Here is a 144179-nt window from a genome sequence, read left to right on the forward strand (position 1 = left end):
GCAGATATGATAAAGATGCTGGGCATGTTAGAGAAGAAATTATTCCTGAGTGTACTCATCGCAGTGTAGAGAGAAAGGCATATCCACATGACTGAAGAATAAGCGTGCTAGTGTCAGTATAGAAGAAAAAAGGGGAGAGACACAACCATGGGCAATGCAGAGGTATCAAACTTCTGTCACACTATGTGAAAGTACTACAGAGAATGACTGAAAAAATGAATACGGAGAGTAATAAAAAGTAAGCAGTTTGGATCCAGATCAGGATGAAGCAGCCTCCACCCAATGCTTACTGTGAGAGAGAAAGTACAGAAGAAGCAGGGGATAAGGAAGATTCCCACTGGCCATTCCTAGACTTGGAAGAAGCATATGACAGTATCCCAAGGAAGCTGAATTGGACAGGCCTGTGATGGTTCAATGTCTTGGAAACATTAGCAGAATTAATGCAGGCTAAATGCAGACTATGTATAATGACCCAAATGACAGAACCACAAACAGAATTTGGACTCACAGCAGAGTTCCCAAGGGAAGTGGGTGTGCATTAGGGTTCATTCCTAAGCCCACTCTTGTTCATTCTGGTATCAGACTATATCAGTAAACAAATCAGAGGAGACAAAGCAATAAATGTGTTTTATGCACACAATGCGGCACAACAAGCAGACTCTGAACAGGAATTTCAGCAAATAATAAATATATTATAAAAATAATTTTCTTGGGTGGCAAAAGCCAGGGTACCTTTTTGGCTGGGCTTGTATAGTCCCCAGGGCCAATAGCCTAGTACCTACCTATGAACCTAAATGATAGAAGACTGAACTGCAAAATGTAGCCAGTGGTTATGGCAATAAATGAAATAAATTAGGAGAAGCTGAACACTGAGATAGAAGGGAAATGATGAAACTGCTTAACAGCTTCATGCATTTGGGAGTTGTGTTTGACAAGTCTGAATGAGGAGGTCAAAGCTAAAATTACAGATGATGCAACAAATTGAGACAAAGAACCTAATGACAGGACAATGTCAATGAAACTGAAATGTAATTGGTTCGTAGGTTAGTTCTAGACTAACTGCCCTTGCAGGCTATTTTTAGCATACCCAATTATCCTATTTGGTGCTTAAAATTAACCTATCCCACTGGAGTTTAGATTCAGTAATAATTTTCAACATCAATATTTATATGTTACTTTAGTGATAAATGCTAGCTCAAAACATCAATATTTGGTGGGGACTCATGCTTTAGGATAAAGCATTTAGGAGATGCATCTGTTCATTAGTAGTACAGGGGGAGTCCTGGGATAAATTTTCTGTTTACCATCCATTGGTCCAAGTTATGCTTGAGTGTGGCCAGGGATGTGCTTTGTTTCATGTAAATGGGAAGTCTGTTCCAGAGCAGTAATATCATCTGCAAGATATACATGTCCCTCCAAACCATATTCTGTTAATGTTGCAGAAGAGATTTAGGGTCCTCGATTGAGTGTTTCTGGTACCATCTGACTTGCAGATGTGAAGTAAGTCCATCAGTAATAGGTTGGAGGATGCCTTGAATGCTAGATAAAAGTCACCTCTTGACAGTCTGTAAGAGATGAAATATAGTGATAGGGCTTTAAGGTGCTCCATGTTGGACATATTGTTTATACCTTTTATCCGTTTTGTACGGTATCTCTGTGGGAGTTCCAGTTGTTGCAGGTGCTTTGACAGATACATACTCACTGATTGGCTTAATGAGGGCTGAGTAAAAAGGGACAACAATATTCCTGGATTTAGAAGCAATGCTCTTTTTTATAAACTGCTAGTATAGAAGGACTTCTTTAGCAGAGTGGACACATACTGGTCAAATGTGAGGTCATTGTCCACATAAGATCCCAAACCCTAAACATCTTGGCCAGCTCTTAGGGAATTGAATTTAAAAAGGAGATAATAATGCATTTGGCATTTAGCTTTAGTCCATGAGTCTGTCACCAGTTATTTGATTGGGACAAGCCTTCGTGCAGAATAGCTGAGTCTTTTAGAGATTTGATCACTCATCCTAGCTTGCAGTCTGCAAACTTAGTTAGCCAAAATCCTTTGGTACTGGCTTTTAGTTCTGAGAAGTAGAAGTCAAACAGAAGTAGTCTCAGCACCGAACCTTGGAATACCACTGTTACCATTCTTTTTGTGGAGGTACATTCACCTATTTTGATCTCCTGCATCCTATCTGTGAGTAAGTTGGCAATCCAGAGGGTGACAAAAGGGTTTATTCCTACTTTATCAAGGAATATAAAACACTGCTGTAATGAGTATTTCTGAACAGTGAAAGCAGAACAGCTAACGAAGGCGGAGGTTATGGGGATGAATTACCTGAGATGGGTAGTAGGATGCACACTACGGAACAGATGAAGAAACAGACATCAGAGCTGTCTGTAGCCAAAGTAGCTTCAACTGAAGAGAAGGTGAGGGAGAACAGATTACTGTGATTCAGTTACATGTGCATGAAAACAGCATATGATTTGGTAAAGCAGCTTTGGGAGATGCAGGAAAAGGGAAGAGGAGATGAGGATGTTCAGTGGGGGATGGATTGCATGAGAGCTGACCTGCAATAGTTGAGCGTGGCTGTTGAAGAGGACAGGAGAGTGGCTCCGAATAGAAAGAGTGGTGATGAAAGGATACTCCAAACCCATGTAAAATTAGGAGAAAAGGGGCTGATGATGATGGAGATGAAGACAATAGCTTGAGTAATTGCAGCAAACCATTGCTTAATATCTTACCTTAATTTTCAAAGGACAGTAGTTATGAAACAGAAGTTAGCTTTATTGCCTTTTGTACTGGCATGCTTCAATCCCAACATTATTTGAAAAGACATGATGCAGCTAGATTATTGTTTTAGTAACAAAATCCTTGAAATACAGTGCTACCAGTTTCCAGAAAATATTACTTTGTATTTTTAACTACAATAAAGTTAGATCAATGTTATGTCTTTTCTCATAACTTTAACTTCCTAAAATTCATTTTAATACCATTTGCAAACTTCATCAAAGTACAAAGATACTTACTCATAGCTCTGGCATTAAAGGTGCCTTTTTTCCATTGTTCAGGATAACATCTCCGTGGCCCTAGTAGGACTGGAAATATGACTTGATTAGTGCCTTCTAAAGTATCTTCAACTCTGGCATGCTACATCAGCACTCTGGTTCCCCATCAGCTGTAGTAGGTCTCAGCCATCCATCATTTATTAGTAAGTGATTTGGTTAGTTATCTCTTTTGGAGTGTGGACACACTGATCATTTTCCCTGGAAATGATCATCAGTTCTAACATAGAATGCTATTATCCTCTTTCGAGCATGACTTTGGTCGGTTACCTTTACATGAAAGTGCATACAATATATATATATATATATATATATATATATATATATATATATATGTCTGTGTGTGTGTGTGTGTGTGTGTGTGTGTGTGTGTGTGTGTGTGTGTGTGTGTGTGTGTGTGTGTTTCTACAAGCTGAACACATCACTGTGGGGATACATATATATATATATATATATATATATATATATATATATATATATATATATATAGATAGATAGATAGATATAGATATGTGTGTGCGTTTCTATAGGCTGAACACATCACTGTGGGAATATGTAGTAAGTAAAGACATACCAAAACACAACTTTGACTTTGTGTGTTGTGCATTATGATAAATAACTGCACCTGAAGCACATTTGCAGCATTCATCACATTGTTGTAGTGTACAGTCATAACTACAGAAGTATTATGAGTCTTCTTTCTGCTTTGTGTAGTACTTCCTGTTCAGCACCATATGACAAAAATAGCATTTATTTCACAGTCAAATTAATGTCATGTCTATTTATACAGGAAAGTAGACATTTAAGTACAGAAATGTGTTCTGCACACACAGATGATCATGGGCACTCACTCACATATGTCTTGCTGTGCTTCACTCTCTGTTTTTCTTCATGCTAATATCAGTGGTCATCTACAGTTTCCCCTGCGTCATTCACCAGGCACTCAGGAAATTTAACTTTTCTGTTAGGTTGAGGCCATCTCCAAGGCTTCCCTTAGATTTCTTGCAATACAGATAGTCAACATTAGTATTACAGAAACATGGGGAAAGAGATAATAACGTGCAGGAGTTTACAGAGGGTCAGATTGACAAAGCAGCTAATGAAGTTGCAGCTGCAGGCCTGCATGTGTGGAATAGGTTGGGCTGCTGCTATTCCAAGTTTAGCCTGATACCATGTGCTAATGTCACACCAAATAGGTCCTTATAATTTTGTGCTCCAGGCTTATTTTGCTCTGTAGACATTTCAAGGTTGCAATATTCATAGGTTCGTATATAGTTATTAGGCATGAAGTCCATGAGACCATTAAGGAAGCTATTCCCAATCGACCCACAGAACTGCCTGGTTAAGTGACTCACTGAAGGTCACACTGCAGGCAATGAAGGCTGGGGAATCAAACCATGTACCAAAGGAAGGCCTTAACCCTGTGCACAAACAAAGAGCATGATTATTCTACTCCTGTGTAATCTTGGATGACACAAAACTGGTGTGAGGAGTGAGGTTATTGAAGATTCAGTTCGTCTACATTGAAAGAAAGCAGTCTTTGTATATTTGCTCTCACTCTGGCTCTGCCAGAATTACTAAACCCTGTATCACCTGTGTTATCAGTGTTGCCAACAGACACATCCCCGCTATACTGCTAGAATATTTGTAACTTTGAACTAGATAAAAGCACAGTATTATCACATATGCACTGTGACAGCATACCGTTTTAGTAAAGCAGTGTGCTTGCATGCAATGTCTGTAGAGAGCACAACACAAAAAACAGAAATAAAGCTCTTGTGCTAAGGCATTACTACATAGGTTTCATAAAGTAAACATCAATTTTTAACTGACTTTCAGTAGTTCTTTCTATATGTCTGTATAATGAATGCAGTACAATCTTTTCTTAGAATTTGTGAAACAAAGTATAAAGGAGGCAATTACCCTGGAAGCTAATCTGTAGATGCCGTAGGTCTGATAAAAGTGCTGCTTTACATATGATATCAAGATAGATGCATAGCTATATTAGAATTCTCAGACAGGCACATCACTTCAGAACCACTTAAGAAAAGAGAGTAGATAGTGGCTGCTCAGTCAGAGCTCTTTCACATTAACTCACTGTCTTGACTAGGCATAAGCAAACTGATGACTGCCTTTTTTTAATATCTGGGTCTCTTGTGTAGTTTTAGGTATCACTGCTAAGAAAACCGATTTTTGTAGGTTCACACTGAGAATACTTATTCCCTATGTCAATACGATTTCTCTTATATTCTTCCTAAAGGGGAAAACCATACTACTGACAGACCTACACTTGTCAGGTAAGGTGCCACTCTCACTTTGTTCTGTCTAAAAAAGTATGCTGTTTATTTTAGGTTCTTAGGCTATGATTTTGATGATTTTCATTAAGAATTGCATTTGTCATTCTTCTTTGACTTGACTTGACTTTTTTCTAGTGAGTAAGGCTTAGACTTGTTTGTGCCAAAATGATGGTTTAGCCAGTAAAATTCCCAGAACATATGGTTTGCTCATAACATCATCACTTTTACATTCAACAAAAAAATACATTATGCACACAAGGCACACATAAGTATCAAAACAACACTTACTTTTATTCTCCTGCTTTAGCAACAACATAAACATTTTTGAAGGATACCAAAAGAATTATATTTCAGTAAAGTATTAAAATAGCTGCACATTTTCATATGTACTCATGGCTTTGCAGCCAGTTTTATTTTGTGCCTAAGAAAAATACACGCACGCACACACACACACACACACACACACACACACACACACACACACACACACAGGTTAAAAGTTATGACTAACAGTTAAAGTTTGCAGACCTTGTAAATAGAAAAGTCATGTAGTTTTTATGATTCATCATACTCGTAATTAGTGGTGGCTTAGTCAAGCTATTCAGATATTGAATAGAACTCTGATGTGGGATCTTTGCTCCATGGTTGAAACTTTGTTTTAAATATTGGGGACAAGAACTCTCCAGTCAAACTCAGGTAAAGATGTCCACTGCAAAGATTTTCACTCTCAAAAACTCACTATGGACAAAAGCCAGTGCTTCATAATGGACTGATGTGATTTCTGTTTGTGTGCCAGTGATTATGCAGTTTATTTGGGCGTTGCTCTTTTCTCTGCAGTTGTGTAACAGTGGAGTTGTACATAACTAAGGGGGTGCAGGAGAAATGCTCCCAACATGGAGGTTCAGGAGGAATTCTCCCTTGCAAAAATACTTTCAAGTGCTTATGTTTCATTGAACTAAACTTTTGCTGGTACATTTTATCCAGTTGAAGCTTTAGGCAATTTTCCCCAGTGAAATGATGGCAGCCCATCTATGAATATTGAGCTCCTTATCTTTTATGTACCTTGCCTTTATCTGTGATAGATGCTCACATACTTCTCCCCTATATAGCTTGTTATATAGTAATCATAATCAGTGCATTCCAAAGTATTTGCATGATCTGTATCATTAGCTGCATACCTTTCTGCGCACAATACTAAGTCAGTCCCCTGTGCAGATGATGGATACTAAGTACATGTTAAATAGTACAGTGTTTACTTCTTATGTTTTTCCTATGTGGCATTTACATGACCTAACTTGTGTGTCCTGAGTATGGTCTGTCTACCCATTTGTTTAATAAACCTTTCAATAGAAACTGTAAGAATTATTAAGAAATGAAGTGTAAAAGAGGTACTAATATTTTAAGAAACTAGAAAACCATTGCAGATATGCAAGAAGTTCACTAAAGGATATTAGTCAGGAAAAAGGTTGAAGAATTTAGTAACCAGGTAGTGGAAAGTAATGCTGTCGACTCATTAAGCAGCAAAGAAGAATGGAAGATACAGACTCATGTTATGCTTTATGATACAGTTAAGACAATGCAGAAAATAATGTATGACAGTAATGCCACAAAAAATTTTGAGTCCTACAGATATTTTATAATTTTCTTGCCTTTAGCTAATTCGGCCTAAAATACCGATTTTCTTATAGAGCTTCTGTGATTTAAAAAGATTGTTTTAACTACATATTGCACTTATTTTACTGCCTGCACTTTAACAAAGTCATTTTTGTGCTAAAATTACCTGTTTAACTGTTGTAGGCTACACACTCAACTGTGATAGGCATTTATGTGCCTTTAAAGTGTTTTTATATTGTATCTGCTTTATTTTCTGAAAAAGAAACAAACAAAAAAAATGCTTGTTTTCCCGCCTTTCTAAGCTAGTATAGTCCAGTTTTCAGGTTAGTGCTGAATTCAGGGCTGTGTTACAAGTTTCTGTGTTTGCCCATACCTTACTTGGATAGAAGGAAGTTTCTCTGTTCACCTGTAAGAGACAGGAGCTTGAAGTAGCCTTTCTGTCCCTGGAGGAGTGGTTTCAGCCCAGAAATTAGTAGTTTATTGGCTATTTTGGGCTAATTTCTCTCTCTTTCATTTCCCTGCTATAAAACCCACATTTGCAAGGTTTTTGTGCTTGTATACAGCTCAGCAAGCTCTTGCCTGGTGCCATGCAGAATTCTTTAGCAGAGAGAGACAAAGGAGAGACTTTTGAGTGATTAAGTACCATTTTTCTGCATTTTCTTACTGCTTTTAGCTAATTCCGCCTAAAACGCCAATTGTTAAGAGTTTCTGTGATTTAAAAAGCTTTTTTCAGCTACATATTGTACTTATTTTACTGCCTGCACTTTAACAAAGTCATTTTTGTGTTTAAATTACCTGTTTAACTGTTGTAGGCTACACACTCAAGTGTGATAGCCATTTATGTACATTTAAAGTGTTTTTCTGATCGTATCTGCTTTATTTTCTGAAAAGAACAAAACAAAAAATATATATATACTTGTTTTCCCACCTTTCCAAGCTAGTATAGTCCAGTTTTCAGGTTAGTGCTGAATTCAGGGCTGTCTTACATGTTTCTGTGTTTGCCCATACCTTACTTGGATAAAAGGGAGTTTCTCTGTTCACCTGTGAGAGAGGGGAGCTTTGAGCAGCTTTTCTGTCCCTGTAGGAGTGGTTTCAGTCCAGAAATTAGTAGTTTATTGGCCATTTTGTGTTAATTTTTATCTCTTTTATTTCCCTGCTATAAAACCCGCATTTGCAAGGTTTTTGTGCTTGTATACAGCTCAGCAAGCTCCTGCCTGGTGCCCCGCTGAGTTCTACAGCAGCAGAGAAACTTTGGAGTGATTAAGTATCATTTTTCTGCATTTTCGTACTGCCTTTAGCTAATTCCGCCTAAAACACATATTTTTTAGAGTTCCTGTGATTTAAAAAGCTTGTTTCAGCTACATATAGTACTTATTTTACTGCCTGCACTTTAACAAAGTCATTTTTTGTGTTTATATTACCTGTTTTACTTTTGTAGGCTACACACTCAAATGTGATAGCCATTTCTGTGCATTTAAAGTGTTTTTTTTATTGTATCTGCTTTATTTTTTGAGACAAAAAAATACTTGTTTTCCTGCCTTTCTAAGCTAGTATAGTCCAGTTTTCAGGTTAGTGCTGAATTCGGGGCTGTGTTGCAAGTTTCTCTGTTTGCCCATACCTTACTTGGATAGAAAGCAGTTTCTCTGTTCACCTGTGAGAGAGGGGAGCTTTGAGTAGCATTTCTGTCCCTGGAGGAGTGGTTTCAGCCCAGAAATTAGTAGTTTATTGGCCATTTTGAGCAAATTTTTATCCCTTTTATTTCCCTATTATAAAATCCACATTTGCAAGTTTTTTGTGCTTGTATACAACTCAGCAAGCTCCTGCCTGGTGCCCCGCAGAGTTCTACAGCAGCAGAGAAACTTTGGAGTGATTAAGTATCATTTTTCTGCATTTTCGTACTGCCTTTAGCTAATTCCGCCTAAAACATATATTTTTTTAGAGTTCCTCTGATTTAAAAAGCTTGTTTCAGCTACATATAGTACTTATTTTACTGCCTGCACTTAACAAAGTCGTTTTTGTGTTTATATTACCTGTTTTACTTTTGTAGGCTACACACTCAAGTGTGATAGCCATTTCTGTGCATTTAAAGTGTTTTTTTTATTGTATCTGCTTTATTTTCTGAAACAAAAAAAATACTTGTTTTCCCTCCTTTCTAAGCTAGTATAGTCCAGTTTTCAGGTTAGTGCTGAATTCAGGGCTGTGTTGCATGTTTCTGTGTTTGCCCATACCTTATTTGGATAGAAAGCAGTTTCTCTGTTCACCTGTGAGAGAGGGGAACTTTGAGCAGTATATCTGTCCCTGGGGGAGTGGTTTCAGCACAGAAATTAGTAGTTAATTGACCATTTTAGGCTAATTTCTATCTCTTTCATTTCCCTGCTATAAAACCCGCATTTGCAAAGTTTTTGTGCTTGTATACAGCTCAGCAAGCTCCTGCCTATTGCCCTGCAGAATTCTTTAGCAGCAGAGAGACAAAAGAGAGACTTTGGTGTGATTAAGTATCATTTTTCTGCATTTTTGTGCTGCATTTAGCTAATTCTGCCTAAAACACCAATTTTTTACAATTTCTGTGATTTAAAAAGCTTGTTTCAGCTACATATTGTAATTATTTTACTGCCTGCACTTTAATGAAGTCATTTTTGTGTTTAAATGACCTGTTTAACTGTTGTAGGCTACACATTCAGGTGTGATAGCCATTTCTGCGCATTTAAAGTGTTTTTTGATTGTATCTGCTTTATTTTCTGAAAAGAAAAATACTTGTTTTCCCGCCTAAGCTAGTATAGTTCAGTTTTCAGGTTAGTGCTGAATTCAGGGCTGTGTTACAAGTTTCCGTGCTTGTCCATACCTTACTTGGATAGAAGGAAGTTTCTCTGTTCACCTGTGAGGGAGGGGAGCTTTGCAGCCTTTCTGTCCCTGGAGGAGTGGTTTCAGCCAGAAATTAGTAGTTTATTGGCCATTTTGGCTTAATTTCTATCTCTTTAATTTTCCTGCTATAAAACCCACATTAGAAAAGTTTTGAGCACCGGGCAGCGCCGGTTAGCTACGGTATAACTATTCCTGGCTCCACAAAGTCTACTCTTCAATTTTTCCCTTGGAACTAGACAAACTTTCAACTTAAGCACTCAACCCATTCACTTCTCAGCCTGGCACTTGCTCAAAACTCTTAGCAAGCACTAATAAACCTTAGCACTAAACCCCCCCTATACTGTAGAGAAAGATAAGGCTCTCTATTGACCTTACCAGCCAATCAGTAAAACAGCTCACTGTACCTATCCAGGCATTTCCAAAGGGCAGTTTCGGGTGTACTCTCTGGTACAACTGGTGAATCTGGGCATTTTGAGACAATGCTACATCTTCACAAAACCAGTGTGCCACACAATCACAGCCCTTAAGGCAAAATAACATACCCAACACACTAGTAATAGGTGACTCTATAGTCAGGCACACTGACATCCCACTCACTAGGCTGAACAAGGAGAAGGTTACTGTTAGCCACCTGTCAGGGGCCAGGATCTGCCACATAACACAAGCACTCAGGTCACTCCAGAACAAGTACAAATATGACTGTCATTGTCCATGTTTGTGTGAATAACCTGAGCCATACCTCCCTGGACTACATGAAAAGAGACATGGAAGAGCTCTCTGATCTTGTAGCCCAGGCCGGTATGACCCTGACCCTGAGTAGCATCCTGCCCTCACCAAGAATGATACCACAGTATAAAGAAAAATTATCAGTTTCGACAATTGGCTAAGCTTCTGGTGTCATTCAAAGGGGATCCAGTGTCTGTCAGCCTGGGATGACATGCTCGACAAGCCACGCTGTTTCACTAGAGATGGCTTGCACCTGTCACCCTTAGGCTTTTGAATACTGGCCAAGGCTTTTGCCACCCCCATAGTGCCTTTTTAGGCAAGGCTTAAAAGACAAACCCACCACCATAAATAGCACAAGTAACAAAAAATTGAGGGTAAAGCTACTCAATGTCAGAAGTCTAAACCTCAAAATGCACACACTCGAGGCACACCTCAGTATGGAGAAAATTTTTATATGTGCAGTAACAGAAACCTGGTATAAGGCTCCAGAGAGCACCCAAGCACTACCAGGCTACAACTCATACCATACATTTTGGCCACAAAACCCGGACCGAAATACAAAAGGCAGGGGTGTATCCATATTCATCAAGGATACCCACACCTCCAGGTTAGTGGCACAGCACGATGCTTCAGAGATCATCCACGTGCAACTAACAACAGGCAAAATTGCAACTCAAATTGTAGCTTGCTACAGATCACCCACCATGTCCCAGGACCCCCATTCCACATTTCTGGAAACACTGGGAAATATAAAGGTACTACAAAACACCCTAATATTGGGTGATTTCAATTACCCAAACATTAATTGGGAGAACTACTCAAGTACTAACTCCCTTGCCCAACATTTCCTAGAATTTATAAACTCAAATGCCCTGGATCAACTGGTCAACACTCCCACCAGAGGTGACAACATATTGGACCTGGTCATCACCAACATGGGCGACCGGTGCTCCACACTGGAGGTCAACCCCTCACTGGTTAGATCTGACCATAAATAAATCACTTTGGATATCCACATTCTGCCCCCACCCCTGGACAAGGAAACCACCATGAAAAACTTTTCAAAAGCAAACTTCACGTTACTTAAGACCGAGCTGGAAAGTTTCAAAGTCCCCTTGCTGAAGGATAACATTGTCCAAGCTGCAAAATCCTTTACTAATGCATTCTACGGGCACCTAAAAGAATGCATGGATCATGCTATCCCAAGCAAAACCAAGACTCACTCCTCCAAGAAAAGCAAACTAGTCTGGTGGACTCCTGCCATAAACAAGCTATACAATAGAAGGAGGAAACTAGTACATTAAAGAGTAAAATCCCAAGAAGGGAAGGATCCCTGATCAGTATCAGCAAGAAACTACGATCCCTCATAAAATCATCCAAGGCGAGTTTCGAAAGAAAAATTGCCAAGGACTCCAAAGATAACCACAAGGCATTCTTAAGCTATGTAAAGAATCTAAGTGGCAATGCTCAGATCTGCTCAGAGTTAGTGCAGAATGGTACAAAATACACTGAACTGACCGATATTGCCAACATCCTGGCAGACAGGTTCAGTGCACATTTCACCCCCCACTCACCCCCAAAAGGGCCCATAACCATACCAGAAGAATGTAGAGCTCCTGAAATCACAGACACTCAGGTTAAAACAGCCCTCTCCAAAGCCAAAAACACAGCATCAACGGGACTGGATGGTGTCCCAGGCTGCGTCCTACATGAGCTCAAAGACGAACTAACCCCTCACATAAACACACTGTTCAAACTCAGCCTCTCCACAGGTTATGTACCCATAGTGTGGGCGCACAGCAATGGTTATTCCACTCCACAAAGATGTAGCCACAACAGACCCCAGGAACTTTCACCCTATAAGCCTGACTAGCTTGGTCTGCAAGGCTATGGAGCGCAACATCATGGAACTCATTAACAGAGACATTGGGAACCTCCAAACACTGGACCCTACCCAGTTCAGCTTTGTTAAGGGCAGATCATGCCTCCTAAACCTGGTGGACTTCTTCAGACAGTTACCAAGGCTATAGTCGCGGGAAAGGTGGTACACACAGCCTACCTAGACCTCGCAAAGGCCATTGACACCATTCCCCATTCTGGTATTATAGACAAGCTCACCAGCCTGAACATAAACCCCTACATCACAAGATGGGTTGCCTACTGGCTCACAGACAGAACCCACATGGTAAGAGTTGCGGGAGCTAGGTTTGACTCTAAACCGGTTACAAGTGGTGTTCCCCAGGGCTCAGTCCTAGGAACCCTCCTGTTCGGCATATACTTCTTAGAGGTACAGGCAAGCACAGGAGGACTATGGCTGACCAAGTTCGCAGATGACTGCAAACTAGGGGCTATAATTGACTCTCTAGCTGGCAGAGATATCCTCCAAAAGGGTCTCATTGAGAAGGACACCTGGTGTCAAAATCATGGCCTCAAGCTAAATGCCAAAAAGTGCATAGTCATCCCCTTTGGAAAAAACAAAGTACCCACAAACTACCACACAGGTGGTAGTCCCCTAAATACGGAAGACGTAATAAGGGATTTGGGTACCCAAGTAGGTAGTAAACTCTCCTTTGATAATCACATTGCCAAAGTGGTTAGAAAATCCTTCTACAGGGCACACCTTATCACAAAAGGGTTCAGATCCAGATCAAAAGAGGTTATTGGGCCCCTCTACTCATCGCTCATCAGACCTATCATAGAGTACAATGCCCCATTTGGGACGTATCTTACAAGACATCTGCAACAGCTGGAAAGACCAAAGAAGTACCTCAGCAAGAGGATCAATGGCCTCAAACAGATGCCCTATGCAGCTCAACTGAAGAAACTCCAGCTGTACTCAGTTGCATACCGCCTACTCAGAGGTGATCTCTGCCTGACATACAAGGCCATGTCCAACCCAGAAGTGATGGACATGCTCCACCTAAAGAAAAGCAGATCCCCTCAAGCCACATGTTCTAGGGATCTAAACCTCACCACAACAATAAATAGGACATGCTGGAGGGATAGACTCCTGTCCCAGAAACTTCCCGTGCTTTGGAACAAGATTCCAATCTACATTAGGCAGAGCTCCTCGCTAACACTCTTCAAGAGAAACCTTGATGAGTGGATGGGAAGCAGAAAGTTTACCCTGGGGATCGCTTCAGTGGCTCTGCTGGACAGAGGCACAGGGAACTAATCTAAGGGGGTGGCGAAAGCCAACACATTCTGGCTGGGTTTATAAATGCCTTCGGGCAGATAGCCTAGTACCTACCTATGAACCTATACAAATGAGGTTTAAGGGAAGGTGGGAAATGAATGAGCAGTGTAATGTTTGACTGGCAATGACTGTATAGACTATAAGTGATGTGTAATATTTGCAATACAAACTGTGATTACTGTTTCCGTGAAACAAAAAATACATTCATGAAATATATATATTTTTTATCCTAGGAGGGTAAAAACGGATACTTTAGCTAGGCAATGTGTATGGAGATTCTGAAGAAAGCTTTTTGTATTGTTATTTTTTGCTATTTTAATTCTGACTTTTCCGAATATTTGAATGGCACAAGTTGGATGCTGTGACTATTGTTTATGTGAAGACCCAAGCAGGGTCAAACCAGATACCACCTATTTTTTTTTTTTTTTTTTTGTAATTCTGGCTTTATAGGATTAGCATACATTTGGGCGAAGCAAGGTGGAATAAAAACTGTGATAATAGTCTCTTCAAAACAAAAATAAATTAATATAATACTTATTTTTTAATCCTGACAGAGTCAAACCTGATATTTTAGGTAGGCAATAGATACCGGGGACTGTTTGTATGGGAAATGCCTGACCTTAACCGTAAGAAGATATTTTTGTGTTCTGCTGAGGAAAGCTTTTTGTAGGCTTTCCTATACATGATCAAAATGAAATTGTTCAAACGTCAATAGCAAAAGATGAATAGCATAATGCTGAATGCCGTTTCCCATATGAAATCATGGCCGGTGCAGTTTCTAACTGTGCACTGGTAGTTATTCATTTATTTTGGGAGATTGCTTCCTTCTTTGAGTTGGTATGACTTTAGAGTTGGTATAAATAAATATGGGGGTGTGGGGGTTGCAGTGGGCCTTGCTCAACCACAAAAAAATAACTAAAAGTTTTTTTCACCCTTTTGAATTTTGGGCATTTTTTTTACTACTTCGACATGTTGACATTCAGGAAGTTAGTGTTTCAAAATAGAATCCTTTCTGTGTTGTTATTTTTAGCACAAATTAAATATAATCTATTGATTTATCCAGAAATCTGTGCCACTAGATTATAGTTGCACTGCATGACATTAAAGTAGATTTTAGGTGACATTCCTCTGATATGCTACAAAGGTTACATTTGCTTTTATTGCATATAAATGAACTGAGTATTTGCTTTTGGGATTTTTTCACAGCATGTAGTTCCTTAAGTTGCTGTATTGTTTTAATTCACTTAACTTTACTGTTTTTCCAGAAATCATGATTTACTGATAAAAATCATTTACATTTGTTATAGCACTTGCTTTGCCAATGTCATATTCACTGTGACTCTTTGCTTGGTTACTATAATGTATATGCAAACTATGCTACAATGGAAGGGGACTGTGACTTGTTATGGGTAACCAAACATCTCACACAGGAATGCCTAAAAGCAACTGGTACTGTCCGTAAAAATTTGCTGCGTATTGGACAGGAGTTACTTACTCTCACTAACATAGCCACACCACAGTGAAATGCAACTAAATGCATATTGCTGTCTTTTCATAAATTCTGTCAGAGCATCCTAAGGTGGTCCACAGATCCCCCACCCCCAGTGATCCACTCCATACAGCTAGTCTACTTTCCAGACTGCCTCCGCCCTTCTGCAAATTCCCAGATACACCACTGCTGCTAGGCATGGAAATTCCTCTAATTGATGATGTTTTGTAGTCTGGCTTTCCACTTCTTTGCATACAATGTACTTGTCTGACACAAACAACTGTTTCCCAAATGTGGCTCTGAATGAAATAACGAGAACTGACATACCAATAAAAATGTTCATGTACTCTTTTTGTACCTTAATACTTGTTAGATGTCTTTTTTTTGTCCCCAGGCTCCAGACAACATGAAATCAATGTTTATTGTGCTATTGTCCTGCATATTCCTGATTAGTTCATCAGCCCTTCAAGATGGCTTTAACATCAACAATCAAGCAAAACAGAATTTTTTTGAAGATACCTACCAAGAGGTCCAAGATGTGTTCAAAAGAAGATCAAGCGAAACCCTTGTTTTATAGAGTTTAAAAATACACACTTAATTAATCGAAATGGGAATGGGGATGACAATTTCTGGACTGATGAAATGACAAACAGGGGTCTGAACCATAAAACTGTCAACACTTTTATTCATGCTAGAAGTGGTGAAGTAAGGCAGATTTGTGAAGGCCAACGTATAGCAGGATATGCTAATAACACACATTTCGAATCACTAAGGTCCATAGGGTTTTATCCAATCCCATAAAATTTCATGCGACACATAGCAATGCATTTGTGATTGTTGCTTGCATAACAACATGCAGCCAGTACATCTGCAGTATACAGAGAATGTATGAGAATGCATCTGCAGTCATTCTGAGTAAATCTCTTGGCCACTTTTCCTTGAGCTCTACAAATATGGTTACACAGAATCAGATGTCATGCTTAGATAAAGGACTGTTTTACTTTTCCTAGCTTGTGGCTGTTATCATTGCTATGTGAGATTTGGCATCAGTTCTTATTAAGTGAAGGCAAGCACACCATACTATAATATTAGCTATAATTAACCTGACCACAGTTTAACAGGCCACGGCTACTCTCTGATGTATAAACACAAATTCTGGCATTTTCCTTGTGTTGGGGGGGTGGGTTGTGCCTTTATTTCCCTTACCTTTATATAAGTAAGTGAGGCTATTGTACCTTAGGGATAATCACTTTCCTGAATTCCAGCACCTGCACCTTTTTCAGCAGATGAGCAGTATGCTTTTTCCAGCTGTATACAGCCTAACTGCAGCACAGAGTAAGACAGCAGAGCAACTGGTATGAAACCATGTTTGCTACAGGGTTACACTGAGGATTTTTTTAACGTTTAGTTCAATAATTTCAGTTATGCTGGAGTGTCTTCAACGTGCCACTGGGATTGTCATTGCGTTGCTGCTTTAGCCACAGAATGGAACTTGTATGCTGTGATATGCACATTGTTACCCTAACTATGTAGTCTGTTTAACATACTACTGCAATTGGTGTGGTATATTAATCTTTACAGAGCTCCAGCTGTAATACAGTGACACCTGATGTTCATCACAGCACTGCTTTATTACAGATACCATCACAGTTAGTTGGCATAAAGTAAATGCTGATGCTTAGTGTCACACTATATAGGTTCATAGGTTCATACTAGGCTATCTGCCCTGGGGCAATTATAAGCCTAGCCTGATTCTGTATGGCTTACGCCACCCCTTGATTTGAGTATACTGTGCCCTTTTTAAGGTTTAGTTTACTGTGCCTCTGTCTAATAGTGACACGGGAATAATCCCTGGGACAAACCTACGATCCCCCATCCACCTATCGAGATTCTTCTTGAAGAGATTCAGTGAGGTGCTCTGCCTCACATTAACTGGAATTCTATTCCAAAGCGAAGGGAGCCTCTGGGTTATGAACCTGTCCCTCCAGCAAGTTCTATTTATTTCTGTGCTGAGGTTCAAGTCCCTCGAGCGTGTGGCTCTAAGGGATTTAGATTTACTGAGGTGGAGCATGTCCATTAATTCTGGATTTGACATAGCTTTGTATATCAGGCATAGATCGCCTCGAAGTAGGCGGTATGCAACTGAGTAGAGCTGGAGTTTTTTTAACCGAGCAGCATATGGCATCTGTTTGAGACCCTTGATCCTCTTGGTGAGATACTTTTGGGGTCTTTCTAGTTGCTGCAGGTGTCGGGTAAGGTACATCCCAAAAGGGATATGTGCTACATTAATCATTATACATACTGTATAGTTTGCATACCTACTGTGTGTGTGTGTGTGTGTGTGTGTGTGTGTGTGTGTGTGTGTGTGTGTGTGTGTGTGTGTGTGTGCGCGCGTGTGTGTCTGAGAGTGTGTTTCCCACTGAGTTACTAGTTCCATACTACATTCAAAAGACAAGTTGGCAAAAAGGCAGGGAATACTAATTTATGTATTTATTTGTCTGTTGACCTGAAAAGTCCGACTGGGCAAAGTCCATTTTCAGCAGAGGCCCGGGCAGAATAGCTCCATCACAGCATAATTATATTAATAAGTGAATTTAGACAGTTCTCAGGAAAACAACTATTACATTTTGCAGAAAGAAACAAACATACAACTATTACATTTTGCGGAAAGAAACAGACATAGTTTGTTTCTAGACATAGACTGCAGACTCTACAGTCGCCCCATTCTTAAATTAATAACCTAGCTCAAATTAACTTTATTTTCCACCTACACTTCTATTGTCTGAACTTACTCTTTTCTTAGTACATTTCAAATGTACCTACTCTTACTATTCAACAGCATGCTTCTTTCTCAACTGTAGTAACCATTGCAAATATTTTACCTCCTGTTGTAACTACATTATACTGTTATTTGTATCGTATTGATTTTTTTTTTGTACACTGGAGCTTTTCTCCCCAGGCCTCCAATGAAAATGTTTTCTTTTTGAGCCCAGCGAACCTTCCTGGTAAACAAATGTCAATAAATAAATAAATAGTTACAAGACAGGTATATACAGTAAAGTATTTACATTAGTATGTATAAGCATATACAGTTCATATTAGCTCTAAATTCTTGCAGGAAGTAAATGGATTTATACTTTAGATATGAAAACTTTGTTGTAGCATAGAGTGCATCTAGGTAAACATAGCAAGGAGGTACAGGCATTTTGAAAGTAGAGCTAGAGTTTAGTGTGGTAGAGGGGATAAGAAGTTAGAAAAGATTTAGGTGAAGTAAGAAAAGGGAGAGGGAAAGAGGTGTGCATGACTGGAAATGGAGTTGGTTCAGATGGGAAGGAGAATGGAGGAAGTGCTGGGATACTGTGAGAGTTCATAGGTTCATAGGTTCATTTGGCCTTTTAGTCAGCATGAACATAACCAGGATTTATTCAGATGTAGTTTGAGAAGACTTTTAAGTGTGGTAGTTTGTCAGTGAGCTTGATATGTTCTGGGCTGGTGCTCTATATTTTTCAGATGTAGCAGGAGTAAAGTGAGTCTCCAGTTGAGGTATTAGGCTTAGTTCATTTTAATAAGAGCTTGTCGGCAGACTGGAGGTAGTAAGGCAGTAAGATTTCTTTTTAGTGTGGGACATTTATCTGGCTAGTAAACAAGTTTATATGCTGATACAAATTGTGAATGTTTTAGGACGTTGCTTAGTTCAAGCTAATTAAGTTGTCTCAGAGCTTGACAGTGGTGGGTTCTATGTGTTAAGTTAGTGGCAACTTTATCAGTTTTATTATTGCAAGAGGCTAGTTTGGATTCAGGAGTATGGAGTTTATTTATAAAGATGTTAAAGGGTAATTGCCCTGAGTACATACGCAAGTGGGGGAGGGAGAGTATGTTGGCCCTGCAATATATCATCTGGTTCTTTTCTGAGCTTAGATTGGAAATCCAGAAGTGACTGAAACTCATTTGATCGCTTCTGCCAGCATTAAGTTTGTGCAAGATTGCATAGTGTGGGGATCGTGGAATTTGCCCTTTATCCACTGTAGAGACAGATTTCAGAGTTGGTATACATAATTAGTAGAAAGTGTGGGTTTTTCCCACCTGCAAAAAAACGTAACATTTTTTTTTGGGGGGAGGGGGTCAATGTTTTGTGTTTCAATCTTTTTGGATTAATGTTTTTCTGTCAATGTTTATATAATTCGATATTTCAAAGTACATACATAGAGAAATACAGAGTGAAAGAGAGAGACATACACATGACTTGAAAACTTAATTTTCTCTACTAGGGAATGTGCATTATAAAATGATTAATATATTTGCATTTTGTGGATGTTTAAGTGGTATCAGGGAAGTTGGACACACTGGTTACAGATTTTAGATGCCAAGAGGCCTTGTAAGCTTTACTAGACTTAATGTTGTCCATAATTTAAAAACATGCAGCTTTTCACAGCTTATATACACTGCTGTTAATGCTGCTGCTGCTTTCATTCTGCATTTATATCAGAATGGCCAGCTCACCATTCTGTGTTACCACACATAAAAATGTTTTCTTACTTTTCTTAACCAGCTTTCATTGCACCTTGTTTGGTCCTACAACCCAAGCATATCTAGATAGTGTGGTACAGTAAAGCATGTGATTTTTCTGAATGACTGCATCATTTTATAATATTTTTAATATCTGAAAGGTTTACAGTTAGTCAAAAAGTGAACACAACTAGCTACTGATAACACATACAAATTACCACACACCATTCAGTGATATCGGATATGGGGTAAAACCTAACCAAGAGCATCAAAGAAACTTAAAAAGACATAACACATAGGCTTTTACACTGAAATCATACAGACATCGTACATAGAAGAGAGACAATCTCTTTAAGGAGACCTATTTGATAATACCATTTTATAATATAATGAAACTATCAGCAGGCCAAGAAGCCTATTTAAACATTTATCCTTCCTTTATGGCTGTAAGCATTCTTTCAAAGGTAAACTTCTAAAACTTTACAAACATATCCTTTTCTTCTTCTTTGTCATCATGAAGAAAGGTTCAGAGTATACCAGGCCCTTGTGTACTGATAACTTTCATGTTTTCTTTCTTTTTACTCAGATCGATACTCTCAGTCTTCATCTTGGCCCTTTTGTATTCATCTTTCTGATATTAGGTTGTGTAGGATCCATGCACTTTCCTAAAAAGACCATGTCTTTCTTTGCACACCAAGTAAAGGTGGCTAACAGATAACCATCAATACCCAAAATAAAAAACTTTTGTCATTTCTCCCAAAATCTCTCTCTCATCTTAAATCTCCCTTCACTATCACATCCCTTGACAACTGTGTAATAAATGTAGAAACACACACCAAGCTCCTTGACGCTCAACTAAAATTCAATCTACATGTTCAAAATTGTATAAAAAAATTCACCAAAAACTTGGCTTGCTCTATAGAAACAAAATATTCCTCACCAAGGACTCCAGACTCTCCCTTGCCTCTGCATATCGTCTTCCCACTCTACTCTATGCTTTCCTATCTTAACCAATGTACAGTCCTCTCTAAAGTCTAAACTTGAACTCTCATATAATAAAACGCTAGGTTTACCGCAAATCAGCCCTCTAATTCACACCACTTCCTTTCCCTTAAATAGGTAATCAGGCTAGAGCTCTCTCACCAGCTCCTCCTAGCTCAATTTCTCCCTAATCTCTCCATTAACAAACCTACCTCCTGTCTTGTCATCTCATCCCTCATCACATTCTACACTCCCAATCACTCTCTCCAGAGTTCTGACCAGCTTCTGCTGGAATTCTAGAAGCCCAAAAGAACAATAGGCCAAAACCTGTGCTGTTACTCTGTAGCCTTGGTCTGGAAAAAACTTCCTCTAACCAACAGAACTATATCCAATACCCTCAACCTGGCTTTAAAAGAGACACTACTGAACTCAAGGCTCTGCTCCTGCCAAAACCCTATCTAAAGCTCTCATCCCTTCCTCCTCACCCCTCACTTCTCAATGTTTTCCTGATACCTCGCCTTATTTCCCCCTCTTACATCCCCATCTGTAACTTCCTAATACCCTACCTTACTCTGTCTCCACTCCTTCTTCACTTCACTTGCCTATCACTTATACCGCTTCCCCTAATACAAGCAGCATCCTAGTGTGACACTATAAAAGTCCCCAGACTCTTCTGATCTACATGCCCATAGGCAAATCTTCAATCTATTATTTATTGTCCTTTTTATTCCTCCTATGTACCATCTTCTCCAACACTTTGTTTGGTAATATTTTACTCTGTATCTCTTTATTTTTTGTTTTTTAGAGTTTTGTCTGTATTTTGAGTTTTTTCTGTATATAAAAGTTATACTATATAGAGCTTTTCTCCCCAGGTCTCCTCTGAAAAAGGGCACCTGCTCAGTTGGATATACCTGGTTAACAAATCTCAAAATAAATAAATAAAAAGTACATTACGATAACAGCTTTTTGATTCATGCAAACTAACTGATTATAGTGTCAACCACACTAAAGTGCAACACATTTTGAGAAGCCACCAAATTCAAAATCCATCTATACTTCATGAATGTGGTATGTAGGCACAGGACGGGTTACACTGAGCCCCTGAATAATATAATTAAGTCACCTACAAAGTGCCCAGGCCTCCTGGAGTCAGGGGTGAGAATCACAGCCGTGAGGCTTCAGCCTGGAATGGCAACAACATTGAAGTACAATGCTTGAGACAGAAGGCATGATGCCACACAGGTTAGCCAAGTTTAACATAAGGTTAAGGGTACATGTGAGGTTTAAGGCCTCAATCTGAATACATCTTGGTCACTACTTGTGCATTATACCAATCTAGTCCGCATCCCTCATTTGATTTATTGTGCAGAAATACAAGATTTTGAACCCCAAATTAGACGTTTTGATAGAATTCTTTATTGTAACGCACAACAAACAACCAATTGGTTGCTTGAAATCTTTAATCCAATTTATAAGTGCTACATACTCTGATTGCACAAACTTTGGAATAGTGAATGAGGATGGGAAGGCAACTACAAAATTTCTAGCTTAAATATTCAAACAGTAAGCAGAAAAGATGTTGCACTACTTTTTATTCCATCTACATTTATTAAGATAGAGAATTTTGATGCACATCCACCAAATGGTGCACTTAGGAAAAAACTGAGATAGTTATTAGTGGGTCACAAGACAGTAGGAAACATCTGCTTCATCATTGTCAGACGGTCTGGTATATACCAGGTTCAGAATACAGTCAGATTAGCACAACTCTATTCTGGTAGCAACAATGTAAAAAGAAAGTTAACTCAACGGAGTTAATATCTTTTTAAACCAACTAATAGACCATGGGCATTAAACTGGGTAGTGTCTTTAATTGCACGAGGAAAGAAAACAAGATAGATGTCAGTACCTCAGCTACACTTCACTACACCATGTCATGTCTATTCCTACTTGTGAGAACTTGAAATCTAGACCACTGTAAGCATTAATGTCTCAGTATTATGGAAAAATGCTCTGGAATATCCCCAAGGGGATTTAACTCAAAAGGCTGTCAGATATCACTACCCTCATCCTCAACATACTTGTTTGAAGTACTTGGCTGGACTCCAGTGCTATTGCTTCTGGATGCAGACATTGCACTTGCCTGCTTTAAAAAAATATTACTTGGGCTGCAAAACAAGGTCACACCCATTACTGCAAAGTTTATGTCAGATAAAGGCGCACGCCCCTCTTCTGAATAATTACCACAAAGAACACTTAAAAACAAGCAAAAATGTATACTTGAGATGACAAAATATTGTTTCATAAATGTGTACATGGCTATTCCAACAGATACAGATACCTGGATTAGCCAACATAAGCCTGGCATTCTCAGTGTTACTGAAACATGGCTTAAACCCAACATAAATGATTCTGAAGTTATACCTTCTGGCTATAATGTGACCCATAATGACAGTATAAAGAGGAAGGGGGGGGTATTGCTTTAATATTTCCCAACACCTGCCACATTTCCAATTATAGCAACCCAACACCAACATTTAGTTCAGCAGAACTTCTTATTGCTTTCCTCAAAATAAACAATTATAAACAAATATGTATTACTGTACTTTATATCCCTCCTGGCAACAATACAGCTATACTGGAAGATATCCTTCATTGAAATCCATAACATTTCCATAAGAAAAAATATTACTAGCTGATGTGAATGTCAGTTGGATGGACATAAACTCTAACTCCCCTACACCTAGCATGAACTTATATGCTTTCACACAACTAATTAATAGCCCCACACATTATAACAAGACATCAAATTCCCTATTAGACTGGATCCTAGTTATCAGTCCCTAGGAAATACTCCCCCAACAGGTAAAATGTCAGACTCTCTCAGTGATCATCTCCCAGTCTATACAACCAGACATCTCACACATCCAGTTAAACAGCATATTTATAAAACAAAAGGCAACCTTTCCAAGTTTAGCCCAGAATTGTTCATTACTACACTATTATTAACTGGAACTTCCTAAAAATCCTCCCTTCAGATGATGATGTAAATGAATTCAGTACAACTGTTATAAATATCCTAAATAGCCTTGTACCTCATAGAAGGAAGAGACTAAAAACAAATAATGCAATATGGCTATCCAGAAAGATTATAATGCTAATGCAGAATAGAGAAAAATCATGGAAAGAATGGCAAAAATATAAAACACTTTTAATATCTTGAAAACTTCCGAAAGCTTCACAATTGTGCTAAAAAGCAAGTAAGTGAAGATAAAAATATGCTATAATAACTTTCAGAATAATATTAAACACAACCCTAAAAAATGTTGGACATAATTCCGGTCAAAAATTCAACCCAAACCCCTCTCCCAGTAATTCACCATTCGAAACTGCAATACAGTTCAATTCTTATAGATAGTATAGCATACCTAACCAAGGATTCCTAAACATCTACTCGCAACCCTGCCCAACAGCCACATATCACCACCTCCACTTTCACCTTCAAACCTGTGCCCACATCCTGTATAAAACTACTCTTAAACAAACTTAAACTATGCTCTTCTTCAGCTGATGACCGTCTAAGTGAGTACCTAAAATAGCAGCCAGTAGCACTGCCTATCCTGTCTCAAGTCTTATAAATAGGTTAATCAAGGATCCCCCCCCCTCTGTCTGTCTGTCTCTCTCTCTCTCTCTGAAAAATTAAACACATTATCCATCTGCACAAAGGAGGAAATTCAACAGATATTAATAACTTTAGACCTATAGCAATCTTATCTCCCCTTTGTCAAAATACTTGAAAAATGTATTAAAAAACAATTGCTAGACTATCTCCTGTAGGAAGAACTCCTATCCCCATACGCAATATGGCTTCTGTCCTTCCCACAGCACTAGCACTGTCCTTCTAACCTAGACAGATGTTGTCAATAGAGATAATAGTAAATTAGTCTCTTACTTATTTCTAGACTTGTCTAAATCTTTCACCAAAGTTTGTCACCACAACCTTCTATTTCAAATGTCCTCACTAGGTCTCTCTAACCCACCCTTCTACGGTTCAAAAGCTACCTGTTCAAAAAGTATCAGTTAGTAAAATGGCACTCCATGCTCTCTCTTTGCCTCCCACTCACAACCAGTATACCACAAGGCTCTATCCTTGGCCCCCTCCTCTTTAACATTTTCACCAACACCCTCCATACATCCATGCAACAGGTCACCCTAATACAATATGTAGATGATCCCACTCTCATTTGCACATCTGACTACATGGTACACCACCAAAAAATTACTCAGAAAGCTTTAACAGCCACTGAAACATAGCTCTGTAACTCAAAATTCATGCTCAACCCAAATAAAAAGAAACAAATTCCTCTCTCTTGAAAAAACTAAATTTAAAGTCCTCTCTCTTCATAATAGAACCATTGAAGTCACTTTTCATAGGAAATTTGTATGGGTAATAGTAGATGATAATCATATTTCACCTGCATATACAAAATTGCATAAGAAATACACAACAAAAACTAGGAAACTCTACAGAGCCAAAAACTTTCTCACTGACACAACTAAAACAACACTTACCACTGCTTATCTCTCTCCAATATCTTCTTTATGGCACTCCCATCCTTACGAAACCCCAGGCTTCGCAAAAATTAAAACTTGAACAATGGTATAAAAAAGTTGCTAAATTTACAGCAAATAACCCTTTCAGAACCCACCACTGTATAGCACTAAAAAGCCTAAACTGGTTAGAACTGCCTCATCAACTAACATATACACAACTTCTTACCACCTATAAAATTATCCAGCATCCATCTGCCTGTCCAGCACAAAAAACATTCTACACAACTATGCTCCTAGTTGGTCATTGCAATCCAGTGACCAAAAACTCCTGTTTGTCTACAAACCTATCAAATCAGCTGGGCATTGCTTGTACTCTTACAAGGTTGCTAAGGCCTGGAACTCCTTAACTGTATCCATCAGGTGAGTACCCACCCTCCCATCTTTCAAAACCACTTTGAAGGATTTCCTAGAAAAAACTAGTCCTGTTCTTGCTCAAAACCAGGAAAAACTGCATCCCTAAATGTGAACAACTACCTTTTCATTCTTTATACCTCCGTAATCTCCCTTCTTCACTTAGGTTCATAGGTTCATAGGATGATACTAGGCTATTGGCCCAGAGGCCCTTATAAGCCTAGCCAAGAATTTCACCCATGTTCCCTCAAAGTCAGCACCCGTTTCTCCTGTCCAGCAGGGACACAGGTGTGATCCCAGGGGTATATTTTGTTTTCCATCCAGTCATCCAGATTCCTCTTAAAGAGTGCTAAAGAGGTACTCTGCTTGACATGGAGAGGTAGTCTATTCCACAGATGGGGAGTCTTTGGGACACAAATCTATCCTGCCAGCAAGTTCTATTAATGTCACTGACCAGGTTAAGGCCTTGCGAGTGAGTTGCATGAAAGGAGTTTGTCTTATGGATATACAGCAACTCCATCAAGGCTGAGACTGAGATGGTCTTGTATGCTAGACACAGGTCATCTCTGAGCAATCTGCGTGAGACTGAGTAGAGGGACAGGGCTTTTAACCTATCTGTATAGGATAGGTGTTTGAGACCCTGGATTTTCCTGGTCAGGAACCTCTGTGGTCTCTCCAACTGCTGCACGTGTTTGACAAGGGGGCATTGTACTCAATAATGGGTCTGATAACAGAGGAGTACATAGATGTTATGACCTCCTTGTTACTGGATGAAATACCCTTATTTATGAGGTGGGCCATGTAGAAAGCCTTCCGTACAATGGAGGCAATGTGGTGGTCAAAAGTCAGGTTGCTATCAACCTGGGTGCCCAAGTCCCCCACGACTGATTGCATGCTTAGTGCATTGTTATTAATGTGATAATTAGCAAGGATAATATTTTCCCCAAAGGGAATAATGATGCATTTCTTGGCATTCAGTTTGAGGCTATGCTTCTGCCACCAGTCATTTGTTTGTGTAAGGCCCTCTTGGAGGATGTTCACATCGCTAGGGGAATTTAAGACGGTGCCCTGCTTGCAGTCATCTGCAGACTTGGTCAGCTGCAGACCACTGGTTTTGGCTTGCACCTCAGAAAAGTATATCCCAAACAGTAGAGGCCCCAAGACCGATCCTTGAGGTACACCGCTCATTACGGGTCTATTACTACAGATAGCTTCCCCTACTTTGACTGAGTGGGTTCTATCAGTGATCCAGTTAGCTACCCATCTAGTAACATACAGGTTGATGCCTAGCTGGGACAGTTTATCTATTATGCCTGAGTGGGAAATAGTGTCACAGGCTTTGGCTAGGTCAAGGTAGGTGGTGTGTACCATCCTCCCCTCATCCATTGCTTTGGTGACTGTTTCAAAAAAGTCAACCAAGTTTAACAGGCATGATCTCCCTTTGAGAAAACCAAACTGTGTGGGGTCAAGTGTTTGGAGGTTGCCAATGTCCTTGTTTATAAGGTCCATGATAATGTGTTCCATGGCCTTGTAGATCAGGCTAGTTAGGATGATGGGCCTATAACTGCCTGAGTCAGTGGACTCTACACCTTTGTGTAGAGGGATGACAGTGGCTGTCCTCCATTCAGCTGGGATGAAGCCGCTGCTCAGGCTATGGTTGAATAGGATGTCTAATGGAGCTAAGAGCTCATGCCTGAGTTCATGTAGGATACAGCCAGGGATGTTATCAGTTCCCATGGAGACTGTATTTTTTGCCTTTGAGATGACATTAAGGACCTGGTCCCTGGTGATGAGGTGAGGGGTGCAGGTGCTGGGGATGTCCTGGTTTACTGATGGGGGGACAGGGGGGTAAAATTTTCAATGAACCGGTCTGAAAGCAGGTTGGCTATATCTATGGTGTTTGTGTATGTGGTGTTATTGACCACCAGTTCAGAGCAGATTTGGGTATTGCCTTTGAGATTGCGGACATATGTGAAAAAGGCCTTGTGATTGTCCTTGGTGGATGTGGTCAATTTGGACTTGAAGTAAGCCTTAGAGGATTTCACCAGTGACCTTATTTGCTTTTTCAGACAAAGGAGAGATTGCTTCCAACTTGGCACCTGCTCCTTCATGGATCTGGACAGCAATTTTTTCCTTCTATTATAGAATTTGTTTATTGCTCCTGTCCACCAGACAGGTTTACTCTTCCTTGAGGAAGATGATTTGTTCCTGTTAGGTACTACTGAGTACGTAGAGCCATGTAGGTGCTCACATAGTTTTTTGGTGTAGGCTTGAACATTACTACTAGCTCCAATTGAAGGAACGGTGGCTGTGAAGCTGCTTATACCTGCTCTGAGATTGTAGTCAGCTTTGGAAAAGTTTTTTTGTTTGACCCTGACAAGGTGGGGGTCAGGGGAGATGGGGACTTAAAAAGTAACTGCTTTATAGTTGGATCTTACTAAGGAGGATGACACTGTGGGAGTCCTACAGTGGCTACTCATGTTGGTTAAGACCAGGTCCAGGATATTTTCACCTCTTTTAGGGGTGTCGACCAGCTGATCCAATGCATTGGCATTGACAAAGTGGAGGAATCTCTGAACATTCATGTTTGGGCTAGAATAGGTCTTCCACTCTATGGTTGGGTAGTTAAAGTCACCCAGGATCAGGGTAGAGGGTTGAATCTTGATGGATTCTAAATAAGTCCAAATAGGTGGAGTGGGCGTCCTGAGTCATACACTTCCTTACTTCTATTAAATTCTCTTCCCTGACCTTCTTTCTAAAATGCACCATAAGCCTATCTTTTCCCTCACAACATACTGCAATTTCAGTTTGTATTAGACTAACGTACCTTTAATTTCTCTACAAACTGTCTAAAATTTGTCTAAATATTAAATGATTGTCATATGCATTGTATCAATTCTTAACCAATGTTTTTATATTATGTCTAATTTGTTATAATTAATAAACTGCAGATGTTTTTGTTTTATTTTTGAAGATTGTTAAAATTATTGTTCTAAAAATGTTTTGTAATAATTTGGAGGTTTTCTCTCTGCGCTTTGGTTGAAAATGGGCTTCTACCCAATCAGACTTTCCTGGTAATCAAATGCCAATAAATGAATACATAAACAAATAAATAATACAAATATCCTTTTAAAGGATGAAATAATTGTATCCTAAATAATAATATTCAACAACATCTGCCCTACATGCCATACCCTTTATAGGTGAAAGTACAACAAAGCACTCAGGAATTCAACAGTTCCTACATCAGTATCTCTGTGATAATGGATGTGCTCAGATCCAGGACTTCCCTAAACAGCCACTGCATTTCGCAAGCTTTCTAACTTATCTTTCCATGGATATATGCTTCCTTTCAAGCTATATATTTTTTGTTTTTGAGAAAGGAGAGATAACCACACTTTTCTTCAAAGACAAAAAGAAAGAAAAAAAGTCTTCATTTTTCTCTGTGGATGGACTACCTCCCATATCATCTACCTTAACAGTTGCCACAGAATCCCTTTCTTGCTAGTAGCTTGACCTGTCAGCACATACCTCACTGAGCAAATTGCCTTTCTCAGGAAAGAAAGGTTCAGTAGTACTTGTAAACAAAACAATCTTTGAGCAAGATCATTGAAACTATAGACTCATATCCCACATTCTATTTCCACCAGCAAACATTACTTAAAGTGTCATCCTCAGAGAGTTAACCTCCTAGAAAAATAGGGACAAGAAACAAATTCTTAGACTGTCTTTAGACCAGGCTATGGAAGCACCATTGCTTTTATAAATTACACCCTAAAGAGAATGGCTACAGAAAAAGCCCCAGAAACCCTTTTCTAAACCTTTCAACAGCCTTCACAATTGTTGTTCACCTCAATTTACTAGCTGGACTATATACGTTAGCCTAAGTCAGGAATCTTTAAAATAGTTCAGCAGCTTTGTCCATGGAAGACAGCAATGATTCAAATGCATCACCTCTGCATCATTCCTTTTTCTAGAGTGACAGAGAATCCACCAATGACAGAGTTTGGCTGTTTTTTTTATTCTACATAAATATTTTATATATATATATATATATATATATATATATATATATATATGACAGAATATGACAGAATTTCAGATACATTGACTTCATACAATATACCAAATAACGTCACACTCCTAATCTATTAAACTGAGCTTAAAGCTATTCAAATAACTCTTCTAAACAGACTGACTGAGCTACAGGCTCAAAGTCAGCCACTGTTTCTTCAACACAAAAAAATCAAAAGTCATTATCTTCATTATTATTAAGCAATTTCACTCCTCAAAGCAGAGGTTTTTACACACTACTGAATTCAGACATTCCAAATAACTTGGGTTCCACCTAAGTCATTTCTTGTGGTACACTCCATCACCAAAAGCAGCACCTGTCACAGATCCTACACAAAGTGCAAAACACTTGGTTTCCAGACTTATATTGATTCCTCCCCTTCTGTGAGGCACAGTTGTGGTCACCACTAATCTCTAGTCAAAACTTTTCAAAATCAGATCCAAGTCATGTCTCCAAAATGACAAATGTGAGACTGGCAAATGCACCAAACAAATACTCAAAATGGTATTTGGAAGTAAATCATCTCCTAACATTCTCCATACAAGAGCAGCACCCATAGACCCCTTAAATAAGTAATCTGCTACATGGTTTCTATTTTCTTGGAGAAAGGGAAACATCTGCTCTTGCAGTGGTCACCAATCATCAGCTGCAGTATTGTTGAAACATCCAAACCCAGCTTTCACAAACTAGTACTAATCTATGTTCATTGCTTACTCCAAAGTTATATCATCATGTGACAAAGCTGGCATCAGGAAGGGCCTACATCACGTCTTTTCCTTGGGATTAATTCAATCAACTGCTTCACTTTAGAGCATATCTCCTAAGTCTCCACCTAGGGCTAGCCACAGATATTTAAAAACAAGCCAGCAGTCCTCACAGGATCATCATCACATTATTATGCCACCATAGAACTAAAAAAACTTCATATTGCAGAAATCCCTATTATCTATATCCGGTATAGGGTAAAATCTTTACTGTCCACATTCCCCATCTATGGAACTATAGACTTCTGGAATGTAAGCTGATATAGCAAGAGGGAATATTAATACATAGCTGAAAAAATGTTCCTTAAAAAGAACACATGCCATTTACTGGTATCCGATAAGTCCAGATCTGTCACATTCTCTGTATTTACTATATTCTGCACTATACCTTCCAATGAAACAACAACTATAGTCTCAATGTGATCTTATTGCTATAATAATAGACTTCCCTATCCCCTATAACCACTTATCCTAAACCTGCCTCATCTAGTGTCTTTTAAGATAATCTCGTCTCATAAAGTCTGAAACACATTCAGTGCAAGGCCATGCTTTATGTTGCTTTTATTACTTCATTCTCATCCCTGCTTCTTCTCTCCTATTCTTACCCTCCGTTTCAAACATGCATTTTACAATTCCACTAACTTCCTCCTGCAGTCTTCTTCATTCTGTCTAGTTAGAATCATGCGCTTAAGTGCTATTGTATTTCCATGTTTTTGTTTTCACTTATTAAGCACCAAATGTGCTTCTAAAGCTGTTTTTATAAGGGAATCTTTGGGCCTCACATATATAAATTGTTGCAATGTTTGTGTTTATTTTAGATTAGAATATATATGTAAACCACTGATTTTTCTATTAACAATACTATTATACAACATCTAAAATAATTGTTTTGGCTCATGTCATCATGGCTGAAAAGGGACTTTGGACCAGACAAATTACCCAATGAATAAACAAAGAAACAAAAATAAATAAAGTGCATTTTGCTTCCATTACCAATGCCTGTGGTTGCTGAGCAGATTACACACTAACATTATTCTTTGAGTCTCCACTGAAAAAGAGCATTGGGCTCACTGGGCTCTACTGACAAAATCTGGTATATAAGAAAAAAATGCACTTTGAATAATATATATTTTAAATATGAATGATGGTGCATTGTCAGCTGTTTTGATATTCTGTCTTTAAAACCCTTACATTCACTGAGAACTTCATATTTCTGTGTATTAACACAGTTGAGTTATGATATAGTATGACACGATTTATTTATTTTTGTTGCAAGCCTTTCTGATAGATTTTTAACAGTTCACAAAAAATCAAACATGCTGATTTACAAAGCAGAAATTGTTCATGATTATTATTTTCAAAGTAACTGTTAGTGTTAAATTACAGTTATTGCACAAGTATGAGTTAACCTCATTTGCTGCTAACATGTTGCAGTGGTATGTACTGCTGCTTTTCAGCTCTGTGGTTTCAGATTCAGTTATGGCTATTTGGTTGCTGTGCTGGTAGAGTCTTTATGTTCTCTTTATTTTTTTCTTGGGTCTCATCTCCAAATCATTCTGTTTAAGTTAATAGTCTAGCCTCACAAAATGCTCCCAAGTTTGTACTGCCAAGCATACCTACTGGGTCTCTCTTTTAAGTGAGTCTCTGTCTCAGATGTACCTAGTTTACAAAATATAAACAGTAAATATAAATAGTGATTTTTACGGCAATGAGTTTGACAGGATGTGTGCTGTAATTTAATAACAACTTTAGTGGTCACAGAGTCAAACACAAGCAGAAACATTTAGCATGGCCAATGAGTGATGTCATTGCACAATAACACTGAACTACAGAGCATATTACAGCTATATACCCTGGTATAATTCTGATAGTAATACTGCTAATCAATTGTACAAAATGATGTTAATGTGTAACACCACTGTGCCAGTAATTCATAAGTCACTCAGCACTCAGATCTGCATAACTGTTGCATGATATATTTATGGCATCTTTAAAATATATAGAGGCTAAATGTATTTAGATTAACCCTTGCTAGCAATTGCTACTTCATCCTGTTTGCTTTGTTTTCTGCACATAGTGCATCATCCCATTAAAATTTAACTTTGCATGCAAAATGTGTTGTCTCCTTTATGAAAAATTGTGTTTTTTAATTTTATTTGATCTCAGCAGGTATACTGCTATTCATTTCCAAACTTCAGTCTGCTAAAGTACTGAATTAAGAAGCATAACCTCTTAGAAACACTTCTAACACTGGTATATTACAAAATGGAATGTGTGTCTGACTTATACTACATGTGAACCACACTGTGTCAACAAAGTCATAAAAGACTGGAGGGGATACCATGTTTGTTACTGTTGCTTAGGATGTACAGAAAGATGAACAAAAGGAAGATGTACTTCCACACGTGCACTAAGCCTGTGCATATGCAGTACAGCTAGCATTACCTACACTTCCTACCATCTTAATTAGGCTCTGAAAAATCAGAACACTTACTAGGTGAGCAGCACACTTAGCAAACTGTAACAATAGCAGCTCTGTTTAACTAATGCACCTGCATGCAGCGGCAAGGGGGACTGCAAGAAAAAACTAAATGGGTGTGGCTAACTGGAATGGAGTGGGACACAATTACAGTAGGTCAGTGACCTTTAGCCTGTAATCAAACAACAGATGCGGTCATTCATTTTAATCCACAGACTTCCCCAGTATGCACCTACTCATCATAGACACTTTACAGACTATAAACACCAAACATGTCTGACTGCAATCAACAAGGCCAGCCTTTGGTGAAATGGAGCCTTGGACAAAAGACTCCAAAGGCCCCCTGTTGCACACTAGTCCTACATACTTCCCAAATGCTCTTCTCCTGTTATCCCCTTTTCCTAGATCCACATCATCCATACAGATTACTTTTTCTTGCGTTTTCATACTTTGCCTTACTTTTTAGCTTCCCACCATGCTTTAAATGCACCCTACCTAGTCAAAATTCTACTGGAATAAATCTGTATGATGTAAGTAAATTAAAATGGGGAACTAGAGCAGCTAGGCTCTCAGAATTCATAGGGTTCTAAATGCTCTCATGTATATCGTACTACTTTTTATTTAATAATGGTCTGAACAAAAAAAATCGCAAGTAAGGAAAGAAATTCAGTGTTATTTTTTTCTTTCAAAGAAAAATAAGTCGCATGCAAAGCTTATTATTCTAAGTTAACAAAAAGTACTCCCCCCCAAAAAAGAAAAGACAAATAAAAATCCTACCTAGAAATAGTACTTGTCTTCTTGCCCCTCCAAAGAGATGATAACTTTCTGTGTACCCTCCCCCCGGTGGTAGATTTGTAAAAAGTACAAATGAGGTCTTCCAAGATGGGTACACACTGATCAACAGCATAACTTCAGCTCTCCCAGTGTGAAAACAGAAACTGAGGAAAAGGAGTGGCACTGAACATTTTTTTTGGTAAAATTCAGATACTGGATAGTGAATACACTGCCTAGATGCCAGTAAAGAAGACATTTGTTAAACCTGAAAGAAAATCAGCCAGAAAAGGTGAAGAGAAAACACTGTCTTGAAAGAATTCTACATCTGTTCAGCAAAAAAAAAAAAAAAAAAAAAACTGTTCAATCTTCAGCTTTGCTTCAAGATATGGTTTCCAGTAATTTGTAGGAAAAAATCAATTAAATGTACTTAGATGATTAAAATAAATGAAACATTGAAGGAATATATCAATTCAAACAATAAAAGCTTTAAAATCTTAGATTTTCTGCTGTACCAGAGAAACTGGAAGAAACAGACTGTATTCATTTTATGAAAGCACAAATAAGCAACCGGACTGGTGTTCCACAGCAGAATTTGTTAATTGAAAGGGTACATCAAGTGTATGCATCAAACGTGGCCATGAGAATGCAAGACCTATATTAGTAAAGATGCAATCATGCCAGCAGAAAGAGTTGATCCTGACAAAATTGTGGCAGAAGGGCAAGGTATTACATTGGAGATGACAGAGTGCTTGCAGAAAATTATTATTCACTGTACACCAGGCAGAGGAGAAGCAAATCTACCCTAGCAATCAAGGATTGTTGAGAGGTAGGAGTGAGACTGAAGCTGCTGTGTCCAGCTGTCTTCAAAATGTTTATTCCTGGAGGATTGAAGTCATTTTTTGATGCAGAACAGGCTAAGGAGAAAAATAGGTTTATCCAACAAAAATGAGCCAGCAAACAGAAAGGGACTTTACTTCTCATTCTTCTTGTGGTAAGGTTTATAGAGAGACTTTGCAAATTAAACCTTTTTCAATGTTCCAAAGGAACATGCTTGACAGAAAAAGGTACTGAAGCCGAATAGATGAATCAGCAGTATCTTGGAACTGAAACAGATTCTGGTGTTGGGAGATGGAGATGAACAGGAAGAAGACCAGCAACTCTGAAATTAGTGAATAAATTGAAGACTAAAAAGCATATTATCAATTTTTTGAAATATGGTGTGGCAAGAAAAAGTGGCTGAAAAATACTGGACATTTGCTGACTTTGTTATTTAGGGGTGGGCTACAAACTATATACCTCAATTTTTATCACTGATGTTTAGGACTCTAAAAGGGGGAAATTAACTGCTAAGTAAAACAATTTTTGTTAGTATTTGTATACAACATTTCTTGATATAAACTGCATGTTATACATAGTATAACAGTTTTGTGTACTGAGTAGTCAGGGATATTTTAAAAGTGGGGGGAGTCTTTTCAGTGACTGCTGTATGTGTTAAATATATTAAAGTAAACACATACTTTTTTAGTTTTAAGAAATATAGGTTTTACAGTATAACAAGAAAAAAGGCTGGACAAAAGCAAGCTTAATCATATCCTGTGATCTTGAGCTGCTTGGGTGGGGGTTGGGTGTAAAAGTACACTGATTACATTATATGTAGAATTAGAATATTTAGTATTTTTCTTTTACAGGGGTAAATGCCTAGATTACTACCTTTGTCTTAAGCTGTAAACATGTGCTTTTGTAAGTCAGTAGGCTTTAAAAATAAGAGAAAATGATGAAAGCCATGAAATGCTAAGCTTCTTATAACTACAAAGATATTAACTTGTTTTCCACTGGTGAATGCTGGAGTCAAGATGTCTGCAGCTAAGGACCAGCTGTGCATTCTTTTCTAAGTGAAATTTACAAAGAGTAATTGCTGAGTACATTTCCACAGAGACAAACTGTCTACAGGTGCAAGCAGTTAATCTTGAGAATTCTGAGTATTCTTTGCTGAGGGAAATGCAAAATGTAAATATATAATGTCAAGGAGTTCAGTGAAAAACATTAAGTTTGAAATTACAGGAAGTGAATAAGACATAACAACCTCCCTGGCAGCCTTAACATTTTAATGCAGTTAATAGCACAGTGTAAAATTTAATTTTATCTAAAGATAGCCAGTGCACTTTTTCTTAGGGCTAAAATTTAATGGTTTCTGAAAGCATACAACTGCTTGTTTTACTTGGGAGGGCAAGATAGATAAGAAAAAAACGGACAGCAAACAGTGTAAGTGGGAGCACAGGCTGTAGCATGTTCTTTAGCATGGGCAACCTTAATTTTAGGTTAGATAATGCCTGTAGGTGCAAAAGTCAGTTTGGGGCAGTTGTTCCCAACTGGAGGGTTAAACTTCATATTTTGAAGTTGTGAATAGTTTTAGGTGTTTGTTCCAAGATAATAGGGGATGGGTGTGTTTTGTATTTAGTTTTTGTTTGAGGGTTTTCATTATAACATAAACTCTTGAAAAATGTGACACAGGATCAAATGGAGATGTGAAGAAACACTGTACAGAAGACCAACCTTCTAAATATTACTATATGCATGTAACACAAAATCTGGAAATGCACATTAAAAAGGCTGTTATGTATAATAGGTGGGAACAATAGCTTTTTATCATGATGGCCATGGTGTCCATATTATCCTGAAATGTGAATAGCTTTACATGTATAAATAAAAAAGGAAAGAATATTGAATTATATTATGAAATGCAGAATGCAAAGAGTAATGCTGCAGGAGACTCATTTGGAATGAAAGCATATGATTTTGGCAAAGAGGGTATTTCAGAATGGATATTCAACAGAATATCAGGAACACAGGAAAAGGGGAATAATTATACTAATTACTAGAGGGGCTCCAATAGGGTAAAAAGTCAAAAATGGTAGATTTGTGGTAGTAAGGGACCATTGGCAAGGATTTATATTCTACGTAAAACTCCTATTATGGAGCTTTAGAAAATCTGGGGAAAAATAATCAGATTTCAGCAGGGCATATTATTTATAGTTGGGGACTAGAATTTGATTTGCAATCATGAAGATGTATCAGGGGGACCTAAAAGGGACATTATAAAAAAAGAGGGTAGATTTCTGAAGAAATGTATGAAAATGTTTGGTATGGAAGACGTGAATTCAGTAGATGAATTTGGACAGAATTTACATATTATTCTCCAAGGTAAAATAATTGGGCTAGACTAGATAGAAATTATATTTATCAGGAACATGTGTATTTAATTGAAAGCTCCACCACATATCCAATTACTATTTCTCATCATGCACCAGGGTGATGAAGTAAAAATAAGACACTGGTGATTTCCCACCTACTTGTTAAAAAGAAAGGAATTTAAGGAGTGGGTAGTGGAACTTATTCAAGTGTTATTAGAGAAGATATAAATATCTTCAGAAGTTATAGCTAATGAGTGGGATAAAATGAGAATGGAGTTTAAAAATAGGCTTGAAGTAAAGAGAAACAGATATTGTTAAGAAATAATAGAAATTACTTAGAAGGGCTGACAACAATTAAAGTATTGCGGAATAAGGGGAATCTCACAGAGCAAGATGAGGAGCAAATGCAGACGGCTAAAGAGAAAATAAGGGAGTATCCGGATAATATGCAAGAGTTTATAAAGATTGTAGTTAAGCAACTATTTTTGATAACAACTCCAGAGCACAAAAATGTTTAGCACAATGACCTAGGCAACAGAACACTGAAATGGTTGTCGGGAACCTCTAACAAGAAAAATAATCAGAGATACTATTGAGGTTTTAGAGATATCCTGGAAGTTTTATGAAAATTTGTATCCAGCAGAGAAATGTAGAAATCAAGAAAGAGTACAAATGGAAATATTTATGGAGACTTAATTATGCCAAAGCTAGAGGAAGACAAGGCTCAACAACTAACAGTTAAGATACGACGTGATGAGATAAAAACAGTAATGTATAGTCAATCTTCAGGAAAGTCTCTAGGAACAGATGGTATTCCTGTGGGATTTTGGAAATTAGGAGGGAAGAAGGTGATAAAGATCTGGAAGATTTTAACAGCATTTTAAAAGAAGGGGAAGCACCAACACCTTGAAAGAAAGCTGTGGTGGCTGTTACCTAAAGATGGCAAAGACTGTTCAGACCCAGCCTCATATATTTAACTAGAAGTATTTAGTGGTATCTTTATTTAGCTGTAGTGCTTGTTTGAGTTGCTGTTCTCTACCTGACTATTGCTGACCTCTGTCTGCATTTGATGGATTTTGGGTTGCCCACTCTTACTATAAATCTGATTTCAGACACATCCCAGTCTCAACTCGTCAGCTCATTCTACATAACACTGAGAAATCATCTGGGAAGGCCCTCCCCCTTAGTCTCTTAAACTTGAAGTATCTTTTGTGTCCTACTTTTCCACTTACTAAAAAAGAAACTGTACTTTATTCAACAGCATATACTGTTATTTGTGTTTCTTCCTACTTTATTTAGCTATTTGGTGCACTTTCTTAAAGTGCTCAGTTGCATTTAGTCTGCTGCATTTACTACTGCTTGTTGGTAGCCTGATTATATTGTAACTGTTATTCTAAGCCTCTTAGTTTTAATTTAAGAACTTTCGGCTTCAAACTAGTTATCTTACATAAGGAAGGTTTGTAGTCTACACTCTTGTGACAGGAGAGGTAGCTTACACTAGTCTAACCTGGCAATTGCTGGTTGAAGGTTTCTTGTGTCTGTTATTCTAAAAGTGCCTAAGTTCTGGTTTAACTACTTGAGCACCAGGCCAGTTATTTTACAATAAGAGGGTTTGTGGTCTACACTCTTGTGGGAAGACAGTGTATCCTCCAGCCTTCTAAGCTGGGAATTGCTGGTGAAGGCTTATTGTGCCTGTTAGTCTAAGTGTCTTTGTTCTGATTTAAGCACTTGGGCTCCAAACCAGTTATCTTAACATTAGGAAGGTTTGTGGTCTACACTCTTGCAGTATTACTGTCTAGACAGATTTTTTAAATTACTACATCATCTAGTTTGTGCATAGCTGAGAATTGCTCATCAAGTTCCATGTCTTATTGACCTATTCACTATTTAAATTTCCCTCACTCCTACCTACTATATCCGTAGTCATGGATATGCAGTTGCCAACTCACTCTGTGGGCAATCTGGTTGAGATGGGTATTCTGAGACATTGTACAATTGCCTCATGTACACTGAAAACCCATTTATTCCTAACAAAATAGATAAAGTATGCAAGAGGTTCAAATACACTTTAACGTTGTAGGCAAAACTCTCTCTCATACAACCAAAACTAATCCTACAAAAGTTGTCAGGGAGAACTGTACCACACCTACTGCACATGGTTAAAGACTCTGCACATAAAACTACTTATGTTGAAACACTTATAGGGAACCTTACTAAAACAATATGACCTCCTGCACAGTACAATAAAAGAAAGGGTCCTTAGCCATCACATAAACACTTCCTTAAAACACCACCACAGCTACACATAGCAAATCTGTATCCAACGAATCTACTACTAAGTCCTTAAGGCAAACAGAGCACAGTCAAATTTCCTGATCACTGGTGATTCTACAGTAAAGCACACCAACTTCCCCCTCACCAGACTGAGTAAGGAGAGAGTCACAGTCAGCTGCCTTTCTGGGGCTAGGATCCATCAAGTCACACAGGCACTCAGGTCATTGAACCACATGAACCAGTATGACTCTGTCACAGTCCAGGTGGGTTTTAATGACCTGAGATGTACCTCCCTTGACTGTATGAAGCAATAAATTATTAAACTCACTGATTATTTGTCACAGGCAGGTATGAGCCTAGCACTGAGGAGCATACTACCTTCTCCAAGGATGATGCTACATTACCAACAGAATTGCCTTTACTTCTAGTGTCATTCCAATGGGGTACAATATTTGATAGCCTGGGAGGACATAGTTGACAGACCATGCTGCTTTGCCAGGGGTGGTCTGCACTTAGACCCTCTAGCCTTTTGAATATTGGAAAATATCTTTTCCACCCCAAAACTGCCTTTTTAGGCAGTGCCAAATTGATAAGGCTACTGACTTAACTCAACCTATGAAGAAACATCTGAAGGTGGTACTGCTCAATGCTAGAAGTCTTAACATGAAATTCCACTCTCTGCAAGCTTTCCTCTCCCTGGATAGTGCAGACATCTGTGTAGTAACAGAGACATAGTTTAAAGTCATGTGGAGTACACCAATGCTGCAAGGTTATATTGCCTTTCACACCTTTAGACCAGCTACTGCACAGGAGGGAACTAATGGTGGAGGAGTCTATATTAAACCCAACCTCATATTCAGAGCAAAGTGTATGACCCACTGGATCTCACAGATGTGCAAATCACCATAAACAGGGACTCATACAATATCCTTGCTATCTGCAGCTCCCCCTTCATCCCAAGAAGCCCATACTACTTATCACAATGTACTACAGTCTCTCACCGCTCAACCCAATACAATATTTATGGGACATCTCAACAACTCCTCTAAAGACTGGGAATCCTACACCACCTCTAATGCATAAGCCTAGCAATTCCTAAACTTTGTTAATGCCAATATCCTGGAAAAGTTGGTCCATTCTCCTACCAGGGATACATACATCCTTGACCCTTTACTCACAGACATGGGGGGGGGGCAATTTTTCTCACCCAATGTAATGTCTTCCCTCATCAGATCTGACCATAAGGCAGTATTACTTGAAATAAAAATTGAATCTGTGGATCCAGAGAAACAAAAAGCATTTTGGAACTATTCCAAGGTTAACCTCTCTCTACTTAGTGGCACCTTGGTTAAATTTCAAGCACCCCCAAACCCAGTAAACACCATAGCGTATGCTGAGCTATTACAAAATCTTTGAACCGTCATATTAATAGCTGTACAAAATGAACTATGCCCATTCATATTAAGAATAAGACGAACCCTAAAGACAAGTCAACCTGGTGGAATCAAATATCAATCGGTTATACAACAAAAGAAAAAAAAATCTTGGCCAAGAGTAACAGGAACAACGCCATACATATTAAAAGCCCACACTGACCAATCTAAACACATAGATAAGAGGTTTAAATAATATTTCAAAAGCTAAATTTGAAGAAAAATATTTTCTCAGGCATAGGACAACCACAAAGCTTTCTACAACAATGTGCATAACTTATTGTAAATGGCATCATCCATACTGTACCAAAAGCCATTGCCAACCTTTTGGTTGACAGGTTTATCTCAAATGTCTCTCCCACCTACTCCACCCTTGATAGCCCAAAGGAAATACTGCATACCATAATCCTCCCAACTATTACTAGGAAACAGTTCACCAATGCACTTTCCAAGGCAAAAAACACTGCATCATTGAGCCCCATACTATTATGGTATGCTTGGTAAATATTATGAAACATGACTTGTCAAGCCCACTTGAGTCACTTTTCAACTGGAGCCTTCAGTCAGGTGTTGTGCCCAAGGAATGGAAGATGGCTACAGTCACTCTCTTGCACAAAGGAGGTCCAACCACTGATCTGGGTAACTACAGGCTTATGAGTCTTGCCAGCCTCATATGTAAGTCCATGGAAAGAATCATCATGGACATGATAAATGAGGACATAGGTAACCAACAAATGCTGGATTCATCGCAGTTTAGCTTTGTTAAAGGAAGGTCATGCCTACTAAATTTGATGGACATTTTTGAGAGGGTCACCAAAGCACGGGATGAAGTGCATGGAACTTATCTCAACCTGGCCAAGGCATTTGGTAAAATGCCATACTCAGGCATTATAGACAAGCTCATTAATTTAGGTATAAACCCTTTTATCAGCCACTAGATAGCTAATTGGTCCACTGATAGGACTCAGGAGGTCAAAATTGGTAAGACCACCTCCACCAGGAGTCCAGTCACTAGCAGAGTCCCCAGGACTTGGTACTGGCCCTGCTCCTTTTTGGCATCTGTTTCCCTGAAATGGAAGCAAATGCTGAAGATTTATGGTTGACTAAGTTTACAGATGATTGCAAGCTGAGGGTTATCATTAACCCCTTACAAACACTAGCATTCTTCAAGAAGGTCTATATCTGACTAACAAATGGTGCAAAGCCATGGTTTTAAAATTAGTGCTAATAAATGCATAATTGTACCCTTTGGGAAGTCAACTATCCCAGCTAATTACCATGTTGATAATATGCCCCTAAGAGTCGACTCAGTGGTCAGGGATGTGGGTGCACATATAGACAGTAGCCTTACCTTTGACCACCATGGGGCCACAGTGTATCAGAAATCCTTTTATTTTGCCCAGCTTACAAGTAAGAATGTGGCATCTAGGTCCAAAGAGGTCATTACTTCACTGTACTCCTCCCTTATCAGACCAATCATACTCCCTTTGGTATGTACCTGACCAACCATATGCAGCAAATAGAGTGACCTCAGAGATACCTTACAAAAAGAATACAAGACATAACAAATCTGCCATATGCAGAACATTTTAAAGTCCTTTCCATCTATCCAGTCTCCTATAGATTGCTGAGGGCTGATCTATGCCTGGCTAAAAAGGCATCTGCAAACCCCACATTTACATATGAATCTCCTGCATATTTGTAAGTCAGACAGTACCAGAAATACAAGGTCTAAGGATCTGAATGTTGTCTGTGACTTAAATAAGCTGTAGAAACAAATGTGTGTGCTAGACACTACCACTCTTATGGAGCAGGCTTCCCATCCATGTGAAGCTGAGTTCATCTACTATCCGGTTTAAGCACAACCTATACCAGTGGAAGAGGAACAGGAAATGTACACAGGATCTGGCACCTGTCTCCTTTATGGACAGAGGTAGCTTATAAATGCCTGGCCCTCAATGTCCTATTTGGCTACAGGACATCATTGTTCTTTTGGGAAAAACAAGCTAGGCTTAGAAAGATTCCATGGGTCATTAGCCTAGTAAAAATCTATGACTGCATGATGAAGACAGAAGCTTAAATCATGTCTCCAAGAAAAGATGTAGCTCAGCAGGCACTATATCTATAGAAAGAGCAAACGTCTAGAGGCAGCAGCCTTATTAAATATGGGTCTATATTACAACATCAAAGTTTCAAAACTTCAAATGTTCTAATATCGAACCCTATTCAGCGAAAGCTGAAAACATCGAACATACACAAGCACACCAAACAAACAGCAATCCACACACATACACCTAAAATCTTACACCTAACCCTACACTAAACTATACACACACCACTAACTATCCACTTACCTTAACCCAAACCCTAACCCTAAGGTTCGTCACTATCGCACACTCACCTCACCCACGCCCTAACTCACCTACCCCACCCTAACACTCACGTCCACACAATCACACACTTACCTGACCTGCGCCCTAACCCTAACTCACCTAACCCACCCTAACCCTCACGTCCACACACTCGCACACATACATAACCCGCGCACTAACCCTAACTCACCTAACCCTCATGTCCACACAATCGCACACATACCTAACCCGCATCCTAACTCTAACTAACCTAACCCACACTCAATCGCACACTTACCTGAACCCAACCCGTAACTTTCCACCACAGTGCTGAAAATACCAAAGCAACAGAAACAGACAACCAAATTCTTTCCCTAGGAAAAAATTTGTTTTTCTGTTGCTTCGATATTTTCAGCTTTCGCTGAATAGGGTTCGATATTAGAACATTCAAAGTTTTGAAACTTCGATGTTCTAATATAGACCCATTAAATACTCTGGATTTGGAAGACCAGTAACATAACAAACAGATATATAGTCATTTTGAGAGTTAATTATTATACTAAAGATGGAAAAGCTGAATTTACTAAAAGGATTATGATTGTGAAAAAGAATCTCATTTTGATGTAAAAAAAGAGATGCTGGCTGTAGCATTAAAGATAATTTAAACGTGATCAATTTAAATAATGTTGCTACTTCATAGAGTACTTCTATATGTTACAATTAGAAAATGGGGTATGTAACACATAGGATATATAATTTAAATATACTAATGCTTAGCTACAGGACATTGCATGTAATGTGGCACACTTTACTCCAGAAGCAGTTAGGGTAAAGATCTCATGGATGCTATTAACACATTTTAACACTTTTTTTTGTTTATTTTGCTCAATGCAGCTGACCATTGTCTGACTTTGGTGCCTCTTCTCATTCAATGGGCCTCCCCATCTCTACTTTATGCCCATGGACTTTTCTGTTATGGGTTAAGGCCAGGGAGACTATTGAAGCTTCCCAGCACAGTGTAATTTTGATGTTATTGGATTTTTCCACTTTAACTCCATTTCTTGTGAATGCCCAACAATGCTCCTGCATGGAACTTGCAATGGGTGATCCATGCTGAAACAATCCTCACCGCTGCAAAGAGCGGACATCAGCAAGCCACCTCACCCATCCACAGGAGCACTCTGCAGTAATTCCCCCAGTTTCCACTGGGGAAATCATACCTCCCCCGCTAACATTGTAGATGCCTGAGCCACTAAATGAACCCAGGTCACCTGGGCCATAGTTAGGGCTTTAGCCCTCTGTACTATAGCACTGGCTGGAGGCTGGTTACATTATCTTTGTTATTTTGGAGCATCCCACAGAGCAGCATACAATGTTTTATCTTATTTAGCCATATGTTTTATCTTACATTTCTAGCAAAGTTCCCTTTCCTTTTTTTTGTTCTGTGACTACTGAGTTTAAGAACTTATTCATTACGTCAGCGATGTTCTTGTCATATATATATATATATATATATATGACAACTCTTTTCCGTGCTTGACTTACATGTTTATTTTTGGATCCCTTTGGTCTGTCTGTTTCTGAAATGTACCTAATAAACTATTTCACTCCTCACATTACCACTCCTCCAGGCTAGTTTCTTCTTCAGTCTGGACTTGCTTTCCTTACCTGAGTACTCGCTTCTTTTTTTGTCCTGCTGTAGGTCTGTCTTATTTTTTCTCCCTTACTACTTCTTTACAAGATATGAATGCTTTTTTCTTCTTCTTTATCATGTCTATCACTTTAACATCCCTGAGTTAGCCTTCCTTCTGATGAGAAATCAGTCATCTATACGTTTCAGAATGCTGTCTCAGGGCCATATTTACAGGACTTTTGACAAAACAGGTCTCTCCAGTGTCCAAGTTCCTTTCATGCCTTCGCTCTCAGCTGTCTGTAGTCCACCTTTCTCATCCCACATTGATCAATGTCATTATCTTGAGTCTGCACTGCTTTTGCCCATAGTTACCACATTGTGGCATGATCACTACTGAAGAGTAAAGACCACAACTCCACATCATAAACTTTGTCCAACATGCAAAGACTAAACCTAAAATGTTTTGTCTGGTGTCTTCTAGCACCAATTAAACAAAGTCTTCCTAATCCAAATCTTATACTTAAATCCTTTCTGTTTCGACTCTGAATGTTGAAAATGAGAAGGCTGCAGCTGGAAGAATGACAACACCCATCATTACCATTGCCATTTTCTGTCCCCCAGCTTCAGAACATGTCCACCAACAGACTGTCTTTCACCACAGTGTCTGAAGGATGAAAGATCACCTCTTTCTTATGCAGAGCTTATCTTCAACATAAAAATTCCTTCTTAACCCATGAATTCTTCAATTTGCCCTCATATATACATCCACACTTCCCTGTGAGATGCTACAACCATGTGTTGTAAACCTCGAGTCTTATTTACCTTGTTTTGCTGGCTGCAGGCACAGCTAAGACATGTAAGAAACTTACTATGCAATCAGGAAACTGACATCCTTGGATCCTCCACTGCTCATGTGCCAGGCCTTTTGTTCCAGTGTGGACCATCAAATGAGGCCTGTTTGACTTCACTGCATTTCATCAAGTCCCTGCAACAAAAGGACTTCACAGCTCGTTTTCTATAGGAGTCATTAATGCTATGGTTTGGTTTCTGTGTGAGATGGCAGTGATTCCTTTTACAGGGAGATGATTTCTCTCTTCTCTGTTTTTGTGCAACCATGGAGCTGCTATATACAAGTCTGAGGGTGTGAGGGGGGGGGGTTTGTCCCCCACAGAGGTGGTGCAGGAGGGGTTTGAATTTTATTATTTATTAACTTACTTTTAATTTAATTTGACTGATTGAATCCTGACCAGCTTACCTTTGATTCCAGAGTCCTCGCTGATTTAATTATTAGTGACTCATGGGGGAAATAGCCTGCTCCTTTCCTTCTTTCTTATTTTTTCTAACTCCTCCACTCTCCTGTCCCAGGGTCAGTCCTCACACACTCTCTTCACTGTGGCCACACATACCCATTTCCCACCTATAAAGTTCTGATCCCCATGGTGACATAATCACCAATTATCAGTATCTTGCTTATACCCCCTGATGTTAACTCTCTCATCTCACCTACTTCCCTAAATGTGGATCTCATCCCCTCATCCCTTTCTGCATTACTTATTATCTCTCACTGACTAGCTATTGATGCACCCCATTACCTTCTTCTCCTCCCGATTCATCCCATCATCTTGCACCCTTCATCTTCTACCTTTTTAGGCCTACTTTCTCCATGGGGACGTATGAGTTCTTGACTCAGCTTGTTCCCGGATCAGAACCTCATTTCTTGGAATATCCCACATATTTTCTGTACTTCATTCCTCTTTCCTACCCCTTTGTATCATCTTGTATCCTCTATCTCTTTCGGCCCAGTCTTTTTCTGCAGTTGAGCATCCTTCTAATTAATCATTTCCCCATACTTTTCCATCATATTACTACTTTCCATCTCTAGCCCTTTCCCCTCCCCACCTGCCCTTTCCCTTATTAATCATACTGCTGACTATAAAAGGTTCCACTTGGCAATTCCTAATAAAATGGAAAAGCCAAAATAAAATAAAATACAAAGCTTGAAAAACAAAAGGATTAATTTTTGTATGCCATTAAATTTCATCACATTTATTTACTTATTTTATGTTATTTTACATTTGTTTACTGGGAAATTGTCCACTTTTCAGAGGAGACCCAGGGAGAAAAGCTCCATTTTTTAAGAGTACAAGTTTATAAAAAAAAAAAAGGGACTGCGGTGGTGGTGCTGCGGTAGCATTCTCGCCTCACAGTTTGATGTTGTCCTGTTCGATTCTCAGCTAGCGTGTCTTCTGTGTGGAGACATGCGTGAATGAGCGTACCTTCGTTGAAGGTTGAGCATCAGAGCTGGCAACTCGGCACATAAAAATCTACTGCCAATTATTTGCGGACCGGAGTTCCGCTGTGGCAACCCCTAACTGGGAAAAGCCAAAAGACACAACAAGATTATAAAAAAAAAAAAAAAAAAAACACAGGAAGAATAGAATTACTGTGCAAAAACAAAAGTATACATACTACACTGCGGTGTTTATATACATAATACGTTGTTGTAATAAACAAAAGAATTGTTTACAATAGTGGAAGTTTAAAGAGTGTGACATACCACAGCCAGTCAAAATGTTCTTTACTTAACAGATGACTTGTATAATTTATATTCAGTTTGGATTTTAAGGAGAAACATTAATTAATTCAGTCTAGGCTGCTTATGTGAAGCTAACCTGTGCTGCCGCCATCTCTGCTTAAGTAATAATAAATTATCAAAATCCCTAACTAGCACTCCAGGATTTACTCCATTCGATTCCAAAAACTTATAGATATGTTTGTGTAGGGTCCTTGCAATCCCAAATGATATAGAAATATTTAAGTCCAAAAAAAAAGACTACCACACTTAAATTGACTCCTGGGAAGACATCAATGACTTCATTGTGGACTTCATTACCGCATATGGACTCATATCCATCTCCAGTGTAAGGCTAGGGGCAGCATTTATATAATATTTCAATACAGTATATAACATTGTACCACTTGCACATTCTTTACTTATGCAGGATGTATTCTAGGTGCATTGGTGTGGCATGCTTAAACAACTGAGTTGTGTGTCTAGAGTCGGCTGCAATTTGTTACAGATAGTGAGTGTGTGTGTGTGTGTGTGTGTGTGTGTGTGTGTGTGTGTGTGTGTGTGTGTGTGTGTGTGTGTGTGTGTGTGTGTGTGTGTGTTTCATTTGCTTTGCATTAGTAATGGGAAGTTATACTAGGGTTTCGTCCATGCTTAAGTTGAAAACTGAAAGCTCTAACTGCATCACTTCTAGCTCTCTCTCATTACTACCTACACAATTTTTTTCGTCATATTCCATACTAGTTAGCTCATGTTACACTCAGTTCCCATAATCCCTTATTACTTTTCTTGAATTTATTTAATAACTTCCAAAGTTCACACAACTTTATCTGTATATTTACTTACTTCATGCCTAGTACTTTGGTTTAGCAATGTATTGACCTTAGTCTTACCATATTTCTGCTTAGTTTCTTGCCATACTACGTGAAAATTGCCATATATGTATTGTATTGTATTTCTATCCATTCTATATATTCCTTTATTGCATGTTATGTAATTACTTCAGAAGTATGTATACTTACAATGTGATCTGTGTTTATATTTGTTCTTACTACTTGTTTACTTAAACTTTTTTTGGGAGCTTTTCTCCTCGGGTCTCTGCTGAAAAAGGGCTTCTAAGAACCTAGGCAGACTAACCCGGTAAAGAAATGTAAAAATAAATAAGTTAAGACAGGAAGAGCTCTTAGTATTGGGTAAATATTCAACTGTCCTGGGTCTAACTGTTGTAGGGGCAGTCTGTTGGCTTAATCACAATTGCCACTCCATCATTACAAATATCCAGGTGCTATTCAGAGTTCTATCCCCATGTTGTCAGGTGGACGTTACAATGTGGTGTTTGATTATGTGTTACATTGCTTATCAGCTGAACATTATGGTAGATCAGAGTTCAGCAGAGCATGTCCAGGGATTTGGGAGTGGCAAGTACATGAAGGCATGTTTACTCTGATGATCTGAACTTCTCATATTATCTGCTTTGGCTGCAAATGACATTCATTTACATACGTTGTCTGGTTCACTCAGTAACAATACTGAAAGGCATGGCAGACTTAGAGGTGGTTTCCTGTCATTTCACCAACCACATGGCTGTTATTTTGACACTGCATATAATTTCACCACCTGGCAAGAAAATAGTGACCACAGTAGGTAGAACCATTCATTTACAGTGATAAGGAGGCAGGTAACCTTTTGAAAGGGAGAAATAACCTGGACAGAAGTATGCTCCCACAGTTGTGGTGGCGATCCCTAAAATTGGAACTAAAATTAAAAATAAAAAAAATGCATGACCAGGAGTGCTAAGGAACAGATGCTGAAGACATTTTCTAAATAACATGCAATATGAGTGTTTTCATACAAGAAATAAAGTTCATCCAATTGGTAGCATTTATCAGTTAATTTTAATACTACAACCACAAATATTTTAAAATAATTGAAGAAAAAATTGTATTACTCTGGAGACAGAGGAGGGCATGTCTAAATGGCACTGCTTCAATGGCTTGTCATATGCAAAATGGCACTTCAATAGAATCACATGCAAACAACTTCCATTCATACAGGAGTCAGCAAAATGTAGCCAACAACAGTGCAGACAGTTGAACTGAAGGCCAAAAGAAGGGTAGCCAATCAGATGATAGCTGTAGCACTGGAACTAATTGTATCAATCTTATCCAAGTCCAGTTATGTTTTATCATACATGCAGAGGAAGAGAAGCACAATAAGGGGGTCAGCACCAACATGCTCTATTCAATAAAGGGCATATTTGCATATCTAAAAACCTGAAAACAGAAAGGCACCTACACTGACACTTGAATAAAATAGGGGTTGATAAGCATAGCAAAACACTAGTTACAAATATCATTATAGTACACATTACAGACTACTTAACCTTACTGGGGCTGGGGTATGACAAAAGGGTCATAAAGTGCTTCACATATGTCTGTGAGAGTCCAAAAGGAAGTGTAAACAAGACAGTCTAAAAAGAATTAAATAATTAAATGAAGAGTGGAGGACAACATCTGGGAGGATTACTGAGTTACTGAAAAAATAGTTCAAGGAGTTGTGCATGCTGAACATTGGGAAGTATAACAAGGAAGACACATACTGATTATAGTTTAGCTAGGAGCAGGAAAGGTAGTTGTTATTTATTATTTACTAAATGTTGGTAACTATTTCAGTGGACTGGTCGACAGACCCGTGTCAGCCATGACCCAAGCTAACTGGGAGGAAATTACAGTGTTAAAAACAATCTGAATATCACATCAACTATTTTTATGGAAGTAAGTATATTTATTACAGTGATTATCACAAGGAAGTTTGAACAAAGGAAATGACATGATTATATAAAAGTTTGAAACAATATTTACAATGAGTAATTTAAAAGCAAACCTTTAACTTTAAAAGGAAACTTTACAATGAAAACATTGAGGCAGTTAGTATTGGTTGAACAAGCAACAATCCAAATACAAGAATTAATTTAACAAATACACAATCAAACAATACATTTATCAGTGTGGAAGAAGAGAGCATAGATGATGAATAAAAGGTCAGAGTGAAATCAAGCTGTACTTATCTCTTTTCTTTATAGCAGAGCAAGCTGATTTTTTTCCACGAGTACATTTTAATTTGTTTTTAAATGCTTCTCTGGTATGTTTTTGTCAGTTATTTCTGATGGGAACTGATTCTAAACTGTTGGTGCTAGTTTTCAGAATGCCTTTTTACCACTTATTGCTGTTTTAATTTGGGCCCTGAGATAGGGACCAAGCAAATAAGAGAGGTCAAATCCTTGCCAGACCTAGAGGAGATATATAATACATTAATGAAATGGATTTAACCTTCAATATAACTTCAATAGGGCATGCTAATATTCTTCAAAGATATCCAAAGTTTAGGCATGCTTTTCTATACTCATGATCACCTGTAATGTAATGATTGTCCTGCCTTAGATGGAGAAAGACACTTTGCTGATAGGGAATTATTTGTCAATTTCCTTAATAAGCACCTATCTTAAAATCTATGTCTGAGTTTTAGCAAACTGGCTACAGCCCTTTCTGGAATATATTACTGCACTGCATTAGGCACAATTAGGCTTCAATCATATCTTGTTATTATGTGTTCTGGACATTGATGTCAAGAGTCAACACTGAAGCTTTGCTCCCAAGATGAATTTCTTGGCATCCACGTCTCAAATACATAATAAACTGATAATGATGCTGACCCATTCAAAATTGTCGATATTATATATATATTTGTGTGTGTGGGGTATGTATGGATCCCTATCATTTGATCGAGTTTTCAGAAATTCAAAATTCATATCGGCGAAATGATATGATCGAATTTCCGAAAACTCAAAGTGTTTGAATGGAGACTGCGGTACAGTGAGGATTGGGAAATTTACCATTTTCCTCAATGTGGTGCGATCTCAGAGTTGGTGTATATAATTTGCCTCCCACATGGTTTTGCAAGAGGGCTTGCCCCCCTGCAAAAATGTTAAAAAAAGTTAAATGTTTGTGGGTTTTTTTGTTTGTTTTTAATGTTCCATTTTTTGGAAATTTGATCATATAGGTGAGATTATAGATCAACTGATGTAGAGCCTGTGTATGTATGTATATATATATTTGTGTGTGTGGGGTATGTATGGATCCCTATCATTTGATCGAGTTTTCAGAAATTCAAAGTTCATATCGGCGAAATGATATGATCGAATTTCCGAAAACTCAAAGTGTTTGAATGGAGACAGTGAGGATTGGGAAATTTACCATTTTCCTCAATGTGGTGCGATCTCAGAGTTGGTGTATATAATTTGCCTCCCACATGGTTTTGCACACACACACACACACACACACACACACACACACACACACACACACACACACACACACATACTAAAAACACTGAAAACAATCCTGCCAAAGCAAGGCTCCTGGCGCAATGAATACTGTTATCGGTTTCATTCTTTAATTACAACTCCAACAACTTCTTCAGATGATAGTTTGCAGACTCAAAAAAATGATTTAAAACTTGTACCAATTAAATCATGTGATAAAATTTAACCTATAGTGGAAAAAGGGCGTAGTCACTACATGAAATGAATGCATTTAAATGTCCACAATAAACCAACTTGAAATATAGAATGTAAAAATAATTCTGTTGACAATTTTACAAAAAAAAAAAAAATTATTTAAAACTTTGTGCCTGCAAAAAAACATTTAATATCGACAGTCTCATTGAGAACAGGAGCATGATCTGCCCTCAATCTTATCTGTCAGGTAGAGTCACGGCACTCCCGAAGCGTTTTATAATCACCATTGAAAGTCTCTTCACTGAACGAATCGATCACAAAGAAAGTGAACTTTTTAAAGTTGTTACAAAGTATTGCATGCTTAACTAAAGCATTGTTCAGATCTTTCTTTTTAAGGGCTAATGAATGATCATATACTCTTTTGTTTAAACACCTAATAGTCTTTCTTATATAGAAAGAACTACAAGAGTCACAGTCAAATCTTTCTTTAGCCTATAAACTGTACCAAAGAAGAATTATTCATAAATCTGCACTGCTTGCACCTACCACAACAGAAGGTGCCTAGTGTTCTGTACTTCTTAGAATTGCTACCAAATAGGGTTACTAAATTTGAGCATACGCTTTAAATTAAAAGGCTTTTTAAAAGTAAATAAAGGTTTATCTCCTAAAACATTGGTAAGTTCAAAATTCCCAAGGATAATTCTCCAAAATAATATTTTTTATCAACCACATTTTGTTAGAAATAGGAAAGGCCTGCTTAAAAATGACTTGATTGGATGTACTAGGGCTATCTCCCTCACTAGTGACCAATCCAGAAGTTGCACTACCTTTAGACAGGGTTGGGTGAGCCTTGTTGTTTGTGAGCAATAAAACTTCATTCTTAATGGTGGTTAACCAATCAAGTTTGTACCCTTGGTGGACAGAAAATTATTTTAAGTTGGCTAGTTAGTGTGAAAAGATAACATTTTCAGTAGTCAATCTACTCAATCTAATGGGCTGCCCCCTTATGACCCCTTTCTTCATGTGGTTAGGAAGTAAGCTATCTTTGTGCAAGTACAGATTAACAAGTCTCTTTTCTGAAAATCTTGCTGACAAAGACGTTCGTACTGCATTCATAAGATGGGGGATGTCTAGAGAATTCAAGCTCTCCCCAACACCACTAACTGTAAACTTCAAAAAGTTCATACTGGTATTAAGATAGTTGACAAAAAGTTTAAGTCTTCCAAGTTTCCATTCCACAGAAAGAACAAAATCTCTATATATCTATGATAAAATAGAATTTTTTGGGCAAATTGTGCCCTTTCAAGTATCTTTGCTCCCACATAGCTATTACTAAGTTTGCGAAGACCAGGGCAACTTTAGCTCCCATGGCTACACCAGAAATCTGTTTATAATATCTGCTAAAAAGCTGAAAAATTATTGACCAAAACCAGGCATAAAAGTGAACAAATTCCACCGATTTTGTAGTTGTCAAATGATGTGTATTCACTGAGATAATTTCTGACATACTCAATACCAATACCTTGTTGAATACAAGTGTATAACTAGACAACATCAAGAGAAGCAAACAAAAAAGTGTGGTGTTATCACAATCAAAATCATTAAGTAACTCCAAAAGGTGCCAGGACTCCTGTAAATAATGTTGCGACATCTGTACTACATGATTCAAAATGTGGTACAACATAATGGAAACAGGCTTAGTCATGTAAGAACTAGCAGCAACGCATGGCCTAAAAGGTGGTCTATTATGGTCTTTGTGCACCTTAGGGATTCCAAAGAATCTAGCCATCTTTGCAAATTCCACATTTAAAAATTTGTCAGTGTCGTGATCTAAATTACCTTGGTAGAACATGTCAAACAATACATTATCAATAGCTGAAAAACTTCTAGCAATGGTCTCTGTAGTGATTTCCATATAGCATGATTTGTCTGCTAAACGATCTAAAATCACTTTGCTGTAGTCATTTCTACTCATAAGTACAATCATAGGTTCATAGGTAGGTACTAGGCTATCGGCCCAAAGGCCTAAGTAAGCCTAGCCAGCAAGGTTCCATAGCTTACGCCACCCAAGAAGTTATTTTCCTGTGCCACTGTCCAGCAGAGACACAGAAGTGATCCCTGGGGTGTATTTCCTATTTCCCATCCACTCATCAAGATTTTTCTTGAAGAGTGCTAATGAAGAACTTTGCTTGACATAGATGGGTAGCTTGTTCCAGAGTATAGGAAGTCTCTGGGACAGGAATCTATCCCTTCAGCGTGTCCTGTTTATTGTGGTGACAAGGTTTAGGTCCCTAGAGCGTGTAGCTCAGAGGGATTGGGATTTCTTTAGGTGTAGCATGTCCAACAGCTCTGGGTCTGACATAGCTTTATATATTAGGCAGAAATCACCTCGGAGTAGGCAATATGCTACGGAGTAAAGCTGGAGTTTTTTGAGGCAGTCAGTGTAGGGCATTTGTTTGAGGCCAGTAATCCTCTTTTTGAGGTACTTCTGTGGTCTTTCCAGCTGTTGCAGATGTCTTGTGAGGTACATTCCAAAAGGGGCGTTGTACTCTATAATGGGTCTAATGAGTGACAAGTAGAGGGGAACAATGACCTCTTTTTTCTTGGATGAGAACTCTTTTATGATGAGGTGTGCCACGTAGAAGGACTTCCTAACTACTGTGGCGATATGACTATCAAAGGAGAGACTACTGTCCACCTGGGTCCCAAGGTCTCTTTTCACGCATTCAGTGTTAAGTAGATTGCTGCCTATGTGGTAGTTCATGGGTACAGAGTTTTTACCAAAGGGGATGACACTGCACTTTTTGGCATTGAGCTTGAGGCCATGGCTCTGACACCAGGCATCTGTCTCAGTGAGGCCTTTCTGTAGGATGTCCACATCATTTGGGGACTTGACTATGGCTCCTAGTTTGCAGTCATCTGTGAACTTCTGTGTTAGCCTGTACTTCAGAGAAGTAGATACCAAACAGGAAGAGGTCCCAGGATGGAACCCTGTGGTACTCCACTGCATGCCCTCATAACCCTTACATCAGTGTTCATAGATAATTCCTTAAAGGCTTAACGACCTTTCCAACACAGTTAAATTGTACTGTTTCAGTTTATATTTTAGCTTGTTTCTGAAGTCCTCTTCACACAGGTTGTTGAAAACCTGTAGTGTGTTGTTCAGAGTAGGATTAAATGCACTTCTTGTGACTGAACTATGTCACTCATAATAAACTAAGCTTAACTTACGTAAATATAGCTTAAAATCTATAAGTAAATTTGTCACATTAACCAATTTGTTGGAATAAATGAAAGAGCCTTGGAGAACACCAATAAATGTTCAGGAGACATAGAAAAATTCCTCAGGTTTAAAACTTCAGTTTTGAAAGTTACATCTTCTTTCTGTTCTTGCCCCCTCCCCTTTCCTTTTGGCTGCTTGTTGGCTGTCCTCTTGGGTGTTTGTACCGTTCTGGGTGGATGAACTAAAAAAAGAACCTGGGAAAAGAACCAGAACTGGAGGAAAATTAGCATCTATGTTACTACTTGTGCTTGGCTGTGGTTCTGTAACTGGATTGGTGAATTCCATTGTAAGGGTACTATTCTGTTGTGTTGGAACTGCTGAAGTCATACTAGTAGAAACTTGAACCATTTTTTTAGAAAAGTTCAGAGTTTTAATGGGATACACTAAGCCAGCTGAATATGCCTGTATGTCCAGTCTCAGTTTGCCTTATTTCCTACTTACTATGGCGGCCCTTAGTCTGGCGGTCTTAGCTGTGATCCCAGAGTAAAGTGTAATGAAGGATTGAAAACAACTGAAACCCTTCACTCTGTAGTCCAATTCTAATGCAAGTTCTTTTACAACAGAAATGTCCTTTTATAATTATTAACCAATTCCCTTATGAAAGATATACCAGTGTTGATGAATGAACTAACCAACTCACTGTATAGCTGGCTGCCTGGTTTCACCCCATTTGGAAATTTGAACACACAAAGGCCTTGCAGAACACATTCCAGTCTTTTACTTTCTTCCAAATATAGAATCTCATACTGTAATAAGATGTATTTTGCAGTTAGATGTTCCAATTTGAAAATGTCATTTTTACATAGAACAACTAGCAGTCCTTGGGGTGAAAGCTCCGTAGTACAAGTAAAAAACAATAATCAAAATGAAATAAAAGTCTGACTACGGAGCTACCACAGTACACGTGTGTCCAAATAAAACTTCAATGACATATAACAGTCTCCAATAACAAAGTAAAGGTTCAGTAACAGTCTCCAATAACGAAGTAAAGGTTCAGTAAAATACTCAGGTTTATTAATTAGAGGTAAGCGCTTTCACTTAGGAGCTTCTTCAGACCTAGTAATAACATTAAAACTTGCAGCTCATATATATATATATATATATATATATATATATATATATATATATATATATATGCAGGTAACAACACAACCAATGCCAATTAACCAATTATCTGTATTAAAGAAATATGACCAACGCACATCTATAGTATACACTTCTATCTACATTTTAAGTCAGTAATACAAACAATACCAATACAAAAATAGAAATAAAAATTGAAATTAGTACATATCACATTCTTAAATACTCATTAGAATACATCCTCTTCTAAAACCTAATAAAGCATCAACTAAGAAAACTATGTGTGCAGCCTCCTTCTTTTCAAAACGGGCTTGATGGATGCCCTCTCATTTAAGCCCCTATCCCTATCAGCTTTCAGGTGATAATCCAACAGGTTTCCCTGTATTCGGTATAGGTCCTCACATCACCTTCTCTTATACACAGGCCTATTGCCTCAATAATCCTGAATCTAAAGGTATGGTGTGTCCCTTGCTCACTGAAATGTTTGGAGAGTGCATTGTTAGGGAGATTTTTCTTTATATTATATAATTGTTCCCTCATTCTGTCCCATAATACTCTGTTAGTTTTCCCTACATAAAATGCCCTACAGTATTCACATTTTGCTAAGTAAACCACATGTGGGGTCATACAGTTGTGGATGCCTCTGAACCAAAAGTTCTTACCTAAATCTGGATGGGAGAACTCCTCTGTAGTATTGATATAACAGCATAAATTACAAGAGCCACATGGTTCAGTATGGCCAAAATCTACTCTCTCCATACCCTTTTGATTGGTACATAAAAGTCTCTTCAAGTTCTTATGGTTCTTAAACCTAAACCTAGGGACATTGCCAACTATATTCCCAATGTCATCAATAATGCACTAATAGTTTTTTAAGTTGATGTTTTATTAGGTTTTAGAATAGGATGTATTCTAATGAGTATTTAAGTATGTGATATGTACTAATTTCAATTTTTATTTCTATTTTTGTATTGGTATTGTTTGTGTTACTGACTTAAAATGTAAATAGAAGTGTATACTATAGATGTGCGTTGGTCATATTTCTTTAATACAGATGATTGGTTAATTGGCATTGGTTGTGTTGTTACCTGCATATATATATATATATATATATATATATATATATATATATATATATGAGTTGCAAGTTTTAATGTTATTACTAGGTCTGAAGAAGCTCCTAAGTGAAAGCGCTTACCTCTAATTAATAAACATGAGTTTTTTACTGAACCTTTACTTCGTTATTGGAGACTGTTATATGTCATTGAAGTTTTATTTGGACACACGTCTACTGTGGTAGCTCCGTAGTCGGACTTTTATTTCATTGTCATTTTTACATAGTTTAACATTGCTCTGAAAATTGAATACTTAGTTACTTACTAACCTTTTAACTAACAAATTGCCCCCCCCCACCCCACCCCACCCCTGCATGTTGCTATTCATGGCATTATTTTACTTACTGCAATGTGCTATCTGTTACTAAATACCCCATATGCAAAAATTGTGAGTAATTATATTAGGATACTAACACCGTTTATCTGTAGAGTACATGATACATGCATAGGGACAAGAGAAAATATTTTGTATGACTGTACAGGTTGCAGGCTATTGTCAAACTTGTCCATGTGTTTGTGGAAATGTTTTGCATGTTTTACAATATAAAATGAGTGTATATTTTTTTCAAGGGCATCAGCATGCATATGTGCATTTAATTCCACAGATGATGTGAGTGTTACAGCGTTTTTTTTTCCAAATACACTACAGCAGAACAATGTTGTTATGTTCAGCTCTGCAGTTTTACATGTACTGACATGATCTAGCACATGTTTCACTCAGGATATCTAACTGCTCACTACTGTGTTACTTCCTACTATTGTGTCTTTTCCAATAAACGACCATCAGTTTTAAAGAGCTTCGATACTTACAATAGGCAGTATAAGGAACTTCAACATGTCAATAAGAAAATGACAGTAAGATCAATCATTAATCTGGAATGTTCTGCAGTGTACATAATAATCAGTCATTTTAACTTGTACTTCATATTTTCATATTTACATTCTTACTTTCATAACTGAGAGAGCTACATGTTATTCAAGGACATGGTAAGAAATGCCGTGGTGACAGACATTAACATATATTGGCGCTGTCAATGTGTAATGTACTACCTGGTAGATATTGCTAGTTACTTGCTAACAATTCTGAAGATATAACATGAACAGTTTGGAAGATATAAAATGAACAGTAAAAATGGCAACAACCACCATGAAGTAACGTCCAAGGTTTAATCACTAAACAGTATAAAACAACATAAAATCAGAGCAGCAACAATGATGTGTAAGCGCTTTCAGGCTAATGGCCTTCTTCAGACAATTAACTATAAAATCTAGCACTTTAAATAGTAAATAACAGCCAATTAAAATCAGTAATTTATCTGCCTTTTCTTTACGGCTGGCTTAAGGGGAATGACATAAACTGGGAATCTATGTCCTGTTATCTCTATAATCCACCTTGCTTCCTGATACTCTGTTTCATTCACCAGGTCCCCCCCCCCAAAAAAAAAAACCTCTTGTGTATGCTCTGTATTACTGAAAACCTAAAATCATGTCCTGGAAACCGATGAATGAGTTGATATAAGGCATCATGCTCATCATGTAGCCTTATTGCAGAAAAATGGTTTAATATTCTACTTTTTAACATACACTTTGTCTTCCCTACATACAATCCTGCACATAATCTACAGGTAGCTAAATATACTACGTTCATAGACTTGCAACTAGCATATGTATGGAAATGATACACTCTGTTAGTAATGGGGTATGTGAATGTGGTATCTGTGTTTATGTGAGGATATGCCTTACAGGTACCACAGGGTCTGGTCCCTTTAAACCTAGATTCAACCTGAATCTTTTTATTCCCTTCATGACATAATAAATCTTTTAGGTTCTTATTCCTTCTAAAACCAAACATTGGTTCTTCCCCTATAACTTTCTTTATCTTTTCATCTGTAAGAAGAATTTTCCAGTTTTTCCTCACTATATCACCTACCCCATGTATATTGTTGCTGTAAGTAAACATCAATCTTATTTTATTCTCCTGTCATGTAGAATTGTTGTTCATAACATTTTCTTCTCGGTCACGTGTTAACCATGGCCGCATCTTGTCCTTCCTTTGACCTACTCTTTTCTGGGCTATTCCCTCTACCTTGTGTTGTTTATATTCTCTCTCAGTACAATTGTGTTTTAGATTATCCAATTCGATCTCAAACATGTCCTCATCTGTACATAATCTTGACACCCTGCCCAACTGTCCTACCACTACATTGTCAAAGGTGCATCTTGGGTGCATGCTGTCATATGTTAATAAATTGTTTTTCCAGCAATCTTTTCTATGTAGTGTAGTTTTAAAACCATCTTCATTTTGTATAACTCTTACAGCTAAAAAAATCCAACTGAATCCTGGATGATTTCATGGAAAATCTTAAAAAAGATGTGGTGGATTCTGAGTATTCTATAAAGGCTACAAGTTCTCGCTGTTCACTATACCACAACAGGAAGATGTCATCCACAAAGCGTTTATAAAAACAAATGTTATTGAACCAACCATGATATTTTCCTAAGACATGATGTTGCTCCCAAAATGCCATGACTAAATTGCCATATGTGTTGGCACAAGAGGTGCCCATGGCAACCCCTTGTACCTGGCGATAATGCTTGTTTTGACAAACAAAAACATTACACTCCAAAATAAGTCTAAGCATCTCTAAAATAAGTCTATTCTTGTTAGTATCAAATGTACACAAATCAGAAATTAATCTAGACAAAGCTGTTAAACCATACTCATTGCTGATCGCAGTAAAGAGATTATTTACATCTAATGTTACCATTATATAAGTTTTCCTTACTTCTGTTCACCTGATAAACTCACTTAGACTCATTAAAAAGTTATCTGTATCTTTTAAAATATGTGTAACTTGTGTTAATCCTGATCTCAAAGTACATTCTACCCATTTTGAGATGTTTTCTGTCATCCACCCTCTGCCTGATATTATTGGTCTTAATGTGGGGGGGGGTTTCATCTCTTTGTGTATTTTGGGTAAGGCCTTAAAAATAGGAATAACGGGATTTTCTATATTCAAGAACTTATATAAGTCCAGGTCCATCAGTCCTTCATCTTTCAAGACTTCTAAACATTTTCTAATTCTAGAAATAAAATTATTAACATCAATTGGTGATATTTGCATGAAAGTTGTTGTGTCCATTGACATTTCACTTAATTTAGTGTAGTAAAAATCTCTGTTCATTATAACTACTGCTCCTTTATCAGCAGATTTAATAATGATTTCTGTATTCTGTTGTAAGGAAGTGAATGCTTCCCTCTGTGTTAGTGTTAGTGTTAGGTTAAAGAACTTATTATAATTACCCTGTAGATAACCTCCAATTTCCTGTTCACATACCTTGATAAAAGTATTCATGGTAGAATTAAATAAAGTGACAAATGTACTAGGTTGCCTTAACGTTACTTGTTGGTTAGTATTTTCATTCCCAAACATGTGCTTTAGCATAACATTCCTGCCAAACATCATTAAGTCCAATATGACATCACTAAAATTGCTGTTGTTACTAGGAACAAAAGTAAGCCCTTTGTTCAACACATACCTTTCAGTTTCAGATAGGACAGTCAGATAAATTATATACAATATTAACATCATCATCAGTCACTGAGAAGTCCTTCTGTTTTTCGCTTCTCTCATGTCTTGCTGCCATCTCCTCCATTCGTTTTTCTTCTTGGTGGGAGCTGGTAAAACAAAAAAAAAAAAAGAACGCTGACTGTTCTCTGTTATGTGAACAGTTTTGAGTCTCGCACCTAGTTGTATGGAGCCCTCTCCCATCTCTAAAGTGTCCGTAGATTCTGTATTGATATTCCTTGTAGTTAATGCATTAACATTAACTAAACCAATGTCTCTCCTTGAGTTCTGATGCCCACCATTCTAGCTAAAACAACAGCCGTGGTGGCTGCTGTTCGGTTTCCTCCATCTTCCCGGTTGAGACTGAGTTAATCTGGTTGGTTGTTCACCTCAGTGTGCTGCCTCACTTCACTGGGAGGTTCCCTATTGGTTCTAAAGCTGCTACTTCTCGGTTTCCGATAGGATGAATACCTTTCTTCTTTCTGAGTCAAGTCAAGTGCTCAATTTTCTGTATTGTTGTAGTTTTCACTTGGTCAGATAAATATCCGACCTGTTGAGAAGTCATTAAAGTCTCTAGTTAACTTTTTTTGTTTTGGTTTGCTGAAGTTTACTGTCCAAAACATTTAGTGAGCAAAAAGCTTAATCCATTCTATTGGTGTAAACTTCACTATATTCTTTGTCAAACTGTTTTTGTAATTCATTAATTTCTTCTATCAAAGTTTTCTTTTGTGGTGCAAAGAAATCTATTAGCAACCGCATATATGCATAGCCTGTCTCTATATTTATTTATTGTCATTTTGTCATCAGTTCTGGGTAAGCTTCCCATTGTGTGGGCATGCACAATACCCTCATACCTCTTGTAACCAGACCAAACTTTAAACAAGCTTCAAAATGGTAACGCTGCCACTGCAGCTGTTTTAATTTGCTCACTTTGTTCATTAAAGTATTCAATAACTCTCCAAAAATCAATGAATTCTTTGTACTTACTGCTGGCTCAGACTGTTGTATCATTGTAGATTGAAAATGCAATTCTAATAAAGGATTACCATCAGAAAAAAGTTCCTTTTTACTTTTTCTACCCACGTAACACTGACACTCTGTTTTTCAACTCCAGGTGCACCAACAGACTCCTCCATCATGTGTAAGGTTATTAACAGCAGCAAAAATCGAAACCAGAGACAGAGAATAACCTTACCAAAGGTAATGCTGCCCACAAAAAGCAAATTGAACAGTAAAAATGGCAAAAACCACCATGAAGTAAAGTCCAATGTTTAATCACTAAACTGCATAAAACAACATAAAATCAGAGCAGCAACAATGATGTGTAAGTGCTTTCAGGCTAATTCCCTTCTTCAGACAATTAACTAAAAAAATCTACCACTTTAAATAGTAAATAACAACCAATTAAAAATCAGTAATTTATCTGCCTTTTCTTTAGGGCTGGCTTAAGGGGAATGACATCATTCAGTCCTGGGAATCTATGTGCTGTTAACTCTATAATCCACCTTGCTTCCTGATACTCTTGTTTCATTCACCAGGTCCCCCACTAAAATTCTTGTGTATGCTCTGTATTACTGAAAACCTAAAAGCATGTCCTGGAAACTGATTAATGTGTTGATATAAGGCATCATGCTCATTATGTGGCCTTATTACAGACAAATGGTTTAATATTCTACTTTTTAACATACAATTTGTCTTCCCTACATAAAATCCTGCACATAATCTACAGGTAGCTAAATATAGCACATTCATAGTCTTGCAACTAGCATATGTATGGAAATGATACACTCTATTAGTAATGGGGTATGTGAATGTGGTATCTGTATTTATATGAGGACATGCCTTACAGGTACCACAGGGTCTGGTCCCTTTAAACCTAGATTCAACCTGAATTTTTTTTATTTATTCCCTTCATGACATAATAAATCGTTTAGGTTCTTATTCCTTCTAAAACCAAACATCGGTTCTTCCCCTATAACTTTCTTTATCTTTTCATCTGTAAGAAGAATTTTATATATATACACACACACATATATTTCTGACAGCTATGTGTGCACCCCTTTCCAGTATTGTGTTTGATGACTGATAAAACCAGAGATCATTTTTCCACACATTTTTCACATATGCACACACATAATTACATTGCCTTTGACAAGCCAAGTGTATCACATACACACACACAAATACATACACACAGCATGCTTGCATACAGATGAACTGGAGAAATGACAGTTTACCTAAAGCATGTCTTTGGATTGTGGAGGAAACCACTTCACCTGGATAAAAAACAGAGGTAGGGAGGACATGCAGAGTACACACAGAAGGAACCACAGCCTACAACTCAACCAGAGAGGCAAGCACTGTGAGATGGCAATGTCACTTATGGACCCACTTTGCCAACAGTCAGTTGCTTTCACTCACAAACTACACAGACCATCAAAGATAGCAATTTCTTGTTTACAGTACTGAAGGCTGACTGTGATGAAAAGTGGAAGATAATACCAATAACTTGTAACATTTAGATGCAATGCACTCCCCCTCAGTACACGTGCATATGCCACAGCAATTATCACTTTACAATTAATTTTATCAAATATATCCTGTGACACTGCTTCTGTCAACTCAGTGATTATTTAACTGTGATAAAACCCAATAGGGTCAAAGTCACTTTTATGCATAGATAGTACCATACCAATCTATTGCGGACACTTTACTGACCTTGTACACCCACCTCAGATATATGATTTTGATTTAAATATTGACAACAGCAAAACTTTCCAACTTTCTTCACACAAATATAAACTAGTCTCACAAAGCTAGACTTCTGTTTACCTTAATCATAACAGTGGGAGTCAGTTTCATCCCTAGATAAGACACCATATTATAATTAAACTCTATTTTCAACTCTGTTTCACACACGTAGTAGTCAGCCACAATACATGCAAAACTGATTCACAGAAATTAGCCATACAAAGTCGGCTACCCATAATATCATGCAGGCTATTAATTCCAAGTGTAGTATTGTTTTCAAAGCCATTATCTCATATTCTTTAAAGGCTTTGTGCTTGGTTCTACACACTGCCATCCAGACAATAAAGCACATGGTCTATGCAACACAAAGCCTAGAAAGGTGTGTATTACTCAAATATTTTTTTTATTTTCTAAATATTATACTATTTGTGGAAAGGTGTGTATTGATTTAATTAAATGGCATCACAACCACAGCTGCCTTCAATAGGGGCACTATAGCATATTTTTTTTCACTTAGGGAGAACAAAAATTAAAAAGTTAGCAAAGCGCTCCTCACTAAAAGGCACCCTAAGGCCAGCAATGCATGGTTTCTGTGCTTACCTGTTTGCCTACCAGGATAGAAAATTATTATTTGGTACAAATCAGTCTGTTGTGCATAAGTTGCTTCTAGCCATAGCATTCTCCTGCAAACTCTCATGCAGGCTATAAACTCTTACTACAGTACTGTCTTCACATTATACCCCATTCTTCAAAGTACGCTGTGTTCCACCCACTGCTACACAAACAATGAAGCCCACAGCCTTTGAGACAAAAAGCCTGGAAAAGTGTGTAATATTTTCATTACATGGCACCACAACCACAGCATATTTCAACAAGGGTCTTATGGCATATCTTTTTTTTTCACTTATTGAGAACAAAAAAAAAAAAGTTGGAAAAGTACTTCTGGCTAAATGTCACCCTACGGACAGCACCTACTTTGCAGATGTCTAACGCCTGCCTGCATTTATGTATGTGTGTGTATATGTATATGTATATATATATATATATATATATATATATATATATATATATATATAAATATATATGTATATGTATATATATATATATATATATATATATATATATATATATAAGTGTAGCATTATTATGCATCCCATTTATAATACTGTGATGAGTGATGACTCTGCTACATGTGATTTCTATAGCAGTATTGTAAGGAATGTATATTGTTTTTACTATGTACTATATGAAACTATGTTCTCAAGTTTCTCGTCTTTACTGCTATTTGGTATCTTACGACACTTACTATGTTATAACTTGATATCCATAGTCTTATGTTTGTTGATTTCTTCCTGTTTGATCTATGTATTTATCTGGAGCTTTTCTCCCTGGACCTCTGCTGAAAATGGAACTGTGTCCAGTCAGACTTTCCCAGTAAACAAATGTAAAATAAATAAAATGGGGAAATAGATTTAGATATATTTAATTCCCCTGAATTTTGTCGAACATATATTATGTTGACAAATGCTAGTTCTGTTGATGGTATGTTTCATTGAGACAGGGGAGTATGGTTTGAGGGGAGTGTGTGTGTGTTTGCACGTATGTTTGAGTGTTACAGTTAGAGTCGAGGATTAGTGAGGGGGACAGGATTTGTATATTTGAGTGCAAGTGTGTGTATTTTACGGTTAGGGATGGGTTAGGTAAGGGGATAGTTGCAGTGTTAGTTTGCGTTTTTGTGTCTGACTATCTTCTATAGTGGCAGTGTTACAGGAAGGTTTTTAAGGTAAGGTGTAGGGTTAGGTTTGGGGGAAGGCAGGGTTACAGTTAGCACTCATTACTAAGGTGGTGCAGTGGGGCACACACAATCATACTCACACACATGGATGTTATATGTTTAAATGCTCCACACATTTATTCAGTGTTGAAACTTAAAGAAAATTTGTTAGAGGTATTGTTGTGGAATTATATTATGGCTGGACATCAGGAGAATGACTGTAACATAATTCAGGAGTTTTCTGTTTTGTCTTAGTTCTATGACTTTGGAGTTAGTTTATTCAAGTTTCAGAGGTGTAGGGGCAGAGACCCCAAGATGGGGGATGGCCCCAATATAAAACCAGTTTCTTTATTATTTTCTGGTGATTGCAAATGTAACCCATTGGTTTACATTTGCGATTACTTCACACTATTTTAACTTGCAATAAATGTTACTGATGATGAGGTTGTTCAGTATTTTGACTTTCGATCAATCTCACTGGATTCATTATGTACTTATAATATTCATTATACTGAGTTTGCAGATGATTGCAAGCAGGGGTTATCATCGACTACCCTGCAGACACTAGCATTCTTCAAGAAGGTCTATCTCTGACCAACAAATGCTGCCACAGCCATGGTCTTAAACTCAACTAAGAAATGCATAATTGTACTCTTTGGGAAGTCAACCATCCTGGCTAATTACCATACTGATAATACGCCTGTAAGGGCTGACCCAGTGGTCAGGGATCTGGGTTTGCACACAGACCGAAGCGTTACCTTCGACCACCACATGGCCACAGTGGTGAGGAAATTCTTTTATGTTGTGCAACTTATAAATAAGGGCATGGCATCTAGGTCTAATGAGGTCATTATCCCACTGTACTCCACCCTTATCAAACCAATCATAGAGTACAATGCTCCCTTTGGTATGTACCTGACCAGGTATATGCAACAATTAAAGTGACCTCAGAGATTCCTTACAAAAGGAATACAACGTGTAACAAACCTGCCTCATGCAGAGCCCATTAAGCCCTTTCCCTATACTCAGTCTCCTGTAGATTGCTGAGAGGTGATCTATGCCTGACTTATAAGGCATCCACAAACCTCATACTTATGAATCTCCTACATATTTGTAAGTCAAACAGTACCATAAATACAAGGTCTAGGGGCCTGAATTTTGTCTGTAACTTAAACAGAATATGCTGGAGATACAGATATGTGTCCCAGAGACTGCCTCTACTATGGAAAATGCTCCCCATCCATATGAAGCTGAATTTGTCTTTATCCCTTTTAAGAGTAAGCTAGACCAGTGGATGGGGAATAAGAAATTTACACCGGGCCTGGCACCCACGTCCTTATGCACAGGGGTAACTTATACATGCCTGGCTTTCGATATCCTGTTTGAATACAGGACATTATTATTCTTTTGGGAAAACTTGGTTAGGCTTAAAAAGGTCTTCCAGGTCATTAGCCATGCCACAGTCTATGAATCTATGAATATGGTCGCATATATTTAGAATATGGTTGCAGTTCTATATGTTTTAATTATAATCATCAAAAAGGGAATTGTCTGCTCCTCTGACTGATTCGTTTTTCACCTATCACTGAAGGAATTCTTGGGCTTCTTTGTATGGAAGATCACAAAAAGTGGGGTAAGGAAATTTCGCCTTTTCCCCACTGCTGTGCGATTTCAGAGTTGGTATATTTAAAGAAGGAGAAATATGAGGGACATAGTACGTCATGTGGACTATGCATGGGAGGCAAGCCCCACCAGCAAAAAAATTGATTTGCTTATTTTGTTTTTCAATGGTATGGATATTCACTGCTTTGGGCCAGCAAAAGATGGCTGTGTGAATCTTGCTAAAGACAAAGGGGAAATTGTACACATACAAATATATATATATATATATATATATATATATATATATATATATATGTTTATGGATAAAGATGTCAAGCCCCAGTTTAGCAAACCACAGTATATCGACATAAAACTATTGAATCCCAATCCAGTGAAAGTGGGGAATGGGCATTAATATGGGGTCTGCAGGGGGAAAGTTCTTTCCTTTCTTGCTTTCCTCCATAATGGGTTTTAATGTATGTCCAAAAAGGGGACAGGTCCTCAACTTTCTCTATCCCAGCCATTCATTAGGTCAGGATTCAATAGTTTATTTTGATGAATTGCGGTTGGCTAAATTATGGCTCATCTGAATTAAATGTTCTTGCAAATACTTGAGCATATGACACCTTGTTGTATACTAATATAAATGTGCATCAAAAGATCAAGCTCAATTGAAATAATCAATCAATAAATAAGTAAATGAATAATTAAACAGTAGGGGGACACCCACCTGCACTCTGTATGTGGGCAGCTGCGCTTCCCACAAACCCTGCTAATTATATATATCATCTCCAAGAGCAAACTAAAATGGGGAAAGGGAAAATTCCCAGATAACAACTGTTTACAATCTTGCACATAAAAAAACTGTCAATGTGTGATCAGATGAATTTCAGTCACTTATACTGGCGTTTTTATTCTGTGCAATGAATGCATGATTTGACTACCTAAACAGAACTCATATATATATATATATATATATATATATATATATATATATATATATATATATATATATATATATATATACACATAAATATATATATTGTACTGGGAGTAATTATAATAAATGAAACTCTGAAATATTAACACTTGTTTTGTCAAAAAACTTTAGTTAATAGAACAGATGGTCAACAGGCTTACGAGATTGACAGCCTCTTTTTTTGGGGAATATACCCTTTCCTGGATATTGTGCATTTCAGAGGTAATATATATAATTAAGCTTGAAGGCACAACACCTATGTGTGGGATGCAGGGGAGAGCGTCTCCCTACACAACAAGCTATAAAATTCTTTTGCATGGTCAGAGGTTGTGTCTTAGAGCATGCATGTTAAGGTGGAGTCAATCTATTTTTTTTTTTACCTTCTGTGGTTGACATTTTAGGGTTTAAATTAACTTCAGTATATTATATATGTACGTACAAACACACACACACAGACACACACACACACAGACACATGCACGTGTGTATGTATGCAGACGTATATTCATACACACACACCGACTTATATAATCAAATGGGTTTATATAAATTGGTAACTACACATTTGTGCAACATGCAATTCATCTAAACATTTTGATGAAGACCAATGTCTTCATCAAAATCAAATTTGTGTGACATACAATTCATCTAAACATTTTGATGAAGACCAAAAAGTACCCGTGCAATACTAAAGTCTCGTGCAAGTGTTCACTGCAAAAAGTGTTAAAATGTGTTTCTAATTATGTGCAGTATTAGTCTGTCTTCCTGCATGTCTGTGATGTAACAGCTAGGTGTATATGTGTAAATGTGAAAATAGTCTATATGTTGTCTGCACACTGAGTCTGGAGACACGGAATTTTGTTCAGTTTTTGCACTTGTGTGATTTCTGAATGACAAAGTTTACTTTGACTTTTGAATTTGAACGAAAACACAATTAACAGCACATTTATGTAAAATATTTGGTATAATCACATTTAATCTACCGATAGTACGTACTAAAAGAAATATGCTGTATGGAATGTACTGTTCACCAATGGAATACTTTAAGCAGTGTAACATATAGTCAATCCTACGCAGCACATAATGTAGGTCACTGTTTTCCATTGTAAATCACTGCTTGTGAAATGTGTAAATCTGCAGTGGTTTCCTGCCTTTCAGGGATTTCACCTTTTAAGAGTTGATATGACCATAATTTGATATATATAATTTTGGGAGGTGTGTTGGGGCATGCACCACCAAAAAACACATGACGTTAATTTTTCACAAACATTCAAATTCAGTAACTCTCCTTGTTGATGACTGTATTGTCTGTGTTCGTTTTCACACAAATTGTGTTAAAACCAAATATTTTCACACAAATGTTTTGTAAACAATTGTGTTTAAGATCAAACTGTTTAGATGAATTGTGTGTTACACCAATGTGTATTCTACAAATTTATATAAACCCATCCACACATACACACACAAATATGTCTATATTCATATCTTTATATATATATATATATATATATATATATATATATATATATATATATATATTATAGCTATTTATGCATTATTTATTTTTACTTTGTGGACCAGGTTAGTGGCCTCTTTTCAGAGGAGACCCGAGGTGTATATAAACACACACACACACACACACACACACACACACACACACACACACACACACACACACACACACACACACATTTAGTATCTATTCAGGCATTGTGACTTATCAACAAGCATTATCTACTTATAAGTCAATTCATAGTTATTTATTCTCAGTTTGGCTCTAATTATTACTACAGATGGTTTGGAAGAATGGAAATTTAACTAATTGTGCTTAAGATCTTTAACACAACAACAGATTTCTGTGCTTGTTCATTTTTTTACTTTTGTTAATTAAAGTACACTATTTAAGTGTGTGCCAGCCTTCATGAAGCAGCAATTGTTATGAGTAGGGGTCTCCAGCATGTCACTGACTACTTCTGACTCTTGTCAGTCACATATGTGGTTGTATACTTTCATTCTCAGACACCATCCTAAACAAAATAACCATCTACCTAGGTCTTAGTTGGCCACCAGAGACAATTTGGCTGGAGTTAGATTATTTACATCACACAAAATATTAGTATGCATTATCTTGTGAATTATTCTTACCAGTAATTAATCCTTTAATGTGATTTTCTGTTTAAGAAAATGGCTCAGGAGTGAAACGTTTACTTGTTTTCTGCCATTAAGCAGAAATGCAAGTTATTTGCAGCAATGATCAGCTGTACTACTTTAAAAAAATAAAAAACAAAGAAACTGGTCATCTTAAAACTCCGTTGATGAGCTCAGTCACAATAATTTCCAAAATCACAAAGTTTTAAGACCACTAGTTTCTTTGTTTTTTTATTTTTTTTTTCATCAACACTCATGGTAGTGAGGTTGGAACTATGCAGATTCCTGTGCTTGTTCATTTTTTACTTTTGTTAATTAAAGTACACTCTTTAAGTGTGTGCCAGCCTTCATGGAGTAGCAATTAATGTTATGAGTAGGAGTCTCCAGCATGTCTACCTTCTAATTCTTGTCAGTCACATATGTGGTTGTATACTTTGGCTGCCAAAGTAAAAGCTTAGACATGAAAATCCAGCTGAAGCTACTCTGAGCCCTTTTCCTGTACATCCAGAACTTTCCAAACCAGTGAGTTAAGCTCAGTGTTATGGCTACTGATTCTGATGAGTTCTAGACTGGATTTCTTACTTAAACCCTTTATTTTTTTAAATCCCAAATATCAGTGCCCATCATAAAGTTTGAACTTGTATTCCAAGTTATATCATACCTATCCTGTATATAGTTAACTTATAACCCTCCAGAATTAACTCTTTTTAGTAAACCCTTGATGTACTAAAATTAGCGCAAACAAAATGCTAAAAAAGTGTGGTATCATCACTTTTGTCAGACAGACCCTCCTCTCGTCATATTGTATAGACAGCACCACTACAAAATGAAAATGGTCAGAGACCTAGGTACGGGGGTTGACAGCCCCCTTTCTTTTCTCCGTCATGTTACAATGACTGCCAGGAAATCCTTTTATTCAGCCCTGCCAATTGCCAAAAGAATATCATCTAGGTCTAAAGAGGTAATCACTCCCTTATATTTAGCATTAATCAGGCCATTTAGTGAATTGGGATGTCTCGCACTAAACATATCACACTGAGAAAGAGAACCAAAAAGATCACAGATCACAGTTCTAATATCATGGATCTATTAAGACAGAATGTAAGTTCTATCCCTTTATTAGACTTTTGATGAGAGATTCCTGTCTGCTACGTTAGAGATTGCAGTGTCCTGGACTTTCCTTCTTTCTTTCTGCAAGTTCAATATCCTCATTAATACTAGAAATTAGGACCTAAAATCATCAAAAAGAGATTAAAAAAACTGGTAGAGGGACAGGTTATACTCCAGCTCCTCCCAAACATCTGGAATAAACAGTCTTCAAAAGTTAAGCAGTGCCAACCCACTATCTTCCTTTAAAACATATACTAGATGATTTATCTACAAACTTACTCTGGGATTGATTAGCATGGGCATCTGGAGAAAGGAGGTGCATCCAAAGAAAAGGTAGTGGTAAGGAGTGAATGGTCATGAGACTTAGTGGGATGGGAATATTTGTGAAATCTCGTATATAACCAATATATATATAAAAGAAACATTCATGCAGACTCCAATTTTATAGTAAAACATCAAACATAATGTTACTGTGTTGGGCAAAACGTCTTTCTTGAAAAAATGTGTTTGTATACCATGATATTACACGGAGTTTTTCTGTCTACACCCAATGAAAAATGTAGCTTTAATTTTCTAGTTTTTATTTTAATTCTAGACATCCGTACTGTTAACCAATTTGTAAATGCATAGATGATTTTCATCGGATTGCTGTCCCTTAGATTTGTAATGCTGTTTTTTTTCACTGTACGTGTAACACACAATATTTATCTTGTAACCAAGGCTGTGGTTTAAAATGTTCCAGGTTGGGGCCATCCACCCACCTGTTTAACAAATAAATATAAACTTAATAAAGCAGGCGGACAGTTAGTCACGCAAATGTCTACTTCTCTGGCTCAATATATACGTCTTTTACAGATAGTAACATAATCCTCCTAGGAGTCTAGGTGGTGTTCAAAGCACAAAAATAAAATCGTATTTTGCTCCAGAAAAGCAAGTACAAATCAGTACACTGAATTCTTAAAACTACATTTACCAATGGTCGTCTGTTCAAGTTATACAGTATTTTTGATCTTTTAAAATCGGTGAGCAATTTGCCTTCTGTAATAGAAATCAGCAACCCACGTTGTCTGAAGAATGAAGACAGGTCTCTGATTTGGAGTGAGGGTGGCTGTTTCCGTGTTGTGATAATTGATTTGGGTAGACCAAGTCGGATGTAAGCAGTTCTAGTATTAGTTTATCTTGTGATGGCAGAGAAACAGGTAACTGCAAATTCTGTCAAAAAAGACACAAGTACACCACACCTGATGCTGGATCCTCTTCAGAGAATGCGCTCTAAAAGTGACTCATTTGCTTACAGAGGAGCTTGTTTTTTGAAAAGGCTGAACCTTCACAAAGGTAGGGGAATCGTGTCAAATTACTTCTAATGCAACGCCGTTTATACTTTCAGTTATGTAATGGTAAAAAGTGTGTCTTCAATTACGTTTGAAGTAGAGCAAACTCGAATGTGTTCAGCGTGATTCACTCACTAGTTGTTTGTATGTAGGCCAACTTCTTGTTACTCTGGTGTAGTGTTGTTAATGCTAATTTGAGTTAATTGTTTTAGTCAGTATTATCAAATGCGCTGAGCTAGTCATCAACTTTTGTTAAAGTAATTTCAGACGTGCAGACATTTTAGACTTATTTAGAGGTGTTTGAGTTTTTAAGTCTTAATTATAGAATGCAAGACTACAATAGTTTAGTACGCCTGTCTAGTATAGTACTTTAATAATAATCCGTTCATATTCTCTCAGGCCTTTGACATCTTCACTATAAGTCTGGAGAAGTTTCTGAAATTGTTCAACAAAAAGTCCCATGCTCAGTCACTGACAACATCGTAGTTTAACGTATGAATACCTTTTTGTAATGAGGTATTTTGTAATGTTTTTACTACTTTGAGTAATGGATTGTGGTGCTGCAAAGTCAGGGCCGGTGTTAGCATTTTGGGGGCCCTCAGTAAATGTCAAGTTGGGGGCCCCCTAGGCACTTCCAGTAAAAGTATCATCCTGTCAATGCCACACCTCCTAAGAAACCTTTTTGAAGACCAGGCCTACCGTTTCAACAACACCCCCCCCCCCCCCCCCCATCCTCCAGTTCCCTCCTCTAATCCTCCCTCTCCCCTTTGGGCTCTCCATACCATGCACATTACTTTTTTCTTCCCTTTCTTGCATTTTGCCTTGCTCTCAGCTTTTTCAAGAAGCCATGACTTTCTATATGCTCTGAAGTACATTTTAAAGTTTTTTTTTTCTTTTTACACAAAGTTTTCATCCAATAATGGCTTGAACACAAATTATTATTAAGGAAAGAAATTCACTGTTGTTCAGCTTTAGTTTTCTTTGCATCCTTTCAGCACAATTTTCCTGACCAAGACAGCACAGTAATAACCATTTAGGAAATAACTCAATTGAACTGGTGCCCCCAAAGCCATAGGGGGTTATACATGTGCCCTGGGATGCATTTTAGAGGATTTTCTCAGCATTTTACTGCAATCTTGGCCTAAACAAAAATCATGAAAAAGAAAAGAATTTCAGTCTTATTTTTTTTTTTCAAGGAAGTCATATGTTGTGCCCAAGACTTTATATCCAAAGTTGGCAAAATAGTAACTCAATAAACTAACAAGCCAGTTGTGGGAATATATAGGTATTATCTGGGAATACTGCCTCTCTAACCCCCCACAAAAGACAGTCACTGCCTATACATCCCTCTGGTGTTAGACTATGATAAAAGCATAGGTTTAAATTGCCTTAGCCATATATTTCAAGTGGCTGCTGGGTAAATGTATACATAGCATGCTTCCTCACTCCAAGCCCTCAAAGTCATCTCCATGTATATGTGCCTGATGTGTGATTGTAAGAATGATTTCTGTAATATATTCTAATTTGTTGCTCTTAGACAGTACACCACCCCTACACAAGCTATAGTAACCTTTTTACACCTCTGAGGTCTGTGAGAAAAGTTAAACAATTACCACACTGTCTTCACCTCAGTCACAAGCTATAATGACTTTATGTGCACATCTCTTAAGATTTGACTATGATGAAAATTAAAGTTGTAATAAATACACAATCCCCAGACCCCCCATAACTTACAGCAGCTTTCTGTACACACACATTTGTGCAGAGCTGGTTTTAGAATGGGTGTGGTTGAAACCAAAGGCTATTATCAGCTTTATCCTAAAAGGGTCATATCTCAGCATTATTCAGGTTAAACAGCTCAATCACAAAATTGAAACATTTTTGTGATCATTTTTCTTTAACCAGCAATAGCTTTTGTGGGGGGTCCTCAGAGAGTCAAGGATGATTAAGGGAGCCCCCAGTATCCATTTATACAGTCTGTTGAGTGGGGGCCACCAGACTCCAAGAAGATTTTAAGTGTCTGAATGTTCTGTGATATATCTTATGTCTTGCTTTTGGAATATAATTACTTGTTAAGTACATTTTTTACTGATACCCGGAAGAATAATGTCTGTGTCTTGGCATTACTGGGTGCATGCACAGACACAAATCTGTGGTATTTTTTTACACACAAACAAGTATAAGCCATATCAGTCCTAATTTTGTAGTTATTTCAGGAAATAGCAGTATATTGTGTAACACTGGTACTGCCACACCAGATTAGTGACTGCTATTTAGCAGTCGTCAAACAGCAGCAGGGGGAAGTCACTTATTTACCTCATTGAGGAGTAATGCATACCTGTCACTGTCCCTGATGTCACAGACCTTCCCTAATTTTGTTTATACTTTTGCTTTCTCCTTCGCAAAAAGTTTGATTTGCTGGTAAATCATTCAGGATTACAAACAGTGAATCAATCCAGACATGAGTTTTATACTTATTGTCCAAAAATATGTGTTGATGCAAAAGGTATTATTCTACGAACTTTTTAAGTGCATTAGAGTAATATTTAAAATGTCCTGATTTTGAGCCTTTATACTATTATTTTTGGGATTGCACTTAATTCTTAAGCAAAGAAATTGAGAGTTATTGTCTCTGGTGTTCTGCTTGTATTTATAAAACTCCCTGAAAGAGAAAAACATCCCTGGTGATCAGAAGTATCAGCTCTTCTTAAAATCCAAAATTTGCACCGAGATAAGTCACTGTGGCTTCTGCTCTCTCTAGCGCTTACCTTGCTCATGTTCATTATCAGCTTCATCCTAACAGGGTCCTATCGCAGCCCTGTTCAGGTTAAAGAGCATAATTAGTAAATTAATAATTTTTTTCTTCCTCATTTTTCCCCAACCAGCAGCAGCTTTTGTGGGGCCCCCCCCCACACAGTCATGGATGATTAAGGGGGCCCACTGCAGCCACGGGTATAGCAGGGACCTACATCTGGCTATGTAGTTAGTTTTAGTGGAGAAAATGTCCAACAGCAGGGTTTAACTAAGCCATGGGCACTATGTCAGTAATAAAATATTTATTGAATTCTGATGCCTGTTACTTGACAAAACACTGTTACTACAACCAAAAATATCTTTGAATTTTAAAGGAGGTGTAAGTAAGAGTTATCCATGTGGTTTATTAATTATACAAGAATGCTGTACTAGCTTTTGTTGGTTTGACAGGCATGTAACAAAATATCAGGATTAGATAACTTGATGTGGTTGGGAGCCCCCAGGGAACAGGGCCCCCCAGCGACCGCAGGGTGTGCTGGTGCCTAAAGCCAGCTATGTGCAAAGTCCAGTTCCTTAAGGAAAGTAGTTCTCGTGTTTTTTCCAGGGGAGAATAGCAATACATATTGTCACAGAGAAAGATATTTATAGTTTGCCTACTTGGATGAGCATTAGTTAGTTGTTAACTTTCTGTAATCGCCTTTTGTCCTCTTAGGTTCATAGAATGTTACTAGACCAATAGCTCTAGAGTCCTTAGAAGCCTAGCCATATTTATCGCGAGTTGCCCCAATTGTTGGTGGTTAGGTGAGTGAAGTTCGCAGAGGTAAGGGTCTGTGGTAGTTAATAATGACTTCTGTCTAGAAGAGATGTGGGCACCACCCCAGGAGTGAATTTGCGGTCATGCATCCATTGATCTACGATGCATTTGAAGAGGGTCAGAGGGATGCTCTGTTTTCACATGATTTGGAAGCTTGTTCTAGGGAAGTGGCGGTCTTTGGGAGATATATCTATCTCTCCATCGTGACCTGTTCATATTAGAGGCTAGGTTAAGATCCCTGGAGCGAGTGGCTGTCGTGCATTTTGATTTATGAATGTGTAGCATTTCCATCAAGACCGCGTCAAAGACTTTCCTTTAAGCCAGGCACAGGAGACAGAATACAGTGATAGGGCTTTCAGTCTTTCGTGTAAGACTTGTTTTGTGTGCCCTGTAATTTCTTGGTGAGAAACCTGTGTGTTCTCTCCAGTTGTTGCAGGTGTCTGGTGAGGTACATGCAAAAGGGAGCATTGTATTCAATTACTGGTTTTATGAGGGCTGAGTATAATGGAATTAAAACATCCTTGGATCTAGATGTGCCACATAGAAGGATTTCCTTACTACTGTGGATATGTGGTGGTCAACGTTCAGGTTGCTATCAACCTGAGTACCCAGATCATGTACCACTGGGTCTGCACTTAGGGTGGTGCTGTTAACAGGGATGACAGCCTTCCCAAAGGGAATAATAATGCATTTTTTTTCACTTAGCTGTAAGTTATGGCACCAGTCATTTTTCTCCATTAACCCTGTCTGCAGTATATTAACATTGTTGTGGGACTCCATGATTGCTCCAAATTTGCAATAGTCAGTGAACTTGGTCAGGCACAGGCTGTCCAGGTTTGCCTGGCTTTTGAGAAATAAATTCTTAACAATAATGGTTCAGCACAGAACCCTGTGGTGTACACCTCTGGTGACTGGCCTTTTACTAGAGGTGAAGTCACCAACTTTGACAGTGTGTGTCCTGTCAGTGAGCAGTTTGCTACCCATCTGGTAATGTAGGGGTTAATTCCTGATTGCAAAAGTTTCTCTATAATACCTGAGTGGGGGATTGTGTCATATGCCTTGGCTAGGTCAAGATAGGTGGTATGCACTTTCTTTTCCTCATCTAGGGCCTTGGTGACTTTCTCGAAGAAGTTAACCATGTTTAACAGGCATGATCTATTTTTAATGAATCTGAACTGGGTTGGGACCAGTACCTATGTCCTCGTTAGTAAGGTCTGCGAACCCCCTGCACTGGCCTAGTAATCAAGGAGCCTCAATCCTCACCACTGGTAACAGTGAGGGACGTATACAATGGGAGGATAAGTACACACACAGTAAAGTGCAATTTACCTTAAGTGCACAGAGATCACAGTCAGTCTGGGGCTGGTTTCTCCCTCTTTTTCTAGATCCCCAATAAGACTCCCCACTGGCACAGCTATAGGGTTGAGATCTCAGCCGAGTGGCCAATCCAAAACCTCCTGTACCCTATCTGTCGAACCAGTGCTTTGTGTCCCTAACCAGGTAGCTGACACACACACACACACACACACACACACACACACACACACACTTTGAGATTTAATTGATATACAAACACACACACACCAAGGCTGGCACAGGTTTACTAGCTATGCCTTCTTTTTTGCCCAGACTATAAGGTAGTACCAGCTGCCACCAGCCACCCTTACTTATCAGCTACTGTAAGGCCCTTACAAAGGGTGTCCAATCTTACTCTTCATCCAAATGGTACTCTGACCAAGACTTGCACAGCTATTTAGGAGTTCATAGGTGTGTACTAGGCCAATGGCCCTGAAGCTTTACAAACCTAGCCCAAAAAAATTGCCCAGGCACTGTGCCACCTGATGTTAGTTCACAGTGCCCTTATCCAGTAGTGCAACTGGAATGACCCCTGGAGTGAAGTTTCTGTTACCCATCCACTCATCAAGATCTCTCTTGAAGAGGGGCCAGTGAGGTGCTCTGCTTGACATGAATGGGAAGCCTATTCCAGAGTATGGGCAGTCTTTGGGAGATGACCTGTACAGTGTCATCAAATACATATACAAGTACTCTTAGAGCTTAAATATGTCTCACAAATATCAGCCACAAAGATAGGTTTAAATATATTTAATAGTAAATAAAAGAACAAGACAATATTCAGAAAACAAACATGGTTACTTCAGAATCACAGGAAATATTTTAAAAATACATTGCAGGACAGTCTCAAATCAATACAGAAAATATCTAAACTAATCTTTGCTATATTCCTATCTCTACCTAAGAGTGATAGTATGCCCCAAGTCTTACTTGCAGACAACACAGAGGCAGAAGTGCCGAGTGGATGTTTCTAGGTCCAAGACAAGATACAAAAATGCCAAGTCTCTCTCTCAAGAGAGTTCTTAAATTAATAATAAACATTACTGCTGGGTTAGCTTGAATGACATCACTCTGTCACCTGACTTCAGTTCCCAGGCTAAACAGATACCAACAGAATTTTAACATCTTTGTGTGAGAAGTACATAACTCTCAGAAGTTTGTAGAACTTGGAAGTCGTAAAACCATAAATCACTTTTACATTTGAAACCTAGTGTCAAGTCATCTGCATATTGGACTAAAGTAGTTAGAGAAGTGGCTGTGTTGAGATTATTGGTAAAGATGTTAAAAAGTAGGGGATCTAGAATGGAGCCTTGAGGCACCCCAAGTGTGACTGGTAGTAATGAGATGTCTTGTGACCATTTTACTGCTTGGTGACAGCAGTTAGGTAGCTTTGGGACCAAGACAGGGCAGATAGACTAAGATTTAGACTGGATAGGACTGTTGGTATCCAAGGCTTTGGACGTGTCAAGAAGGACTGATGAGACCATTTTACTTTCACTCCTATGTAGGTTAACTGTATTAGTGAAGCTCAAGAGGGCTGTAATTGTACTATGATTAGATCTAAAACCATGTTGGGAGGTAGCTGTAGGTTATTGTCTGAGGTGTTCCATTGTGTGTTTCCCAGTTCAGATAGACCAGGTAAACGCACGCTACACTTATTTTTGTCTTTTCAGTAGTGGATTGCTCCAGGTGAAAGCACATTCTCAGGAATCGGTGGCAAAGTTGCCAAACTATGAACAGCTTTGATTATCTATGCCAAAGCCCATGCAAACGTGAGGCTTAACTATGAACAAAAAGAAATTAATTTTAAGCTGATGAGCAAAGAGAAGTGAGTTTTACTCTAGCTGTCAATTAGGAAAGCAAACAATAAGCCTTCCACCAGCAATCCCCAACTCAGACAAGTTAGATTAGCACACCTCTGCCACAAGGGTGCAGAAGAAAACCTTTTTAATGTAGAAAAGCTGGTTTGGAGCCTAGTGTAACAGGTCCACATAAACCACATAAACTACATAAAACTAACAGGTACAATGTAATACTGCGCAATGATCTACTTAAAGCAGCAGCAGGCAGCACTTTTTTTTTAAACTGCTGAAGTACAGTCACCGTATACAGGAGATGTGCAAAACATACTTAGAGTCCTTTTGTGTGTTTCACATCTCAGATAGACCAGGTAAACACCCACTGCACTAGATGAATAATCCCAGTCCTCTTAATGTAAAAGCACAGTAAAGGAGTGTCCATAGTGAAGTGCTACCACAACTAAACTTAAAGATAAGGATACAACAGTGTACTTTAAAGAGCTTATAAAAGTGTGATTATTCAATAAAAGTGCTTAACTTTGTATAAATGAGCCAAGAGCTATCAACTCTACAGAATTTATAAAGGCACTAAAAACAAGATAAGCTGATTAATAAGCCTTCCAGCCAATAAAACTACATGCAGCAATCCCCTGTTTTCCCAACCTCAGCAGACCAGACTGCCTCCCAGTGTACTAGATGGAAACTCCATTGACCTCTTCATGTAAGAACAAGTGCTTACTAGAATGAAAAAATACACTACTTTATCCAAATGTGAGTTATCTACAATACCTGTCATAGTCCAGTGTTGTGCAGTGGCATTCCTTTAACAACAAATTCCACATTTTTAAATCTCTGTCATTGTGTAAAACAAATTTAAATCCTTACCCGTTTTCTCCACTGATGTGACAGTGGGTTTACATCGCAGATGGAGTGCAGTGTGCTTTGTGCTAGGTAAAGCCTTGGCTTTGCATTACAGGCTTTTAGTGTGTGCTTGTCCACTTAGTCTCTGTAGGATGTGTGAAAGGGTGGCTGTTAACTCCAAATTTTACATAATTAAATGTTTTCTGTGCATCCAGTAGTCAGATCTGCATTCAGCATCTCCTCACATTCCATATGCTGCAGGATTAAAAATTCCTAATGCTTCTGGTAGTTATCTCCACTGTGTGATAAATATTTTCTCTGGCAGTATTAACACTTTTGAAGTGCCCATTTATATGTACTATCCTTGCTTGATTGCACCTTTCTTTGAAGAATGGACCATAGTGAAGATGAGACCGGCCTTTCCCAGACTCTTTGTAAACATGCATGGATGGGGTTTAGTATAATAAAAATGCAACAAACTGTCAAGAAGTTAGTCTTACGCTTGCTTGTACAGATGAATTTTTTCACTGAAGGCTGAAGTTGTAGAGGGAATGGAAAGAAAAAATGGCATAGTAGATAATTCATTTGTTTTTTTAAACACCTTTATTAAATTATTGCATAAGACATAGGCAAACATACATTAACAGAAAAGCAAACAAATTATAGTAAAATTTTTCCATTTGCATACATTGTACATCACCTGTCATTCTTTCTTTAGAACCATCATCAATCCAGCATTACATAAATTGCTGAATTCCTGCCTTCCCTTAAACCTCACTCTTCCTTCTGAGCATTGTTCTGCATGTATTTTTTTCTACATTTTCCATTTATTTTTAGGTAAACTGTTCTTCCCTTTTCTAAAGATCCATCTTCCAGTTCTTTCATCTCTTCTTTTTTTTGGCAGCTAACAGAATTAAACTTAATAAGGCCTTATTGTGTCCAGGAAATTTAGTTCTTCTGTCCCAGCTCAACCATTTGCTCACCCAATATTTCTGTAGCAAATTTGTCTACCTAAGGAAAAATTCTTTGAAGTCTGCTTGGTGTATAAAAATACATTTTTAAACAGTACCAAGCAAAGATCCTAAACCTTCTGGATTTTGCACATGTGGGAGAGACATCCTGTCATTGTTCCGTTGTTAATTGCTTTTCCAGTCTCTTTTCTCAATCTTATCTAACCTCCTCTGAATGATCCCTATAGTTATCGTGAAATATTTTGCATGCATTACTAGTTACACAGTCTTTTTAACAAGCTCTTCTGTTTTAGATTCAAGTAAAAACACTACCAGAACAGGTCTCTCACTTAATATTCCCTAATACCTTTCTGTCTGCCTTTATTCTGACATCAATCCGGAAGGTCTGCAGTCCATAATACATTTTGGCCTAGTCACGTTCTTTTACCCTTCCCTCTCTAGTTATTTGCTCCAAATACCTTGGTTCCTTTGCCTGTTTTCTCCAGTAAATTCCAGACACCTATTGCCTTTTTTCTATACCTCTACTTGCAGTCATCCCTATTGGCAAAATCTCCTTTCTCCATTCTCTTGTTGGCTTAGTTTTAAGAATTAATTCTGCTACATTTTGAATATAATAACATCTATGGTTAATTATTTGCATTGATATATATCTAAAACAAACTCGGTCATTATTCAACTTTCCTCCTGCTTCATTATCATCCCTTTCCTTTTTGAATTATAAACTTCAGCTTGTGTTAAGTATATGAACCTTAACCGCATAGCTGTAAAATATCCTTTCAAATCTGGTAATCCGAAACTACCTTGTTCTATTGGAAAAATCAACTTATCCCACTTAACTGTTGCCTTCCTCCCATCCCAGATAAGTTCCTTCAACTCTATTCTTATTCACACCTTTTCCTCTGGTTACTAAAAATATACCTGACCTGAAATTAAAACTAAAGAGACTAAAAACATTTTCACTGCTTGTATCTTAATATCCATGTCCATAAGAAAGAGCTTTCAGTTTTTCAGGTTTTGTATTATATTTAGTTTCTTCTCACGTATCCTTAGTTGCCATAATAGAAGCCTTTTAATCTATAATATTTCTAAATACTTCATCTCATCATGTCCCCATAAATATTTTCCATTTGTGCTTTTTCTTGATTTCCAAATTTCTCTGTTTTATATATTTTTTTGTAACATTTCCAAAATATCTCTACATGCTCTCTGGTTAATTTTCTTGTTATAGGCTTCGTAAGTTTGTTGCAAACACTTTTTACTTTCTGTTGCCTTTTTACTTTCTGTGCTTAGGCGTTGTCAGGAAATAGTTGCTTAACATCGGTCTTTCTAAACTTATGCATATTATCCAGATACTCTCTTATTTTCTGTTTAGCATACTGCATTTGTCTCTCCTTGTTCATGAGTTTCTCTTATTCTGCAATACTTTTAACCTTTGTCAGCCTCTCTAAGTAATTCCTCTAGCTTCTTAACCCTATCTCTTTCTGTTTTATTTCTACCCTATTTTTAAACTTTTCATTTTTATATCACCTACTAGCTTTCACTTCTGAAAATATTAATAGCTTTCCTAATAACACTCAAATAATTTTCTCTACCCATTCCTTAAATTCCTCTCTTTTTAATGGGTCCATACGAAAGTGCCAGTACATCAGTTTTACTTCATTGCTCTGCATTTATATCTTAACCTTTCTAATAATGCTCCAGTAAAAACTATTGGATATGTATCAAAGCTTTCAATTAAATGCACATGTTCCTGTGTAATATAATTTCTACTTAGTCTGACCTGGTTATTGTACCTTGGGGAATAGTATGTAAATTCTGTCCAAGTCACTACTGCTTAATTTATATCTTCCATAACAAATCTTTTCATAAATTTCTTTATAACTTTATCTACTTTTATTTTCCCTTCTAGATCCCTGGATATATTCTCACTATTCCAAATCAAGTTCCAGTCACCTACTATAATTAATATTCATAGCTGGCCTTGCCCATTCCATGGTTGTTTGTCTTTTTGACTTTTCCAGGTTAGGGGTCGCCACAGCAGAACTCCGGTCCGCTAATGATTGGCAGTTGATTTTTATGGTGCCGAGTTGCCAGACTGATGCCCAATCTTCAGCGAAGGCACGCCCATTCGCACGTGTTTCGGAGGCCACTCGACCGCGGGGAGGACATGCAGACTCCACACAGAAGGCACTCCAGCCGAGAATCGAACAGAAGAACCTCTTGCTGTGAGGTAACAATGCTACCGCTGTACCACTGCAAATATATGCCTTGCCCATTCCATGGTTGATAATTATATTTATTTTTATTTATTTTACATTTGTTAACCGGGCTAGTCCAACTGGATACATGTCCATTTTCAGTGGAGGCTCGAGGAGAAAAGCTCTGAGCTTACAAAACATTTAATATTACAAGTAAATTAGAAACAACAGTACAAAAAATGTATAACAAAACATTAATAAAAACAAGATTGGTACATAGTATAAAAAGGACTTGACTATTTTCCAAAAAATAAGTAAGTAAATAGAGAAAAGATGGGGATATAAAGGATACTAAGGACATCTACAGGATAAGACAGCATTTGGAAAATAGGATTGGTAGGTAGATGGGTTGGGTAAAGCAGCTAAGAGTAGAAAGGTCAGTGAGTAAATAAGTTCAAAGAATCAAGTTTAAAAGAGAAATTTCGAGGGAGACAGGGTAGTACAGAGGAAAAGCAAGAGAAAAGCAATTAGTCAGGGTTATTACAAGAGCATAACCAGTGGTTGGAGAGGAAATGTTTAAGGTTAGTTTTGAATAGTGGGAGAGATGTAAGAGCTGTAAGGTCAATTGGTAGGAGATTCCATATTTTCCCAACAAAGTTAGAAAAAGAGAGTCTCCTGCAGAGTTATTAGATAAAGAAGTTTGCATCAGCATTTTTTTTGTTGAGCGTAGCTTTTTCAGGTTACAATATGGTGTTATGAGGGTAGAGAGAGTAGGGGTATTGTTTGGTTGATAAAGGACTTTATGGGCAATAATAAGTTGGTTGAATTGTAGGAGGTGAGGTAATTCAAGCCAGCCTAGTTGTTTTAGGTTTTGACAGTGATGAGTCCTATATGGTGAGTTAGTGGCGAATCTGGCAATGTTATTATAAGATCTAGCTAGTTTAAGATTGTTTTGGGACAGGTTAGTATAGATGGGGGAGGCATATAATAGGGTAGAGATTAAGTGAGTTCTTGCTATTGTAGTTCTGGCTGGAGGTGTTAGAAATTGCTTAATTCTATACAGGGATCCGAGTTTTTTGTTGGTAGATTTTATTGTAGTGTTAATGTGAGTGTTAAATTTAAGTTGATTATCTATTGTGATTCCTAGGAGTTTGGTGGTAGTGTCGGGAGAAATAATGGTACCATTGTTAGATTCCAATGTAAAATGAAGAGGGGGAGATGAGTGTGAGGGTGTAAACAGCAATAATTTGGGTTTTTTTGAGTTGAGGAGAAGACAATGGTTTGAGAACCATTTTTCTATTGTAGTGAAAGATTTTTGTGTGAAAGAATGCAGGTCAGTTTGGGATGATGCTGAACAAATAATTGTGGAGTCGTCGGTGTATTGAATGCAGGTAGAGAAGGGAATAGAGAGATGAAGGTCATTGATAAAAATGGAGAATAAAAGTGGGCCTAAGATAGAGCCCTGTGGGACACCTAAGGAAGTAGGAAGGAGTTTAGAAAGATGATTCTGCCAGAGAACTGCTTGTTTACGATTATCCAAGTAGGATGTAAACCAGTTCAAGGCGGATTTATCAAGAGATAGGGACTTCAGAAGGTGGAGTAGAAGTTTATGGTTGACCATATCGAAGGCTTTAGAAAGATCTACAAAGAGTGCTGACGACAGGAAATTATTGTTTCGATTTTTGTTGATACATTTGGTAAAAGAAAGTAGGGCTGTGGTAGTACTGTGGTAAGGACGAAAGCCATGTTAACAGTACGCTAAGAGATTGTGGTGGAGTAGGTGGGTAATTAATTGTTTATGGATGCATTTCTCCATTATTTTAGCAAGTGGAGACAGAAGAGCTATGGGACGGTAGTTTGAGTATTCAGTAGAATCACCACCTTTGTGAAGGGGAATAATATGTGAGATTTTCCAGATTGATGGAATAGTGCATTCTTTAATTGTTCTGTTAATTAATATAGAGATTGGGTAGGCAATGGCTGAGGCTCCTAGTTGTAGGTATTCCCCAGGTAATTTGTCAGCTGAGAAGGTAGAAGGTTTAAGTTTTTGAAGTAAGGAGGAGATGAAGGAGGTGGGTATTGGTTCTAAGTGGAAAGGAGGGGGGGGTGGGGCTTGTAGCGGGCAAGTTGGCAGTGTCAGGATTTTGTTGATTTGCTAAGTTTTGTACAGCTGTAGTAAAGAAGGTATTAAAGGCATTTGCTATTTTTGTAGGGTCATCAGAGTTGGTGCCAAGTGGAGTTGGTGTGTCTACTTTACCTGGGGATATAAGCCTGTTAATAGAGGTCCAGAACTTCTGTGGTTGTTGAAGGGAAGATTGTTGTAGTTGGATATAGAAGTTCTTGTCCTGTAGGATTGCTTTTTTAGTTATATTTCTTTGTTGCCTGAAATTTTGCTGATCAGTTATGTGTTTTGTGGTACGCCATTTGGTCCAGGATTTATTCCTGGAAAGGATTAGCTTTTTAGTCTGACTTGTGAGCCATGCTGCTGGTTTGTTTTTCACTCTTATGGTACGAATTGGGGCATGATGATCTAGGATTGTTAGGAAGGTATTATTGAAGTAGGATACTGCTTCATTTATTGGAAGGGACTTAAGGGGTTCCCATTTACAATGTTTAAGTTCGGTTAGGAACAGTTCCTGGTCAAAGTGTTTTTTACTGCGTATAGTTCTAACAGGGGGAGAAATGTTAACATTTGTTTTATGTCTGATTATATATATCTTAGAGAGTGATCGCTAAGGTCATCAGGTAGGGTTCCTGTTATATAGTTTTGCTCTGGACCATTTATTAATATCCAGTCCAGAATGCTTTCTTTGTTATTGGATTTGTTTATTCTAGTTGTGGAATTGATGACTTGTGTGAAACCATGCAAATTGATCAGAGAGGATGGATTGGTATTGTTACATAAATTCCAGTCGGTATTAACGTCTCCTAGTAATATTGTTTCTTGTGGATAATTTAGAGACAGCCAACTTAATAAGTCTTCTAGTTTATCGTGATTGTTACCTGGTGGGAAATAAGTACAGATGATGTTAACTGATTTCTGGTTGTTTAGTTGTAGTTTTGAAATAATTATTTCTGTATTGCCATCAGAATGTAGTTTGTGGTTTATTTTACTGATTTGTAATCCTGCTTTATAAAGAATTGCAACCCCCCCACCTTTTTTCTTGATGCGGTCTTGTCGAATAATATTGTAACCTGGGGGAATAATTTCAGTATCTATTATTGTTGGTTTAAGCCACGTTTCAGTTAAACAAAGGATGTCAAAGTGGTGAACATCTAGGAGAGCATGAACTTGAGTAATTTTGTTGCAGATGCTACGTATATTAAGATGGGCAATTTTGAGTGTTTTAGAGGATTGGGCTGATAGTAAGGGGATAGAATGAGATTCATTACTGTTAGAGAAGGATGAGTGAAACTTTGGGCCTGGGTTAGGATGAATGTCTCCATCTATAAGGGAGTGGAACAAAGTAAAGTTATGATATTGGATAAGTTTAGGATTAAAGTCAAATAACTTTCGATTGTTAAGAATTGGATGTTTTATATGAAAAAGTCAATGATATTTAGCTTGGATGTAGCTATGGTTATATGTGGAATTATTAAAGCTTGTGCATAAAACAGGAAGTGATGTAGTAGTGTATTTGGATGGTATGAAAAGAGTTTTGAGAAGGGGTTGTTCATAGGAGGTAAGGAAATAGGTAGTGGTAAGAGAAGTGAACAATGAAAATAGTAGTAGATAATGGCATAGGTTAGGCATATTAAGAGAAGAGGGAAATAAGTATAGTTAGTGAGATGAGGAAAAGGACTAGCTTTAGTGAGAAAGGGTAGAGATAATAGGGGAAGGTTTGTATCTAGTGGGTGAGAAGATATAAGTGAGGAGTGAGGTTAGTAATGAGAGAGTAGTAAGTATAAGTAGCGAGAGGAGGAGAAAAGGATTAGCCTTTGTGAGAAAGGTTGGAGATAATAGGGGGAGATGTATATCTAGTGGGTGTGGAGGTATAAGTGTAGGGCATGGCTAAAAGTAAGTGAGTGGTTGGTTGAAAAAGAAATGAAGAATAGAGGTGGGTGTGGTTAAGAGAGTATAAAGGTAGACACCCTGGGGGCAGGGTAGGGGAGCGGAGTGAGCCCGAAGGGCGAACGGAGCGGGAAGACGCAAGAGAGTGGAGTTCAGCAGGAAACAATCAGTGAATGGGAAGAACTAACAGGTAAGTCAGTAGGTTAGAGAAAGTGTATTAGTTAGTCAGCTAATGTGTAGAAATAAAGTATGTAGAAGAGCTAGAGTCAGAAGAAACAAGGTAAGGTAAGAGAGGATAGGCTAAAATGCAGTTCTGGAAAAAAGTTTCAGTTAAAGGACAGATGTGAAAGGTTAAGGGGGGCAGAAGATAAGCATAAGAGTGGGAAAAAGAGAAGTAGCAGCAGAAAAAATAATAAGGGTGCCACCTTGTGGCCAGTTGTATAGTTGCAGGGACAGACACCAGAGCAGGGGGCTAAGCACAAAAGGGGAAAAGAGGATGGATTGTGATGTGCTAGCAAACAGAAATAGTTGAGGTAGATTTAAATAGGAATTAAATAGAGGTATATATGGGGGATGGGGAAATATGTAGGCTGCTGGTAATTCAGGAGGGACGCTTAACCTGAGATACAGAAATAGATTAAGTCTGGTCAAACAAGGAAACTGAGCATACTTAAATTCTCATAGTAAGTCGGTTTCTCTTGGAAGTGAAGGGTATGGGCTCAGTTGTTGAGGTTCCTTAATTTCCAGGAGGATGGTAGGCAGGAAAAACGTTTGCTTGAGTTTAACAATTGACCACTCTGTTATAAGGTAAGAAGAGAGAGAGATAGTGAGTGAATTAGAGCTAGGATTGGAAGCAAAATAAGTTACAATGCACCAGCATTTCTCAATAACATTAGCGCTGAATTCTTGGTACAAAACATTTAAACAATGGAGAAGAAAAAAAAAACCTTTCTAGAACATACAATAATTAGAAAGACAGATAGTTCAATTTGCATGGCTAAACATTTTGTAACAGTATTTGAGATTCAAGTTAAGGGTTCAAACATAAATGTTCATTGTAATGGTGAGAAACAATAATAATTGGTGAAATCTGGCATCACACATTGTCAAGTTTAGATTTCTGAGGGGGCTCAATATATTAAACTAGGTAGGATACTTTCAGTGAAAAATACAGGTAAAATCCGCTACTGTTCCCAATATCAAGTATAAGAGAGTTTGAAGGATATATTACTTTAAGCGTCAAGCATTGCTCATTAAACAGTAAGGAATCCAGGTAGGACTCAACAAAAACACCAAACAGAAGAAACAGTTAGCGTTATTTAAAAAAAAGAATAAGGGTCAGAGATGGGACTCAGCAATTCCAATAGAAAATACTAGCTATTAACAGATGTTATTTCCGCTTTAAAGACTAAGGATTCCGTGAAATCTAGCCACCACAGCTCTGTAAAACGACTATATTTTCAGTTGGGGCTCAGCGTTTAAGCAGCCCGACTCACATATTCAATGATGCAATAAGTATTGCAAGCCCCTGCGCTCACGCTACACGAGCCAAAACCAGAATTTAAAGCTTGTTTGTAAAGTATAATTTACAGTATTAGATATAGGCCACAGTGGAGAAATGGTTTAAGCATCTAGGTTTACTAATAGATAAAGAAAGTTAGGAATCCAGGTAGGACTCTAGAAAACGCGCAAGGTGAAGTATTTCAAGTACCTTACAGAAGTGTCAGGTAGCACATAACATCGGAAAGAGATAACAACGACAAGCAATATGGAGACTCGCTAACACACACCCATTCATAAAGAAACAAAAACTATCTTATATCAAGTGGAAAAATAGGAAATAGCGCTCACAGGTGTCTTGTAAAAGTCAGCCATTCAAAGGGAAAACACTTAAAAAGTTCATTCAGTACACATAGACATGAAGACTGTCAGTTGTGATACGACTACAATACTGGCACAAAACAGTGCAATTGAAAATTATAATACACTTACAAACAATTACTCACAGTCTCAGGATAAGCCTCTATCTCCAGACACCCAACAGCCAACGATGCCCAGGGAAAGAAAGATGGTGTCAGTGGGTAGGGGGTTATATTTACAGGTTAAAAGTAGACGTGGAGGAGGGAATAAGGGAGTAGCCCCGGATTTAAGTCGGGGGGTTCCAGTTCTTTCATCTCTTCTTTTTTTTGGCAGCTACCAGAATTAAACTTAATAAGGCCTTATTGTGTCCAGGAAATTTAGTTCTTCTGTCCCAGCTCAACCATTTGCTCACCCAATATTTCTGTAGCAAATTTGTCTACCTAAGGAAAAATTCTTTGAAGTCTGCTTGGTGTATAAAAATACATTTTTAAACAGTACCAAGCAAAGATCCTAAACCTTCTGGATTTTGCACATGTGGGAGAGACATCCTGTCATTGTTCCCTTGTTAATTGCTTTTCCAGTCTCTTTTCTCAATCTTATCTAACCTCCTCTGAATGATCCCTATAGTTATCGTGCAATATTTTGCATGCATTACTAGTTACACAGTTTTTTTAACAAGCTCTTCTGTTTTAGATTCAAGTAAAAACACTACCAGAACAGGTCTCTCACTTAATATTCCCTAATACCTTTCTCTCTGCCTTTATTCTGACATCAATCCCTGGTAGGGAAAGTCTGCAGTCCATAATACATTTTGGCCTAGTCACGTTCTTTTACCCTTCCCTCTCTAGTTATTTGCTCCCAATACCTTGGTTCCTTTGCCTGTTTTCTCCAGTAAATTCCAGACACCTATTGCCTTTTTTCTATACCTCTACTTGCAGTCATCCCTATTGGCAAAATCTCCTTTCTCCATTCTCTTGTTGGCTTAGTTTTAAGAATTAATTCTTCTACATTTTGAATATAATAACATCTATGGTTAATTATTTGCATTGATATATATCTAAAACAAACTCGGTCATTATTCAACTTTCCTCCTGCTTCATTATCATCCCTTTCCTTTTTGAATTATAAACTTCAGCTTGTGTTAAGTATATGAGCCTTAACCGTATAGCTGTAAAATATCCTTTCAAATCTAGTAATCCGAAACTACCTTGTTCTGTTGGAAAAATCAACTTATCCCACTTAACTGTTGCCTTCCTCCCATCCCAGATAAGTTCCTTCAACTCTATTATTATTCACACCTTTTCCTCTGGTTACTAAAAATATACCTGACCTGAAATTAAAACTAAAGGGACTAAAAACATTTCCACTGCTTATATCTTAATATCCATGTCCATAAGAAAGAGCTTTCAGTTTTTCAGGTTTTGTATTATATTTAGTTTCTTCTCACGTATCCTTAGTTGCCATAATAGAAGCCTTTTAATCTATAATATTTCTAAATACTTCATCTCATCATGTCCCCATAAATATTTTCCATTTGTGCTTTTTCTTGATTTCCAAATTTCTCTGTTTTATATATTTTTTTATAACATTTCCAAAATATCTCTAATATCTCTACATGCTCTCTGGTTAATTTTCTTGTTATAGGCTCCGTAAGTTTGTTGCAAACACTTTTTACTTTCTGTTGCCTTTTTACTTTCTGTGCTTAGGCGTTATCAAGAAATAGTTGCTTAACATCGGTCTTTCTAAACTTATGCATATTATCCAGATACTCTCTTATTTTCTGTTTAGCATACTGCATTTGTCTCTCCTTGTTCATGAGTTTCTCTTATTCTGCAATACTTTTAACCTTTGTCAGCCTCTCTAAGTAATTCCTCTAGCTTCTTAACCCTATCTCTTTCTGTTTTATTTCTACCCTATTTTTAAACTTTTCATTTTTATATCACCTACTAGCTTTCACTTCTGAAAATATTAATAGCTTTCCTAATAACACTCAAATAATTTTCCCTACCCATTCCTTAAATTCCTGTCTTTTTAATGGGTCCGTAGGAAAGTGCCAGTACCTCAGTTTTACTTCATTGCTCTGCATTTATATATTAACCTTTCTAATAATGCTCCAGTAAAAACTATTGGATATGTATCAAAGCTTTCAATTAAATGCACATGTTCATGTGTAATATAATTTCTACTTAGTCTGACCTGGTTATTGTACCTTAGGGAATAGTATGTAAATTCTGTCCAAGTCACTACTGCTTAATTTATATCTTCCATAACAAATCTTTTCATAAATTTCTTTTTAACTTTATCTACTTTTATTTTCCCTTCTAGATCCCTGGATACATTCTCACTATTCCAAATCAAGTACCAGTCACCTACTATAATTAATATTCATAGCTGGCCTTGCCCATTCCATGGTTGTTTGTCTTTTCGGCTTTTCCAGGTTAGGGGTCGCCACAGCAGAACTCCGGTCCGCTAATGATTGGCAGTTGATTTTTATGGTGCCGAGTTGCCAGACTGATGCCCAACCTTCAGCGAAGGCACGCCCATTCGCACGTGTTTCGGAGGCCACTCGACCGCGGGGAGGACATGCAGACTCCACACAGAAGGCACTCCAGCTGAGAATCGAACAGGAGAACCTCTTGCTGTGAGGTAACAATGCTACCGCTGTACCACTGCAAATATAAGCCTTGCCCATTCCATGGTTGATAATTATATATTACTCCTAATGAGAATTACTGGGATCATACCATAAATAATTTGAGGGGGCACATGCATGGGATAAAGCATTTAGGAGCTGCATCTGGCCTTTAGTAGTACATGAAGGAGTCCTGGGGTAAAATTTCCATTTCCCATCCCTAGATCCAAGTTGCACTTGAGTATGGACAGGGATGAACTTTGTTCTGTGTGGATAGGAGTCTGTTCCAGAGCAAAGGTATTCTTTGTGAGATATACCAGCCCCTCCAAACCATTCTGTTTATGTTGCAGAAGAGGTTTATATTCCTAGACTGAGTACTTCTGATGCTGTTTGACTTGCTGATGTGTAAAAAAAAATCTGCCAGTATTGGATCAGCGGAAGCCTTGCTTGCCAGACATAGGTCACCTGTTAAAGAGCGTTTAGGATACCGAGTATAGTGACAGCGCTATGAATCGGTCCGTATACCTGCTGAAAGACTGCAAATGATAAGTGCTTATTTTCAACTGTTTTCCGCACTTTCTGATTAACAATAACAGTATTTTCAGCATATCTGTTTAAACAAACTGTGCAGCTGTATTTTACTGCATATTTTAGATTGTCTGCTAATTGAATTCCTCTTACAACTGTAATTATTGTTCATCTGCTTGTTTTGTTCATTTTACTTGTTTGCTGCATTTGAAAAACACTAGCATAGACTAGGTTCAGGTTTTTGCTGAATCTAGTACTGTTTGTGACTTTTGGAGCTTGTAGAATAGTTAATCTTTTGTCTGGAGTAGCCTCCCATACCCTTGTGGCAGGAAGGTACAGTTTGGACTGATCTAGCTAGAGTTACTGTTGAAGGGCTTTGTTTAGGATGTTTTGATTGGATAATTTGAACGTTGGTTGTTTCCTGTTTTTCTGCTTTAAGAAGCCTGTGTTTGAACCTGTTTGTGCATCACTGACTACTGTGCAGAGGGATTGCTGGTTACAGATGCCTTCTCTCTAGCCTTGCAAATATCACTTAAATCAGAGCTCTTCATGGCTAATCCTACTAATACCTTCCCTTGATGCATTCCCTCTTCAAAGTGTTATAGTCAGACTAAGATTTATTCCTAGGACCGTGTACTGTCAGTTTCCCTCCTTTTCGCCTACTAGTCTGGTTGACATGGGTCTACTGAGGCAGTGTAGCAACTGCCTCATGTACACTGATAATCCCCTACTTCTAAATCATTCTTATACCATTTGTGAGAGATGAACCTACATTAGGAATCTGGAATCACAACTCTGTTGTGCAATCGACAGCAATGCAGAGCAGGTTGTCAGCCCACCTACCACAACTCATACTTGTGACACACAGCATGCACATAGACTCACAAAAATCTACCTAAACACCAGAGATCTCCAAAACATATACATACTAAGCCAACCAAAACACACAATACACATAATGACACAAGCACATGTCTCCCAGTCAAAGCCCATAAGGCAACGCACATCCACTCAAAATATCTTGGTCATAAGAGACTCTATAGTGAGACACACAGACATCCCCCTCACCAAGCTGAACAAGGAAAAAGTCAAAGTTAGCTGTCTTTCTAGTGCCAAGATTCATCAGATTGAACAGGCAGTCAAGTCTGTCAACAAGTACCATTTATGATTCTGTCATAGTATATGTTGCTGTGAATGATTTGAGACTTACCTCCATGAACTGCATGAAGAGAGACACGATTGAACTCTCTGATTTATGTGTCACAGGCAGGTATGTCCCTATCCTTGAGCAAAATATTACTGTCACCTAGGATGACACCACAATATAAATGGAAAACCATTGACTTCAATAATTGGCTTTGTTTCTGGTGTTGTTCTAAGGGGATCCAGTTTCTGTCATCCTGGGGTGACCTGATCGATAGACCCCGATGCTTTGTCAGAGATGGTCTTCATCTGTCATCCCTGAGATTTCAGCTACTGTCAAAGGCTCTTGCCATCCCCATAGTGTCTTTTTTTTAAGAAGTGTCACAAGGACAAAATTCTGACCTAAAAATTTCATCAGAAAACTACCTCAAGGTTATGTTGGAGTATTGTAGGAGTCTTAGCATGAAACTGCAGTCGGCGAGACCTAGTTCAAGGCTGTGGAGAGCACCCCAGCCATACTGGGTTACACCTCCTACCATACGTTCAGACCATGAACAGAAGATGTGAAAACTAAAGGAGGTGGTGTATCAGTATTCATTAAAGATAAACACACCTCCAGATTGGTTAAACAGTATGATTCCCTGGAGATACTTCAGGTACAACTAACTGTTGGTAGGACACCTGTTCAAGTCATTACCAGCTACAGGACCCCCTCCATGAATCAGGACACCCATTCTGCCTACTTAGATCTGCTGGAATCCATCAAGATACATCTGAACACCATGGTTCTGGGTGATTTTAATTACCCATCCATTGACTGGGTAAATTACTCATGGTCAAACAAACTTTCCCAAAGGTTCCTCTAGTTCATTATCTCCAACATTCTGGACCAGCTGGTGGACACCCCAACCAGGAGCACCAACATCCTGGATCTGATGCTTACCAATATGGGGGAGTGCTGTAATACCCCCCACTGTGAGGTCTTCCCTTGTCAGATCTGACCACATATCAGTCTTGTTCTAAGTAACTATAGCAGCTGACCCCCCCCCCCCTCCAAGCAGCAACTAAACTAAAAAAACTTCTCCAAAGCTGATTATATCCTTCTTAAGGGATAGTATAAATAGCTTCACTGCACCTCCCCCCTCAGACTGAACTGGCAACTACGTCTAGTCCTACATCAGTACTTTTTACAACCACCGGTATAACTGCATTGACGCAACCATACCTGATAGGATCAAAATGAGCTCTTCAAGGAAGAGCAAACCTGCCTGGTGGACAACTGCCATTAACAGGCTATATAATAAGAGGAAGAAATTGTTGCCCAAAAGTAAGAGGGAGCATGCCCTAAATTAGAAACACTCCCTCCTCAGCTTAAACAATAAATAGGCCTCCAAATCAATCGCTAATCCAAATTAGAGTCCTCAACTAAGGACAACCATAAGGCGTTCTTCAGTTACATCTGTAGCCTAAAAGTTAAGACCCAGATTCACACTGAACTGGACTGGTAGTTAATGATACTGCATACACTGAGCTTGTGGACATAGCAAACCTGTTAGCCGACAGGTTATGTGAAAAACTTCACTCCTCTGTCCCCACAACACATACCGCATGACATTCCTTTCACGTGCCCCCCCCCCACCTTGTATCCTCTAGAGAGCAGGTCATATACGCCCTCTTCAAGGCCAAAAACACAGCATCTGCTGGACCTGATAACATCCAAGGCTGCATCCTGTGTGGGCTCCAAGAAGAACTAGCAACACCATCGGCTACTCTTTTCAGTCCTAGTCTAAGCACCAGTTTCATCCCAGCTGAAAGGAAAATGGCCACTGTTATCCTCTTGCATAAAGGTAGGGCTTCCACTGACCTCGAGAACTATAAACCTATTAGCCTGACTAGCCTTAAATGCAAGGCCATGGAGCAAATCATCATGGACATTATCAACAAAGATATAGGTAATCTCCAAACACTTGACTCTACTCAGTTTGGATTTGTTAAAGGGAGGTCATGCCTGTTAAACCCAGTGGACTGCTTTGAGACCAGAGCCCTGGACGAGAGGAAGACTGTGCATACATCCTACCTGGACTTGACCAAAGCTTTTAACACTATTTGCCACTCATGCATTATTGACAAACTCACCCAGCTAGGTATCAACCTTATATTGTTAGGTGGGTCACTAACTGGCTCACAAATAGAAGCCATACAGTCAAAATAGGGAATCCACCACCAACAGCAGACTCGTAACCAGTGGTGTTCCACAGGGATCAGTCCTGGAACCTCTACTGTTCGGAATCTATTTCTCTGAAGTACAAGTAAAACCTAAAGGTGTGTGGCTGACAAAGTTTGCTGATGACTGCAAACTGGGAGTGGTCATAGAATCCCCAGAAGATGTCAGTATCTGCCCTATGTGGATTGGTTGAAATCACTTGTCACTCTTTACTCTTTTTCATACAGACTACTTAGTGGTGATATCTGCTTGCATATAAGGCAGTCTCTGACTGTGCTTTATTGGAAATGCTGCATATCTGTAAGTCCAATAGCGCACGGGATGCTCTCTGTAAAGACCTTAACCTGGTATGTGACATTAATAGAACCTGCTGGAGGGACAGATTTGTCTCCCAGAGGTTACCACACCTGTGGAATGGACTCCCAATTCATGTAAAGCAGAGCACTTCTTTGGCCCTTTTCAAGTGCAGTCTGGACAGTTGGATGGGTAACCATAAATTCACCCCAGGGTTCCACCTGTGTCTTTCTTGGGCAGGGGCAGTAGGTGCTGATTATGAAAATGAGCAGAACTTGGGTAGACTTGTAACCTGTTGTTTAGGCATTGTATCCTTTTAGTAAGGTATCACTGTGGGCATTCCAGTTATTGCCATGTGTCAGAACAGATGGCATTCCCTGTTGAAAGCTGATTATTTCTCCCAAAATATGTATAAATAATAATAATAATAGCAAACCTAATCTTTCTCCCTTGTCAGTAGTCCCTTATTACCACAAATCTACCATTAATAACTTTAAATTTTTCTATTACTGTTGGAGATCCTGTAGCAGTTAAATTACTTCCCTTTTCCTTTGTCTCTGATATTCTGCTGAACATCCATCTTGATATCCTTTCTTTGTCAAATGTACATGCTCATTTCTTTCCAGATGTGTCTCCTGTAGCATTAATATTTGCACTCTGCATTACTTAACAAAATTCACTGCTCATTGCTTTTGGACTATACCTCTAAGGCCATTTACTTTCCAAGATAATATGGATGGCATAGCCATTATGATAGAAAGCTCTTGTTCCCAGCTATTATACAGGGCAGTTTTTTGAAAGTATATTTCCAACTTTTGTGTTACATGCACACACTAATGTTTGTTAGGCTGGATGTTTTATACAGTTGTTTCTTCTCCTCTTCATTTGAATGTATATCACATTTTCAAGACTTTTTATTTTTATTTTAATGAAAATCTTCAAATAAAAACTTAAAAAATATTTTAGAACAACCCCATCCCCCAAGTACATCTTCAAAAAATGAAGTTTAACTCCCCAGATTAGAACAATTGCCCCAAATCGGCAGTTATACCCATGGGCATTCATCATCATCTTTTGGCTGTTCCTGTTAGGGGTCGCCACAGCAGATCATCCGTTTCCATTTCTTCATGTCCTCTGCATCTTGCTCTGTCACACCAACCAACTGCATGTCCTCTCACCACATCCATAAACCTTATCTTAGGCCTTCCTCTTTTCCTGTTACCTGGTAGCTTCATCCTTGGCATCTTTTTCCCAATATACTCAGCATCTCTCCTCAGCACATGTCCAAACTAACCTTCCAACCTGGGCTGACCATCTAATATACTTATACTTATTCCTAATCCTGTCCACCCTTGTCACACCCAGTACAAATCTTAACATCTTTAACTCTGCCACATCCAGCTGTAAATCCTGCCTTTTTGTCAGTGCCACTGTCTCCAACCCATATAACATAGCTGGCCTCATTACCCCCTTGTAGACCTTCCCTTTCACTCTTAACTGGTACTCATCTGTCACAAATCACTCCTGACACTCTCTTCACCCACTCCATCCTGCCTGTACTCTCTTCTTCACCTCTCTTCCACACTCACCATTACTCTGAACTATTGATCCCAAGTATTTAAACTCCTCCATCTTCACCACCTCTACTCCTTGCATCCTCACCATTCCTCTATTCTCCCTCTCATTCACACACACGCACACATTCTGTCTTAGTCCTACTGACCTTCATTACTCTTCTCTCTAGAGCATATCTCCATCTCTCCAGGGTCTCCTCCACGTGTTCCCTACTCTCACTACAGATCACAATGTCATCTGCAAACATCATAGTCCACGGGGACTCCTACACCTATGGGCATCACCTTACCTAAAATTAAGGTTACTCATGTTAAAGCACATGCTACAGCCTGTGCTCCCAAGTATCTCTATTCCTCTTCCAGATGTAAAAAAACAGCTTGTGTGCTCTCAGAAAACATTTTATTTTAGCTCTAAGAAAAAGTGCATTGGCTATCTTTAAATAAAACTAAATTATACAGCGCTCTATTAAATGTGTTGAAGTATTATGGCTGCTAGGGAGGCTGCTATGTCTTGTTTGAATCCCAAAATTTCAAACTTTTTCACTGAACAGCTTGTAATTATAACTTTAAATTTTGCATTTCCCTTGGCAAGGAATGTTAAAAAGTTCTCAAGATTAATTGCTTGCTCCTGCAGAGACAGCTTGTCATTTTAGTAGCAGTCAGCACTTATAAATTTACTCAGAACAGAATTTACAACTGCCATCATGTCCAGACTTCTTGACTCCCAGTGAATATTTGCTAATGGAAAATAAAGTAAATTAGTCTTTGTAGATGAAAGAAATGTAGCTTTTCATGGCTGTCATCATTTTTTTGTCTTATCAAGCCTACTTGCACGTAAAAAATGAATACTTGCTCATAGCTTAAATCAGGGGCATTAATCCAGACATTTACCCTTATATTTATACATATGACATAATGTAATAGAATGTAAAATAATAATATATAAATCGGTGCACTTTTACATCCCACCCTCACGCCAGCAGCTCAAGATAACCGCCTATTAATATTAAACTTGCTGTTGTCAAGTACTTGTTTAATATCTTCAACATACGTATCAGTCACTGAAATGACCCCACTCCCATTTTACTGTTTCTCTGACTACACAAAACAACTGTACTATATATAATGTGCAGTTTATATCATGAAATGATTTATACACTAGTTTGTCATGGAAATGTTTTATACACTTACTAATAAGAACAAAAGTTGTTTTACTTATTTATTTTTCCCTTTTACTGTCCTCCTAAACATTAATGATGTAAAGTGGGGTATATGCTTTACAGTCAACACACTTTTTTTGTTTTAGTCAGCTCTAGCTGCCTGATAGTTTGGACATGTACCCTGAAGCATTGGAAGCTGACCAGCTGTTGTATCCTTGGCAGGATATAACCCATATAACTAAGGCTACTGCAGCAGTGATCATTCTAACATTTACTGTTATGATAAGTTTACTTGCGCAACTGTCCTGTGTCTTAACACTGTGCAGTGCCGGCTTCGGAAAGGGGTGGCAAATTGGTGTTTTTTGTTGTAGGTCTGCTCATGTCTTGAGATTTGATTAGTAAGCAGTTTGAAAGTGGATAATGAGTAGAGGAAGGATCAAAGGATAAAGGTAGATGCAATTTGCCTTTTGGCAGAGTCTGTGAGGAAAAGTTTGATTGTGTATAGCCAAGGTTTTGATTGTTGACCGGGATAGTCCATCTGGGTGTGAACCCATTTTCAGTGGAGGCCCGGGGAGAAAAGCTCCAATAAAACAAGAACATCAACTTCTCATTCAGGATCTGTAAATTAAAAAGAAAACTAGCTACTGGGGCAGCAGTATTCAGCATTTCAGAGGTACACCATCCATAGAAGTTGAAAAACTTTGACAAAATGGACCATAGAGAAAGGTAAGGATGTCAGTTGTATACAGGTGAGGAACTTGCTTGTAAATGTGAAACAAAACATAGATACTTTACATATGTAGCAGAGCAGGTCCATCATTGTTGTTAGGTGACGAGTATAAGAAAAAGACTTTGCAACAACTTGTTTGGGACGTAAAAAAAAAGTGAACTCGACTTGCATGAGTGTGTAAACTAAATTAAATGGAGACCCTAAAAGTCTCAAGAGATGACATAAATAGGGGTCGTATGTTCATCTATTGAAGCATACCAGATGGAAAAATGACTACATGTTCTGTGGGCAGCTAAAGATATCACATTGAATGTTTCACAAAAAAGTCCATTCAGTTGCATGAATATCTTAGCTTAGAGGGACTTCCATGGTTGTTCAAAGGTTAAGTTCCACTCTGAAGCAAATATTAATGTAAAAAGTGTCTGTGGCATTATACTGCTAGATGTTTGGCTCATTTGACCTCAGAATATTACATGTTCGAGACGTGTGCCAGAAATTCACCTCCAGAGCAAAGCTCGAGAGGTGAATCTTGGCATCCATGTCGAGAATGCATAATAGTAAGTTACGATAGGAGATTCTGTCATAATTGTTTGTAGTGCATGGCGATTTATCTGCTCCATGTACTACTAGTTACAGAAAAATACAGTATAAAAATTTTGCTGGATTTGAAAGCAGGTAAAGCAGTTGGAAAGCACTTTGTCTTTATGTATTCCCTGTTTAAGGGAAGCAGGTTGATTGCAAATGCATTTTAATGGTTGTAAATTTATAGACAGCAGGCAGAAGCAGAGTTGAAATTTAAGCTGTTTCAATTCTGCTGTTTTTAATGGCCGGCACTGTCCGCTTTTAGTGGCTAATACAGATATAATCATAACATCTCTGTGCTTATTTTCTAATGATGTGCTTCACAGATTCAGTTTTTTTATTGTAAACAACCCCTCCCGATTCTTGCAGTGGGTGTTCTTTTACTCTTTTTCTGCAACTTGCTCTGTCTCAGCCTCATTGCATAACTTTGTGGTTTCAGAAGGGCAAAGTTTTCTCCCTAGCCTTTCTGACAAGTCATTTATACCAAGCAAGTTACAAACTTATCTGAGTTCTCACTTCTTCAGAGAGAAGAGCTTTTATCTTTGTGCTTTACAAAACTCATGATTGTCATGTACCTCAGCAAGTGGAAAATTAGTATATGTTATCTTTATCCTGTGTATTTTTATTTTTTGCTATTACAATGCTAAGTTAGGAAATATAGATGTAAAAGTATGGCCGCCTCAGAGGTGGATATAATATGGCAGGCTGTCTCAAAGATTGCTGTTTCTGTTGCAGTTTGTACAAGTATAGTCATTACCAGAATCTGGTTCTATTTCATCATCTTTCCTCTGCTAAAGCGATTCATAAAACAGTTCGGTGGAGGTGTGAAGTCTTGCAGTGGATTAGGAATGTGGGCAGGGTAATATGAATATGTTGGGTTTAATGTATTTTTTTCCATACTGGCTCCTGCTTTGCAGATGTGCATGCCTCAGCTTGCTAGTTTAATTATGATGATATGCCTCCTGCTACATTGCTTAAAATTTCAGCTTCTCCCTTCTGCCGAACACAGTCAGGTGCTACTGTTTTTGCTCGTTAGAAACACGGCAATGACAGTTGAATGAGTCTGGGCAGGTGTCATCTGCTACCCAAATATCACGTTAAAAAATTGTTGCACATTGCTTTCATCACAGTTGTCACCTTCATTCAATGACTGCTCCTTTTAGTTTCCATCATAGCAGGTGCCAGAAATGTATGTGCTGCCTTATTTTCTGCCCTGCTGAACAGGTGCAAGTGGAAGTCCATTCTTCATGAGCACAGACTGACCATTAATGGACAGCTCTGATGATTGGGTTGCTTCACCCAGTTGTATATTATTGTAAGTTTGGTAAGCCATTGTAAGTTCATTAAGGTATTGATCTGATATAACTAAGGTGTGAATATTTCTGGGGTTTAGTCCAATGCTTGAAAGTTTAAAACATCAAAACAGTGTAAGAAACTTCTCTATGTGGAAGATTTTCAGTCCATATATCTCTAGTTAATCACTGTATATTAAACAGATCAGACAATAGTAGTAGAAGTAGTGAACTTAAACTCGTCAAGTAAAAACATAAATAAAAAATATATAATTTTACAGAATTATTAAGTATTCGAAACAGATTAATTTCCAGTCAAAAGTCCTTTATTAAGTACACAGACAATCCAGCAGCTGTAGTGTTAGTGAATCCAGCTGCTGCTAAACACTTTTTTAATTCTAATCCTCTTCCTGATAAGGATAGAAAAGCTTTTTATAAGTTTGGGGAAAAAAGTGTATGCTTCTGTAACTTTATTTTTTAGAATTCTAAACTGATAGGCTCATATTTTGAAATGTATCCTGGCAAATTGTGACTATATGAATCTTCAGTTTCCTCTTGTGAGGAAAAATCTGCTTTGTATCATTTAGTTTATTCCATTTCACAAGTAATTAGTAAATGTTTAAAATGCATTTATGACTCTGTATGTATACTTTCAGGGTTGCTGCCACTGGAACTGTCTTAAGGAGGTTTACTTTGCTGTATTTTCACAACCTTTTAGAATCTCAGAAGATGTTTAAAATGATATTTTGAATTCTCCCTTGTAGAGAGAGAGAGAGAGAGAGAGAGAGAGAGAGTGAGTTTTTGGACCTTCTGCAGCAGAAGCTGTCAAAATGTGTGATGAGAGAGGAAAGCTGATTCATGGAATCTATCAGATTTTTCAGCTCTCCACTAAGCTTTCCAAATGATTCTCTGCTCCCTTGTTTAGCTTTGGCAATAAAAAAAATGGGAGGAAGGTTCTAAAAAGAAAATAGAAACCTTCCAGAGCAAAGGACAGTCAAATAAGTCATAATGACTATGTGATGGACCTTTCCTTTCCTTTCATTGGCAGTCCCTTAAAAAAGCCTGAATTTCCATTTCTTTATTTGGCAACAAACTGTTGAAGACAATTTGGGTTATAAATTTGATCCACATTGGTTACATTCAGCAGTGAAAGGATCTTCCTCCTTTCCAGGGAATTATTCCTCCTTATCCATCTGACAAGACTCTTTTTCTCTTTCTTCCTGTTTTACATCATATGCTGACTCAGGGGTTAATAAAAGCTGTCCCTCCTTATCTGTTAGGGGAAAGATTCTCTTTGAAAATGTTTCTGGTGCTAAAGAAATAAGATTTATAGAGCTCTCTTTTGGATATTTCAATTGTGGACTAGTTTGTGGTAGTGCCCAAATTCAAGATACATTCACTTCACTTCGCAACCTGTTACCTCTTCATCCTCATTTGAGTTTCTTAGTAACCATAGAGATGCAGGTCATCACATTCCTGTTCATCTAAATTTCAGATGTTTCTTAAGGTTATAAGTGATCTGCCTTGTCTTATGGGCTGTCCACTGCTCGAGTGTTCACAAGGTGTCTAGCTCCCCATGATAGCCCTGTGCAGACTATTGTCTATCTGCATGTTCCATAGTTAGATGACTTGCTTATCTTTAGAGTCCCTCTTTTTTTTCTCGCTCCCCTCATAGCACTGTTTTTTCTGGGATGCCTGCCGGACAACTCAGTAAAAAGCAATTTTCTGGGATGCTGCTGGACTACTCCTTACAAAGCGATTTTCTTCCACAGGAAAAAAAATAACTATTTCTAGATATTTTTTGGGGGGGTGGGGGGAGGGGTTTCACAAAGACTTCAGCCTCTACAAGGGAATACCTCTGGATTTTTGGTCTCATTGCATCTATGGTTCTCATGATCCCTCTTGCAGGTCTCCACATGAGAAAGATACAGGGATACCAGCATCAACACCAATTGACTTTTCAAATTCCAGTCTTGGGATTTGTCAAAATGGAGATCTTTTTGTGGAGACATCAGATTTTTCAGCATCCAGGCTTCCTAGTCTCCCCTCCTGTCCCAAACTATGTCTCTAGTTTTGCTTGGGGACAGTTTTAATTGGAATAAAATGCAGGCTTTGGGACAAAAAAGACAGACCAAAACACAAACTTAAAAGAGGTGATAACTGTTATAAATGTGTCAACTCTCTGAATTATTTGTGGTTCCCAGGGCCTCTTCAAGTGTTTCAGACCACAGTAATGTGGTGCATAAATAAGCAAGGGGGAACTAGATCACCTTTATGGCATAGTTTCAACTCTATTGACATCTTGCATTGCATCAAAGCAAAATTGTGTGGCAACCAAGCTGACCAGGACCAGGGCAGACCCTCACAAATGGAAACTGAGTCAAGGGGTCTTCCAAGATTGGATCCATCTGTGAGGAACATCTCAGGTAGATCTTTTTGTCTCCTCTCTCTAAGCAATCAACTGACAAAATTCTGTTCCAGGAGTTATGTGCAAGAAGGCTTGGAAGATGGATGTAGTTTTTCTTTTATTTTATTTTCCTTTGACAGGAATATTGCTGTATGCTTTTCCAACCTTTTCCACTGATTACCAGAGTACTTCTGAAAATACAGTAGGATTCCCCAAAGATCATTGTGGTGATTCCCTTCTGGCCTAGGCAACAGTGGTTCTTCCTTCTTTTGGAAACTGTTAGAGACTATTACCAGAAACTTCTTCACAGACTGGACATGCTCATTCAAGACCAGGGTTGTTTGAATCATCCTGATCCCAAACATCTACAACCAACTGTGACTGGATGATTGAATCTTAATATCTTTCAGGCAGAGTGGAACAGGTATTAATGGAGGCAAGAAAGCCTGCTACTAGAAAACCCTATGTTAGCAAATAGAAAACGTTTTCCTAGTCGGTGCCAACAATAGAATCAGCACCCAGTCATGTCTAATGTTTCTCTGGTTTTACAGCATTTCTGTGAGTTATTATACTGTAGCCTGTCTTACTTCTCTATCAAGGTTCATTTGCCAGCCATTTCACTGTGTCTGCCCATGAGTCCCCCTCTTTCAATGCAGTCTGATGTGAAAATGCTTTTGAAAGAAGTTCTACATAAGAAGCATCTCAGAAAACCAGTGGCTTCTCATTGAGATCTTAATTTTGGGCTAGAACGCTACCACTTGCTCAGTCTGAAGCAGCTCATCTGTCTGACTTGAGGTTTTTAACATGGAAAACAGTTTTATGAGATGTAGGCTTGTTATGGTGTGTCAAGTCAACCTTATCTCATTTAACCCACAAGGTTTCTTTGAGAGCTAATTATTCCATTATGCCTTAAGTAGTATCCAAGTTTACTTTAAGCCAGTCTATCTTCCTGTCTTCTTTCCAGAACCTGAAAATGAGGGAGAAATGGTGCTTCATACCTTTGACAAGACAACTCTGGTACGAGCTTCTCAGAACAAAATCTTTCAGAACTTCTGATCAGTTGCTCATTTTCTGTGAAGATAAGAGACAACCTGTTTCAAAGTGAATTTTTTCCAAATGGTTGTCTCAGGCTATTATCGTTTGTTATTCCCACAACAACAAAACTATTCCAGGTAGGGTTAATGCATACTCTACCAGGACCTTGGCTTTATCTGTGGTACTTTTGAAAAGTATTCTAGAAGCAGAAACTTGGGCTTTTGTGCATACTTTTAGAAAGCACTATAAACTAGATCTGCTGTCCAGGTCTAGGACAGGCTTTGCTAGGACTAATCTGCTGGGCCCTCCCCCTCCCACTTCCAGTTATTTTAAGCTGTAGTAGTCTACCTACATAGCTAAGGCTACTGTAGCAGTGATCTATGTGAAGAACATAGTACAGCTGTGTAAGTAAGCTTACCATAACAGTAGATGTTCAAATGGGCATTGATGCAGTAAATAAACCCTTCCTCCATCCTATTGTTATGCCAAGGTGTGAACATATGTATTTTTTTTTCTTTTCTTTTCCTAGCAGGATCTTGTCTTGGCTTAGCATTCATAGGTTCATACTAGGCTATCTGCCCTGGGGCATTTATAAGCCTAGCCCGATTGTGTTTGGCTTATGCCACCCCTTGATTTGAGTATACTGTGCCCTTTTTAAAGTTTAGTTTACTGTGCCTCTGTCTAATAGTGACATGGAAGTAATCCCGGGACAAACCTACGATCCCCCATCCACTCATCAAGATTCTTCTTGAAGAGAGTCAGTGAGGTGCTCTGCCTAACATGAATTGGAATTCTATTCCAGAGCAAAGGGAGCCTCTGGGTTATGAATCTGTCCCTCCAGCATGTTCTATTTATTTCTGTGCTGAGGTTCAAGTCCCTCGAGCGCGTGGCTCTAAGGGATTTAGATTTACTGAGGTGGAGCATGTCCATTAATTCTGGGTTGGACATAGCTTTATATGTCAGGCATAGATCGCCTCGAAGTAGGCGGTATGCAACTGAGTAGAGCTGGAGTTTTGTTAACCGAGCAGCATATGGCATCGGTTTGAGTCCCTTGATCCTCCTGGCGAGTTACTTTTGGGGTCTTTCTAATTGCTGCAGGTGTCTGGTAAGGTACATCCCAAAGGGGGCATTGTATTCTATGATGGGCCTGATGAGGGATGAATAAAAGGGCACGATTACCTCTCTTGATCTAGATGTGAATCCTTTCATGATGAGGTGGGCTATGTAGAAGGTCTTTCTAACCACTTTGGCAATGTGGTTGTCAAAGGAGAGATTGCTATCAACTTGGGTCCCCAGATCCTGAATTACTTTCTCTGTACTTAATGGGTTACCACCTATGTGGTAATTTGTGGGCACATTGTTTTTGCCAAAGGGTATGACTATACACTTTTTGGCATTTAGCTTTAGACCATGGCTTTGGCACCAGTTATCCGTCTCTGCGAGACCTTTTTGAAGGATGTTTGTGTCAGCTGGAGAGTCGATTATGGCACCCAGTTTGCAGTCATCTGCGAACTTGGTGAGCCATAGTCCTCCCACGTTGGCCTGTATCTCAGAAAAGTAAATACCGAACAAGAGAGGTCCCATGACAGAACCTTGTGGGATGCCACTTATGACCGGTTTCGAGTCTGACATGGCTCCAGCAACTCTGACTTTGTTGGTTCTGTCTTTGAGCCAGTTTGCGACCCATCTTGTGACATGGGGGTTTATATTTAGGCTGGATAGCTTATCTATGATGCCTGAGTGGGGTATTGTGTCAAATGCCTTTGCGAGGTCCAGATAGGCTGTGTGGACTACCTTCCCTTCATCTATGGCCTTGGTGACTGTTTCGAAGAAGTCGACCAGGTTCAAAAGGCAGGATCTGCCCTTGACAAAGCCAAATTGGGTAGGATCTAGTGTCTGTAGGTCCCCAATGTCTTTGTTTATGAGTTCCATGATGATCCTCTCCATAGCCTTGCATACTAGGCTAGTCAGGCTTATGGGGCGATAGTTTCCAGGGTCCGCAGAGGCACCACCTTTGTGGAGTGGGACCACTGCTGCTGTACGCCATTCTTTGGGCACATATCCTGTAGTGAGGCTGAGATTGTACAGCAGTTTTACTTGAGGGATTAGTTCTTCTTGGAGTTCATGTAGGATGCAGCCCGGGACGCCATCTGGTCCCATGGAAGCAGTGCTTTTTGCTTTGGAGAGTGCGGCCTTCACCTGAGCATCAGCGATGTTTGGGAGGCTGCACTCTGCCGGGATAGATACTTGCTCTTTTGGGTGGAGAAGTTTGCACTGAACCTGTCTGCCAGGATATTGGCGATGTCTGTGGGTTTAGTGTATTTTTTGTCATTTAGAATCAACTCAGAACAAGTCTGGGAGTTGCATCGCAGGTTCCTAACATAACTGAAAAAAGCCTTAGGATTGTCTTTAGTGTCCTGTGCAATTTTTCTCTCGAAGCTGGCCTTGGAGGATTTTATGAGGGATCGTAATTTTTTGCTAGTACTGATCAGAGATGCCTTCCCTTTTAGGGATTTTGCTTTATCATGTAGTAGCTTCCTCCTTCTGTTGTACAGTTTATTTATGGTTGGGGTCCACCAGACTGGACGCCTGCCTTTGGATGATTGGGTCTTGATTTTGTTTGGGATAGCATGATCCATGCATTCCTGGAGATGTCCGTAGAATGCGTTTATATAGGATTCTGCAGTTTGGGCCGTAGTTTCCACTGGCCCTGGGGCCTTGAAGGATTCCACTTCAGTTTTGAGAAGTGTGAAGTTCGCTTTTGAGAAGTTTTTCACTGTGGTTTTCTGGGCTGGGGTTGGGGTCGGGATGTGGATATCCAGTGAAATTAATTTATGGTCTGATCTTACCAATGAGGGATATACTTCTGGTATGGAGCATAGAGTCCCCATGTTGGTAATGATCAGGTCTAGTATGTTTTCCCCTCTTGTGGGAGTGGTGACTAGTTGTTCCATAGCATTTGAGTTTATAAATTCCAGGAACCTTTGGGCTAAGGTGCTGGGGCTTGAGTAATGCTCCCAGTCTATGTTTGGGTAGTTGAAGTCGCCCAGTATAATGGTGTTCGGAGAGATCTTAGTGTTCTCCAATGTTTTCAGGAAAGCCGAGTGGGATTCCTGACTTAGAGAGGGTGGTCTGTAGGATGCTATAAACTGAAAAGCAGTCTTGCCCACTGTCAGTTTCACATGGATGGTCTCCGATACTTCGTGCACTGCCACTAACCTGGAGGTGTGGATATCCTTGATAAATATGGAAACTCCCTCTCCTTTTGTGGTTCGGTCTGGGTTTTGGGGCCGGAAAGCATGATATGAGGTATAACCTGGTAGTGCTGGGGTGCTCTCTGGAGCCTTGAACCAGGTTTCTGTCACTGCACAGATATCGATGCTCTCCATACTGAGGAGAGCTTTGAGTGCATGCATCTTGAGGTTAAGACTTCTGGCGTTTAACAGCATTACCCTTAGTTTCTTGTTCCTTGTGCTGTCTGTGGAGGTGGGTTTGACTTTTGAGCCTTGCCTAAAAAAGGCACTATGGGGGTGGCAAGAGCCTTTGCCAATATCCGAAAGCCCAGGGGTGACAGGTGCAGGCCGTCCCTAGCAAAGTACCGTGGCTTGTCGAGCATGTCATCCCAGGCTGACAGACACTGGATCCCCTTTGAATGACACCAAAATTTTAGCCAATTGTTAAAATCGATCATTTTGTCTTTATACTGTGGCATCATTCTAGGTGAGGGCAAGATGCTGCTCAAGGTCAGGGTCATACCGGCCTGGGCTGCATGATCAGAGAGCTCCTCTATGTCTCTTTTCATGTAGTCGAGGGAGGTACGTCTCAGGTCATTCACGCCAGCATGTACAATGACTGAGTCATACTTGTATTTGCTTTGGAGTGACCTGAGTGCTTGCGTTATGTGGCGGATCCTAGCTCCCGACAGGCAGCTCACTGTGACCTTCTCATTATTCAGCCTGGTGAGCGGGACATCAGTGTGTCTGACAATAGAGTCACCTATTACAAGGGTATCAGGTGTGTCATTCAGCCTTAAGGGCTGTGACTGCTTGGCACACTGACTTTGTGTGCTATGTGTTGTGTACGTGTTTTGTTTTGGGGTAGCATTTGCTTGGATGTCTGCTTTGGAGGTCTCTGTTGCTTAGGTAGATATTTATTTAGAGTCTCCGAGTATGTTTTTGTGTTTTTATGTGTTTGGTTCGCTGTTGTGGTGGGACTATGTGATACTGGAATTGTGTTGTGTGAGGTTACCTTCTCCTCCTGACTGGTTACACCAGTTTTGAGATGAGAGAGCTGAGCCTCCAGTTAGGCTATATGGTTGCATCTCTCACATATATATTTGAACCTGTTTGGAGGAGGAGAGGGTTGTCTGTGTACATGAGGCAGTTGTAGCATTGCCTCAAAATTCCCAGATTCGCCAGCTGGACTGGAGAGGAAACCATTGACTGACCTTTGGACATGCTGGAGTAATATAGGGAACTGAATTAAAACGGACCAATAGGGGACAAGGTAATCATAGAGAGTATAAGAGTAAGTAGCGCTTATGATTTATTAGTGCTAACTTGTAAGATTACTTATTTGGACCAGTGAGGGGCCTTAGAATGAGAATATGGTATTTAATTTGAGAGATAGAGCAGTACTAAAGGAAAAAGTGAAGAGCAGACTTTGTGGAGCCAGGAATAGTTTAAACCCAATTAGGCGGCACTGCCCGATGATGCACTATGCGCAAAAACGTGCAAAACCGTGCAAAAGAGGGTTTGAGGGAGATCAAGGAGTTTGGAATTGACCAAAAATGGCCAATAAAACTACAGTTTCAAGGCAGTAACCACTCCCACAGGGGCAGGCAGGCTGCTCAATTTTTATCACTGCCACTGAGGATAAACATTGAGCAGCCTAAGGACTTGCTGTATTCAACTGGACGTATAAGAGAATTTAAGTACCTTTATCTGCTCTTCTTTTTTTTTTCAAAAAAATACAGTATTTAAATTGATTTTAACTGTGTGGAAGGAATATTAACTGAACTGGAAGTTTTGACTCTGCTCTTCAGTTAGTCCCACCCACCCTCCCTGTTTTTGTTTTGGTGTTGATCTTAGTGGCCTTGCAACTGCCCGCCCCTCTTGTAAATTTGTGTTTGGATACTCCTTCTGGGCCCATCTCATTTGCTCACTCAACTGAGTGCAGTGAGATCATATTCTGATTTCAGGCACTCCTACTGTGTATAAAGAGAGCATCTGGGAAACGGAAAAAAAAGAAAAAAAAAATTAAGCTTGTTTCCTGCCTTTCCTGTTAAGTGGTATAGACTATTTGTAGGCTTCTGAGCCCCCAAGCCCTTCTGTGTTGGAGGGAAGCCTTCTAGCTTAGTTTTTTTTTTCTTATAACTAGCCAGTTTTCTAGTTTCAGCACTCAAATCTGTTTCTTTGATCTCAGCACTTATTCAGGAAAAAAAAAATCATCTGCTTTTACTGTACTTGTGTTTCTACCTACTTTTTTTACTTTTGCATCATCTTAAAAGTACTCAATTGTATTTATTACTGCTTGGTGTAACTCATTCTAAGCCTTTTGGTTTAAACACTTGGGCTTCGGACCAGTTGTTTTGCACTGAGAGGGTTTGTGGTCTGCACTGTAGTGGCAGAACAGGTAGCTTACATCCTTCTAGGTTGGGAACTGCTGATTGAGGGCTCAGTGTCTGTTATTCTAAAAGTGTATTAATTCTGGTTTAAGCACTTGGGCTTTCAGGCCAGTTATTTTACATTAAGAGGGTTCGTGGTCTGCACTGTTGTGGGAGGAGAGGCTGGACTCTGCCCTTCTGGGCTGGGAATTTCTGGTTAAAGGCTTATAGTGCATGCATATCTGAACTGCTTCTTACTGAAGTTGGTGCGCCTTGTTTGCTGTGGCATAGACTGGATTCGGGCCTGCTGGATCTAGCTTTGTTTGTGTAACTTGAGCACTAATCCAGGCATTCTCTAAAGTATTCAATTGTATTTATTACTGCTTGGTAGTAACTTGATTAAAGTGTAGCTATCATTCTAAGTCTTTTGGATTAAGCACTTGGGCTTCAGACCAGTTGTTATACATTAGGAAGGTTTGTGGCATGCACTGTGGTGGCAGGACAGGTAGCTTTCATCCTTCTAAGTTGGGAACTGCTGATTGAGAGCCCAGTGTCTGTTATTCTTAAAGTGTATTAGTTCTGGTTTAAGCACTTGGGCTTCAGGCCAGTTATTTTACATTAAGAAGGTTTGTGGTCTGCACTCTTGTGGGAAAAGAAGCTGGACTCAGAAGGGGGCTGGACTCTGCCCTTCTGAGCTGGGAATTTCTAGTTAAAGGTTTATAGTGCCTGAATATTTGAACTGTATCTTACTGAAATTGGTACACCTTGTTTGCTGTAGCATAGACTAGAGCCAGGCCTGCTGAATCTAGCTTTGTTTATATGCTTGTTGTTTGTTTGCTTGTTATTTCCCTGGAATGCAAATTCCACCTAATACGCGGCTTCTCAGCGCTTCTGTGGATCACTAGTGATATCTGCATTGCTTACTGTACTTATTTCCTTGTTTCACTTGAAAGAAAGTTACTGTTTGTCGTTTTTGCATTTAAGTTACCTGTAACACATTGCACTTAAGTTACCTGGCACTTGCTCACTAAAGCAATTATATAAGTCTGCACTAAAAATTAAAAGCACTACACCCTCACTCCCCACTGGCCCTGGTTTTCAATTATTAAGGAATTCCCAATATTATTCTAGCATGTCCAAAGGTGAGTTGTCAATCTCCTCTCCGGTCCAGCTGGTGAATCTGGGAATCTTGAGGCAATGATACAACTGCCTCATGTACACAGACAACCCTCTCCTCCTCCCAACAAATTCCAACACATGTGAGAGATGCAACCATATAGCCAAACTGGAGGCTAAGCTCTCTCAACTCAGTACTGGCATAACCAGTTAGGGGGAGAAGGAAACCACACTCACTACAATTCCAGTCTCACATAGACCTACCACGACAGCAAACCAAACACATAATCACACAAAAACATACTCGGAGGCTCTAAATAAAGATCTGCCGAAGCAGCAGAGACCTCCAAAGCAGACACCCAAGCAGCCGCTACCCCAAAACAAAACACGTGCAACACATATCTCACAAAGCCAGTGTGCCGAACAGTCAAAGCTCTTAAGACTAAACAACACACCTGATACACTTGTAATAGGTGACTCTATCGTCAGGCACACGTCCCGCTCACCAGGCTGAACAAGGAGAGGGTCACGGTGAGCAGCCTGTCGGGCGCTAGGATCCGCCACATAACACAAGCACTCAGGTCACTCCAAGGCAAGTACAAATATGACTCATTCATTGTCCATGCTGGTGTGAATGACCTGAGACGTACCTCCCTGGACTACATGAAAAGAGACATAAAGGAGCTCTCTGAGCATGTAGCCCAGGCCGGTATGACCCTGACCTTGAGTAGCATCTTACCCTCACCAAGAATGATGCCACAATATGAAGACAAGATGATCAATTTCAACAATTGGCTTAAGTACTGGTGTCATTCAAAGGGGATCCAATGCCTGTCAGCTTGGGATGATATGCTCGACAAGCCACGATGCTTCGCTAGGGACGGCTTGCACCTGTCACCCTGGGCTTTGGATATTGGCAAAGGCTCTTGCTACCCCATAGTGCCTTTTTAGGCAAGGCTCAAAGACAAACCCACCTCCATAGGTATCACAAGGGATAAGAAACTAAGAGTAATGCTACTCAACGCCAGAAGTCTAAACCTCAAGATGCACGCACTCGAAACTCTCCTTAGCATGGAGAACATCAATATCTTTGCAGTAACAGAAACCTGGTTCAGGGCTCCCGAGAGCACCCCAGCACTACCAGGTTATACCTCATACCATGCTTTTCGTCCCTAAACTTGGACCGAACCACAAAAGGAGGGGGGAGTATCGATATTCATCAAAGATACCCATACCTCCAGGTTGGTGGCAAAGCACGAAGCATCAGAGACTATCCATGTGCAACTAACAGTGGGTAAAACTGCCTTCCAGTTTATAGCCTGCTACAGACCACCCTCCCAAACTCAGGAACCCCACTTGGCCTTCCTGAGAACACTGGAAAATATGAAGGTCTCTCCAAACACCATTATATTGGGAGACTTCAACTACCCAAACATAGACTGGGAGCATTACTCTAGCTCCAACACCCTAGCCCAAAGGTTCCTAGAATTTATAAACTCAAATGCTATGGAACAACTTGTTACCACTCCCACAAGAGGGGAAAACATACTGGACCTGATCATCACCAACATGGGGACTCTATGCTCCAGACCAGAAGTGTATCCCTCACTGGTAAGATCAGACCATAAACTAATCTCACTGGATATTCACATCCCGATCCCACACCCTGCCTAGAAAACCACAGTGAAAAACTTCTCTAAAGCAAATTTCACACTCCTCAAAACTGAGGTGGAATCCTTCAAAGCCCCTGGGCCTGTGGAAAATACGGCCCAGACTGCAGAATCCTTTATAAACGCATTCTATGAACACCTTCAGAAATGCATGGATCATGCAATCCCAAATAAAACCAAGACCCAATCCTCCAAAGGCAGACGTCCTGTCTGGTGGACCCCAGCCATAAACAAACTATACAATAGAAGGAGGAAGCTACTAAATGATAGAGCAAAATCCCAAAAAGGGAAGGCATCACTGATCAGTATTAGCAAAAAACTACGGGCACACATAAAATTGTCTAAGGCCAGCTTTGAGAGAAAAATTGCACAGGACACTAAGGATAATCACAAGGCTTTCTTTAGTTATGTTAGGAACCTGGGTGGTAATTCCCAGATATGCTCAGAATTAGTCCAAAATGACAAAAAAATACACCGAACCCACAGACATTGCCAACATCCTAGCTGACAGGTTCAGCGCAAACTTCCCCACCAAAAGGGAAAATATCTATCCCAGCAGAGTGCTGCCCCTGACATCTCAGATGCTCAGGTAAGAGCCGCCTCTCCAAAGCAAAAACACAGCATCAATGGGACCAGACGGTGTCCCGGGCTGCATCCTACATGAACTCCAAGAAGAGCTAAACCCAAACATAAAACTACTGTTCAATCTCAGCCTTACTACAGGATATGTGCCCAAAGAGTGGCGTACAGCAACAGTGGTCCCTCTCCATAAAGGTGGTGCCTCAACAGATCCTGGAAACTATCGCCCATAAGCCTGACTAGCTTGGTCTGCAAAGCTATGGAAAGGATCATCATGGACCTCATAAATAAAGATATTGGGGACCTACAAACACTGGATCCTACCCAGTTCGGTTTTGTTAAGGGCAGATCCTGCCTCTTAAACCTGGTTGATTTCTTTGAAACAGTCACCAAGGCCATTGACGAGGGAAGGTGGTCCACACAGCCTACCTGGACCTCGCAAAAGCCTTCGATACAATACCCCACTGGCATTATAGATAAGCTCACCAGCTTAAATATAAACCCCTATGTCACTAGATGGATTGCAAATTGGCTCAAGGACAGAACCCACATGGTTAGAATTGCTGGAGCCATGTCAGACTCCAAACCAGTTACAAGTGGTGTCCCACAAGGCTCAGTCCTGGGACCTCTCTTGTTCGGTATATATTTCTCGGAGGTACAGGCCACCACGGAAGGACTGTGGCTGACCAAGTTCGCAGATGACTGCAAACTGGGCGCCATAATTGACTCTCCAGCCGACACAAGCATCCTCCAAAAGGGCCTCATAGAAATAGATAACTGGTGCCAGAGCCATGGCCTCAAGCTAAATGCCAAAAAGTGTATAGTCATCCCCGTTGGCAAAAACAAAGTGCCCACAAATTAACACATAGGTGGTAATCCATTAAGTACAGAAGAAGTAATTAGGGACCTGGGGACCCAATTCGATAGCAATCTCTCATTTGACAACCACGTGGCCAAAGTGGTTAGAAAAACATTTTATATAGCCCACCTAATCATGAAGGGATTCACATCTAGATCAGGGGACGTCATTGTGCCTCTTTACTCATCCCTCATCAGGCCCATAATTGAGTACAATGCCCCTTTTGGGATGTACCTTACCAGACACCTGCAGCAACTGGAAAGACCCCAAAAGTACCTCACCAAGAGGATCAAAGGGCTCAAACAGATGCCATATGCTGCCCGGTTAAAGAAACTCCAGCTCTACTCAGTGGCATACCGCCTGTTCAGAGGCGATCTGTGCCTGACGATAAAGCCATGTCCAACCCGGAATTAATGGACATGCTGCACCTCAGAAAATCCAAATCCCATCGAGCTACTTGCTCGAGAGACTTGAACCTCAGCACTGAAATAAATAGGACATGCTGGAGGGACAGATTCATAACCCAGAGGCTCCCTTCACTCTGGAATAAAATCCCAGTCCAGGTTAGGCAGAGTCCCTCATTGACTCTCTTCAAGAGGAATCTTGATGAGTGGATGGGAGATCGTAGGTTTACCCCGGGTAACACTTCTGTGTCACTGTTAGACAGAGGCACAGTATACTAACCTTGAAAAAGGGCATAGCAAAATAAATTTAAAATGGGTGGCGAAAGCCAAACACATTCTGGCTAGGCTTATAAATGCCCTAGGGCAGATAGCCTAGTATGAACCTATGAACCTGTGATGAACACAGAGACTTCCCTTTAGTCCAAGCAAACAATGCCCTCCAAGAAACTTACAAACAGTTCAGAACAGCAAATCTGTAACTGAACTTTTTTAAATCTCAGAAAAGTGGGAAAAAAGCAAGATTTTTTTTTTTTTTGTTTTGTTTTTTTTTAAGGAAAGCAGAGGTTCACAAGTATCAACAAGTTAGAACAGTGCAGTAAATGACCCCACACTTGAGTGCTAGGCCAGAGACAGATAAAATGCAAGTTTTAAGAAAAAAAACGATTTTAAAAATAAGTGCAGGCAGGAACTTCAGTAATCCGCTCTAGGTTGTATTCTAAATACAGTTACCAACACAGAAATCAAGTTTAACAAGCCAGAAAATGCTCAAAAGTAGGCAGCAATGCAGTAACAAATAATCTGAAGCAAAATACTTAAAATCTCAAAAGTGTCTCCTTTCTTCTCTCTGTTGGCATGAAAGCTGTGATGGGCTTGGCACCCAGGCCTGACTGTTAGTCGGTTCATCTTGAGTTGACTGTTTGGTCATGTGGATGGTGCCCTGAATCTTTTGAAAGCTGGCTGGCTGTAGCCCTTATAACTTGGGAGTGATAATTTGAACATCTGCTATTATGGCTGGCTTACTCGCACAATAATACTGTCTGTCTGCAACATCTCATGGTACTACATTTGCTAACATTAATACTGAGGCCATTAACTGCTACATTCAGTGTTTGTTTTGTAGACTATTTTTATTGAAATAATTGTGTTGCCTAATATAAAAACATCAACATATCTTGCTACCCATAGTACATTTTTCATGTTCATATTCAAGAACAATGTCGGAACTTAGAAAATAGTTTAGTAAGAACTGGCCCTAGGATGGGATCACATAAGCCTTCCCAAGTAGCCCCCACCCTGACTTGTTTCTGAATGCTTAACCAGTATTTGTTGAGTGAGTGATGTGTGAATTAGCATTTATAGCCTTTAATTTGTGAGGTATTCCTGTATGCAGAAATAGTGATGAATGCTTTAGTAAGGTTACAGTAAGCAACATGCACTGTCATTCCTTCACCAAGTGCTGTAGTCACCTATTCACAAAATACCACAGGATTCGAAAGGCAAGTTGTCTATGACAAACTCCTATTGATTCATGTCTAATGAAAATAGGCCCCGTTTTCATTATGATTAAGCCTTCTGGACGTTAGTACCATTTAGATGTCCTTCTGTTACTTTTTAAACTCATTTCCAGTCTTTCATCCAAATCTTGTCTGACCTCCTCTGATTAATTTATATACCTATCATGTAATATTTTATAAGCCCTACTAATTATTCCTTTTTCACAGCAGCTTCTGTTCTACAAAAACTACCAAAGTTGGTCATTCACTTGTCATTCTACTCTTCCTTTCTCTTTGCTTGCACTCTGAAATCAGTCCCTGTTAGGGAACACAGTCTCAAATCCTGCAGTGCAAGTTTCTGTTTGGCCTTGTTCTACTTAATTACCTTTCCTACTTTAGTAGTTTGCTCCCAATACTGTTCTTTTAATTTTTTCTCCAGTAAACTCTACCCCCCCCTTTCCCGGTTATTTTCTCTGCCCATACTTGCAGTCACCCCTACTGATAAAATCTTTCTCCATTCTAGTGTTGGCTTAGTTCATTGAATACCTTCTGCCACTTTATTCTATATGGTGGTGGTTGTTCTCCTTAAGAATATGCATTCCATATTCTTCTCTCTCTCTCTTTCTCCTTAATTCTCAAACTATCCCTGCCACCATTTCACTGTCATCCATTGATGCTTTGATTTATAACCTTCTGCTTGTGTTATGTATATGAGCCTTAACTGCATAGCTGTAAAATATCCCTTCAAATTGCATAACCCGAAAAGGGAAGATCAGCTTATCCCACTTAACTCTGTTGCGATGTTCTTTCCAATCTCATTTAAATTTGTATTTTCCCTTTTCGGTGATTTAAAAATAACTCCGTGCTTTTCTCATCCATAACAAAAGTGCCAATTCTTATCTTGGATGAGTTCTGCAACAGCATGCTTTTTAATTTTTACAAATTGTTCAGACCTGATTAAGTGCATAATACTAAAAATTTTATTTTTCTTTTTATTTACGAAATTAGAAAAGGAAAAAATTTTTGAAAAATATTCCAATAAAAATTTTCTTTTCCTTTTTACTTTTTTGCTTTTTTTTTCAGGTTTAATTTAAGCTAGAAAGGTTTGTTTGCAAAAGGTACCTTTTTCCCCTTTTATTATAAACCCGGAATGTGGCTTCTACCAACATTAACTGACTGTTAGAATTTCTGTAGAAGCCGGCAAATTGGTTTTACTTTTCCAGATGGGTTTTTGTTTTAATTGTAACCCTCCAAAAACAGTGATATTTCAGTGTACTTATCCCCCCCTAGGTTGTTCCTTTATAATTTATAAAGGTTTGCAAAATTTGGGTTTTAACCACTTTCATATGTGCTCCACTGATTTTTGCTTTAAAATTTTAACAAATTTAAACTTTATTTCTTCCATTTAACACTATGGACTGAGTTTCTACAGGGATTTTGGGCATTACCAAACTTTATTCTCACTTTTGATCTGTTTGTTGGAATTCTTACTTTCTCTTCTTGCTCCAATTTTTTTTTTTCGCTTTATTTAGGCTTTTTAAGTCAATCTGTCTTCAGAAAACTTAGAATTTTTTTAAAATGCCTTTGCTTTTTTTTTTGTAAAGTATTTTTTGCAAATTTTCCTGTTATTCCTCTGAAAGTTTATTAAAGGGGCCTTCCTAAGATTTAAGTTTCCTTATACCCAGTCACCTTTTTCAGAAATTGTTTTGTTGTTTAAATTTGCAAAAATTTTTGTTTTGCATAAAGTTTATTTTGTTTGATGGGCTTTTTTATTTCCATGTTGAAATAATAATATTTTTAATTAGTCTAGTTGTCTTGGAAGGTTATTCTTAAGAATTCAAAATGGGTTTTAAAAGTGGTAATTCCTTGTTTTTGTGCTTTAAGTCCCGGTTTGACGGGTTTTTTAGATCTTGTATGATGTTTTTTGAATTTAAAAATGATTTTTAAGTTTTGAGTTTTTTGTTCACCCAAAAATTTTTTAGGATTTCTTGAAAAAACAGTAAAAAAGGGGTTCTATCAAATTTGTAAGATTTTTCCCTTCACTTCAGAAGTGTTTATAATTCCCCAGTGTATCTTTTGATTCAAACCCAATCTTCAATATTTTCAGAACAAAGTTTCCTACATTTTGGATATTTTCTACAACCAAGATTTTCATTCTAGACCTATCTATGGGAAAAACCCTTTGGCCAAATGTTCCTTTTCCAAAATTTGAGGTTTTCTGATGTAGGTATTTAAAGGGTTAAAATTTTTTTGTATTGCTTCAAAGGTGAGATTTCTTCTTCAATCACAGTGGCTAAAAATCTCTGTTCTCAATATTTGCCGTTCTTAGAATGGCTGGATAAAGTCATCTGCTATCAAGCTTTGGTCCTTTTGGGAACCCTTTTATGTTTGTTTTAAATTTTCTGAAAAGTTCAAGTTTTGGAATAAGTTTTTTTAAAGTTTGTGGGTTTTACAAACTGTTTTTTTAAGTAAAATTTTTTAATTGTTTACTTGTGGCTCTAAGAGTTTGATTTCCTTTGCTTTAAACCCAGAGGTAGTTGCATGATAAGTTTGCTAAAGTTGCTTAGGTTAGGAATCAAACTACTATGGGACCCGATCGGCCATGAGAAGGCCATTCCAGTCTTTGGATGTTTTTTGATGCTAGAAGCCCGAAGGATCTTGAGTGGTCCAGGCTGTTCTCAACATTCTTCCCAATGTGGCCTTTGCCAATCCAAGATGGCCGGTTTAACCTGGGCCACTATCTTTTTTTTCCCCTTCCTCATATTTACCGGTGGGCATGCAAACCCAAGTAGGTGGCTTTGATTTCTGGTGGATTCAGATCAACTCAAGGGATACAAAATTTTTTTCTCCTAGATTTAGGTTCAGAACTTTTCTGAGGTTTTTGGAACGACTGATTAAATGGAACTTGTTACAAGGTTTATGTGTCTAGATTTTCAAGCTAAAGAAGGTTCTTGCCGGAGTTAGTTCTTAGACCATGAGCCCGAGCTTGGGAGCTCTAGAAAGTCCAGGAAAAGAAGGGCCCGTGAAATCTCTCCTAAACTAGGAGGAGGCCAGGTTTCTAAGGGGCTTTCAGGTTCCCTTTTTTCCAAATTTTCCCGGTGTGCCCTTTTTAAGGTGGTTAAGCTCCTTCTGTTTCCAAAGGTTCTTTAGAGGCAGCAGGTTTTTAGTGGGGGTTTCTCCTAGTCTTCAGGTTTTGCCAGAAACAATCTTAAAATGGCAGAATTTGATTACATGATTGATTCTATGTCCGAAAGAGGCCAGGGGGAACCGATTTTGATTTTGGGGTTTACTTCTGAGTTTTCCAAGCTTGAAGTTCCTCCTTATTTGATTTTATGTGGATGTTTCCCTTTGCTTTTCCTCCAGGATTTTTTTTCAAAACCGCACCAAGGGGGATTTTAAAAAAGGTCAGATTTCGACAGGAAGACTTAGGGAATTTTTGTTTTACCCCATGGCCTTTGCTATCCCCTGTTCTAAGGGGGAAGATTTTTGCAAGGGTTCCCCCGAACCCTGATTCTTTGCCTCCTCCCCAGTTAAAGGATAGGTATAAGGGTGCCGAAATATAAGATTTTTAAGAGTCCAGGGGAAAGAAATGTTTCGGGGGCCCAAAGGTGTTAACTTCTGGTTAAAAATCCCTTTTCCCCCTCTAAAAAGGGCAAGGGCTTTGGTAGATGGGGGGAAAAAAAGTTTTCTTCCCTTTAGCCTGAGGGGGTTGAATTCCGTTTCCATGTTAAAATATCAAAAATTACTCCTTTCCAAAAAGAAATCTAAGGTGGATCTCTGGGGGAAGGTTTGATTAAAAAGGTTAGGATTTAGTTCTGTTCAAAGGTGGGTAAGCATTCTTGCAAGTGGTTTTATGTGGTCCCCCTTTCCTATTTTGGCTCCCCATAATGTTTTAAAAAACCTCATAGGGATTACCAACTGTTATCCTTTTAGCCTAGCGCCATTTGACGTGGAGCTCTTTCATGCAATTGGGGCAACTTCATGTGCTTTCCTCTCTCTCCCCAAAGGTACTTTAAAGGGCAGACAGGACAAGCCAAGGATGATTTTAATAGCTCCAGATTGGCCTCGACAGCACTGGTACCCATTACTGAGAAGTCTGAGGAAGCCTCCATGGCCTTTGCCTTCATTCCACCTGTTGCAAGATACGCATTTGATGATGTCAACTTCACTCGGCACCTGACAGCCGGCTATTCAGTTTTGAACCATAAGTTCAAGTGCAAACTTTCAATGTGATTTTGGAAGCTAAGACGGCAGGCCAGGATGTCAGATAAAGGAACTTTTATTTTGGATGCAGCAAAGATTTGATTTCTGAGCTATAGATTGTCTCAATATCTTACGTTATGGACACAGGTTTGAGCTTCTGAACTTAGGTTCAGCTAGACGTCACTAGTTCCCCTTTTTTCTTCCTTTTTCAACAATTTCTTAACGGAGAATATAAGACCCCTAGCTCCCCCTGGAGTCTCAATTTCAGTGAAATCACTGAACTTTTAACGGAGCTATTCTGTGAAATTTGATATGGAAGGCTTTTTGTTGCATTACCCTGCAAAAGGTTTTACCTGCCTGAATATGGTAGAGAGCCTTTCTGAGTTCCTAGAACCGGATCTTACTCTAATCCTTCTTATGCCTAAGTCTTAGGTGGAAACCAAACTATTCATTTGCCTCCTTTTTATGCAGAAACCAAATAAGGGGAAAATTTTGAATTGATGTACCAAAATCCTGTATATTTGACAGAACAAGGGTTGCAGTCGCACAGATAGTTTTCTTTTGCTTTAGTCCATGAGAGCCTGTGTCAAAACAAACTATTTAAATATAAAGTTATTTTTGCTTTCTGTTATTCCCATCATGGGGGTTCCCTGGATTTTAGGCCTCATTCCTGGCTACTCACTTCAACATTTGGGAGGCAATTCAAGGATTTTTAGGCAGTACTTGGGTTCGTGCATAGTTTCTCTAGGCTATCCTGCCACTTTACTCAGAGGGATAGATTTAGCCCGCTGTTTTGAAAGCATTTTGGCAGCTCCTTTCGTTGAGTTACTCTCCTTCCTTGCTTTGGGATTAAAAAATGGAGGACATGCAAGTGTGAATGTTAAAGATAGTTTTGTACCTACCAAAATGTAGATGTATTAGAACCATGGCATACCTCCCTCTTCCCCAGTAGAGGTGGTTGGTGTGGTTGGGTGACTCAAGGTTTTTATTTGTACATATTTCACTCTAAATTCTGGTGGGTAGGGTCTTGCTGTCTTTTGTTCATGACCTCTTTTCAGCTTCACATCTGGCGAAGACCTAGATGAGGAAGGTGGCTCATTTAAAAATACGCCTGATTACCCAAACGCTTGTCGACAGTCACCAGTTACAGGTTTTGTCCTACCGTGCCGTCATACCCAAGCGACACGACTGCAGCAAGTGGAGGCTCAACACACATTTATGGTAGGCAAAACTGTATTCTCCTATTTCCCCAAATTGGTTTTGATTTATTTCCCTGTTCTGTTTAAAAAAACACTGGACCAATTTAGATTTTTTCCTCACACATAATGACAAAGCTATTCAAATTGTTGTTATTATTTCTTTACCCCTTGGGCAAATCATGGATGGTAACTTAGATCTTTTAACTTACTTATGTCTTACTAGTTCATGTATTGGCTGGAAATTCCCATTATCAGTTCTCTGCATTGCCCTTTGGCTTATCTACTGGCCCAAGTATTCACAGGTTCTGGCTCAGTGATAGCTACTTCAGGCTAAAAGGAATTCAAATCTATCCTTACTTGGACGACTGCCTGATTCTGGCTCAAGAAAGGAAGACCTTTACAGCATTTGGAATATGTGATAGCAGTGCTAAGATGCCTAGGGTATTCTGTGAACGAAATAAAGTCCAGTCTAGTACCCTCTCAAGACATGCTTTCTGGGTGTGAGACTGAATACAGCAGCCCAGATGGCCTTTTTAACCCCGGACAAACAAAAGAATCTTTCCATTTACTTCCATCAACTATCTCTTCAGTCCGGGCTGACTGCAAGGACAGTCCTTCAAGCCTTAGGGTTCATGGCATCTTGTATTCTGGTGCTTCCCAATGCCAAACTGCATATGAGGAAGCTGCAATGGTATCTCAAAAATGTATGGACACAGCACTGCCAGGATTTGGACACTGTCATTCAAATAATACCTTGCATTCAAAAGGAATTTTGTGGTGGGCTCAGGAATGTCACCTAAACAAGGGACTCTCTGTGACCCGGCCAGAGGCGAGTCAGATTCTAACGACAGATGCCTCAGACATAGCTTGGGAGCTCATCTGAATGGAAAGTGGATACAAGACAAGTGGCCTGCCAGACTACAGCATCTACATATCAACATGAAGGAGATGTTAGCAGTCCAGTTTGCATTAATGGCTTTCAAGGAGTTACTTCTTCCAGGGCAGGTGTTGATTCTAACAGACAACACAACTGTCATGTGGTACATCAACAAACAAGGGGGAACACATTCTTACCCTCTATGCAGGCAAGCAATGATTTTATGGGAGACTGGCTCAGCTTGCAACTAACTCTTCAGGCAAGGTTTCTGCCGGAGCACAGAACTCCTTAGCAGATGTGTTAAGCAGGCAAATCATGGATCCCCACAGTGGAAACTGGATCTTCATGTATTTCAGAAATTGACAGTGTCATGGGGAACTCAGACATAGATCTGTTAAACTTCTCCACTAAACCACCAGCTGCCAAAGTTTTGCACGAAAAGGTTTCATCACACAGCTTGGAAAGTGGATGCTCTTTCTTTCAGTTGGAAAAATCTTCATGTGTATGCCTTTCCACCTCTGCCTCTTCTCCCAAAGGTACTCCTAAAGGTCAGACAAGACAAGCCAAGGATGATTTTAATAGCTCCAGATTGGCCTCGGCAACACTGGTACCCATTACTGAGGAGTCTGGTAAGGAAGCCTCCATGGCCTTTACCTTTGATTCCACACCTATTGTCTCAGAGGGATGGTCATCTACGCTTCACTCTCTTCATCTAACAGCCTGGCATATTCTGTGTTGAAACACAGCAGGTCTCAACTTCCTCAACAAGTTTTGAATGTGATTATGGAAGCCAGACCTAGTACAAGGAAAGTGTACGCAGAAAAATGGAAGAGATTTTTATTTTGGAGTGCAGCAAAGAATTTGGAGATTTCTGAGCCTAATTTGAGTGTGGCTCTTCAATTTCTTACTGAGTTATTGGACAAAGGTTTGTCTTTCTCTTCCATTAAGATTCATGCTGCAGCAATTTCAGCTCACTTTCATTGTCTCCCACCATTGTTTTCATCCTTTGTTCAAGCAATTTCTTAGAGGGCAAAGAATATAAGACCCCACGTAGAGCTGCAACTCCTGCTTGGGACCTCAAATTAGTGTTGGAGAAACTTTCTCTACAACCTTTTTGAGCCTCGGCTACTGCATACTTGAAATACTTGTCATGGAAGACTGCTTTTTTGTTGGCCATTACTTCTGCAAGAAGGGTTTCTGAATTGCAGGCCCTTGTGGCGGTAGAGCCTTTTTTGATTTTCCATAAGGATAGGGTATCATTACGTACTAATCCTTCTTTTTTATGCCTAAGGTGGTTTCTAGTGTGGCTTTAAACCAAACTATTCATTTGCCTACTTTCTATGCAGATCCCCAAAATAAGGGGAAAAGATTTTGCACACTTTAGATGTACACAGGCAGTTGCGTTACTATTTAAGCAGGACTAAGGATTTTAGGCAGTCTCAGCAGTTGTTTATTTCTTTTGCTTTGAGTTCTCAGGGCAAGCCTGTGTCAAAACAAACTATTTCTAAGTGGATTGGGTTTTGCATTGCATTTTGTTATTCCCATCATGGCAAGGAGATTCCAGCTGGGATTAGGCCTCATTCCACTAGGGCTACTGCCACTTCAACAGCATTTCTAAGGGGAGTGGCAACTAAGGATATTTTGGAGGCAGCTACTTGGAGTTCGGTGCATACTTTCTCTAAGCATTACCACCTTCCTCTCTACTCTAAATCTAGGGCTGGTTTTGCCACAGCTATTTTGCAAGGCATGTTGACAGCTCCTGCTTCTTATGATTTGCCAGCCTCCCTTACCTCTGCTTTGGGATTCTACCCAATGGTTAGGACTGCAGCAATGTGGAATGAAGAACATAGTACAGTTTTGTACCTACCATAAATGTAGATGTTAGGATCCACATTGCTGCAGTCAATTCCTCCTTCCCCTCTGTGTTTAGGGGTGGTTGTGTGGGTGAGGTTATACTCTTGTAATTTTGTATATATTGTACATATTTTTGGTGCAGTGTTTGGTGTTTTTGGTTTTGGGCCTTGTCTTTTAGGGTCTTCTGACATCTGGGGCAAGAAAAGACTGAGGATATGGCGTCGGTCATGCGCATTGTTAGTACCCTGGCGTCTGGCGTCAGTCTAATGCTTGACCGACGTCAGCCATATACTTTGGTATTCGGGCCGACTGGACAGCGGACTACCCAATGGTTAGGACTGCAGCAATGTGGATCCTCGAACATCTACATTTATGGTAGGTACAAAACTGTACTTTTATTTATTTATTTTTTTGCATTATAAACTATTCCCGGCAAAGTTAAGGTACATTCTACTATGGTCTTGTCCTCTTCGATTGCATACTGGAAAGGTTGGACTCTATATTCTAGAGACAGCAGTGTGGTCCTCTGTTCATACTTTCACAAAGCACTACAAACTGGATTACATCACTAGGTCCAGGATAGACTTTGCTAGGGCCATTCTCCAGGGGTTCCTTGACCCTAATCTTCCTTCTCTCAGGGAAGGCATTGGGAATCTACCTACAGGTTACTGCAGCAATGAGAGCGAAGAACATAGCACAGTAGATGTTCAAATTTCTTCACTGCTGAAATAGTTGCACCCACCCACCATCCCCTTTTGTAGATAGTTGAAGTGGGATACAGCCTCCTTTGTTACAGCTGTCATTATTGTTGGGACAGTATGTATGGTGATCAGTGATAGTTGGTTGTTGGCTTAGGATGAATCTACCTTCTTTTCTCAGGGCTGTAAAATTCTAAAGATTTACCGGACTGTGGTTGGTGACAGGCTGCAACCTTTTTGAAGGAAAGTATAGTGGCAGCCAAGGTGAATGAGAGAGAGGGGAGTTTGAGCTTTGGCAAGCTGGCCAGATGCTGTGTCCTTGGCAGGACACTACCCGTGGGCTACAGCAGCAGTGAAGAAATTTGAACATCTATTATTATAGGTAAGTAGGACTTAACACAGCTGCACTTTTTCTTGTGCCTGGTGTTAAGGGAATAATCATTTTAATACTTTACTATCCCAGGTTTTTAATAATTTTCCTTTCTGCCACAATTTTGTCAGGATCATTTTCTGCTGATATGATTGCATCTTTAATAACATAGTTTTTGCTGTTTTGTCATGGTCAGGATTGTAGCAGACACATTGTATTCTCTCAATTAAATCTTGCTGTAGAAAACAAATCCAGTTGCTTGTCTGTACTTTCATAACATTTTTTACAGTTGGTTCCATCCAGTTTCTGTGGAAGAGCAGAAAATCTTAACTTGTTCCTCCTGTCTGTCTGATCCGACTTGAGGGCCCCCAAACAGCTTGCCTGATAAGAGCTGGCAAAACTAGTACTCCAGCCTTGAGTTCCTTTAAAAAATTCCTTTCCATAATGCATCAGATTGTGATGCTTCCTCAGATCTAGTTTAGCACCTCACTGTTCAGACACAGTCATGATCAGCTCTTTTTTTTTTTTTTTTTTTTTTTTTTTTAACTTCAGTTGGCAGCCTTTTGCAGATGTTCATTGTGTTTCACTGTTGCAGTCCTAACAAATGGGTTATCCGGCTCCTGGTAGCCCTCAGTTGGCCAGAATACCAAAGGTAAGGAAAAATTATGTTGGTTGCCATCAGTTGTAAAGGACGTCAGGGCGTCCGATACAAAAGGAGGCAGCCGTCGTCACTTCTCAGTCTTCCTTGCCGTGGAGCCCGAAGCAGAAGCTTTTCAGGCACAAGTGCCGGTAGGCAGTTTACCTTTGTTGGTTTCCGACTACAAGTGTTGGTCTACTACAGCTAGGTACCCCATTGGGGATCCTCTTTTCTTGCCTTAACGAATGTCAGAAAAAGTTAATAATTGCCTTACCTATGGAAAGCAGATTCCCCATAAGAGATTTTCATTCCTATTGCATTATTTGTTTAGGCTTTGACCACGACGTTCCCAAGTGTAGATCTCTGTGTCTCCTTTAATCCGCGTACTATCCGTTTTCGGGCTAAGGTTTTGGCTAGGCATTTTGGAGTTTGGCCTAAGTTCGTTGGTATGGGGTCCGCCGGTCTTCAAGCTTTGGTTGTTCCGAAGAAACATAAGGATAAGGACTGCAACAGGCCACAGAAAGCTAAGTCCTCGGATGAGGTTAAGTTGGTTGTCAGTCAGGCGGTAGCCAGTGAGATGCCTTTGCAGTCCCTGCAGTCTGCAGATGTGCAACCGCAGGCCTTGATTGAGTCCGAGTCCCTTAGGTCTTCGGCCTCTGTTTTGCCTTCCGACCTATCACCGGTCACCTCTTCTGCTGGAGCCGGAGCCGCTAACCTGACTCCGGTGTCTGAGGCCTCCGTTTTGCGTTCTGAGAGCAAACTCCTCTGCTGCAACTTTGGCGGTTGCCAGGACTCCTGAGTCCTTCAGGCTTGCAGGTAAATCTTCCATTCGTAAGCCTGTGAAAAGGCAGACTCCAGCTTCTTCTCGTTCCCCTCAATCCCAAATGGTTAAAATGGCTAATGATTTGTTGACTCTTGTTAGGGGTTCTCAGCTGCCTCCTTTTTCTAAAAGGAGTAGGGATGTTTCTCCTGAGGATTTGTCTGCTCGGGTTCTGATTCTTCCAGCATTTCTGCTGATGAAGAGGAATTTTCTCAGGCTTTTTCTCCTTTTGAAGACTCTGCAGAGGAGTCCATCCCTTTGGCCTGTCTTCCATAGGATTTCTTCCTCAGGCTTTTTCTCCTTTTGAAGACTCTGCAGAGGAGTCCATCCCTTCGGCCTCTCCTCCATAGGATTTTTTTTTGGTGATTTACTTTAAATACCTTCAGAGAACATTTTAAATGGGAAAGTCAGGATTATCCCCAATCCAAGAGACGGATTAGGGAGTTTCTGGATTTACCTCAGCATAAACCTCTTGCTATTCCTTCTGTGTTGGAAGTTGTTGATGATGATATTCTGGAAAATTCCTTGTCTCCAAATTTGGTTCCTCCAGCCCCCAGGAAACCTGACGGGTACTATAGAGTCCTTGATTCTCATCTGGAATCCGTTGGCAGATCCAGAGTTTATTTCTCAGGGCCCTAAAGGAGTTAAGGCCACTGTTACCAGGAATCCTGTTCCCTCTGACAGGGAGTCTAGGAACCTAGATAGGTGGGGCAAGAAGGTTTATACATCTGCCACCGTAGCTATTAGGGCTACCAATTGTCTTTTTCATATGCTGAAGTACCAGCAGCACACCTTGGAGGCTATTAAGTCTAGGTTAGTAAGTGTACCTCTTTTGGCAGAGAGTAAAGACATGCAGGATTTACTGAATTCTGCCAGTCTGGTCAATAAGCGTTCTTTGCATTGTGGTTTTGACATCCTTGAGGCCTCCAGCAGAGCTACGGCTACTGTATCTGTTATTAGAAGGCACGCTTGGCTCAGAGAACTGCCTCTTCCAGAACCTGTCATGGCTAAGCTTTTGGATGTACCTTTGCATAAAGACAGTCTTTTTGGAAACAAAGCAGAGGAGGTACTAAAGAAGATGGTGGATAAGGCCAAGTCCATGCAAACTGTTAAGGATTTTCTGCAAGTTCAACCCCCTTGCTTTAGCAGTAGTTACCCTTCCAAGAGTTGGACCTTTCCTGATACCAGCATACAGAACCGTTCCAGGACTAGAGGTTACAAATCTTCTAGGGGGGCAGGGGGCTACCCCTCAAAGGTCTAGGCATTGGCAGGCTTCCACTTCTAAAGGGGGAAGCTCCAAGCCTGCATCTCAATCAAAACACTCTCAATGCTTGTTCTTGCTTGCCGGGAGAGTCTTTTAAGGGGACGGTTGGCCCTTTTTTGTAGATGTCTGGGCCACTATCACAGACTAAGAATGGGTGCTCAGACTGGTGTCCCTAGGGCACAAGTTTTCTTTATGCACCTTTCCAGCACCCAAGGGATTCCCAGACGTTCCTCCAAACCAAAGGGCAGAAGTAGAAAAACAAATTTTGTCTCTGTTTCATCTGGGAGCAATCGAATCAGTTCCTGCTCAGCAGGTAGGCCAGTGCTTTTATTTCAGGCTTTTCCTAATTCCAAAAAAAGAAGGCACCTGGCATCCTATCCTGGATCTTACCATTCTGAACTCTTTTCTAGTAATTCCAAAGTTCAAAATGATCACTCTGCATCAGTTGCTACCACTGCTAGGAAAGGATTCCTGGCTGGTAACCTTGGATCTCTGAGGCTTATCTGCACATTCCTACCAGGGAAAGTTGCAGGCAGTAGCTTTGTTTCAGAGTGGGCGAGCAACATTACCAATTCTCTACGTTGCCCTTTGTGAAAACTCTGGGAGCAGTAGATAAGCCAAAGTGCCTGGCCCCAGTCATTGCTTTTTGCAGGCAGAAGAAAATTCAGATATACCCATACTTGGATGACTGTCTGATTCAAGCAAGTTCTCAGGAACAGCTATTAAAGGATCTGGAATTCGTAAAGACTCTTCTCTCTTCCCTGGGTTACACTCTCGGTGTGGAAAAATCGAAAATGGTACCATTCAAGGAGATAACATTCCTGGGAGTGAGTCTGAACACAGCCGCCCAGATGATACATCTCACCCAGGAGAAGCAGACAACTCTTTCAGTTTATTTCAAGGACCTGGCAAGCCTGTCCCAGCTCCCTGCAAGGAAATACCTGCAAGCTCTGGGATTCATGGCATCTTGTATTCTCATGATTCCATATGCAAGACTGCATATGAGGAAATTGCAATAGTACCTCAAGAACATTTGGTGTCAACACACAGAGGACCTGGATATGATGATTCCTCTACTTCCATCTCTGCAGGCGGAGTTTCTATGGTGGGCAACAGCCTGTCTACAAAACAAAGGCATGCCTTTTCGGGCACCTCTTGCCACTCAAGTTCTGACTACAGATGCATCGGACTATGCCTGGGGGAACACACCTGGATGACAGATTCATGCAGGGATGTTGGAACACCCAGCAGATGCACCTGCACATAAATCTAAAAGAGTTGATTGCAGTTCCGCAGGCCTTACTAGCTTTCAAGCATCTTCTTTCTCCAGGGGCTCTGCTTGTCAGGACAGAAAACGCCATGGTCATGTGATACATCAGCAAGCAGGGAGTGACTCGCTCTTACCCCTGTGCAGGCAAAGCATGGATCTTTGGTCCATGGCAGCATCCCAGGGCCTGCATCTCCTAGCTCAGTTTCTTCCAGGAAGGCTCAGTGTTTTGGCAGACCAGTTGAGCAGGCAAACCCTGGATCCTCACGAGTGGCAGCTGAACAGAGCAGTTTTTTACAGCATCATTCAACGTTGGGGCACTCCTCAGGTGGATCTTTTCTCCTCCCCAGACAACCATCTGCTACCTCTCTTTTGCACCAGACAGCAGCACAGCAGAGCCTGGAAAGTGGATGCTCTGTCCTTCCCTTGGGCGTTGCTATCGGTGCACACCTTCCCTCCTCTTCCTAGAGTATTAGTGAAGATCAGGGACGGACATCCAAGGACTATTCTCATAGCTCTGGACTGGCCCAGACAGCATTGGCATCTGCTGCTTCGCAGTCTCTCCCATCTTCCTCCCATCTTCCTCTGAAGCCAGATCTTTTGGTTCAGAAAAGGGGAAACATTCTAAATCCTCATCTTCAGTCTCTTCATTTGGCAGCATGGCTCATTGTATGACTCCTTCCCTTTCTTCCTCACTTTCCCAATAGGTGGTTGACGTGCTGAGGGAGGCCAGGAGGCCTAGCATTAGGAAATCCTATCTTGGCAAATGGGAAAGGTTCTCTCCATGGATGCAAGCTAGAGGGGAGTCTACTTCTTGGCCTACCCTCCCTCTGATCCTGGAATACCTGCCTGATTTGCTTCAGGGTGGGCTTTCTTTTTCCTCTATCAAGAATCCATGATTCCACCATCTCTGCTCATTGTTCTCTTAAACAGCCCATTTACTCTCATCCCCTGATGAAAATGTTTCTCAGAGGTGCTTGCAATTTAAAACCTCCCAGAAGAGAACCTACTCCAGCCTGGGATCTTAATTTTGTTTTGGAGAAACTCACTCTTCCTCCTTTTTGAGTCAGCTGCCTTTACAGGTTTAAAGTTTCTCTCTTGGAAGACTGCCTTCCTCTTGGCTATAACTTCAGCAAGGAGGGTTTTGGAGCTACAAACTTTGATGGCCATGGAGCCTTTTCTTATTTTCCATGCAGATAGAGTTTCACTGAGGACTAATCCCTCCTTTTATGCCTAAGGTGGTTTCCAGCCTTACTTCTCCTTAGTAAATTATAATCTGTATGGCTCTGCTGTTGCAGAGCTCTTCAAGACCTTGCAGGAGAAGGGGAAAGGTCTTGCAGAACCTTAAACAGATCATCCTTTCTCCTATTCCTAAATTTTCAGAGGAATTACCCTTCTAAGTCTGCCATTGTGCATAGGCAGCAAAGACAGCCCCTCCAGGAGTAAGAGATCTTCTACGAGGTTTTATCCCGATAAGCCTTCTCATGGTGCTAAGTGTCAAAAGCCTTCTTTTCCTGACAAGCCTAACTCTATTTAACATTCAACCACTTTTGCCCCTTGGACAGATTTCTCTTTCCCTCTGACTGACTGTCTCTTTCATTTTGGCACCACAGATTCCTGGGTGCTTTTGCATCATTCAAAAACCGTTACTTCAGGGTATGGAATTCCCTTCCTTTCTTCTTGGAAATTCCTCAACATCCTCTTTGCAACTTCCTCATTTTCCTTTGGTTTTCTTGCACCAAAAGGTTTTGAAAAATCATTCAGCTTGTTCCGCCCTCTCAGTGAATCAAGGAATTGTATTCCATAAAGTTCCTGGTTCCCAGGAGGGAGGGTTTTTGGAAGCCCATTCTAGATCTCTCCTTTCTCAACACATTTCTAAAGGTTTACCTCCTCCAAGATGTTGTTTCTCCATTCTGTTTCCTCTGTGGCTTCTTCAGGACTTAATGCCTACCTTTACATTCCTTTTCAACCTCTCTTCTGGAAATTATTACCTTTCTCCGTTTCCACCTCACATATTAGCCCTCTGCTTTGTCTTTTGGTCTTTCTACAGCTCTTTACCAAATATCTGCCCTGGTAGTAACATTCTGCAAACTTCAGGGTGTTCACATCTTCCCTTAGTTGGACAACCGTCTGATTCAAGCCCCATCTCAGCAGCTTCTGCTTCAGGATGAAGAATATACTGTGCTTCTGCTATGCAGTGTGGTTCACTTTTTAACTCTCAAGAAGTCATTTTTGAACCTCTCCGAAGACCAGGTTTTGCTGGGTAGCAGGATTCAGACCTTGCTGATGCTTGCTTTGTTTCCTCCTTCCAAGGTCCTTTCTTTGACACTTTATTTCCAGTCTGTTTTTCCTCTTCTAGAGGCCACCTACAAGTGGATTCTTCAAGCTCTTGGGTTAATGGCATCCATCATTCCTATTGTCCTCTTCGCCAAGCTCCTACATGAGGAGGTTTCTGTAGCATCTCAAAACTGTTTGGCTTCAATACTGCCATCCTCTGTACTTTCTCATCTGTCATTTGCCTTTCCTCAAAATGCAGTTCCTTTGTTGGATTCATCAGATTTCTTTGAATCCTGACCTGTCTTTTCATGCTCCTGTCCCCATTCAGGAACTGTATACAGACACTTCAGATCAGGGTTGGGGAGATTCTTCCAAAGGCATCAGGGTTCAGGGAGTTTGGGCTTCCCAGCAACTGGAGGAGCATATCAACATCAAAGTGATGAGAACTCCGATTTTGGCTCGTCTTGCTTTACACTCCCTTTGGGTCCCAGGTCCTTTAAGGATCTTCACAGACAACACTGCAGTTCTGTGCTGCATAAACAACTAAGGGGACACAATCACACCTTCTTCGCAGACTGGCTGTTCAAGCATGGCATTTTGAAGTTCACCATCATCTCACCCTTCAGGCAGTATACATTCCCTCGGAAAGCAATCTAGTGTGTCCATGGCAGATGCTCATGAATGGATGCTTCTCAGAGAAGTTTTCTTGGATATTGCCAATTAGTGGCATACCTCCTTAAGTAGATCTTTTTGCCTCTCCAGGTTCTGTTCCAGAGTTCAAAGTCCTCTGCCTTGGAAAGTGGGCACCGTGCCTTTTTTTCTGGAAAGGGATATTTCTCTGTGCCTATCCCCAGTTCCTGTATTACCAAGAGCCCTACAAAAGATAATGTGGCCAGGCAAAAACATATTGTAAGTAACTCCTTTTGGCCCAGATGGCACTGGTCTCTGATCCTATTTCATCTGGCCAGGGAGCAATTAACAAGTTACCTCACAGGATGGATATTCTCACACAGGACAGGGGATCTGTCATTCACCATCCTATTTGACTGTTTGGGTGATGGGGTTTTGATTCCTTTTAGACCCCAGCTTCTGAGGATGTGCTCCTAATTTTGTAGGAGGCATGGAAACCACCTTCTCCTAGAAAATCCTATGTAGCTAAATGGAAGAGATTTTCTATTTGGTGTCACACACATGAACTGGCTCCTATTTTTGTGGGTATTCCTGCTGTTCTTTTTTAATTGCGTGAGCTGCTCATTTCTGGCCTGGCATACTCATCAGTTAAAGCTCATAAGTCAGCCATCTCTCCTTGCCTACCCTTGAATTCACCCTTTTTTTCTAGAGGTCCAACAATTTCTGAAAGGTGCCTTTCATATTAGGATCTCAAATTCTTTCTTCTTGGCACCTTCATTTTTTACTTGAAAAGGTGACTCACGGGCACAGTTTGGGCCTGCGGTTTCTTTGCAACTGTGTACTTGGGAAAACTGTTCTTTTAGTGGCTGTTACTTTTGCCAAGGTTTCTGAATTTCAAACACCCGTGGCAGATTCTTCTTTTTTGTTTTTTTCACAAAGACCGGGTTTGTCTTCATACTAATCTTTTTTTATGCCCAAGGTAGTTAATATTTATCTTTAAATCAGACCATTATTCTTACTTCTTTTTTCTCCTTTTTTCTTAGAATGACTGTGAGAAAATTCTTTATACTTTGGATATGCATAAACAGCTCAATACTTCCTGGAGAAGACTAAGGATACAAAGAAAACTGCAACTTTTTTGTTTCCTTAAATTCCGAGAAACTGGGTTTAGATGTTTCTAAGCAGACCATCTCCTCTCAGATTTCTAAAGCCATTTCTTTCTGCTATTCTTTTCATGCTAAGCAGCTTTCTTCTGTTTGTGCTCGTTCTGCCAGGGCGGTAGCCTCCTCCTCCTGGTGTTTTTTCAAGGATCTGGATAGTAGATCCATTTTGGAAGCTACTTGGTCTTCTGTACACACCTTTACCAAACACTACAAGTTGGATGTTTTTTCTAGGACTGGAGCTGGCTTTGCCAGGGCCATACTGCATGGGTTATTTGAGAATTTCTAGTAAAATCGGAAAACAGGAAAATACACAGGCTCCCCAAGGTGGAGCTATTGCAGAAGGCAATGCCCAAACCCACTCAAAAACAAGTGGACCATATTAAGCTGCACAGAACAAAACAGAACTTTAAAAGAAGATAGTAAAAATTATTGAGCACTTTTGTCCCTGAACCAGGGACTTCATCAGAATATTAGAATCAGCCACTATAATCCTTTTAAAACCAAAAGAAATCGCATGATCACAGTGAACCAATGCCAGCCATCCCTACATTTTGAAAAAAAAAAATTAAAGTGAATAAGCCACTACAAGAGGAGGAGTTACAAGAATCAATAAAACCAGGAAACACTAACACTGTTTAGGTAGCAAATCCCAGAAATGCAGGACACAGACACCAAAGCTAGCGCTTTCATTCACTTTTATTACGTGAACTTCCTCAGATGGGATTTGCTACCTAAACAGTGTTCATGTTTCCTGGTTCTAGTTTTCTCAAGAATCAATAAAACCAATGTCAAGGAGTTAAAACGGGTATTATTGCAAACAGTATGTATATGATAAAATGTGTAAATGCTGTATACATTTAAATATAACCATAACAGAAATACCTGAAGGTTCTATAATTGATACCTTTTAAGTTTAAGAATACAAGAAACTGTTAAGTCCAGGATAATTCCCTGCATTAAGATGGAGCTGCCACCACAATTCCTTCATCTCCAAAATGAGTTCCCATGGCCCTCCCTAGGGTGTTTTTTTTTTTCTCCACCTTCTCCAAAACTAAAAACCTGAAGTGGTGGTCTGGATATATGGAAACCTGTCTAAATAAAGCATTGGTATTTTTTTCTTACCAATATAATAAAAATGTTCACACATCTGTTCTTTTAAGTTCCTTTTACAGTGGATATAAAAATTGTAAGCACCCCCTGTTAAAATGCCAGGTTTTTGTGATATAAAAAATGAGTCCCCAATAAATCATTTCAAAACTTTTCCCACCTTTTAATGTGACCTGTAACCCTGTGCAATTCAATTGAAAAACAAACAAATCTGGTAGGGGAAAAAATATAAAAAATAAGCGTACAATACGCTAGTTGCTTAAGTGTGAACACCCTTAAACTAATACTTTGCTGTAATTAAATCAACAGGTGCTTCAACATTGTCTTTTTGGGTACAAACCTGCCATCAATTAAAGAGACTCTGATTAACCCCAAGTTCAGCTGTCCTAGTAGGATTTTCCTGACATTTACTCAGTTGCCTGCTACAGCAAAAGCCATGGTTCGCAGAGAGCTTACAAAGCATCAAAGGGATCTTATTGTTGAAAAGTATCAGTCAGGAGAAGGGTACAAAAAAATGTCCACAGCATTGGATATACCATGGAACACAGTGAATACAGTCATTGTGGAGAAAATCTGGGACAACAGTGACGTTGCAAAGAGCTGGACGTCCCTCCAAAATTGATGAAACAACAAGATGAAAACTGGTCAAGGAGGCTGCCAAGAGACCTACAGCAACACTGAAGGAGCTGCAGGAATTTCTGGAAAGTACTGGCTGTGTACTACATGTGACAACAGTCTCCTTATTATCCATATGTCTGGACTATGGGGTAAAGTTGCAAGACATGAGCCTTTTCTTGCACAGAAAGCTATCCAGGCCTGGCTAAAATTTGCAAAACAATACATCAAGTCTCCCAAAAGCATGTGGTAAAATGTGTTATGGTCTGATGAGACCAAGGTTGAACTTTTGGCCACAATTCCAAAAGGTACGTTTGGTGCAAAAATAACACTTCACATCACCAAAAGAACACCATCCCCACAGTGAAGCATGGTGGCAGCAGTATCATGATTTGGAGTTTCTTTTCTTCAGCTGGAACTGGGGCTTTAGTCAAGGTGGAGGGAATTACGAACCATTCATATATACCAGTCACTGTTGGCCCAAAACCTTCTTTTCTTCAGCTGGAACTGGGGCTTTAGTCAAGGTGGAGGGAATTACGAACCATTCATATATACCAGTCACTGTTGGCCCAAAACCTTCAGGCATCTGCTAGAAATCTGAAGATGAAGAGGAATTTAACCTTTCAACACGACAATGACCCCAAGCATATGTCCAAATCAACAAAAGAATGGCTTCACTGGAAGAAAATTAAAGTTTTGGAATGGCCCAGCCAGAGCCCAGACCTAAATCCAATATAAAATCTGTGGGGTGACCTGAAGAGGGCTGTGCACAAGAGATTCCCTTGCAATCTGACAGATTTGGAGCACTTTTGCAAGGAAGAGTGGGCAAATACTCCCAAGTCAAGATGTGCCGTGCTGATAGACTCCTACCCAGAAGACTGAATGCTATAATTTAAATCAAAAGATGCTTCAACAAAGTATTAGTTTAAGGGTGTGCACATTTATGCAACCAGCTTATTTTATGTTTTTTATTTTTTAAATGTTTTTCCCCTAACAGATTTGTTTTTTAATTGAATTGTACAGGTTATAGGTCACATTAAAGGTGGAAAAAGTTTTGAAATGATTTATTCTGGTCTAATTTTTTTATATCACAACAACCTGGCATTTTAACAGGGGTATGTACACTTTTTATATCCACTGTAGCTTTCCCAAAGTAAAATGCATCTCACTGGGAACACTTAACTAAATAAATAACACCTTTTGTGTCACAGTAAAAATGCCCTTTGACCCTAATGCAAAGTATTAATAGTGTTGGTTACCAAAATGTTGCTACTTTGGTTACAGGTACCATATTTTTGGTTTTGATTGTACCTCTCCAAATAAGTTCCTCTTTCAAAGTAGTCTTTTAAATGTTACCCCCTTTGTGTCCTAAACTGGGTTGGGGACCAAATTTTTGAAGCGGTTCACAATTATTTTTGACCAATGTCCAGTTCCCCTCAATAATCCCAGCAGTTGCTGGACTTCTCTATACAGTATGTGATTTAAACAGTTCTCATGAACTGTCTTGTTACCAATATCAACACTAAATGTTTGGTTGCCAGCTGAATTATTAGTCCCATCCACTAATAATGCCACATACACCCCATGTTCCTTTTATAAATAACTTTGTCAAATGTAGGGGAGATTAAAAAAGAACAGGTATACCCTCTCTTCAAAAACATTTCATCAGCAATAAACTTAATGTGTAATGACACCATTCATACTAACATACCAAGTTGGCCTTTAACTACAGCCTTCTTTTGGTGTCTAGGATGCCAACTATCAAAATGAAGGAGGGACTTGGAGAACGTAGGTTTTTGATAATTTGGTATGAACATCTGTTTGTTTTTAACCTTTTTAATTTCCACATTCAAGTAATTGATTCCCTGCCAGAGGTATAAGTAAACTGAAAGAATAAATTCCTCTATCTTGGCCACAGAGTTGACTGAAAAAATACAAATATCCAAATAATGTGTGTATGTTACCCATAAGTCTACAAACTCACTGTTAAAACCCAAATTTCCTTTCCACTGGGCCATAACCATGTTTGCCAGTGAAGATGCACACACTGCTCCAATTGCAATACCAGTTTTCTGACAAGAAATGCCCTTCACTATAGATGAAATTGTTACTCAACACAAGTCCATCAATTGCACCACAGTATTTGCCTCCCTTCCACTTAAAACCATGTTGTCAATCAGAAATTGAAATTCATTAAGCCAGTCAAGTCCTTTGTGGTGTGGAGTTGCAGTTAATAAGACTTATGTCCACTCTAACCAAGATAATGTTCACTAAATGCTACTACTTTGCACTTAAGTCTGTAAGGATTCTTGAGACTTTCTACTGCACTGAGCTTGTTCACACACTCCTTCAGTTTGATGACCAAAAAGTTGGATATTGTGCGTGTGTTAGACTTGCGTGCGTCCACTGTAGGTCTAAGTGGGGGTTACTTAAGTCCTTATGGATTTTGGGAATACCAAAAATAGAGGGAACGAACAGTAGGCTGGTCTATTTGACCATACATTAATAGATCATGAGATAGTGCATTTAATTTAAAGAAACTTCACTGTATGCATTGCCACCTCAGCAAGAGTGAATCCAAAGGGGGTGCTGAAATCTTCCAGTTTGTTGGTAAAATGAGCCCTCCCTTGAACATCTGGGCCCAAATAATCAGAATAGATTCCACAGAAGTCTAATCTAGAATAAATAGGTTGGGGTCTGGTTGCGATATGCATTACCATAAAGTTACTCTGACCAGTCCCTCTGTATTTTTTTTAAGTATCTCTTCACATGCTTTGTCCACATGGGAAAATGTAGTGTTGTAAATATCCATATAATTATCAAACAATAAGTCCTGGGTAATGGATTTTTCAAGGTTGCATATTTCAGTAGCCAGTTGGCCCATTGCTCTTTGATTGTGTTCATATGAACCTCCATAAGCTCGATCCCCTGCTTGTCAAAAAGATTTAATACATTTTGACGTAAAATAGACTCTGAGGTATTAACCCCAGGGTAAATTTCTAGTACCTAAGCCCATTAGGCTTAATGCTTCACTTTATTGAGGATTTCTTTTTGGCTTTCTCCCCCATTCTGTCCAGTAACTTTTGTATTCTCATTTTAGTAAGGAGTACTGCAACAGTGATGATGAAGGACATAGTACAGTTGTGCAAGATCTTACCATAATAGTAGATGCCCTACTTTTTACTGTTGTAATATGCCTTCCCTCCCTCTTCACCTATTTTCTGTGTTTATTACCTTCTGTCCGAGGGGTGGTAGTGATGGTGGTTCTCCTGCTGCTGCCCCTTCCTGGATACATATGTACTTGCATTTCCTTTTGGGTTACGCTGGTTCTCCTGGTTCAGTTCATTTCTGAAGATTAGTTGCTTGCATGTCACTTATGTACCTTACAGCTTGGGATATAGGAGATGTGTCTGATGTACAGTGCCTGGAAGGTGCAAAGGCCTTGGTATGCTAAAACAAACAGTAGAGCTCCAGCGGATGAAATCTGAACTAGGCACCAAAGTAGTGTACAGAATGAGAAAATCAGCTCAAGATGCTACAAAGGCACTTTATTATGAACCACAGAAGCTTTAAAATTAAATGAAAGTTTGATACAAGTGTTACATTGCCAAATGTACGTGGCAATTTAAATATGTATAAAAGATCACATGACATTAAAAACAAGTTATCATTGGTTAAAAGCATGACTATTATCGATCTAGATTTTAAAATACATATGATGTTCATCAAAGCATTTAACCCAGAGACATGATCTGCTCAACAAACTTATCTATTCATCCTTGTCATTTTATTTAAAATAGCTCCACCTCTGCATCCATTTTAAAGTGATAACTTCTAAAGCTGAAATTTAAAAGTATAATCTAGCCTTTCCTTTTATTTATTTATTTGCAGTTGGTTTACCAGGATAGACCATTGGGCCAAAATAACCCGTTTTCAATGGAGTCCTGGGTAGAAAAGCTCCAAAAACAATTAGCAAGGTTACAATAAGGTATTTAGTTTCAATTATACAATTCCTATGGTCTTGGAAATACAGTAGGCTAGAGTACAAACATATACAAATATTACAATATTTTGGATATGCTTATTGAAGAAGGCAAAGCTAGTTAAGAATCCAGGCTTATGAATGCCAATCTGTTATAGTAGACTTATAGATAAGCATTGGCATATTTCAGGCACTGTAGATAAGCAATTTGAAATATTACCAGAGTCCTTTAGTTAAAAAAAATTAGTCAGTATTTGAAACAGCACTATGTTATAAGGAACAAATAGATGATATTATGTTTATATCAGAACGAAGGCATGGTACTTGTCCATGTGGGAATTGTGTAATACTGTAAGCATATTACAAATAATTTTTATACATTATGTAATGACTAGACTTTTGAGTTTAAACATTATGCAAATTGTCATACATCTTATGTTGTATATGTAGCAACATGCAGAAGCTGTCCCTCATTTTTGTAGGTGAAACTAGCTTTAAACTAAAAGAATATTTCCCTATCTCTCTGAAATTAAGAGGAAATGAAACCAGTGATTTATTTAAACACATTCAAAAGGAAGGGACAGGTCATGCTTTTACGTTTTCAGCTTTATAAGTTTTCACTTTAAATAGATGCAGAGGGGGAGATATTTTAAATAAAACGGAAATCATGGAATATAAAGAGATAAGTATGTTGAGAGGAGATTATATCCCTGGTTTGAATGCTTTGATGAAACTAAATATATTTTGAAATCTAGACCGATTTTTTAAAAAAATAAATTCATTCATGTGATCTTTTATGCATATTTAAATGGCCATGTGCAATTGGCAATTTAACATTTGATAAAGCAGTTTTGCGAAAGCTTTATATATTTAATTTTGAAGCTTGTGTAGTTCATAATAAAGCACCTTTATGGCATCTTGAGCTGTTTTTTGTATGCTGCTTTGGTATGCTGGCCAGGCGTTCTGTTATTCTCCGCTAAATATCCATTTAGTAAGGAATACTACAACAGTGAGAAGTAGGAGATCTGCTGTTAAGGAAGGATCTTGTAGAACTGTACTACCACTGTTCTCACCCATACAAGTCAGTTCACCCATATCTGGTTAGTCTCAAACTAGCCACGTGGAGTCTGCAGCTCCAGTAATGGACAGACATCCGTCTCTCTCTCAAGTGGCGGTTTGCATTCTTTCCACTTCCCAGAAAGAATCTGCTCATAAAGTCTGCTGGAGGAAGTGAAGATATTTTGCAGCTTGAGCAGCTGCTCATGGGATAGACACTGTCAGTGCATTCTTCCTGTGGTTCTTCTGTTACCTTTACAGCTCTTTCCTCAGGTTTATTTTTTCCTTTAACTATTAAGGTTCAGATAGTAGCCATTTCCTGTTTCCACCAAGGTTTTGATGCCCACTCCTTATCCTCTCACAAATCTTGTAAAGCCTTTCGTAAAGGAACATTTCTTCTGATCCCCTGATAAGAGAACCAGTCCCTTTGTGGGACTTAAATTTAATATTGGAGGCCTTTAGGTCCTCCTTTGAGCCAACTCCTTGATGATTCTATCTTGGAAGACCTTGATGCTTGTGGCTATAACCATCATTCAAGAGGATATTTAAATTACAGGCACTCATCTCATTTGTCTTTTTCTCAAAAGGCAGTCTCATTGCAAGCTAATCCTTCCTTTCTCCAAAAGGAGGCATCCGACTCTAATTTGTATCACCCCACTCATCTACCAGTGTTCTTTCACCATCATGCCAACAAGGGTGAATACTTGTTTCACACTCTGGATGTGCACATACAGTTGCTCATCTGTCTTCCAGAACCAAGGCCATTAGGCTACTTAACTCCTTGTTTCCTTTGCTGCTAACGGACTGGACTTCAAAGTCTCCAAAGTTACCTCATCGAGATGGATTTCTAACAGTATAACATTTGATGTTATGTTGTCCCTCCTGCCTTCTTTCTTATTGGATGGGTACGGAGCCGATACTCTGGTCCAACTGTGCCAGTACGCTAGCTTGAAGTCTCGGACTTGGCTTGTGGCTGAATACCTATCCCACAATGCGTTGGAGTAACCCCCAGATCTCGTTTGACACTTGATGATGCTCTCTTATTGGCCATGGCTAAGTGTTTTTGATTACTTTTCTAATAGCTTTCTTTTGACAAATTTCTTGTTATTAGAGTTATTGTAGTTTAGTTGTGGCAGTTTATCCGTTTTATAGGTTTTTGCATAATTTGTTTGTCTCCTGTTTTGTTGTTGCTTATTGGCCGTCATTTTTTTCACTAGGCCTATCCTATCCGTATCCATCTTGTGGTAATTGTGTATTTCCCTTTGCTCGTTTAAGTTGAAGAGTTAAAGGTAACCCGTTTTTTTATTAGAGGGTTTGTGTTGTCTGTTCCCCCCTCGGCTCGGCTAGGTCCGTTTAAGTTAGAGGGCCTAACGCCCATTTAACTTGGAGAGTAGAGCTTTAGTTCCATGTACTGTATTTTCCTGTGTGTTAGCTTAACTTATTTGTGGTATAAGTTTATTGCAGTTTATTGGGGTGTTAGCATGTCTAAAAAGTCTAGAGATAAAGAACCTAGAGTCTCTGGGTTCAAGAAATGCCAAAACTACTTCCCCAAAAAATGTCAATTACTGATGGGCAGTGTTTGTGTGTGTGTGTGTGTGTGTGTGTGTGTGTGTGTGTGTGTGTTTGTGTGTGTTTGTGTGTGTGTGTGTGTGTGTGTGTGTGTGTGTGTGTGTGTGTGTGTGTGTGTGTGTGTGTGTGTGTGTGTACTGCTTGGGTTCTGTTCACTTGCAGGAATCCTGCAGTTTTTGTTAATCCTTCAGCTCTCGAGTGTTACATGAGAGGAAAAACAAACCGATTTTACAAGGTTTAATAAAGCCTTCTTTGGATGAAGCTTTACAATCTTCTCCAACAACTAGTGACAAGTCCAAGAGACCTTCCTTCTTATCCTCTTCCTCGGCTCATTCAGAACCTCCAAATAAATTGGCTGAGAAATCTATCTCCTAGACACTGTAATCAGTAGCCAGTATCCTTATTTTACCTTGATAAGTAGTTTTCACTAGCTGTTTACACAGTTGCAGGTTTCACACTGGGAGAGCTGTACCTGTTGAGCAGTGTGTAGTCATCTTGGGTCCTCAACTAGTTAAATATTGTTGAAGCATGGGAGAAGCATGCTGAGTTTTTGAAAGAGAGAGAGGCGTTAAAGTTTTTTTTTTTTGTTACCTTACTGCCTATCACCAGACCCCACCAGCTTAATCGTCCATTTGTTCCCTCATCGCCAAGGGTGTGTGTGAGTTTGTTGATAGAGGCCATCATTTACACAAACATTGGTGTGTATCAACACTTTTATTTTTTTCGTTTTACCTTATCCCCTGCACAAGTCCAGTAACAACCTTTCTGTGAGGCTTGTAGTGGGCATCAGTGCTCTACTACCTTTAACTTTCACATGGGGCTGACATCAGTCAGATTACCCTACCCAGTCCCAGGCAGCAGGCAGTATCATGTGGTTGTTTCCTCAGTCTCCACCAGGAAAATTAACCTGTGCATTCCCCTGCAGGACAGGCATGTCATACCTATGCCATTAAGTGCCTGAAATGCTTTTCAAACTCTGCTCACCTGAGCCATAGTTGGTCTTTGTGTGTGTATGCCACTGGCACAGGTAAAGCACTGATATGAAATGTAGTCTTTGACACGTGCCTTTATCACGTGAATAGAGTTATAGTAGCAAAGTAAATTCAAAGTGCTATGATTGTCAGGAGAGAAATGTGTGTGTAAAACAGTATTCAGCAAAAGAAAGTCAAAGGAAAATCAGGCCCAGGTCAACGTGTGTGTGTGTGTGTGTGTGTGTGTGTGTGTGTGTGTGTGTGTGTGTATATACAAAAAAAATTTGTTTTGAGACCGAAGTGAGTGAAGGATTAAGAATACAGCCATACATAGCAGCGTGTGTTTAAATGTTAATGAATACAGTCTATAAAAACACAGTTCTGTCATGAATGCATTACTGCATAGCATTTGCCTAACTGCCACTACAGGAAAAAGGCAAGTGGGAAGCTTGCATCTCTCCCTCTGCTAATGTGGTTTGTTCAGCGACTCTTAGAGGTGCAGGATACTTTAGCTAGACAAAAACAAAGTGGAGGGCAGTCAGCAGGGCTACGATGAAGTGTTTTATCTTATGAAGAGAAGGAAAGATGGAGTGTGCTGATGTCTTAATTTTGGGCAAACATGAAAGTGAGAAAGAGAACGCCGTGGACCATATGTACTTTTATTCTTGATGTTAACTGCTGCTGTTCTTCATATTGCTGAACACTGGAGGGAGCCATTACTGTTACTTTGTCGATGGTCTAAAAACCTCCTCCCTCAAGTGCACTGAACTCTTCGAAAGAAATTTGATGCTCAGTCTCTTTCTGCAGCTCAGATGGGTCGATGAAGGTCTATATTTAATTCCTTGCTGCAGTTTCCTTGTATTTAAGCATCCTTATTCTTTTAGAATAGCTGCAGAATTGATTTTGATTGATGTCATGACTGTGTGCAAACCCATCAGAACACACTGTTCTGTCTTGAATGCAGTACTACGTAGTATTTTCCTACCAGACACCTAGGTGAAAAGGAAGATTTTGAAGGAAACTTACATCTCTCCCTGTTATGCTGCATACATGTTTTAATATAGATGTCCCACTATGCATTTTTCCTGACTTCACTCACTTTGTATGGGGAAAAGATGTGCATTCGCTTTCCTTCTAATGTTTTTGATGTCTCATCTCGAGTGTTGAATTTGTT

The sequence above is a fragment of the Protopterus annectens genome, chromosome 1.part0, assembly GCF_019279795.1.
Source record: "Protopterus annectens isolate FY-2018-M chromosome 1.part0, PAN1.0, whole genome shotgun sequence".
NCBI classification, from domain to species: Eukaryota; Metazoa; Chordata; order Ceratodontiformes; family Protopteridae; genus Protopterus; species Protopterus annectens.